Here is a 112,987-nt window from a genome sequence, read left to right as displayed (position 1 = left end):
GAGAGAGAGAGAGAGAGAGAGAGAGAGAGAGAGAGAGAGAGAGAGAGAGAGAGAGAGAGAGAGAGAGAGAGAGAGAGAGAGAGAGAGAGAGAGAGAGAGAGAGAGAGAGAGAGAGAGAGAGAGAGAGAGAGAGAGAGAGAGAGAGAGAGAGAGAGAGAGAGAGAGAGAGAGAGAGAGAGAGAGAGAGAGAGAGAGAGAGAGAGAGTGAGAGAGAGAGAGAGAGAGAGAGGAGAGAGAGAGAGAGAGGAGGAGAGAGAGAGAGAGAGAGAGAGGAGAGAGAGGAGAGAGAGAGAGAAAACAAACACAACTAACATGCGCACAAACACACGACCACACAACTTCTTTGTCACAATCCAATCTCTTAATAGAATATGTAGACTTGCCATGTTCCAGAATGCCAGCTATTCACTGAAGTTCATCTTTCAAACCGAACAGCATGGAAAATCTTCCTTTGGAATCCTGAAAGAAAAATCTGTTCATTAATATGTACACACACCTGGACACATGACTACTTCTAAACTGAATGTGACACTTGCTGTCACATTTTGTGTTTACAAACAATTAGGCCGGATGTCCATAAGGAGAAGGTTGGGAATCGGATTGTCACGGTACCATAAACATGTCTTACGATACTATACCAGCTGAAGTATCTTGATACCAAGTAGTATCACGATGCTGTGCCAAACATCTTGTATTTACTATAGTAAACTGTATTATACTTTGCACTAGAATATGTTGTTGTATTAACTGTAGTAATTGGATAAATTGTAGCAAATACATTTGCATTTAGTCATTTGTAAATACTATAAATACTGTAGTATACTTAAATATTTACTATGATAAGACTCAAAAACACTAGTATCTATGAGTTTTACTAGTTTACTGTAGTAAATACTTAAGTACACTAGATCATTTTTCACGTAGGAACTAATTCAAATGTTGGACAAATTTAATTGATACAGCAGTCTTTATAAAGGGAAATATTAGGCTTACTTTAAATGCAGAACTAAAACGGCCAGTAGGTGGCGTCAATTTTCCACTGAGTTAGTGAATCATTTAACCAACTCGTTCAAATCGCCAATTTGAATCATTAACTCGACCGAGTCATTCAAAACACACATTCATTTTGGAGATAAACACCGCAAAAAGGCAGATGTAAGTGTTCAAATACACATTAATGCGCATTTGCAACATTAACTACGGTACTACGATACTACCGTTTCAAAAATAGAGAGGCATCGCGGGTATTTTGAAGCTTTAGCATCGCGATGCTACCGTAGCACCGGTACACCGTGCAACCCTAGTTGGGAACCCTTGATCTATTTACACATTGTTCCTGTAGTTGCATGAAATTGCTCAAATTAATGTTAATTGTAACTGTTTTTAGGCAGTGACACAAAACTCAGCCAACGTTTCACCGCTAGCCTTTTTTTTTAAAGTTGCCAGCGTTTTTAACATTTTCTCTAAACTTTGATGGCTCACAGTACATTTTCTGTAATGAATATATGGGCTAACAATATAAGATCAGAGTCTCTGCTTCTAAACAAAATAAGCTGTATTCTTCTATCTTCATTTGTTCTTTTTTATCACCTCTTAGATGTGTTTCTTCAAAAATGTATCACTTTGACAAAAAATGCTAATTATCTCAGCTGTTTAATCAAAGACTCCACCCAGATTAGACTCAGAAGAACAATGATTAAAAACAGATAAAATATATACGTTCTTGGTTCAGAGATTCTGTACTTTTTCCAAATGTGTGTAACAGCGCCACCTGTTGTACAACAGTACAAACACCGATGGCCATAATAACTCGTGTTTGGGAGGGAACGGTTGATTTTTAAATGACGAGATAACTCGTCAATGGCAGGGAAAGACTTCAGTTCAGGGGCTTTATAATTTTGCTATCAATTTCCCAGCAAGAAGCGTAACATAGCACATCTCAAGTGTAGAAACAACCTTTTAGGGTAACTTAAAGCCTAACATCAAACCTACTACCTTTTAGCCTGCTAGCTAGTTTTAGTCAAACTACATGGCAATTGACAATGTGCGCATCATTTCTTTCAGTTCCTTCGTGCCAACAAGTAAGACTCAACCACATGATGTTTTATTAACGAAGTTCGGGAGGAGCCGGAGCATATAATCAAGCCTGGCTGATGCGCATCAGCAATCGCAGCTGATCCGCATCATTATAATAACTTCGACCCTATCAGACCCAGCGAACTATTCAATAAATAGGTAACCTTCTTACCTGCACTTTTTCAGTCTTCGACATTCTCAAGTCTGTGAAACAGCTCAAGTCTACGACAGCTCAAAGTCTATGATAGCTCAAAAGTTTTTGTCATGTCAGACTCCTCGTCTTCAGCCGAAAACGAAAGTACCACCGCCCAGGTCACGCCGACTCATTCAAGCGCTGTACAGTGCTCCAGCCCCGGCAAGGACACAGCGGCCAAGACACCAGCTCAACCACGCGGTCGATCAACCCACCGCTCTACTCCTCGCGCTTCGAAGCACCGATATCGCCACCTAGCTCCGCCGAGCGTCAGCATCCTTCCACAGCGTCATCTTACGCTTCGGCGCAATCCACCGTACCACCCATAGGGAAGTGGAACGTAGCAAGCTTACGTCAAGCCCTTTCCGACCGAAACATCCACGTAAACCAGAAGATGACTAAACCGGATCTATACGGCATTCTAGTCTCGCTACAGTCCAAAACTCATCCAAAGAGATCTGCATCAGAAATACAAACCACTGACCAATCAAGATCAGCACCCGGACCTCGTTTCACTCGGACCAAGCCGTCCTCCGCCGACCCTCGGCAAAACTCAACTCCATCTGGTCGCCGCCACAGGCCTTCAGCAAGCTTAGGCCGCGCCCCTGATGAGCAACCCGCGGGCGCCCAGCAGCTACTTCCTCCAGGGGCATTCCAGTTTCCAGGTCCCGGCGGCATCACCCAAGCCACTCCACCATTTTACAACTTTTGGCCGGCAGCACCGACTTCGGCCACTAGCGTGAGGCTTCCGCCATCAACCCAGGCCCCGGCCTCCAGCTGGCCCTACCTCCCTCAGGCCCGTGGCCCGCCAGCACTCCTCCCATCCTTCCCACCCTCCTTCCCTCTGGCCTACGGCCCGCCTTCCCTCCTCCCCTCCCTCCCTCTGGTCCCTGCCCCGGATGCCGCTAGCGCGAGGTTGCCTCCGTTAACCGCTCCGGAGGCCGTAATTCCCTCCCTCCTCTCCATGCCTCTGGCTCGCCCTAACTACTCATTGGCCACAGCAACAGCCATGCCAATCCCGAACCACGCCCCAGCCCTGGAACCACCCCTCGTCTCCGGAGGAATAAGGACGCAGATTTTAGCAGGTGTGGACATAGATCTTTTTCAACTTCTTTCCCCACTCGCACTACCATCAGCAGATCGCCAGATCACCTACGGCGATCTTTGCATCACCTTTAAAAACACGTCCCACGGTCACTCTCACCCCCTCTCATTTCCTGAATTCACCGTAGCATTTTCAAGATATTCGGAAGTCATCTGTTCAGCCTTTCCTCATAGGAGGCGCGAGCTCGGCGACTATCTCGCCATAGTCGCGGAGCTCGCGCTCTCCTTCAGGGGAACCCACTTCTATACATACCACAAGATGTTTTCTGCAAAATGCGCTATCAGGGTAGCTCAGTGGAACCAGAGCCCCTACTGGGGGGCTCTGGACACTGAGCTCCACAACCGGGTCTTCTTAGGAGTACATAACATCACCTGAGCAGTTTGTCGATCAGTGACCCACAGCACTGGACCCGCTTGCCCCATGGTCAACCCCCCCCGCTCCCCCAGTCCCACCTCCCACCGCATCTACCGCTTATGTTCCGCGCCTGCTAAATCTTCCAGCCAACCCAACCACCTTTGAACCCGCCAGTTCCCGCGCACATGGCAAATGTGTTAGGCAACGCTGCCGCTATTTACATGTTTGTAGCCACTGCAGCGGCGCCCACGCCCGCTTGGTTTGTCCTGTGCGCAGGAACGATAATAAAAAATCTAAACCCTACCTTTCGACTCCTGTGAACATTTTGCATTTGGCTTTTGAATTATCCAACCACCCTAATACTCACCTTACAGACTACCTTTTAACCGGCCTCGCGAAAGGCTTCAATCCCGGCTTAATCTGCCCTAATCTCCAGTCTGCGCTTGCGGAGCCCGAGCCAGTCGATCGCCTCATCGAAAAAGAGATCGATGAAAAATGTATAATCGGCCCATTCTCCGCCCCGCATTCAACGTTTTTCGCGTTAGCCCCATTGGTGTGGCCACGCGAAAATTCTCGGGAAAAAGCGCCTCATATTTGATCTCTCGTCCCCACACGGCTCTCCTTTCCCAAGCATCTAATTCCGCTCGAAGAATTTTCTCTTCATTATCACGATGTCGATCAAGCCATCACCCTAATAAAAAATGCCGGACGCGGTGCCTGGTTAAAAGTAGCCAAAGTAGATATCACCTCCGCATTTAAGGTCATGCCGATACACCCAGACTTTTGGCATCTATTCTGCATCTGTTGGCATGAGAAATTCTATTTTTCCGTCTGCCTCACGTTCGGATGCAGAAGCAGCCCAAAAATATTCAACTTGTTGTCTGAGACAATCTGCTGGATTCTCTCAAACAACTATGTAATTCCTTACCTTATCCATTTACTAGACGATTTTTTAATAATCTCACCTCCCGACTCCATTCCAGCCGCGCATCTTTTGAAAGTCCAAGAAGTATTCGCAAAACCCGGCGTTCCTCTCGCTCGAGAGAAAACTTTAGGACCTAGCACTTCCGTTGAGTTTTTAGGCATTAATTTAGATTCACTAAACTTCCAAGCTTCCTTACCTAAGGAAAAAATCGATAGGATGATTTTGATTGCTTCCTCCCTGATAGACTCCCCTCGCTGTTCTAAACGCGACTTGTTGTCCATTCTCGGCCACCTAAATTTCGCGATGCGCATCATTCCGCAAGGCCGCCCTTTCGTGTCGCACCTCCTCTCCCTTGCATCTTCAGTTCACGATCTAGAGGACACAATACACCTAACCAGCTCGTGCCGCGACGAGCTGAGCCTATGGATCAAATTCCTTAAGCATTGGAACGGAATATCCTTTTTCTACAATGATATGATCTCCCACCCCGACGATATCCGCCTATTTACAGACGCCGCCCCCTCCGTCGGTTTTGGCGGGTTTTACCAAGACCGCTGGTTCGCCTCTACCTGGCCTGCCCAGCTCACAGTATTACCACAGTCTCTCGCATCCTCTGCACTATTCGAGCTTTACCCAATAGTCGTAGCGGCTTACCTGTGGGGCAAAGAATGGTCCGCCTCCAGCATCATAATTCATTGCAACAACGAAGCAACGGTGCACTGCATCATTAAAGTTCGCTCTCATTCACCCGCCTTAATGCCTCTCCTCAGATGCCTCACATGGATATCCGCGTGTGATCAGTTCATTTTGACAGCCAAACACATACCCGGGTCAAAAAATCAGATAGCAGACGCTCTCTCTCGATTTTCCTTCCAAAAGTTTAGGCTGTTTGTGCCGGAGGCAGACCCCATGCCAACGCCGGTCCCTCAATATTCGGAGCTGATCTTCGAGTAAACCACCCTCTTAAAAACACTGCTAGAGGCCTCTCTCATCCTCATCACCCAAACATCAGCACCAATATTTCACCAGCCCACGCTCTGACACAGTAGTCACTTCCAAAGCTCATGCTCTGCCGCAGCAGACACTTTCCCAAAGCCCACGCTCTGCGACAGCAGACACCAGCCCACACTCTGTCCCAAGCCCGTACTCTGCCCCAAACCCTACTCTGTCAAAAGCCCGTACTCTGTCCCAAGCCCACGCCCTGTCCCAGCCCAAGCTCTGTCACAAGCCCACGCTCTGCCGCTGCAGACACAAGCCCTGTCCAAAGCCCGCACTCTGTCCCATGCCCGCACTCTGTCCCAAGCCCGCACTCTGTCCTAAGCCCGCACTCTGTCCCAAGCCTACGCTACATCCTATACCAACTCCCGTTCCCAAGCCATATGCCACATCGGCAGCCTCAAGCCCTGTGCCTTTTAGGGGGAATGCGTTACCCGGCTGCTGTCCGGCATTATGCGCCTTTTTGGGGGTACACAGGGTTCGGGCCGGTTCCGAGCTCGGCGCACTCCCCTCATCGAGGGGGAGTGATCCGGGTTCGACAGGAACCGGCGAGCTCGAGGCCCGCCCCCCCCGGACAGCACGCCAAACAAGCATACCCTCGCTACTCCTGCTACCATCAATATTATCTGCATAGGCGAACTAGTGAAATTATGTTTTATTAACAAAGTTCGGGAGGAGCCAGAGCATATAATCAAGCAATCGCAGCTGATCCGCATCATTATCATGACTTCGACCCTATCAGACCCAGCGAACTATTCAATAAATAGGTAACCGTCTTACCTGCACTTTTTCAGTCTTTGACATCCCTCCATCACCCCGGCTCCTCTCCCCGAACTAACTTTTCTCGCAGGACACCGGGGGGTACACAGGGTTCGGGCCGGTTCCAAGCTCGGCGCACTCCCCTCATCGAGGGGGAGTGATCCGGGTTCGACAGGAACCGGCGAGCTCGAGAACCGCCCCCCCCCCGGACAGCACGCCAAACAAGCATACCCTCGCTACTCCTGCTACCATCAATATTATCTGCATAGGCGAACTAGTGAAATTAATAAAACAAAATGGTGAAAGTGCAACTTAAAGAGTAAATATTTTGTGATTTTTAAGGTCCTACTTTGGTTTATGGAGTGTCCAACAACAAGTTTACATACATACACAGTGTAAAAACACTTTCATTTTCTAATAATAGGCAGTTATTGTTACCTTACTTCTTGACTGACTCTCAAATGATTTGTTTGGTGATTCATCCGTCTAATCCCCTCCTTTCTGTCTGCCTACTCTGATCTGATTGGTCAGATGGTCTAGTCTGCTGTAATTGGTCTACCGTAGGGATGCTCATTTCGGTTAATTTCCATAGCCGAGAACCGACACTCGTTATCCGAACATTAATCGTTAACCGATAAGATTTTAATAATAAATTGGAATTTAAAAAATACATGCTGCGTCTCATTTCGAAGGCTGCGTCCTCCGGAGGTTGCGTTTGTCCGCCGCATATGCCTTCGCATGCGACATCCGGAGGACGCAGCCTTCGAAATGAGACACAGCTACAGTTGACGAGGGTCTGTGACACGTTAAATATACAAACATTTTTTTCACAGATTTATTTTAACATGTAAACAGCAGCATAACGAATACATCAACAACAGCACCAGCACAGGCCCACCTCAATCCAAAGCTTGGAGTTTTTATTTAATAAAGTAACATGTTTACGTGTTGTGGTGACAGTCTGGAGCTTGTTGACAATTAGACCCGAGGCAGAAAACACCCTTTCAGATGACACGGATGTCCCGGGAATGCAGAGATAACGCCTCGGGAAGCGCGTCACATTTGCTTTCCACCAGCCAGTCTAGCTAAACATATAAATCCGATCTGCTATACCACCCACAATACAAACATTATTTTTTACTTATTCATATTTCACATTCGTATTTTTACGTCACATCTAAAAGAAGGCAAGGAAACCACTGGTCGCGCCGTTTTCTTCTCCTTTCCAAAGCGCATGGGCAGCCGATGCTAGGCATCCATGAGATAAGTTTATGTAAAGGATAAATTGATGGCTAGCACCGAAATTCCCTTGCAGTAGCTCCGCTATTAGCTTTGCTGAGCCGTAGACACGCCGGGAAGACAGAGAATGTCACAGAGCATTGCGAGCGCTATTGTCTCGTGTCTACATTTAAAACAAAGAACTTGAGCTTGAGCAAGGCTGCCAGTGGCACTCCGTTTGGAGGAGTAAAGCCCTGACAAATGTGGCCTCAAAAATCAGATGAATTACACGTGTCCTGTTTCGTCAAGTGATTTGCGTGATCGGATTTTAATCTGTCTCGAAAACGTTTCGGAGGGCATTTACACCTAGTCCCACGCATCTGCATGCTCCGTGAGTTAATGCTTAGCATGTTTTTCTTTCACCATACAGAAAACTAAAAGCATGTACGAATTAATAGTTATTTAAAAACGTATTATTATATAATTTTTATTATTAAAAAAATATTATTAATATTATTAAACTTAAAATAAACATACCTTTTACATTGTTTAACTGATAGTATTAACCGGTCAAAATTTTAACGATCAGTTAACGGTTAAACAGTCAATATGAGCATCCCTAGTCTACCACGTGCAGTGTCGCAAATGGAACGTAGGCGGGCATTACACTGAGTGACGCAAATCCGACCCGGAACTGAAATTAGAACGACAGACGACTCGTTCGTGTGATTCTGAGTCGACTCCTTTTTTCTCAAGCCAATAACTTTGTTATTCGTTTACTTTCTGCTTTACAACTTGGCAGACTGCTTACATTCACACACATTACACACGGCATGAAATGTAATTTTAAGGACATTGTAATATGTACTCTTTAATGAAAATAAATAACTTGGTCAAATGTGGCTTTGTCATTTGTATTTATTATTACAGATTCATAATTTCTGATCTGCTTGAATATATAAGTGCTCACACCATGAGAAATTTACGTTTAGAAAGCAGTGGTGTATCCAGGGGCGGGGCCATAGGGGACTTGCTCCCTCTGAAAGATAATTTGTGCTCTGGTTGCTGGGACCGGCCTGACGGCGTAGCTCCGCCCACAATTATAAATAGACTCGACGGGTTATTATACAAATATTTTATTGATTAAAGTGTTGTTGTTTTATTGCTTTTAATGTAAGTACAAACAATAGTTTAACAACCAAAATCCTGGAAAAAAATATGTTCATGATACTTAATAAGCTTGATTGACAGTTGTGTTAGCCACTTAGAAGTTCTTGGCTGTTCTTTCGTGGGTTTGTTTGTGTTAAATCCAGCCTGAAAATCTGCCATTCGATCAGCAAGATAATGCAAAACAAAACTTGTAAAACCTCTTTGACACGTAAGTGACAAGTAACAGTTGCAATACGAGCTTGTGCGGTGGTTTGTCGTCATTATTTTGACAGCTGATAAAAGTTCATGTCTGTGTGTTTTGTATTGAGATGAGTTAAACAGACATGCATTAGCCCCTAAGCGCGAGTACAGACGTCAAGTTTGCCTCAACGTGTCAGTCAGTCAGAGTTAAAGCAAGCTGTTTCATGCAATCAATCTGACACAACGAGGGGTAAACATCGATATAACAATAAATGTAACTAGAAATGTGAGCACTGAGATATTTGACTTTTTTACAAACAGGCATTTATAATACACTGTCCATAATAGTAATATATAATATCTGTACTAGGCTATTTACCATAGTAAATACGTTTTTTTTTTTTTTTTTTTTTTTTTTTTTTTTTGCATTTTCACTTTTAAAATGTACATATAAATGTTTGTCTAACATAAATTTCAGCACGTCTTCTGTAATAAGTTAGGCTACATCTAAAACGAAGACAATTCCCTGGAGATGTCATTAACAGTGTAGCTTGTGCAACCATAAACATATCCAGGCAATAATGCACGAGACTGAACCCGTGCGCTTAAAACTACAACTTTATATCGTAAACGAAGGCTACACTATTTACGACACTCGATGTATATTTTATATTAAAACCCACAAATAACGTTTTTTTCTCGTGCAAAGCGCCGTGTTGCACTTCTTCTGTAATTTTTGCAGTTCCACAGTCTTAACACCAGATGGCAAAAGACTTCAATGTTGTTTATGCTTTTGACGTCTACAAATAACCACATATAGTAATATACTTTTTTGCATGACTGGGATAAAGTTAGTTGGACGTTGGACGTTCTATAGTCGTGAATTTGGGGACCGTCTCTAAAGTTACATACAAAAGCTCAATAGCATTTAAAGGGAATGACTTACAGCCACAAAACTTACTGTACTGTGTTCATGTGTGTGTACTCTATGAAGCACACCTTTTAGATTTTTGATATTTATTATAATAAACCGTCAAATTATATGTAAATATTCCTATGTATTTCACTACTGTATGGACTCATACACAAAAATACCATTTTTAAAGCTCAATAGCATTTAAAGGGAATGACTTACAGCCACAATATTTACTGTACAGTGTACACACACATGAACACAGTACAGTAAGTTTTGTGGCTGTAAGTCATTCCCTTTAAATGCTATTGAGCTTTTTAAAAAATATTTTAATGTGTATGTAACTTTAGAGACGGTCCCTAAATTCACGAATATCGAACGTCCAACGTAAAACCAACTTTATCCCAGTCCATGCACTACAACCTAAGAGGCAGATACTGAAGTGATTATTATGATATTGTAAATACAATATATTATAGGCCTACTATTTATTTCATTTAGCGTTTTATGCCGTTAGCAGATGTGACGAAATGTAATTAAAAAGGGGAAGATTACCTGAGATGTTTGATGGTGGAAAGATGCTGCTAAGTATTTTTATTGAATTTAAATTTTATTATTAATATTATTGTTAGTATTTTTATAAGGAAATATTTTATTTTAGTTTCTTTTATAATGTAGTTACTGTCAAATCACACGTACGCGCACACACACACACACACACACACACGGACACACATTCCATAGACTTCCATTGATTTTATATCAGGCTCATGATATATTCTATCCCATAACCTTAGCCCAACACCTAAACCTAATAATCACACAAACATGTTTAGACCGAATGATGAGCATTTTTATTTAGCGAGGACCAGTCAAATGTCCTCACAGCTGGGTTGTAATGATAATTCACTGTATAACTGAGGACATTTGGCCCTCACAAATATAACTGAACCTGCACACACACTAATACAGGTGAGCGTGAAGTCATGTGACTGGTGCTACCTGTTTGGTTACTTTTCACTTGTGTACCGAGACTCTTCCTGCTCTCGTGAAGGAAAGAATGAAAGAATCATCTAAACATGAAGAAACCATGACATTCAGGTATTCATTTTAATGTTTGTGATATGAGTGCATTTGTCAATATTAGACGTAAAATATTTCAACGAGTTCAATTACAAACGCAATACATGCCTGAACGAGAAAAGTTTCACTTTCACCTGTCACCGAACCGACTCTGTGCAATAACAATCACTTTAATGTTAGGTATCATTAAAATCTTTATTTAGCATGTACAGCAAAGTATATTTTACACCATTGGAGACTCGACACTTTTCTGTCTGACAATTAATAACTCGGCAGACGACTTAAAGTCTAACGGCCGGTTCACACCGAATGCGTAAGCAGTGCATAGGCGGAGTGGGAGCGCGTGTCCATCGTCCTTTCACACCGGCAGCATATGCACCGCGCTGCCTGTGTTTTTTCAGAAGGTTATGATGACAGTGGGGTTCAGAAAGTACACTGACAACGTAATGCGTTTGTTATACATTTATTTGCATTTCAATGAGTAAAATAAGTATTTGATCCTCTACCGTCTGAATTCTGTCTCCAACAGATTGATTATGTGCCTATATGGACCACAGATTAGTCCTGTCGCTTTAAGAAAGTACTCCTAAATCAGCTTGTTATGTATATAAAAGATGCCTGCCAACAGAATCTGTATCTTCCATTCAACCTCTCCACCACCATGGTCCAGACCTAAGCTATCAAATGATGTCAAGGACAAGACTGTAGACCTGAACAAAGCTGGAATGGGCTTCAAGAACATCAGACACAAGCTAGGTGAGAAGGAGACAACTGTTGGTGCGATTATTTGGAAATCAAAGAAATACTAAATAAACATCAACCGCCCTTGGTCAGGAGCTTCCTGCAAGATTTCCCCAATGGGGTGAAGATCATCCTAGAACTACACGGAAGAAGCTTGTAAATGTTTTCCAGTCAGTTGGGACCACAATTACCAAGCAAGCCGTTGGTAACACACTATGCCATAATAGATTGAAATTCTGCTACACCCGCAAGGTCCTCCTGCCCAAGAAGGCCTGTCTGGTTCATCTGAAGTTTGCCAATGAACATCAAAATGATTCAGAAAAGGCTTTGGAGAAAGTGCTGTGGTCAGATGGGACCAAAATTGACTCTCCGTGTTTTGGAGGGAGAGAAATGGTGACTATGAGCCCAAGAGCACCATCTCTACCGTTAAGCACTGGGTTGGTAACATTAAGCTTTGCGGCTTTTTCTCTGCTACCGGTACAAGATGACTTCACAGCATTGAGGGGCTGAGGGACGGGGCCATGTCGTGGATGGACCTTCAACATGACTGTTACGTGCCTGATGTAAACTTGATGTTAACTGGCATGCTCAATAACATTTACATGAGACAGCTGAGGTGCGGGAGACTAAAGACACTGAAACAGGAGTACACCACAAATGTTTGTTGTTTTATTGTGGCATGTGAGTAATAATAAATAAGAGTGCTGCCAAAACAAAGAAATCAATAAAAAGAAAAAACTATTATTAACTAAACCCCCATCCCTCTAAACTCACTAGCAAAAGAAAATACAGAAACAATACCGAAGTCTTCAGCGTATCACGACGCCCAACTTAACTACACTAACTAAATAAACAAACATACATGGGAGGCAAGCCACTCAGAAGACTATACTAACAAAGAAAGAAACTATCTTAAATAAAGTTGACAAAGATTCAAGATGAGGAGGTACACAACTTTAAAACAACAACCTCACATAATAACTCACAGCCCTGGCGACACACTTCCATGATGTAATACTTGACTTGGTGAGAGCCTGGAGTTAGCACACAAGCTTTTATACAGCATAACACGAATTTGCAATCAGCAAGCAAATAGACAGTTCTCTCGAGGCATCAAGACTCAAAGATCGATGAGACCAGTACAACTTGTGGCCTTAAATCCCTCCAGCGCATCAGTGGATTGGCCAAACGTCATGTCGTCATAACGATGAGTGCCAGTAGAGCCAGCCAATGAGCACGAACCTAGACACGGCGTAAAGAACACACACGAAAACAAAAAGGTAGAGAAAAAAAACAATACACACACACACACATACACACACACACACACACACGTGGAATGTAACAATGACAAAGACCCAAGACAACCAAGGAGTGGCTCAAGGAGAAGCACATGTCCTAGCCAGTCTCCAGACCCTAGTCCTATAGAGCATCTGTGAAGGAGGCTAAAATTTCAAGTTGCCAAGCGACAACCAAGAAACCTTAAAGATTTAGAGGGGAGTGGACCAAAATGTCTCCTGACACGTGTGCAAACCTGGTGACCAGCTATAAGAACCGTTTTACCTCTGTGCTTGCCAACAAGGGTTTCTCCACTTAGTACAAAGTTATGTTTTGCTCGGGGATCAAATTTATTTTACTCAATGAAATGCAAATGCAAATCAACATGTAACTTTTACATAATGTGTTTTTCTGGATTTTCTGGTTTAAATTCTGTTTCTATCAGTTAAAATAAACTTACCATAAAAATTCCAGACCCTTCATATCTTTGTAAGTAGGCAAACTTACAAAATCAGCAGGGGATCAAATAATGATTTCCCTCACTGTAAGCATAACATGTAAGATACTTGTAGTGTTATAAATCCTTTAAATGTGCTGTTGTGGTTTTGACCAAAAAACTCCCGGCAAAAGTGTTTTTGAAAGTCATGGCGACTGTTAAAAACACACTGTAAACCCGGATAAGTTGGCAAATAATTTTGATTACTGTTAAGTTAAAGTTCATAAGAAATCTTAGTTAGTGCGACTTAAATATTTAATTTATCCTTTTTATGAAATTAAGTAGACAGAACTTAAACAAATAAGTATCAAAATTGCATTTTTAAGTTAACTAAACTAAATTCTTTCGGTTTCATTATTTTGCATATTCCTTAGTCTTAATATGCATAAATCAAACACCTTGATTTATGCAATCCAAAATGAGCAAGAAGAGACTGATCTCAGAACTGGCATTAGAACAGTTACTGCTCACTGGTGACATAACACATGTTACAGGTGAAATGTAGCTTCGCAGAGACTAGGCACATGCACCACTCTTCTAAACAATGGTAACCACAAAACTGAAAAATATGTCAAACTCTTCTAAATATCTAAGAGAAGTGAACATTAGACACTAACGAGTCTTTAACTTTACTAAAAACATATAAAATAATCATATATTTTTTTATTTACTCTCCTAATGCAGTCTGACACAAAGCATGCTGGGAATTGGGAATCCTTCTTGACCAATTGTTGAATTAACATGTTTAAATTAAGTAAGGAGGAAATAAAAATTTTGAGTTTTATTCAAGTTAATCAAAAATAATCATTATACTTTACTCAAAAGTAAAAAAAGTGTTTCACGAACTAAAATATTTAAGTAAGTAGAACTTTTTTATAAAATTAAGTTTACATTAGTTAATCTGTTTGATTATTTTGAACATTTGGGTTTACAGTGCACATTAGACACCACTTACATGGTTTAAAGGTAAAAGTGTTACTTTTTCCTGTCAATCCATGTGGATTTTATCTGTAAAGAATGCACTGTCGCTTTAATTGAGTTTGAGAAGCGCAGCAAAAATAGACTCGGTGCTGAAATGATCGCTGCACTGCTTCTTACGAGCCGCTTCTGATCCGCGAGCATGCAATGTCATATGAATGCTCTCATCTGTTAACATGTGCGGCGAAAAACATTTGCGCTGCTTACGCGTGCGGTGTAAAACGGGCGTAATGTGTGTTTCATCAGTATGTGTGTTCACTGTGAATGAAACCTCTATAATCTGAGCATTGTAGGAAAACGTCTTTAACGTTTAATGCCTTAAACTCCATAAAGTAGAAACAAACCTTGGTAGAAGCAACACTTGCCTGGAGGGGACGGGGGTGTTTTCACTGGCTATGAGATCATCTGAAGATTAAATAAAGACACTCAGTACATGAACATGTCCAGCACTGACAGCACAGGTGAGATACACTATTTTCTATGGATATTTCACACTGTACTTCATCTCAGAGATAAATATCAGTTTGATGCGTTTGTTTCCTGCAGTGTCTGTTCACAATCCTGCTCGCAGGAGAAGAGGCAGCAATCCCATTGATATTCCTAATAGTACGTTTTTACAACGTCATTTCCCAGTTTTATTGTGTTCAAAAAAGTGTAAAATTTAACCTGAACTGCATCTCCTGGTGAGTTTTGTTTTGAGAAGCTTGAGTTTTCATAACATGTTACAGATGACATGTATTGCATGATTGAGTGATGTTGATGAGTGTAAAGAGTAAATTATGGAGTTTAAATAGACCCAAAACTCACGCGCATGGAATCCGCACGCACACGCGCAATGCAAACGCGCATAATGATAACCATGCACGGAAAGCTGCTCCGTGAGGGCGCATGTAAACTCCGCGAGCGAGCAGAACAGTATCCGCAAGCGGAAAATTCTCTCTATTCTCTCTATGCTCTCGCAAGTGCTCAACACTTGCTTGCTTGTTGAGTTGACTTCTGAGACTTTGGAGGCGGGACAATGGCAGACTTCTGCGATCCTTTGATTGGTCACTTTTAACATGCACTCACAGGTCAGAGACTGTAGGTATCTTACCCGTTGTACAGACGTCTTAATTTGGCACAACACGATACTTTTTTCCGTTTTTTAAACTTGGGTTACAGAATTATGTATGCCCTTGGCTTTGGATCTACATATTTGGCATCTTGACAGGAAGTTAGAAATAAATACTTTGGTATGTGTATTCATAATTGCTTTTGTATTGTTTTTATTTTCATGAAATTGTTATAAAATGAGAATGAATAAATGGCTACAGCAGTATAACTCAAAGCACAGGTTATTATAAATTACAATATGATGTACTCTCTAAAATTGAATTTAAATCATTTGTTTGTTTTGCTTTATTTGTTTTGAAAATATTAAAACGGGCTATGCCAGTAAACGGATATTAGATAACTCAAATTTAATGACTACAGGAGACATTTAATTATATTATTATAGTATGTTTTAAATAGGTCATACATGACATGTAAGATTAACTACTATATTATATAGCATAATTTTTGTTGACAGATGTAAGAAATCAAAATGTCACTTGTACTCTGTACTCAGACATGTAATCTGTAGGTGACTGCATGTAGGTGAGTGCATGTTAAAAGTTACCAATCAAATGAGCGGAGACATGCAGATGTCTCCGCTCATTTTATTGGTAACTTTTAACATGCATTGTCCCGCCTCCAAAGTCTCAGAAGTCAACTCAACGAGCGAGCAAGTGTTGAGCAGTTGTGAGAGCATAGCCTCTGCTCGCGGACTGAGTTTTTGCTCGCGGAGCAGAAATGCACGCGAGTGAGGATTATTTTCCGCTTGCGGATACTGTTCTGCTCGCTCGCGGAGTTTAAATGCGCCCTCGTGGAGCAGCTTTCCGCGCGTGGTTATCATTATGCGCGTTTGCGCGCGGATTCCATGCGCGTGAGTTTTGGGTCTATTTAAACTCCATAGTGAATGTGTGTTTGTTGTGTTGCAGTGAGGATTGTTGTGTTGGGTAAAGATGTGTCAGTAAACAGTGGAGTAGGAAACTTCATATTAGGAAGATCAGCGTTTGAGAGTGAATCTCCTCCAGATGATCATCAGTGCTGTGAGAGAGTCCGAGGAAAACACATGACACTCATCAACTGTCCTCATCTGCTCCAGCACAACCTCTCATCCCATCACATCACACAGACACTGAGAGAGTGTGTGTCTCTGTCTCATCCAGGACCTCACGTCATCATTCTCATCTTTAAACATGATGATGAGTGTTCAAGAGAAGATCAAGAGCACGTGCACATGATCCTCAACTCTTTCTCTGACAGTGTTTATGAACACACACTGGTGTTGACCACACACGACTCACCACACACTCATGTCAATGACATTATACAAGAAATTATAGACAAATGTCTTAACAAACACTACAGACTGGAGAGAAACAGCTCCCCTTCTGAATTTAAAGAGACATTAGAGAATATTGTGCAAATGAACAGTGGACGACATCTGATGTGTGAAGAACATGAAGAATCTCTCACAGTGATGCAGCAGACAGAAGAAAGAGGTGAGTTTAATATATTTTATTAAATAAAAATGAGCAAACGTTTATTATTTTAATCTTGCTCTTCTAACACTTTCAGATGTTGTGAAGCTGAATGTGGTTGTGTGTGGAAGTGACAGAAGATTAAAAAGCTTCATCTCAAAGCTGATGTTGAATGAGAGCAGCAGAAGATCAGACAAGAGATCAGATTGTGTGCTGATGAAGAGAGAGATGGAGGTGTGTGGAAGTCTGATCAATCTGCTGGAGCTTCCAGCTCTCTTCAACACGTCACTGTCAGATGATGAACTGACACGTCAAACGCTCTGCTGTCTGTCTCTCTGTCATCCTGGAGCTCACGTGTTCCTCCTCATCGTTCCTGTTGGTCCACTGACTGATGAACACAAAGCTGAAATGCAGGAGATGCACAGAATATTCAGCTCAAGAATCAGAAATCACATGATGATCCTGATAATGCAGAAGTCTGAAGACACAACAGCAGAACTGGATGACGTCACACAGTCGGTTATTAAACGTTATGCAGCTCAAGGTCATTTCTTTCATCCAAACACACAAGTGTCCACATTACTGGAGAGAATTCAGCAGACGGTAGAAGATAACAGAGGAGCTTCTTTCACTACACAAACATTTTTAGATGAGCAGATGAAGAAGATGAAAGATGAAGAAACAAAGAGAAAAATCAACTTACCAGGTAAAATAATAAATGATTGTTACCTGTCAATGAAGTTGAGAGATTGGATATATTTTTGCACAACCAGAATGTTACACAGATCTTGTTTATTCAATATCTTGATAGAAAGAAATGAAGAGTTTATTTCCTAAATGAGATAAGTGAAAAATCATGTTTATTTTATGTGCATTCCAATTAAATTCAATCAAACTGCAGTTGGTTTGTTTTGATTTAAGCCATAATAACTCAACAAAATACAGCTAAGTCAAGAAGAACCGTGGCCTTACCATCTGATTGTGCTGAAGCGCTTTCTTGCAAAGGGGTTTCATCAAATGATATCTTCAAATTATATTATCATGCCATTACAGTACCACACAAACTGATGTCATTGTTTTTCTCTTTGCTAAAGTTAACGTTGACAAGGGTCTTCAAATATTGAAGCTTGATTTTCTTTCAAACTCCCCATGAAAATAAAATGGACACTGTTTACTTGTCTTGTGGTGAACAATTCATCTGTGGAAGTCAATCCACCAAAAAACAAATTTGTATTCTAGTCTTACTGAAAACTTGATCATGTACTTCTGCTCTGGAGTGGCGATCCATCTCGGATTACTTCTATTTGATGGTTTGAGCAGAACATCCATTCATTATTCTGTTTTACGGAAGACAGTCGCAACGTCTGCATGACCTTTCATGTGCAAATCATACAACATATGTGTCACATCAGATTTATAAGTGATATATTTTCTTCTTCTAGGTTCAAGAGAGATCACAGATGAGGTGAGGATTGTGCTGTTGGGTAAGACTGGAGTTGGGAAGAGTGCCACAGGAAACACAATCTTAGGAAGAGAAACGTTTCTATCAGACGTATCTCAAGAGTCAATAACTAAAGAGTGTCAGAGAGAAACAACTGAGATCAAGAAGAGATTCATCACTGTGATCGACACTCCAGGACTGTTTGATACCGAACTGAGTCAAGAAGAGATTCAGAGAGAAATGACCAACTGTATCTCCATGATTCTGCCTGGACCTCATGTGTTTATCGTTGTGTTGAGTTTATCTCAACGCTTCACTCAAGAGGAGGCTACAGCAGTGAAGATCATTCAGGAGACGTTCGGAGAAAACTCTTTCATGTACACCATGGTGCTCTTCACCAGAGGAGATGATCTGAAGAAGAAAACTATTGAAGAGTGTTTGGGAAAACCTGCATCTCCTCTGAGAAACCTGATAGAAGAGTGTGGAAACAGATATCATGTGTTCAATAACGCTGAGACTGAAGACCGCACACAAGTTTCTGATCTACTGGAGAAAATAGATCACATGGTGACAGCAAACGGAGGCAGTTACTACTCATGTAAGATGTTCAGAGAGATGGAGAGAGAAAAACAAGAGGAGCAAGAGAGAAAGATGAGAGACGAGATTAACAAAGAACGAGACGCTTTTGAAAGCGAAATAGGGGAACTAAAGAAAGAAAATAAAGATCTCCAGGTGAAATATGACAAACTGAGAATGTGAGGAATGTGAGAAAGGGAAACAGGAGGAAACAGGTGAACAAGTGAAGCTCTTGAAAGAAGAGCGTGAAGATCAACTGAACAGAAGAACAACAGATATGAATGTCCTCCCTCAATCACATGCTGCAGAACAGGTGAGATTCATGTCACTTTTGTGTGCTTTTTCATGTTTGTTATTGCAAGAAACAATTCTGCATAGAAACATGGTAAAGAGTTTGAAAAACGAACTCTGGAACAAGCCGAAACACCAATGGTGGCCCACGTGACAGTGCGTGTGTTACTCGTTCTTGTTATGTTGAGTGTAGATTTACTGCAACACTATGACCAGCGGAGACACATTTACACATACCATACTGCTAAGTCTGTAAATGACACTGACGCCTCGTACCAACAAAAGACACAATTTGCTGATTAAGATGCTAACAGATGTTTGGAAAAGCCAGCGGTCCTGTTCCAAATGGCACACTTGATGTGAGCTTGGGTACTGTTTGTACATGTGCCTGTGAACTCTGCGGGACCGGATGTTGTTGCTTTTTAGATGACCTGCACCACAAATGTGTAATAAAATGTGAACTGTGGGAGGTGAACAGTACAGTTTTTTTATTAATAGCCCAATATACCGTATGCCTATTGACAATTAAAAATCAATACTTTCATGAGACCATCACTGCTACTCCTCTTTAACTGAAATAATAATGGTTCCTGTGGCATATAAATGGGCTGATAAAAAGCAGCATCAATTTTAAAGAGAGGAAAACTATTTGAGAAGTATTGATGATTTTTGACTAAAGTATTGATGAAAATGGACTGTTTTTTACTTTAATTCAATGCCATACAGTTTATTTTTAGAATAGCTCAACATAATTTGTCAATACATGAATGAAACAATTCAAACTTTGCAATAAGGTTGTATTTGTTATCAATTACTTAATGCATTACAATAGCTTACATGAAGTAACAATGAACAATGTTTCTACAGCATTTATTTATCACCTAACATGAATAACTTCAACTAACGTTACCAAGAGTAATAGATGTTGAAAACAATTGTCCATGACTAATTTGAACAAATACAACTGTATTGTAAGTGTTACCTATAAATAATGCAAGATAGTGTATCTGACAGAGATTATCCTCGTTCTTGACGTGTGCAGCTAATTATAAATAAAATAATTGTCGATTCTTTGTTTAATTGGCTTGTTGCTTGCATCTCTAAGAGTCTGTTTACACTACAACGACGAAGTAGAAAACAGAAAAGTTTTTACTTTGCGTTTTACAAAAGTTGAAAACATTGTCAAACCGATCTGCGTTTACATGGATCTGTAAAAACATTGCATTTCTCATGCCAGGCCAGTGGATGGCGACGTCTCTGTGTAAAGAAACACAACGTGCCTGCGCACATACGCATACCCTGTTTTAAGCCAAAAGCGCTTTTAGTAAAATTTGTATGTTTTTTTTGGCATGTATGTGTGTTTACAGTTTGTGTATATAAATATGTCTCCGCTGGTCGTAGTGGTGCAGTAAATCTACTTTTTGCTGGAGAAATGTTAAAAAGTATGTTGCGTAGCACAAACACATGGTAGGTACGGAGGCCGCCATTATTGTTTTGGGAGTACTTGAGCATGCCTACAGCAGTGTTGCCAGATTGGGTGGACGATTTCCAGCCCAAATAATTACAGACAAATGTTTATGTTCATATGTCCAGTCCAGTCAGTAACAATAAAGGTGTTTGCAAATGTGCGATCATGTTCAGGGCAGGGGTAACGTTAGTAGCCCAAACAGGGCGTTACAAATTGCCCTTATTGTAATCCGTCAAAATGACGGACGGCCTTCAGATTTTTCCATCACTGGTAAAAAAATCTGTCAATGACGGAGAATTTTCGGTTAACCCGACCTCTGAGCTATATGTTCAAACTCTAGGTCCTTTACGCGCTAAAACCCTGCACTCACGAGTTATCACATCCAATAACGGCTGCGTTAAGGAAAAATGTGTTGATGAATACACAGTTGATGAAGCAGCCCAAATTTTGTCCACCCGCCCAATGTGTTTTTCTCCGGTCTAACCCAATCAAAAGAAGCCCAATTAATCTGGCAACACTGGCCTACAGACTGAACACATAATACGCATGCATATGACGTCTTCATTGTCGAAAAATGCCAGCTTCAGGGTTTACACGGAGTTGATAACACGTCATTTTCAAGAACATGCACTTTGAAACCCGTTTTCAAACGTTTGCGTTTTCAGTCCCCCAAAATGCCATTGTCGTGTAAACAAACAAATAGATCTACTGTATACAACTAGATGCTGCTTCTATGGACCGCTATACGTAGGTCGTCAATCTGTGATGGGAGCCGATTTGTGTTGACAGGTTTGCAGTTTTCTCATTGGATTTGGTTACTTTTAAACTGATGATGCGGGTTGTTTTTCCGCATTTTAGTAGTGGAAGGATTTTGTCATCTTATGGTGATTTTATTTATGAATGTTAAGTTCTGTTATTTGGACTAGGGATATTAGGCTCGTGATGAATGGTTTTGTTTCACAGATCTGGCAACCCCGTCGGTCTGTTAACATGAAGAGCAAGCTGATTATGCGTTTGCAACTACAGTAGTTATACACGTGTATGATTATGAAAACTTATTTACGGTTGTGTAAACTCAAACATTATATTTGCTAAACTAAACCATGACAACAACAAAAGGGTATTCCATTTTTCGGGAATTTAAATCCCCGTAGTTAACGCATAAAATGTTTTCTGTTTTTAGTTGAAAACATTCTTGTGTCCTTAATGGTATAGACATCTAAAGCAGCTCAAAACTCAAAACAATTAGAAAGTGTTTAAGACTATCAATTATTCACATTTTTATGTTTGTTTTCCATCTACAAGATTACAGCATACAGCAAACTGGAGACTGCATACAGCGAGTGGTCCTGGACTCTTCGCAGTGCCATGCTGGAAATTGAGAACAAACTACAAAATAAAATATTCAGTGACGCAACTGATGAAATCCAGGAAACTGATCTTAAAACAGAACTGAAGGAGAAAAGTGATAAAGTGGAAAAATCTATGTCAGAATTCTTTGAAAAATATCAAGATATTTCAATTCAGATGAAAACCTCTTTAGAGACAAAAATCAAAGAGCTTCAAGAACACATTGTGATAGAAATGAAAAGGAAATTAAATGAGATCATCATTCAGCATCAAGATCTGAAGAAAGAGATGGATGCTCAGAAAACACATCATGAAAACACTCTCTTTGAAAGGAGCAAAGAACTTGCATTAAAACTTAAAGACAAGGCAAATGATGAAGATTCTTTGAAGACGGAGTTTGATCTTTTTTGGGATGAGAGTGTGAAGAAGATCATCAAAGAAACGTCTCCAATCAAACACATTGACGTACTGAGAGATGTGAAAGAGGTTCTCAGTGACTTCTATGAAAGTGTCCATGTAGACACCTGGAACAACATCAGTAATATTTTCACTGTGCAGAGTTATTCAGATTATGTAAAGTCAAAAAAATCTAGTGGATTTACAGGACCTGCTAAAAATGTCTTAAAAGCAGCTCAAGAAAAGTTTGGGTCAGTTCTGTCTAAAGAGGACGAAACCAAAATAAGAACCTTAATCACAGATGTTTCTTACCATATAGATGAGATGATTAAATCGTTTAATATATCAAAGATGGGCTACAACATCAGCTACATTCAACAACTCACAAGTTACATCAAGAAGAGAATCAGAAGATATGAGGGAAGACCAGTGAAATATGTGTTCAGGAGAGAATTCTTCATAGATTTGGTGTTTTCTATATTTACGAGAGTAGAAAACACATTCACCGACCAACACAGAATGTTCAGAGAAGCCAGAGATCCTGATCTCTATCTGAAGAAGAAGAGAGGAGAATACTATAGTGTTTTCCAGAAATACTGTCATGGAGCAACATCAGCGGCTATTTTTGGTGAGATCATCTGTCAGAAACTGAAAGAACCCATTGAACAGAGTGTCTACAAACAGACCGCCAGAGATTTAGCAGATGAGATGAGATCAAACTGTCCATCACTGAGAGGAAACAGATCAAATCTGGAGAAACACATCCTGACGAGACTGGCAGAAGAGGAGAACTTTGACAAATACATGGACTACATTCATGATCCCAGAGATCACTTCAAGAGTTTCATCAGAGATGAAGTGAGTCAGTACATCAGAGATCAGTTCAGTGTCAGTGTTGAGCTCAAGATGAGTCAGAACATTGAACTCCTGCAGAAGAAGATCATGACAGCAGCACATGAATCTACTCAACATGTTGAAGAGAACAGAGGAGATGTTGATGTGTGGTTGAGGTTTTTCACACAGAAGCTCTCAGATGTTCTGATATTCTCTGTGAAGGACTTCAGTGGAGTCAACCATGATGACGTTGATGATTTCAAACTTCTAGAAGATGTGATAAGAAAAGAACTTCCTTCAATAATGTCTGACATCAGGAGTAGATTCAACTCAACATTTCCAGTAAATCTGGAATATAAGGACAGAGCAGATGAGATTCTGATTGATCACTTCTGTCGATGCTGTTGGGTTCAGTGTCCGTTCTGTAATGCCACCTGCACAAACACAATACCAAACCATGATGGAGATCACAGTGTTCCTTTCCATTGTGTTAATGGACAGAATGGCTGGTTTTACAAGAAGACAACAAACTTAAGTATCAACATCTGCACATCATCAGTAGCAGGCGATGGATATTTTTATCCGAATGCCTCAGATGACAAAGTCCCCTGGAGAGAATACAGAACAGCAGGAGGAGTTTATGCTGAATGGAGCATCACCCCTGACCTCACTGAACTGCCCTACTGGAAATGGTTTGTGTGCAGATTCCAGAAAGATCTGGAAAGACATTATAATCGAACATTCCAGGGTCAAGGTAAAATTCCAGATGAATGGAGAAAAATCACAAAAAAAGAAGCCATTGAGAGTTTGGATAAAAATTTAGAATGAAGCATCTAGGTAATTTAATGTGTCAGATTACAACAAAATGTGCCGTTCCTAAATTCATCTTGTATCTGAACTTGACAGGACTGTGCACTTTAAAGGATCAGTTCAGTTCAGATATTAAATTAGTCTATACCCCTCAAGCCGTCCCAGGTGTATATTACCTTCTTCTTTAAGAGGACCACTATCTGACTTACATTGAATAATATCCTAGATCTTCCCTGTTTGGTAATGGTAGTGGATAGCAGCCAAGTTTTTGAAGCTCCAAAAAGCGCATATATTCGTCATAAAAACAATCCATAATCCGGGAGTTAACACAAGTCTTCTGGAGCAAAAATATTGGTTTTAAATTAAAACTATAATCTATGGCTTCCAGCAGTACAATATGCGCATTCACGAGAGAGTCGAGTTCCGACTCTGAATGCTGACCTCTTACCCGACACACTTTAAAGGGGTCGTATGGCGTGGACACGTGTTTTTCTGTGTCTTTGGTGTGTTATAAGTCGCTCATGCATGTATTAGACACGTAAAACTGCAGAAATGAAAGTGTGGGAACAAAAGAGTCATTCTATGTAAAAGTGAATGCTCACCCAGACCTGCCTGAAACACCTCGTGTAGCCACACCCCCACAAATCTACGTCAGTTGGTGGTCTGATTGGACTAAGACCGCCCAAATGTAGACGCAAGTAAGGTGGGCATACCTGTCAGTACAATTGAAGAGGAACCTGATGCTCCAAATATGGTCAGAGGCGTTACACGCTTGCAGTATTCCACCAATCACTACACACTGGTGAACTGACCAATCACAGCACACCTCGCTTTTCAGAGCCACGAGCTTTGTTACAAATCTGTGTGTTTCAGAGAGGCGGAGCAAAGAGGAGATACAAACATGCACGGTGTGTGGAGAATACAGCGTTTATCAACCTTAAATCCTGTAGACACATTACATTACATCTAAAACAAACCATAATATTCCTTTTAGCCGTGTCATATGACCCCTTTAAAAGTTCCTTTGCTTACAGAGCCCTGTAAAACAACATGTACTTTTTGTTAAAAGTACATGTCAGGGAAGCAACAGAATTCGGATCAAAATGAAAAAAGGTTTTAACAGACTCAACCAGCAAAACATGACAGACACTCGAACAACAATCTGACAGCAGTTGAGTACTCGGGTACTGATGGGGCAGAGCAGCGAGCAGCGAGAGGTGATTCAACTCAGGGCTGCAACGTCACTTCAGGCTGAAGATAACAAAAGGCGAGGCATGGGAACCAAACTGCAAAAACTTGATAAGACATGGTTGGAAAGTATGGCTTGGGCATGAAGATAACACAAAAAAACAGTCTGACGCACACAGGACAAGAGAAACAGGGAATGTAAAGGGGACAAACGAAAGCCGAAACAAACTCACACTTAGACACGACACCTGACAGTACGAGTCACTCATCAAATTGAGTTCATTGAAAAACAGTGAATGGATATTTTCATATAGATTTGTCATCAGTTTTATGGTAAATTGCATGTCGTTTAATTGTTGTTTATAGCACTTATAGTTTTGAATGTGTGCACCATCTCTATACTCTATTGTCAACATCAATCTACTGTATAGAAAGGCCACTTGTGACGAGCTTTAATTCGTCAGGTGGCAGCTGTATAATGTTGCTTAACTGAATATCATAAAGTACAAAGCACTCAATGTTGTCATATCATATCATATCATATCAATGGAATATACCATTAGGAATTGTAACATTAAATTATGTCATTCAGAGACATCTGTAAACGCGTTTATAAACATTTCAACCTAACACCATTTATGGTTTTACGATCTGCAATAGCATATTTTATTTATATTACTCTATTCATAATTGAACAGAACATTGTTTTTAAAACTGATTTAAAAAAAAGAAACATTTCAGTTTTAAAGCAAGATTCAAACCGATTGACTTTTCAAAAACACTAATACTCAGTCATTTCATTAAAAAATACAGTTTATTTGATCATAGTGTAACTTATCCAGAACAGGACAAACACAAACATATCATTGTTTCCTGCTAGATATGTTAGTCAGTGTGTGAACGTCCCAAACCTTCAAGATCTCTTTAAGATCCCTGATTATCAGATGACAGTGCAAGTTGAATTCTGAACCTTTTTCTCTAGATTGTGTGTGAATGTTCTGGGTTATTAACACATGTATGAAACAAATAAATGTTTAGATTTCTAACTCGGAGACTAATGTTTATCTCACACTCTTAACGCTGTTGCTGATTGGCTGAACTCAACTCAAGCATGAATGTGTCCATGTTCATTTTTAAAGAATCTGTTTTTGCTCCGGTTCTTTTTGGTGCTGTTTGTTTGTTCGTGTGTGTTGTGGAGAGTGTTTTTAGTCCTGAAGGAGGAAATTGTAGATGCCAAAGTTATTGTCATTGGCCGCTATGAGCATGTCTGCTCTGGCTTTATCCAGCCTCCTGCGCAGAAACTCCCGTCGTCTGCACCATTCCTGAACCTCCTCCTCACTGTGAGCGTAATCGCAACTCACACCATCAGGACAACCCTCCTCCAACCTGTCAATCAAACATCACAGCCAATCATCAGCGTCACAGCTGTCACGTGGACTCTGAATGATGAATGATGTACCTGTGACAGAGAGAGAAAGAGCATCCAGGGAAGCGATAGGTCCAGGCCAGACTCTCGTCCTCTCCCTCTCCGCTGAACACTCTGTGTTTGTGTTTCTCTGATGTGATGTGCTGCATCCACTGACGCTCGCTGTTACTGTGTTTACCACACAGAGAGCAGTAAAAACTGTCCAGCTGACAAACACACAACACAAAACATTCAGCTGTGTGTCAACACTCACAAACAAACACCATCGCGACAATAATAAACACAGCCAACTTCTGCTAAATCCGTCGGCATGGTGATCCGCTTCTCTTCCACTGGCTGAGACAGTGAGGGTTGGTTCTGATTGGTCGTGGACTGCCAGTAGTCGTACACCTGCTGGATCTCTTTAACTGCAGTGAAGAGCAGGTGCACAATTCAATTAATACGTCATCGTTCCAATTGGGATTGAGTCTATGAATAAATCTAAAGCTCACAGTTGTTGTTCTTCATATACGTCCACAGCTCTTTCTCCTCTTCACTGTGAGCGAAAGTACAGTTGCCGATATAATTACACTTGCGCTGCTTCAGCACGTGAACACAGATCTGAGGAGAAACATCACATCAATGATGTAAAACTGAGGTCACGCATTTGGGTTTGGTTCACATTTTTAAAGCACATCAATTTTCACGTAAGCCAAACCCCCCAGACGATCCCAGAACTCATCCTTAAACGGGTTCAAAATCATACAAATCCTTTAGGTTAGAAAGAAATGCGTGTTTGTTTGTGCTTGTTACTCACGTCATATTGTTGAGGGAAGGTCTTAGCAAAGGGCAAAGGTCGCACAGCAACCCACTTCTTCCTCTCCTGACACTTCACCAGTAAAATCCTCCTGTCTTTGGTCCAGCTGATGAGACACACACAGTCAAAAGAAGAGAGTGAGACAGAGACAGACACAGACAGACAGACAAAGAAAACAGACAGAAGACAGTGAGACAAGAAAGAAAGTGAGACAGACAGAAGAGAGTTAGACAGGCAGACAGACAGAAGACAGTGAGACAGACAGAAGAGAGTGAGACAGACAAACAAACAGAGAGACAACAGTGAGAGAAGAACGAGAGTGAGACAGACAGAAGAGAGTGAGACAGACAGAAGAGAGTGAGACAGACAGAGACAGACAGACAAAGAAAACAGACAGAAGACAGTGAGACAAGAAAGAAAGTGAGACAGACAGAAGAGAGTAAACAGGCAAGACAAAGACGTGAGCAGACAGAAGAGACAGTGAGAAGCAGAGCACAGTAGAGACAAATGAGAGGAAAGAGAGTGAGAGAAAGCAGAGTGAGACAGACAGAAGAGAGTGAAAGACAGACAAGAGAGAGAGGACAGACAGGAGGAGAGTGAGAAGACAGAAGAGAGTGAGGACAACAGACAGAGAGTTGAGGGAACAGCACCGAGTCAGTGCAGAACGACACAGTAGGGCACCGCAAAACAGAAGGGAGAGAGTGTGACAAAAGACTAGACGAAGAGATGAGATAGACAGACAGACAGATGAGAGTGAGACAGATAGAAGAGAGTGAGACAGACAGAAGAGAGTGAGACAGACAGAAGAGAGTGAGACAGACAGATGAGAGTGAGACAGACAGAAGACAGTGAGACAGACAGAAGACAGTGAGACAGACAGATGAGAGTGAGACAGATAGAAGAGAGTGAGACAGACAGAAGATAGTGAGACAGACAGATGAGAGTGAGACAGACAGAAGACAGTGAGACAGACAGATGAGAGTGAGACAGATAGAAGAGAGTGAGACAGACAGAAGATAGTGAGACAGACAGATGAGAGTGAGACAGACAGAAGACAGTGAGACAAGGAAGAGAGTGAGACAGACAGACAGACAGACAGACAGAAGACAGCGAGACAGACAGAAGAGAGTGAGACAGAGAATGGTGTGTTCTGGCACCCGTGTCGAGCTTTAGCGCTGCAGTATTTCTGCGCTCGGTCCGGTTCACTGAGCAGTCCATCTTTCCAGCACTGACCACACACAAACTTCATCTCCAGCCCGTGACCCTTGACCTCAGCAGACTCGGCACTTCCTGTTCTCTGCACAGGACCCACCTTCCCACCGGTCTCCTTCGCTTTGATTGGACTCTTGCATTTGACAGCAGTGGGTTTGTTAGAGGAAACACTCACAGACTGATGAGAGAATACAGAAAGATGTATCATGTTTAATAATGTCATGTGTAAGTTGTTCTAAAACGTGAGATTATGGAAGTGAAGCGCTTTGAATGGAATTTTGTGTTGAGTTAATGAGATCACTTCCTACGACACACAGATTGTTCACTGGTTTCACTGTTGAGAAAGATGATGAGAGATGAAAAACTCACTCGCTGTTTGTTCCAGTGTTTCTTTGACTCATTCACAATCTCTTCAGGAGTAATTCCTAAACACACACACACACACACGCGTGCGCCGTGTGAAGATCTGACGCACTAGATTTCTACAAACAAGTTATTTGTTGAATGTCTTTTAGTGTCAACTTTATCATGTACGTGTTATTGCGTGTGCGTGTGCGTGTACCAGTTTCTCTCAGCAGTCTCCAGACCTGTAGCTCTATGGGTGAGTGTGAGAAGCAGCAGTCCTTCTGTCTCTCACAGCCCACACTGAGCTCATCTCGACACACGTCAATCTGACAGCGAGACGTCATCGCACGGATCTTACTGTAACACACAGCAGTGTTCTTCACCACATGAACCAAACACCTGAGACGCACAAACACACACACACACATGTTTCACACATGAGCTACTGTTAAAGAAAGAAAGAAAACACGATTAGTTACTGGATGATATTAGTGCTTTAGGTATTTGTGCAAGACATGAAATCTATGAATATGAGATGCTGTGATTGTTGTGTCAAGGTTGTTTTCTAACGTACTTGGTCTTGTCGAACTGGTGCTGTGTTTGTGTGTTTGCACATAGAGCAGGATTGTCTTTACGCCGCTTGCTGATAATTCTGGGCTTGCAGTCAAAACAGGCCTGTAGAAGGACAGACGACACACAATATCACACACGCTGACATACAACAGAATCATCAGATGTCCCAACAACACAGGATGTGTTTACCTCACAGAGGAACATGAACATGCCCGCGTGAACATTCAGAAGTTTGATCACACTCAGCTCTGGTCTCTCATTGGTCGATAATGGACTGAAAAGCAGCTCTCTGACGAGTAAGCCCCGCCTCTCCTTCGTCCACACGTCAATTTCTTCTTGATAATATGCAAATGTGCAGTCCTCGCCGTATTTACACGCCTGATTCTCTAACACCTCTACACACACACACACACACACACACACACACATTAGTCTTTTAGTTTCATTTACAAATGAAGAGTTTGCTTCCAAAATGAGATAACTCCGTTTGTTTACTGTGCATTCCAATTCATATCAATCAAACAGCAGTTGGTTTCTTTTGATTTAAGCCAGAATAACTCAAAAAATACAGCTAACGAACACAATGAAACACAATCAAAACATGATTTTATGATCATGAGTTTTTGGAACCAAATTCTTCAAATATAATCTGCATAACGTGAGAAACAGGAAAGTATTTTAACGTATTTATATTCACACATGTGATGTACCTCTACAGAGCACAAAGGCACCCTGGAAGTTTTTGCAGGTTGGGCGTGGCCGGATCCGCCTCCAGGGTGAGTTAGCCCCGCCCCTCCTCCTGCACAGCAGAAGATCTTTCTTACAGCTGTGACTCAAATCGCATCTGAACTCGAAATCCAGCACACCAGAACCTGACAGAGAGCCAGAGAGATGAGTGAGCTACAGAAGCCCGGTTTCCATTACAGATTTACACCATATTTTCTAAATGTCGATTCAAAACAATATCGCGGAATGACTTGCGTTTCCATTAAACCATGTTTTGCGATTAAAGTGTATTTTGTTTCTTCTCGCGATAAGTCATTCTGGCCGTACTTCTTGGGCCGTCATACAAGATATTACTTCATGTGAATTCTTCACATCCTATCTTTGCAAATGTGAAATCTTTGTGAATGGTCATGTGACTTTTTTGTACGCCACGTGATAAAAAGTGTTTCCTTTGCAGTTTTTGCGAAATATGCTTTTGTCGTATTGCCTGAAATAAACACCTCATGCGAGCGTGAAAACGCTTTTGCGATACATGGGAGTTTTCGCGAAATTGACGTGTTTCCACTGGGCGTATTTTCAATGCGCTATTTCAATTCGCGAATTTTAGAAGTGGAAACGCAGCTAGAGAGAGACAGACAGACGAGTGCGGCGTCACCTGTCGAAATGAAGCAGATGCTGCAGGCTTGTGTGAAATCATGTGTTTGTTCTAGAGGGTTCTTGGATAGACAGGAGAGATTCGAGGTCATGTGGCCATTCCTCTGTAACACACACACACACACACACACAAGCGTTGTAGAAATAAAAGTGAAGTGTATCACAGAGACAGAGAGATGTCTGTCACTCACCGCACGTTGAGCGTTCGCTGGATCCTCCAGGTTTGACAGTTTGACTGGTAGAAAACTACGACGCACTTTCCCACCTGACAAACAATAAATGCACACAATGAACAGATCAGATGAATGACAACACGAATCATGACTTTCTCAGCAGGCGCAAACCTGGCAGATTGATTTCAGAAAGCGAATCGAGCGTGTCTCCTCCCACCGCTAGAGGGCGCTGCAGGGAGACGGAGTGTGCGATCTGCGGCGGACGGATGAAGTCTAACGCATCCAGAGCGCCGCAGGAAGAGATCGGGTCCAGCTCCGGTTGAGTGAAAGAGTCGAGCGCGTTCAACCGGCTCCCGGCGGACGGGAAGAAAGCAGGAGGAAGACGAAAAGATGAAAAGGAGAAAGACCGCAGACCGCTGGGAACAGCGACGCTCTGAGGACACAAATACAAGGACACAAAGTTTGCCTTCAAAGAAAAATAAGCGATTATAAAAACTCTCGTTTGATGTTCCTCACTCGAGGTGCATCGTCTCCTCTGGCCACGCTGTCGAGCAGACTGTCCAGCTCATCTCCCATCAGGTCATTATCCTCCTCACACACAGGCACTGAGCCGGACAGCCCCGGGTCCTCGCACGAGTCGCTGACCGGGACCGGAGCGGGTAAGACGGGAGACGGACATTCAGACGAAGCAGCTTTCAGAGAAACACACACGTCAACCATCACCAGAACGCTCATTTCACACCTATGTTCCAAGTCAAGCGCATAGCATTGTGGGATACAGTACAGTCTTGTATACTGGACATGTAGTGGTCATCAAAGTATTCACATTCTAGTTTTAGTGTGCTATTCTGAACGTGTAGAAATACCTGTCGTGTCGTTCAGGCCGTCCGCAGATACCTGAAAATAAACACAAATGAATCACAGGCTGTGCTATAACCAGTGTTGGGTAAGTTACTCTGAAAAAGTAATTAATTACTAGTTACTAATTACACATTTGATAATGTAATTAGATTACCGTACAAGTTACTCTCTTCAAAAAGTATTTAATTACTTCTTACTAATTACTTTCTATATCCTACATCATCCTTGATGAGTTAAGTGATTCAAGGATAGACATGCTCTTTTAATTCATTCAAATAAATAATATTAAACTACATAAAGTATTATTATTAATTACAAATGTGAGATTTATACATTAAATCACGGATTTTAAAGTTAGACTTTGAATTTTGATGTAAATTCCTCTTCTGCACACATATTACACAAAGTATTTAGTTTAATTACATCAGAAGTAACTGTAATTAAATTACAGAAAAAATAAGAGTAATCCCTTACTTTACTTTTTCTAGGGGAAAGTAATTAAATTACAGTAACTAATTACTTAGTAACTAGTTACACCCAACACTGGCTATAACGCAGATTCATGACACGCTGATCAGAGGTTTATCTGTCCTGCCTCTTTAAATGTGATGCTCAAAATGTTACACTTTTTCACATTATATGACACACCAAAAAAAGATTTACATCGCTGGAACAACAAATATCCAACAGAAAAATAAAAGCTCTATGCCCCCTTGTGTCTTTTTTAGTAAGTTAACAAATAAAAAAAGTGAAAATTAACTTTTATTTTTTTTCATATTATATCATATACACAATAAAAACGTCAAAAGTGTAGGGTCACTTTCTCATGATCTAACGTATGCACAAATGCTTGACGCAGTTTTTCTAGACTACAAAGTATTTGTTTAAACAAAATGTTTTTGAAATAACTTCAAATAAGAATAATGTAGAAACAAATGCAAATGACATTGCAGAGCAGATCAGGTCAGAACAGGATGAGATCTCAAAAAGCTGCTTGATAAAATCATACATTTGCAAACTGCCTACGATCGAATAAAACATTCGCTGCATCCGAAATCGCCTACTTCCATACTATATAGATGTCGAAACTGAGTACGAGTCATGAATAGTATGTCCGAAACCTCAGTATGCAAAAAACAGTAGGCGAGAAATACCCGGATGGTCTACTGCTTCCGCCGAGATTGGTGAGTGTGGATCGGATGGACACTTATCTATCCCATGATGCCATGGGAGCTGAGCAACGGTCACATTTCAAAAGTAAATCAAATAAATATAGCGGAAAACTTCAATGCGGACGTCCGTTTCTAATGTAAGTGCCAGTAAATGAATTTCTCGCGACTAAATTATGTTTTGATCTACGCTCGCGTGTAGGTTGTTATTAATACGTCATAGGTCAAAGAGCATACGGGTCACATGACCATAAAACATGGCGGACGCAGTATGTATTCATACTACTCCCACTCGTACTATAAAGAACGTAGTGTTTTAACGGCCGATAGGCAGGTACTTATTCAAATTCAGTACGTACTGTCACAGTATGCCATTTCGGACGCAGCAATTGTTTTGATTTAAATTGTATTTCTTTTACAACAAAAACCCAAAGTTATATTTGTGTTATTCCACAGTTTTGACGAGTTTACAATCAAAATAGTCACCTCAAGCTTTTGAACGGTAGTGTATGTAGCTTTCGATTGGCAACAGGAGAAACAATTAAAAAGCATCATGCGGAGAATTGTGGGTACTCACGTGAGGCCTGTAAGGTTTTCTGTTCTTCAATCCCAAACTAACAGCAAGTTCCTGAGCCAAACTGCTCACAGTTTTATCCTGAAAACACCAACAGTCTTCTGTCCTTTCATTGTCTCGCTCGTGCTTTACTTCAGTCGTGTTGTTGATGTTTACCTGCGGTGATGTCAGCAGAAACGCAGCGGTGCAGTCATACGCTTCACTCAGTTTACCAGACTCCTTCAGACACACGGCCTTACGATACAGCGCTTTAGGACTGTCCTGACACACCTCCAGAGCGAGGTCACAGTCCTTCACCCCGCTCTCAACCTCACCCTACACACACACACACACACACACACACAGAGAGAGAAAACGTCACTTTAACAATGAAACTGAGAAAATCAGACATGCCATCGTGTCTGAATGCATCTTCACCATGTTCTGATGGACGGCCGCACGGTTTATATAGAGACTCTCCAGCAGGGCGGCGGACACGTGCAGACCCTCGCCCCGGGCGTAAAGTGCCACATTCACCCCCTCGGTGAAATGAGAGTGCGCGTGCGACCACTCGCCATCACGGAACGCAGCGTTACCCTCGTCCAAGAGATCACACACCAGCTGAACCACAAAGCCCTGGAATGACAACAAAAACACAATGTGCGCGTCACCACGAGGACAGTCAAACCTGACGGCAGCTATTGTGCGTTTCAGTTAGCGGGTCTAAGTGAAATTGATTATTAATCAAACTAAATGATGCTTATTTAAAACTGTGATGATAGAGGATCGAAAATACCATTGGAGCCAAATGAAAGCAAGAGAAGTCTATGGTAAATTACAAAACCAATAACAAACATGCGTGTGTGAACTCGACCTCATACGCGTCAGGGTCAGGGTAAGGCAGTGCACTTCTGTAAGACACAACAACACCACCAAATATCAGTCACAACAACTGCACAGTTCACTTTGGAGTAATAACATCAGTTTTTCTTACCTGATGAAGCTCAGCGCTCTCTGGGTCTTCTCTCGGCGTTTCTGACGCTCACGGCTCATGACTGCACATAAGAGAAGATGAGATCGCTTTAATACCTCCATTACTTCCCATCAATGAGCGTGAACAGATCTCATCTGTGTCTCACGTATTTCTCCTTAGAGAGAGAGCCAGAAATCTGACAAATGTGTCTGTCATTAGAGTTTCAGAAGCAACAATGTGTCAAACTGAGCTCAGACTGGTCAAGTCTGCCATCAAAAGTCAACACTATTGAAGATCTCAATGTGAACTCAAACATTTCTCATCAACTTTACCCAAATCCGGATTATTTGAACTCTACCATCTACATTCATCTACACTTCCGTACTCTTCATGTGTGTAAACAATTTGATTTACATTACATTCTTTTTGTTTCTCCCGGAGACACACCTGAAACTAATGGCTGGAATACACCACAAGACTTTCGCTCAGATTTCCAGTCTGGAGTTGTTGAAGAAAGTCTGGAGATTTGATCATGTATTGTTTTGTATGCAAACGTTCAAGAGGTCTGCAAGTGTATAATGTCTAGTTTTTTACAAATCTGTTCCGGTTTTAAAAGTCTTGTAGTGTATTCCGGCTTTAAGTTACGATACGATTACGATTTAAGTTAATAAGTTACGTAACGATACGTTACGATTAAGTTAAGATACGTAAAAGAAACAAAGATCTTCATCAAGACACCTCAGAGCAAGAACGTTGTCTGGTTTATTCGTGTGTTTCTGACTCTCTGTCTGATGTGCTGAGTCAAAGGCTGTTCTCAAAACCAAGTACGCCCCCTAACTAGACAGCTTTAGTTTGCCCGCTCTAAATTGAAGTGTTGCTGTCTACGTAGGGATGTCACTACGACTTGAGACGCGCTCGAGGAGTTCCATTTCCTGCCCGCTAGACAGTTTCTGGGAAAACGAAAGTAAATGAGCTGGTAGAACTGTAGTGATAATACCGTTCACTCAGAGACAGACAGCGCTAAAACGAACACAAGCCCACAGCCCAAGTCCAAGTCAACGAAGAGCAGACGTGAAGTGTGCACAAATCACAGCTGTGAACGAACGCGCGAGAGTTTCGCGTAACTCCAGTGAATGAAAACTCACCGCGAGACGGACGGCGCTTCCGCTCAGTTTGCGTTTGATTCAAAGTTCGTGTCCGGTTTATTGGACAAATAACTGATAGATGATCGGTCCGTGGATCGCATGGTATGTGTAACATTCGTGCGTGCGCGCCCCCGCTGCGCCGCTCCCGCGCTGACCCAGAGCAGACCCTCAGCGCAACGATGATCCGAAACGATGACGGAAGAAAACACTTTCTCCAGCAGAGGCGCTGTTTGACACAAAACCACCATCATGTGTCATGTTGAAACATATTTGTACTATTTTAATAAACAATGCACGTTGTTGCGCATCTTAAATGATCTATTGCTGTATGTCGTGCCACGTAAAGGTAATTCCGACTCCAAAACGTCATGTCTTCATATCGGCTTTAAAATGACGTCTGTTCTCTAAAAACTCAAACAACCTAAAATATCAAAGTTTTCCCAAAATGTATATTTTCACTCCTTGTGTTTTACATCTGCTGATTTAAGCATCACCTCTCGTTGTTACCAGTGTTTTGTAGTGATTTATTGTCTATGCACGTTACCTCGATTCCATGAAATAAAATCATACCAATCATTTTTCATTTTCAATGTGCTTTATTGGCATGATTGCATGTTCCTACAATATTGCCAAAGCATTGAACATATAACACAAGACATACAATAAGTACAAACATTAGAGTCAAATTAAACTAAGGTGCTGATCAAGGCATAAATATAGAATGAAATATAAAATCAATTATATGTTAGTAAACAAATGAAATATGGAAATGAGATATCAATCTCAAATGTAGATTTCAGGCAGAAAGATGAGAATGTAATAAAGTCAAGAGTGTAGATGTGTGTATAAGAGAATGAAGGCAGCTGATAGATGAATGTGTGTCTCTTCTCCTCCACTAAGATGTGTGTATGGTTAAGGTAATGTTGTTTTTTTATGATGGATTGTGTTTTTGTCGTCCCTAAGTGCTTCACAATAGTTTTGTCTGATTTCTGGTTTGTGCGGCTCTCTGTGTTTTAGGTTGGAGAGCTGTCGGAGTTGTTTTCTTTTCATTTTACATTCTTTGTCAAACCAGATTTCATCACCAGATTTTAGTTTAGTTTTCTTGTTTTTATATAGTAGGTTAGCTTTAATTATACCCCTCTCATAAAGAAGATTTATTTGATGTACAGCCGTATTTATGTCGGTTTTGCTCGTCGTAAACTGTGTTATTTGAAATCTATTAATTTGGTTGGAGATCTCTATTGAGCTAATGGCACTAATAAATTCAGATTCACATGTTGGTGACCATGTAAGTGTTGGGTTCAGTTTGATCAGATTGCTGGGCTCTATGAGGTTGTTGAGTTTTCTTTAGGACCAGGTGTATTTGACGGTGATCTGATAAGGTGGTCTCACTGTGAATGCACGTAAAGAGGAGGGATTTAGATCTGTGATGGCGTAATCAACAACACCAAGAGCTGAGCAGTATGTGTATCGACCTAAAGAGTCCCTTCGGATGTGGCAATGTGGAGATGGTGATACGGGCCTGTGGGAATTCCCTGCGGGCTTTCTTTGCCATGTTTATGACACTGTCAGCCACTCTTTCTCTCTGGTTATAAAGGTCGTTGGGTCCTGTGTGGATGATGATGTTCTGTGGGTTGTGTAAGTTGGACTGGTGTAGCAGTTGGAGTGCACTGTTGGTTGTAGGGCACCAACATTTTCCGACAGCATGCTTGGGAAAGAGCTTTTGGTGGTGTAGGAATTTTCCATTTGAGTCTATTAAAATTGCAGTTTTGGTGGTTGCAATTTCTGGGCTTGGTGTTTGTGGGAGTGCTGTGGGGTCTGATGGGTGTGTTTTTGAGAACCGTGCTGAGCTGGCTGTGTGACCGTGTTGGTCCTCTGACAGTTCTTTGTAGTGGTTTGTTCTTTGACTGCATGTGGATGAGCATCTGAGAGGGTTCGTTTGAGTGATTTGAATAAAGCTCTCCAGCTTTGCATTAATGTTGTGTATGAGAGTGTCTTTTTCTAGTAGATCCTTCCTCAGTTTAGACATTTCGTCAGTGAGAATCTTGTTGTCTTTTCGGAGGGTTTTTTTATTCCCTACTCATTCCCAAAAGTTCACTACTTTTTACCCACAATGCATTTCTGATTTTGAGTGTACATTCGATGTACACTCCAGCTGCATCTGAATTCGCTCACTTGTTCACTCATTCACTATTCCCTATGTAGCGAATGCTAGTCCACTATATGGGGTAGAAGTGAATGAGTGAGCAATTTCGTACACTGACGTAATAAATCCTGCGTCTGACAATACTGTCGCCGACATTCGTCATAACGCTTAGCCTATTACACCTGTGTGGCTTTACGGATTGTTTTGTAAAATGGTAAAGTTCATTTTTACGTCACGTTAATTGTATTCGTTTTTAATAAAGAGAACAAAACAAATGTTTGCCAGCTTTTGTGTTTTTTACGTGACTGTATCTCAAACATGTAGGTAGCATTTCATAAAGCTTAGCGTCGAATGAAAGTCTCGTACAGAAGCTGTTACTTAGAACTACAAATCCCGTGAGGCGCTGCGCGGCCGCCCTATGGCGTCATCAGCGCGAGCGGGAGGAAGTAGGCAGCGATTAGAAACACATCTGAAGTTAAAGTGCGTCAAACACACCGGGTAAGTGCAAATATGACGTTTATACATAAACTTTAAGTGGTGTGGGAGCGCGCATAATTTCTTTATGACTGTGTGTAAATTCATGCTTTTCACGTGTAACGTTAATGCACACGTGTAATCACGTTAAATGCGCAGCGCAGCGCAGCGGCTGTTTAAAACAGTCTAGAAGCATCATTTATTATTTTGCACATGTATATTCCGCAGATGTTGTTGTTGATGATGATAAATGTTTAATATGACAAAAAATAAATGGTGGGTTAATTCTTTTAGGAATATTAATATGTTCCTTGCCACTGTTACTCACTGGGAGACACTGCTGATTTAGTTTAATCCATAAATATAAACAACTTGTGTTTAACAACACACATGCACGTTCACATATTTTAACAAATATATTCTTTCCGTATGTTTTGCAAATTGTTCTGGTATATTGTAATGTTGGGCTCCCAGTCCTGATAACAATATTTGAAATAATACAATTATTATGAAAACTAAATTAAATATACTTTAAGAGAAAAACTTGCAATAATACCACCTTTCTCTTTCATTTTTCCCCTAGTATTATTTTGATTAAATTTCTTATTATGATGTATGTAAAGCTGCTTTGCAACAATGAAAATTGTGAAAAGCGCTATATAAATAAAATTGAATTGAATGTCTGATGTTAAACTGTATGACGGTTATGTGAAGTAACAAACTTTTCACTTGATAAACTATAAGACTAGTCGAAACAGTTTATGCCACTGACTCGCAGGGCTGCTCGATTATGACCAAAATCACGATTATGGCGGCCAATATCCCGATTATTTAACACGATTACTCATTAACTTTTAAAACGACATAGAAAAATGAAAACTTGGCTTTTAAACAGTGAATTCAACTGAAAATAAATGTAAAGAAATAGCACCGCTGAACCGCTGTAAAGGAAAGGGGTGCGCTGTGGATTTATACCACGAGAAAAGAGAGGATCCTTGCAAAATGGAATGCGGCACAATCATCGTTTTGCCTCGATTCTTTTGTTTTTGTAATTGTTGAAGGCCACAATTGACGATTACGATGAATTTTCGATTAATTGCACAGCCCTACTGACTCGTGATCATTACATCCGCAGCAATAACACATGCTGAGCTCGTCTGTGTGTGTTTACATGTCTTCAGTTGATGTCAGGATGGCGTCAGATGATGTCACGCAGCTCGCAGACTCACTGGCAAAAACTCAAGTGAATGAAGGAGAGCTGAGCTATAAAGGACGAGGACTCAAACTGGACAATGCGCAGTCTGGTGAGCTCGCACACACACACAATGTTTCTAATTATCTTAAATATGCTTTAATCTTAATCTGAAATTGCATTTGTTCATTAGAAAACAAACAATATAAAAAACTATTTTTGAATGACCAAATTATGCAGAAAAGAATAGATGTGAACTCCTCCAGTACTGTTTTAAAAGCTTCCCATGAAGAGACCTGAAGAAGTTGAATAATAAAATATCAAGAGAACGATTTTGCAAATTCTAGTCAAAGGGTTGGCTACAGTTTCACGACGCTGAAATAAAACATTTGTTTTTAATGCTTTTAGTCACAACGTAATTCCCACAGTTACAATAGTTACATACGCCTTAGTTTCAATGAGATTGCTGTTATTCTAAAAAATTAAGAAATCTTAATTAAGAATGCGTACGAGTTTCCAAACTCACGACTGGTGCTGTATATGTACATTTACATTCGTTCAGACATACAGACGCTTTGTTTTGACGTTAATGAAGTATGTGAAAGCTGTTTCAGGATATTCTGTGATGTTTCTGCTGTGTGTTTGTTGGTGTCCAGTGAATGAGATGGTGAAGGACATCGAGGAGTTTGATGGTCTGCGTGCGCTGAGACTGGAGGGAAACACTGTTGGTGTGGAGGCAGCGCAGACCATCGCTAAAGCCCTGGAGACGAAGAGCGACCTGCAGGTACATCTGTGTATTTATCTGACTGGGCTTTATGCTCAATTTATACCACATGTTCCAATAACAGTGTAAGAATAACATTTTTAACAACATTATATGTCATTTCAAGGGATGTAAGGATTCACTCAGTTCGCCATTTTTTTCGTCAGTTCGCTATTTTTTTTTACAAAATGAGTTGAGACGAATTGGAAATGAATTGAAGTTCCCTTTAATTATTTCTGAAATGCTGCCACATTCCTTGGTAAAATAAAAAAATATATTTTCATGTCAAATAACAAAACATGATTGCAATTTTAAAGCAAATTCCAAATCAAATAAAAACTAAATAACACAAAAGTCACTTTAATATAAACAAACTAAGACTTTGTCTCTGCTTTTCCTACTTTGGATTTTTTTTAAAGCGCCACGAAACCCAAGCGCTATTTTTGCCTTCCGGGTTTAAAATCCTCATCTAGCCAACGTCAAAAGATGTGACGTGACGATGTACTATAGTACATCGATGGTGCGCCGGTGTCTCATTATTATTCATGAGACTGTGTTTTCTTGACTAATGAGAAGACATTTCTCCTAATTATTCATGACGGCGCCTTGTGATTGGAGCGCCCGTCTCCCATGCCGGAACCTTCGCCGGTTTTTAAAGGCTTTTCTTCTCACAGCATTCACGCCCATTTTAATTGCATTTTTCAAAAACGACAGTGAGGTAGAATGTGGCTGAAAGGGGAGGTTTCGTGACGCTTTAAAGAAATATCAGCATGTCCACGTTCACCACATCTGCAGTAAACACAGCGGCCCCTGCTGTTCAAAACATGTATTCTCAACGTAATAATGTATTCTCACACATTATAATCGATTTTCAACCGGCTCACTGTGAATCGTTACATCCCTTGTCATTTCTCATTTAACGTTACTGAATACTTTTTTGAAAACGTTGAGAGAACTTTTAGAGAATGTTCTGAATACCTTCACTGTGCAGTACTTGTGGTTGTTTTGATCCTTATTGTTTTCAGTGCTGTTATTGGAGCGACATGTTCACCGGGCGTCTGCGAGCTGAGATTCCACCTGCGCTGGTAAGAGCTGATCTGAGACCTGTCATTCGGTGTGATCTTGGAAAGGACAGAGGTTTATGAAGACAACAGACCAATGTGATGTGATTCCGTTGGTGTAGGTGTCTCTGGGTGACGCCATCGTCATGGCCGGCGCGCGGCTGAAGGTTCTGGATCTGAGCGATAACGCTTTCGGACCAGATGGAGTGAAAGGTATCGAGCTGCTGCTGAAGAGCTCCGCCTGCCACTCGCTGCAGGAACTGCGCCTGAACAACTGTGGAATGGGCATCGGTGGAGGAAAGGTGGGCGGAGTTTATGGTGCTGATATTGTTTGCTGTCTGGTGTTAAAACAGGTTGTGATCAAACACTACATGACCAGAACAATGCGAAAGGCATCAGGTTGTGTTTTCTGTTTCTCTAGATTCTAGCGGCGGCTCTGACGGTGTGTTATAAGGAATCGAGTGCTCTCGGCTCTCCTCTGAAACTGAAGGTGTTCATCGCCGGCAGGAATCGACTGGAGAATGATGGAGCCACGGCGCTGGCACAGGCCTTTCAGGTGCTTAACCCGACCAGTTGCTTCTTTCAAATCCTCTATGCTGATTGTTCTGTTGCTAATGTCGTCTCGTGTTCTCTCAGGTGATTGGCAGTCTAGAGGAAGTGCACATGCCTCAGAATGGAATCAATTACCCAGGAGTCACTGCTTTAGCCACAGCTATGCAGCACAACCCTCAGCTGCGTGTCCTTAACCTCAATGACAACACCTTCACCAAGAAAGGAGCTATAGCCATGGCAAAGGTGCTCATGAGACAACCACAACACGATTAACAGATCTCACTCACTGTACTGTAACTGTAAAGTTGTGTGTGTGTTTGTTTGCTAGGCACTGCAACACTTACGCAACGTGCAGGTGATAAACTTTGGTGATTGTCTTGTACGATCAGAAGGAGCTATCGCCATCGCAGAGACCTTGAGAAATGGACTGCCACTGCTGAAGGTGCTAATAGACAATCAATGCTGACAGACGATCAATACTGATAGATGATCAATAGTGTGAGTAAATGTTGTGTTTATTCTGCAGAAGTTGAATCTGTCGTTTGGTGAAGTCACTGAGGAAGCCGCTCTGACTGTGGCGACATCAGTTCAACACAAAGATCAGTTAGAAAAACTTGACTTGAATGGTACAAACACACACAAACACAATCAGGAAATGTAAGATTCAAGTCTGAACAATTTGAGAATCACATCTGAACAGTTAAAGATTCACATCTGAGCAACTAAAGATTCACATCTGAGCAATTAAAGATTCACATCTGAGCAACTAAAGATTCACATCTGAGCAATTAAAGATTCACATCTGAGCAATTAAAGATTCACGTCTGAGCAATTAAAGATTCACATCTGAGCAATTAAAGATTCACGTCTGAGCAATTAAAGATTCACATCTGAGCAATTAAAGATTCACGTCTGAGCAATTAAAGATTCACATCTGAGCAATTAAAGATTCACGTCTGAGCAATTAAAGATTCACATCTGAGCAATTAAAGATTCACGTCTGAGCAATTAAAGATTCACATCTGAGCAATTAAAGATTCACGTCTGAGCAATTAAAGATTCACATCTGAGCAATTAAAGATTCACGTCTGAGCAATTAAAGATTCACATCTGAGCAATTAAAGATTCACGTCTGAGCAATTAAAGATTCACATCTGAGCAATTAAAGATTCACGTCTGAGCAATTAAAGATTCACATCTGAGCAATTAAAGATTCACGTCTGAGCAATTAAAGATTCACATCTGAGCAATTAAAGATTCACGTCTGAGCAATTAAAGATTCACATCTGAGCAATTAAAGATTCACGTCTGAGCAATTAAAGATTCACATCTGAGCAATTAAAGATTCACGTCTGAGCAATTAAAGATTCACATCTGAGCAATTAAAGATTCACGTCTGAGCAATTAAAGATTCACATCTGAGCAATTAAAGATTCACGTCTGAGCAATTAAAGATTCACATCTGAGCAATTAAAGATTCACGTCTGAGCAATTAAAGATTCACATCTGAGCAATTAAAGATTCACGTCTGAGCAATTAAAGATTCACATCTGAGCAATTAAAGATTCACGTCTGAGCAATTAAAGATTCACATCTGAGCAATTAAAGATTCACGTCTGAGCAATTAAAGATTCACATCTGAGCAATTAAAGATTCACGTCTGAGCAATTAAAGATTCACATCTGAGCAATTAAAGATTCACGTCTGAGCAATTAAAGATTCACATCTGAGCAATTAAAGATTCACGTCTGAGCAATTAAAGATTCACATCTGAGCAATTAAAGATTCACGTCTGAGCAATTAAAGATTCACATCTGAGCAATTAAAGATTCACGTCTGAGCAATTAAAGATTCACATCTGAGCAATTAAAGATTCACGTCTGAGCAATTAAAGATTCACATCTGAGCAATTAAAGATTCACGTCTGAGCAATTAAAGATTCACATCTGAGCAATTAAAGATTCACGTCTGAGCAATTAAAGATTCACATCTGAGCAATTAAAGATTCACGTCTGAGCAATTAAAGATTCACATCTGAGCAATTAAAGATTCACGTCTGAGCAATTAAAGATTCACATCTGAGCAATTAAAGATTCACGTCTGAGCAATTAAAGATTCACATCTGAGCAATTAAAGATTCACGTCTGAGCAATTAAAGATTCACATCTGAGCAATTAAAGATTCACGTCTGAGCAATTAAAGATTCACATCTGAGCAACTAAAGATTCACGTCTGAACAGTTAAAGAATCACATCTGAACAGTTAAAGATTCACGTCTGAAGGGGTAAAGACCTGAACAATTGAAGATTCACAGCTGAGCATATGTAATGGTACTGATTCACTTGTGTTTGTACTGACCTGTGTGTTTAGGAAACTGTTTGGGTGATGAAGGTTGTGAGAATCTTCGAGAGTTGATGGAGGGCATTAACATGAGCCATGTACTCGGATCTCTGAGGTATCAGACACAACCTGCTTTATTTGACATCAGCAGTAACATTTACTCGCAAGATAAAATAACTGGATGAAAATACTCAGTAAAGAGTAAAGAGAACATGTTCATGTTGTCGTGATCGTAACGCTAATTCTGTACCTGTACAGTGATGATGAAGGAGAACCCGAGGACGACGAGGATGATGATGATGATGAAGATCACGATGATGGTGAGGAAGAGGATGATGAAGATGTGGAGGAGGAAGAGGAGGAGGAAGAGGAAGAACAACATAACGATTCAAATCAGGTTCGAGGAATCTGGTCTTAAACATGACGGTCGAACGTCTGTTGTGATCGTCAACACACAGAACACCACAAGTCCAGTGAGAAATAAAACCGTGTGTGTGTGTGTGTGTGTGTGTGTGTGTGTGTGTAGTTTTCCACTCCACCCTCAGCTCCTCGACCTCCAGACGTCTCGTCTTTTCTCAGTTTTCCATCTCCAGACAAACTGCTGCGACTCGGGGAGAAGAGATCCTCTCTCATCCAGCAGCAGGTGTCGCACACACTACAGACTTCTGTTATGTTCATAAACAGCTCAATTAAAAGAGCGTTTCATTTGAGTTCAGTGGTTTGAGTCGGCTCACACACACAGTTTGCTGAAGGAGAGTTGTGTGTCGTGTTGTGCAGGTGGATGTGATGGATGTGCACAGGACAGCAGAAGTGTTTCTACAGATCTCGTCTGTGTATAAGGAGGACAACACCGAGGTGAAGTCGGCCGTGCTGGAGAGTATCGGTGAGACGCTGCAGACGTCCAGCAGATGATCATTAAAGCGTCTGAGAGGCGTCTGTCTGATGTTAGTGTGTGTGTTTCAGATGCTGTCATGAGTAAAGTCTTCTCCACACCTTCCTTCCAGTGGTTGAGTTTTGTGTCGTCGCTGCTGGTGATGCTCGGACTGCTGAAGGTCATCCTTACTGGTTTTGAGTCGTGGAAAGATTGTTCTGCGTGTGTGTTGTGTTGTGTTGTCGAATCTCGACTCTGTTCTCTCTGGTTCTCGTGTTCTCATATCATCAGCTGTTTTTCTTCATCGTTTCTGTGTTCTTGTGTTGTATCGTAATATTCTGTGAAACGAGTTCATCGATGCTTTAACCAGTCTGAGAAATGACTCTGAATGTCTTTAGTCAGCCGTTGAGAACACATGGGGACGCATTTGTTTTTCTCCATGTAGAGTGAAGATAAGCTGAAGCCGGTGAAGGTGGTACCAGGACATCTCCAGTGTTTAGAACATGCAGTCAAACAGAGTTATTTCCCTAAAGAGCACATCGCGGTTCTCAACGCGTTCATGGCCAGGTAACCTGTTAACTCAGATGAGTGTGTAGCTCTTTCATTGTGCGGATGAATGAATGTTTGTTGATGTTCTTTGGTGATGAACTTGCAGACAGAATAAATCGCTGGAGTCGTGCAACGGCGCTCGAGATCGACTGAAGTCAACACTCCAGAAGCTCACAACAGAGAGCTGAACACACACACACACACGCTTGTCAAACACATTCATTGAAGATCTGATTCTGGTTTTGCACACTTCGTGCTGGAATGGTTTGATATGTTATCATTACATTGTCGTGTCTTTGAAAGCTCATCTGACTCTTAACACAGTGTAAGACTGCGTTTGACTTGTCCTTTAGTTTTTATGACCATCTCTGTGAGTTTTTAGGATGATATGCTGTAGTAACACAATTACAGCCAGTAAATAATTGAGACTGATCAAGTATAGTCCTGTCTTTGTTATAGTCCAATATATATGACACAAGTAAGGACGTATTCAGACGCTGAAAAACGTCCATTTACGTAACAGTAGGTGGATTCTGGCCTCTAAATGTTTTGATTGATCATCACGTCATTTGTCATTTACTCATTATTGCTGTATTTATACTGTTGGCAAAAGTGCATGATGGTAAAAAAAATAAAAGTTTGAAACGAGTTTGAAAAGACGTGAGGGTAATTAACTCATTCTAGAAGAGTGTGATGTCTTCATGTTTTAAGTGTTCGTCTGATTTTTTTAAATGTCATATTCAATTCCGTTTTATTTATATATGTTGTATTGTTTCAAAGTGGCTTTACAGGAAGAAAACTGCAAAAGCCCCAGAAGAAGGTTGAAAACAATACAGTGCGTGGTATTATGGAAAGCATAAGAACATTCTAATAAAGCGATGTTAAAGGAATTTACAGGTCCCTGATGAGCAAGTGAGCAAGCCAACACGGCCCAGTGGCGAGGAACACAAACTCCATTGATGATGAAACCAGACTCAGCCGGGAGGGTCAGTTCTCCTCTGACGTGGTGCAGCTGCACTCAACAACTTTGAAAAAAAGTTACTGAATCGTTGTTTTTGATTGAGGAGAGCTTATTATTAGTGGCGATCATTTACACTTGTGTGAAGCTGTTTAAGTCTCATCTTGTTGAGACTGTTGTGACCGATATCAAACACAGAATGCTAAGTAGACTAAATACTAAAGTAGCAAGTAGTCGGTCTTTGCTCTTGGTATTAAAGGTATTTTAGTGTTTGTTATATGAGATCACAGCTCAACGTGTATTGAGAAATGCACTCTGTGTTGGGTCGAAGCTAATCTTGATCTTTTACTCATATTTATCCTTATATTGCAATTCTGTCAGTCATTTGGCTCTGGTTGGACAGATGCTAATATGTTTTATTCAAATATAAGACAAATAAACTGGGTAAATCCGCATCTTAAGCACATGTACATGTTGTGCATTATTAATCAATCAAAGACTAAAGGAAACGAAAATAAAAATCACTGCAATCCAGTAAAGAATGAAAGTATTTTAAGATGAATAAAGTATAGGTTTTGTTTAATGATTACATAAAAAAATTCACCATATACCATGTTTAAACCGTCATTACTATAAAAAATAAAAGTTGTATTGGAATAGACAAAAAAAAGACATTTTGCATAAATGCATACAAAAATAAGCGGAAAATTCTCTTATTTTCCTCTGAGAAAAAAACAAAACAATGTCTTTTCCAAACTTTGTTTTACAGGATAAATCATCATAAATCATAAATAAACCCGGCCTACACCTATATATAGGTTTTGTCATTTCAAAAGTATATCTCCAGTTGACAGCGCAAACATTGTACTTGCAACATTAACAGACACATTTTTATCAACATTATCTGGAGATTTAGAAAATCACAGAGTAATGAACAGTCACAGTAGAAGAAACAGAATAAACATATGTTTTGTATTCACAAGTATTTAGCCCACCTTGACAATGTGAATTACACAAAGTGTTTATATTCACAACTTTTAAATCTATTTAATTATTTTACAACATACGACCAGAGGCTTCGCAACATCATTCCAGTTAAACATAAACTACGTACGTGTTTTACGGTTGAACTATTCCATCCTGTAATAAGTCTGTCTGTCTAAATTGCCCTGTTGGATGTTTGTCACATTCTCAATCCAATATTACTTCATGGGGGAAGCCATGATGATACAGTTCAAGCACTGGTTGCTCATTTAAGTTAAGCAAGAAAAACATCAAACGTTTTCATCACTAATGTCATAGACTCAACACAAAAAAAAAACGGTAACACTTTAAAATAATGGTCCGTTGTTAACAAGTAACTATGCAGAAAGTAATAGGCAGTACTACATTAACACTTCTATGGATAGTCTATATATGTAGAATATATCCATTCATGTTTTGGTATTAGGCTTTTGGTATTTGTATTTATTCATAAATTTGTTTCCACAAACAACCTATTTTTTCACTTTATGTACGTTAATGTTGAGATTAGTAATTAATTGTTTTTTCTTTATTAATTGGTCATATTTCGCAAGTAGTTCTCAATGATGGCATTTTTCTTTAGTAATTATCAAATACCAAATAAGAAACTACCTTTGTCCTAAATTAGCTATTACTTACTGCTTAGTTAATCTTGCTTCTATATTAGTTAATAGTATTAAGGTAACTGTTAATGTAGTACTACCTATTACTTTCTGCATAGTTACTTGTTAACAACGGACCATTATTTTAAAGTGTTACCAAAAAAACATTTGTTGGATCGCATTTGCCCCATTTACATTTCAAGAAAACAGAGTTTGACTGCCGAGTGTTCGTCCAGTCCAAACACAGGATAGAGAGGTTGAGTGAATGTGGTGTGAACGCTGTGGATGAGACTGGTTTTGGGAAAGATGCTGTAGAAGGACAACACTCCTTCTGTGTGATCCACATACACCCCTACTCTAGAACAACTCGGGACATGTGGAAGAATGGTCTCCATGTTATTGTGACAGAATGAATAATGGGCAGGAGAACAGAACAAACTCCAGGACTGATCGTTACGTCCGGCTGCACTCTCCAGACCGACTCCCTTCCTACCCATGCTCCTATAAGCCACCGCTACATCAACACCCAACCGTCCCCTCCCAGTCCACTCCACCTCCCAGTAACAGCGTCCACTCACACCGTCTCTACACATGACCTCAGACCAATCGTCAAATCTGTCTGGATGATATAGATACTGCAGGAGTGAAACAGTGAATGTAGCCGCTCGGTTCCCTTCAGACAGTCTGATCAAATGATTCGCTGTGTTTGGATCCAGTGTGAACTGATGGAAATCTGATGAAAAGAACTCAATGTTACACATCATGTCAACGCTAGCTGAAGTGTGTCCAATTATTAGACAAACAGCTGATCAAGTCAGTCTTAACACTTTCCCGCCAAACCACTTTATTAGCACTGATTACATCCAACAAACACAAAATGTTCCCCTAACGTTGTTATTTGGTTGGTCCCAGAGCGGCTAGACATCACTGATGTGTGCAAACAGCATTTAATCATAACCTCTGTTAAACAATGAAACAAACTACCGATGATTCCTTGATTTTGATCAAAAGATCTGTATAATCAGCTTTATGAAATGTATTTAGTAAAACGGTTTATTTGTCTTAGTAACTTACATTGTAATAATTCCCTCCTGCTTCTGAGTTCAGGGGTCACACTGACCTGCACGTTTGTCTCTGTGAAAACCAAATGACACCCGATGTTACATTTTACAGTAAAAAAATAGAATTCTACATCTACAGAATCAACAATGGTGCTCAACATCTGAAAATGAATTCATATCCGTCAGTTTACCAGAAATCTTGCGGATCTCTTCTCTGCAGAAACGCTGCAGTTTCTCTCTGAATTGAGACACAGATTTCACAACATCATCATCAAAAGAGACGTCAGAAGTGATGCTGATGTTTTCTGCTGATCCAGAGACAGAGAGACACCGGAAACTCTACAGACACACAGAAAGACAAGAGATGAAATACAAATACAGTAATACTGTAATCTTTGTATATGTTTGCATTTCATTTACCTGAAGAAACTGGATGTGATCTTGTGTTTGTGAAAGCTTCTCCAGCTCAGTGTTTCTTCTCTTCAGATCTTCAATCTCCTGCTTCAGTCGCTCCACACGTCCTTCAGCTCGACTCACTGCAGCCGTCTCCTGATCTCTGATCAGCTGCGTCACCTCAGACATCAGTTCAGTGAACGTCATCTCACAGTCCTCCACTGCTGTCTGTGCACACCGCTGTTACACAAACACACACACACACACACACACACACACACACACACGTCACTGTGAGACACACCGAGCTTCAGTGATATTCAAACATCTCATCACATCTCACCTTATGAGACGTCACAGTGTCTCTGAGCTTCTGAAGATCTCTCTCTTTCTCCTGGATCTTCTGCTGGAGTTTATTTTGTGTTTCTCCCAACTGACTCTGAAACATTAACCACAATGACTTTGGGATGAAATTGACCAAAATTCGATTTAACTCACTAAATATATATATGGTGATGAATAGACAAGACGAAAACAAATTTAAAAGGGAAAAAACCGTCCTTTGGATTATGTTCGGGGTGTAATGATACACTCAACTTATGTTTTAAAACTGGGCTCACCATTACCATAGAGGTATTATACAACTTTTTGAACCAAATTAAGAATTTTTGTGATATGACATATCACGATACACAAGCTAAAAAGACATCTGTTTAAACATTGTGAAACTATCGTAACAGTGAACGCGTAATCGTATCGACATGACATATCGCGACACGCAAGCTAGAAAGACACCTGTTTAAACATTGTGATACCACCATAACCGTGAACTTGTAACCGTATCAGAATGACATATCACGATACACAAGCTAAAAAGGCATTTTTTAAAACATTGTGATACTATTGTAATCATGAAATTATTATTGTATCAACACGGCATATCGCGGTACAAAAGCTAAAAAGACATTTGTTTAAACATTGTGATACGATCGTGACTGCAAACTTTTTATCGTCTTGAGAGCAAAGTGCATCAATAAGACATATCACGATACAAAAGTTTGTATCAGTAACTTATTACTGCATCGATAGCTGAGTGTGTCGTTACCAGTCAATCACAATATTTCACACCACAATATATTGTTACGCCCCAACATTATAAACAAAAGAGAATTTAATTTGTAATTCATTTTGAACATTAGAATGCCTTCAGTTCTCACCTGTTTCTCTGTGTTTGCTGTTGAAATTGACACAGTGTCGTGATCTCTGTGTTCATGCATCAAACACAACACACAGATACATCTCTGACAGCGGTTACAGTAAATCTCCATCATTTTATGGTGCTGAGAGCAGTTCATCTCCTGCAGTCGTCCGGTGGGATCTATCAGGCTGTGTCTTCTGCCTCTGAAGAGATTCTCATGTTGCTCAAGATGAGTTTGACAGTAAGAGTTGAGACACAGCAGACAGGATTTGACGGCTTTGTGTTTTCTCTCAGTACAGACGTCACACTCCACATCTGAAGTCACTTGGATTCTCGCTGTCTTCAGTTTCTCCATCATCTCAGCAACCATCACGTTCTTCCCTAAGACCGGCCGCGGACTGAAGGTCTGTCTGCACTGAGGACATCTGTAGATTCCCGTCTGATCCTCATGATCCCAGCAGTCTGTGATACATCTCATGCAGTAAGTGTGTCCACAGGGAACAGTCACTGGATCCTTCAGAAGATCCAGACACACTGAGCACATGAACTCATCCTGAGCCCATGAAATACTCGCTTCTGCCATTTCACACAGAGAGAGAGATCACTGCAGCTTCACATCACTTTACTTTCTTTCTCTCCCAATCTCAGGGCTGATAAATCTTCCTCATCGCATGTTTGACAAACTAGTTTTTCTGCAGGACGTGACTTACTGTAAGACATTTTTCTTCTGTCTCATGCACACCGGTTCTTCTGCTTTTCATGACAGCTGTTAACATCGTATGTGCTGGTTTTCTCTTCCACTATTATATTGCTTAAAACAGAGTTCAAATAGTTTTTATATAAATAAACAACTGCAGTGTACTTTTTATTAACACCTCATGCATTTACTAACATTAGCAAATACAACATTATTGTAAAGCGTTACCCATTATACTGGTCAAGAAAACATCTCAATAAAGCATCAAAGGTGTAAACATTTCTTTCGGCTAACTCGTATTATTGTATTGTAGTGTTAGTAGTTCTCTCATCATCAAGTGAAAAGACATGAAAAGTGTATGAAGGTCGAGTAAATCACGAAACAGTTCAGTCATGTGAAATATGTGAAGCTGTGATGTGGAAGAGAATAAATCATTGAACTTTCTGAAAGAGTTCTTGAGCAACAGAAGAATGTGGTTGGATCAGATCTGACAGCAGTTTTTATTCTCGTAAACTGAGCTGATGACAGAAATCAAGCTGACACAATACTGAATCTTAACGTGTTTATATTGGCCATAATGTCACGTGTTTCATGTATACAGTACAGCAATTAAACAGACAACAAGTCATGAAAAACAATCATGCACCTTTTACACTGGTTGATGATGTACATAAAAAATGAATGAATATGATTTTCATAAATCACACACATTGGTATTTTTGTCTAAGCTTCAATCTGACATTTCAGTCAAAATTGAGTTATTCACATATTCTGATTCTCTGACAACTTATTTACATTATGTTTTTTGTTCTTTACGTTGTGTACATTTTGGACTATTTTTCGAACACAAAAAGGGTTTTATATACAGAGTCCAATGGAATGTAAAAACCGTGGGATTTTTGCGTACGCACGCTTTACGAGCAAACCTGTGCGTACACACCTTTATAAATGAGGCTCATTGCATCCGGCGTAAAGGGAACTCTATAAGCGATGATTTATCAGAGTTTAATTACTACACCTGACATTCCTAGATGCTTTAATGAGAGAATAAACTGCGATGGAATATTAATTTACCATGCTTATCATTTATAGATGAGCGAGTCTGAATGCCGAGTGTTCGTCCAGTCCAAACATAGGACAGAGGGGTTGAGTGAATGTGGTGTGAACTCTGTGGATGAGACTCGTCGTGTCGTTTGAGACGCTGTAGAAGGACAGAAGTCCTGCACTGTGATCCACATACACTCCTACTCGAGAACTGCTCGGGTCAAGAGGAACAATCATCTCGGAGTTATTATGAATGAATGAATAATGATTTGGACAACAGAACAAACTCCAGGACTGATCGTTGCGTCCGGCTGCACACTCCAGACCGACTCCCTTCCTACCCATGCTCCTATAAGCCACCGCTACATCAACACCCAACCGTCCCCTCCCAGTCCACTCCACCTCCCAGTAACAGCGTCCACTCACACCGTCTCTACACATGACCTCAGACCAATCGTCAAATCTGTCTGGATGATCCGGATACTGCAGGGCTGGGAGAATGTATGTAGCCACTTGGTTCCCTTCAGACAGAGTGAGTCTGTGATTCACTGTGTTTGGATCCAGTGTGAACGGACGGAAATCTGACGAAAAGAACTCAATGTCACACATCATTACAGGTGAAGCGAGCACATTTTCACAATACCATCAATGTGTTCAGGAATGAATGCGGCTCATGTCCTTTCAGAAAATTAAACATTAACGGTCATTCTGCGCTACCTCACTAACGTCTGCACTGTCTGAAACTCCAATGATCTTACACACACATTTGGGTAAGGTGATTTCTACACTTTTGAGCTGCTGTATAATCTGTGTTTAGTCATCCCACTGGACTGTATGATTTATTAGTCTCAGTTACTTACATTGTAGAAATTCCCTCCTGCTTCTGGGTTCAGGCACCTGGATGCTTGTCACTACGGAAACCAAATGACATCTGCTGTTTAATTTTATACTGTATTCAGTCTTAAACTATAAAACCAATGAATTCATATCCATGGGTTTACCAGAAATCTTGCGGATCTCTTCTCTGCAGAAACGCTGCAGTTTCTCTCTGAATTGAGACACAGATTTCACAACATCATCATCAAAAGAGACGTCAGAAGTGATGCTGATGTTTTCTGCTGATCCAGAGACAGAGAGACACTGGAAACTCTACAGACACACAGAAACAAACAACAAATCAGAATCAGAATAACTTTTATTCACCAAGTGCACACGCTACGCACGCACGCACGCACGCACGCACACACGTCTGGTTTATTATCTCCGTGGGGACAGTCCATGGGTGTAGCCTAATGAATTTGATCCTGTACAAACTGTATATTTTATGCCCAACCCCTAAACCATCATAGAAAACTTTTAGATGTTCAAAAAATATAATTCCGTATAATTTATAATATAAATACAATATATTTCATATAAAACATATTTTGCACACACACACACACACACACACACACACACACACAATTGTAATCACTCACTCGTTTTATTTACCTGGAGAAACTGGATGTGATCTTGTGTTTGTGAAAGCTTCTCCAGCTCAGTGTTTCTTCTCTTCAGATCTTCAATCTCCTGCTTGAGTCGCTCCACACGTCCTTCAGCTCGACTCACTGCAGCCGTCTCCTGATCTCTGATCAGCTGCGTCACCTCAGACATCAGTTCAGTGAACGTCATCTCACAGTCCTCCACTGCTGTCTGTGCACACCGCTGTTACACAAACACACACACACACACACACACACACACACACACACGTCACTGTGAGACACACCGAGCTTCAGTGATATTCAAACATCTCATCACATCTCACCTTATGAGACGTCACAGTGTCTCTGAGCTTCTGAAGATCTCTCTCTTTCTCCTGGATCTTCTGCTGGAGTTTATTTTGTGTTTCTCCCAACTGACTCTGAAACATTAACCACAATGACTTTGGGATGAAATTGACCAAAATTCGATTTAACTCACTAAATATATATATGGTGATGAATAGACAAGACGAAAACAAATTTAAAAGGGAAAAAACCGTCCTTTGGATTATGTTCGGGGTGTAATGATACACTCAACTTATGTTTTAAAACTGGGCTCACCATTACCATAGAGGTATTATACAACTTTTTGAACCAAATTAAGAATTTTTGTGATATGACATATCACGATACACAAGCTAAAAAGACATCTGTTTAAACATTGTGAAACTATCGTAACAGTGAACGCGTAATCGTATCGACATGACATATCGCGACACGCAAGCTAGAAAGACACCTGTTTAAACATTGTGATACCACCATAACCGTGAACTTGTAACCGTATCAGAATGACATATCACGATACACAAGCTAAAAAGGCATTTTTTAAAACATTGTGATACTATTGTAATCATGAAATTATTATTGTATCAACACGGCATATCGCGGTACAAAAGCTAAAAAGACATTTGTTTAAACATTGTGATACGATCGTGACTGCAAACTTTTTATCGTCTTGAGAGCAAAGTGCATCAATAAGACATATCACGATACAAAAGTTTGTATCAGTAACTTATTACTGCATCGATAGCTGAGTGTGTCGTTACCAGTCAATCACAATATTTCACACCACAATATATTGTTACGCCCCAACATTATAAACAAAAGAGAATTTAATTTGTAATTCATTTTGAACATTAGAATGCCTTCAGTTCTCACCTGTTTCTCTGTGTTTGCTGCTGAAATTGACGCAGTGTCGTGATCTCTGTGTTCATGCATCAAACACAACACACAGATACATCTCTGACAGCGGTTACAGTAAATCTCCATCATTTTATGGTGCTGAGAGCAGTTCATCTCCTGCAGTCGTCCGGTGGGATCTATCAGGCTGTGTCTTCTGCCTCTGAAGAGATTCTCATGTTGCTCAAGATGAGTTTGACAGTAAGAGTTGAGACACAGCAGACAGGATTTGACGGCTTTGTGTTTTCTCTCAGTACAGACGTCACACTCCACATCTGAAGTCACTTGGATTCTCGCTGTCTTCAGTTTCTCCATCATCTCAGCAACCATCACGTTCTTCCCTAAGACCGGCCGCGGACTGAAGGTCTGTCTGCACTGAGGACATCTGTAGATTCCCGTCTGATCCTCATGATCCCAGCAGTCTGTGATACATCTCATGCAGTAAGTGTGTCCACAGGGAACAGTCACTGGATCCTTCAGAAGATCCAGACACACTGAGCACATGAACTCATCCTGAGCCCATGAAATACTCGCTTCTGCCATTTCACACAGAGAGAGAGATCACTGCAGCTTCACATCACTTTACTTTCTTTCTCTCCCAATCTCAGGGCTGATAAATCTTCCTCATCGCATGTTTGACAAACTAGTTTTTCTGCAGGACGTGACTTACTGTAAGACATTTTTCTTCTGTCTCATGCACACCGGTTCTTCTGCTTTTCATGACAGCTGTTAACATCGTATGTGCTGGTTTTCTCTTCCACTATTATATTGCTTAAAACAGAGTTCAAATAGTTTTTATATAAATAAACAACTGCAGTGTACTTTTTATTAACACCTCATGCATTTACTAACATTAGCAAATACAACATTATTGTAAAGCGTTACCCATTATACTGGTCAAGAAAACATCTCAATAAAGCATCAAAGGTGTAAACATTTCTTTCGGCTAACTCGTATTATTGTATTGTAGTGTTAGTAGTTCTCTCATCATCAAGTGAAAAGACATGAAAAGTGTATGAAGGTCGAGTAAATCACGAAACAGTTCAGTCATGTGAAATATGTGAAGCTGTGATGTGGAAGAGAATAAATCATTGAACTTTCTGAAAGAGTTCTTGAGCAACAGAAGAATGTGGTTGGATCAGATCTGACAGCAGTTTTTATTCTCGTAAACTGAGCTGATGACAGAAATCAAGCTGACACAATACTGAATCTTAACGTGTTTATATTGGCCATAATGTCACGTGTTTCATGTATACAGTACAGCAATTAAACAGACAACAAGTCATGAAAAACAATCATGCACCTTTTACACTGGTTGATGATGTACATAAAAAATGAATGAATATGATTTTCATAAATCACACACATTGGTATTTTTGTCTAAGCTTCAATCTGACATTTCAGTCAAAATTGAGTTATTCACATATTCTGATTCTCTGACAACTTATTTACATTATGTTTTTTGTTCTTTACGTTGTGTACATTTTGGACTATTTTTCGAACACAAAAAGGGTTTTATATACAGAGTCCAATGGAATGTAAAAACCGTGGGATTTTTGCGTACGCACGCTTTACGAGCAAACCTGTGCGTACACACCTTTATAAATGAGGCTCATTGCATCCGGCGTAAAGGGAACTCTATAAGCGATGATTTATCAGAGTTTAATTACTACACCTGACATTCCTAGATGCTTTAATGAGAGAATAAACTGCGATGGAATATTAATTTACCATGCTTATCATTTATAGATGAGCGAGTCTGAATGCCGAGTGTTCGTCCAGTCCAAACATAGGACAGAGGGGTTGAGTGAATGTGGTGTGAACTCTGTGGATGAGACTCGTCGTGTCGTTTGAGACGCTGTAGAAGGACAGAAGTCCTGCACTGTGATCCACATACACTCCTACTCGAGAACTGCTCGGGTCAAGAGGAACAATCATCTCGGAGTTATTATGAATGAATGAATAATGATTTGGACAACAGAACAAACTCCAGGACTGATCGTTGCGTCCGGCTGCACACTCCAGACCGACTCCCTTCCTACCCATGCTCCTATAAGCCACCGCTACATCAACACCCAACCGTCCCCTCCCAGTCCACTCCACCTCCCAGTAACAGCGTCCACTCACACCGTCTCTACACATGACCTCAGACCAATCGTCAAATCTGTCTGGATGATCCGGATACTGCAGGGCTGGGAGAATGTATGTAGCCACTTGGTTCCCTTCAGACAGAGTGAGTCTGTGATTCACTGTGTTTGGATCCAGTGTGAACGGACGGAAATCTGACGAAAAGAACTCAATGTCACACATCATTACAGGTGAAGCGAGCACATTTTCACAATACCATCAATGTGTTCAGGAATGAATGCGGCTCATGTCCTTTCAGAAAATTAAACATTAACGGTCATTCTGCGCTACCTCACTAACGTCTGCACTGTCTGAAACTCCAATGATCTTACACACACATTTGGGTAAGGTGATTTCTACACTTTTGAGCTGCTGTATAATCTGTGTTTAGTCATCCCACTGGACTGTATGATTTATTAGTCTCAGTTACTTACATTGTAGAAATTCCCTCCTGCTTCTGGGTTCAGGCACCTGGATGCTTGTCACTACGGAAACCAAATGACATCTGCTGTTTAATTTTATACTGTATTCAGTCTTAAACTATAAAACCAATGAATTCATATCCATGGGTTTACCAGAAATCTTGCGGATCTCTTCTCTGCAGAAACGCTGCAGTTTCTCTCTGAATTGAGACACAGATTTCACAACATCATCATCAAAAGAGACGTCAGAAGTGATGCTGATGTTTTCTGCTGATCCAGAGACAGAGAGACACTGGAAACTCTACAGACACACAGAAACAAACAACAAATCAGAATCAGAATAACTTTTATTCACCAAGTGCACACGCTACGCACGCACGCACGCACGCACGCACACACGTCTGGTTTATTATCTCCGTGGGGACAGTCCATGGGTGTAGCCTAATGAATTTGATCCTGTACAAACTGTATATTTTATGCCCAACCCCTAAACCATCATAGAAAACTTTTAGATGTTCAAAAAATATAATTCCGTATAATTTATAATATAAATACAATATATTTCATATAAAACATATTTTGCACACACACACACACACACACACACACACACACACAATTGTAATCACTCACTCGTTTTATTTACCTGGAGAAACTGGATGTGATCTTGTGTTTGTGAAAGCTTCTCCAGCTCAGTGTTTCTTCTCTTCAGATCTTCAATCTCCTGCTTGAGTCGCTCCACACGTCCTTCAGCTCGACTCACTGCAGCCGTCTCCTGATCTCTGATTTAGCTTGGCGTGCTACGCGACATGGCATTCAGTTTCAGTGACGTCATCACTTTCACAGTCCTTCCACTGTCTAGTTGTGAGACAATCAGCGTTACGGCGGAATATCACATCCAAACTGTCTGGTATTTTGTGTCCCGTCGGGGACAGTCACTAAGCGTTAATGAGTATGTATGACCTGTACAACTGTATATTTTTAAACCCCTAACCTAAACCAAATAGCAACTTTTATATGAGCATTTTTTAGATTTTCTAAAAATATTGATATCTGTGGCTTTGGTATAGGATGTTGGATCCACTCGTTTTGCCTGTAGGGACAGGTCGAAATTTTTGGTGACACGAGTCCCGTTGGTTTTGGGTGTGTATTCTATGTTTTTAAACAAGGCCAGCACACAATTCAATACACAAGGACACTTACTTGGGGTCAGTTGGATTCACCGCTTCTCTCACCTAGAGCACTTTAATTCCATTGACATTTCATTGTCATTTCTACGCATGCCAATTGATGATTAACCCGCAAGTATATTTGCATTTTGCGGTGTAGTCCCAATACATTAAAGATGTATATATCTCTGTATAACTGATGCCTAGTGTGAATCTCGTTGGCGGTCAAAACTGAGCGAGTACATATCAGTGAGACTGTTCCTACTAAGAACGGGGGGTAATCATCACTTACGATGAGTCACAAGGTGTCTCTGAGCTTCTGAAGAGTCTCTTCTACTCGTCGTCTCTCGGGGATCTCTACTGGCTCGTACTCAATATATTTTACTGTGTTTGATCGCGGAACTGACTCTGAAAGAAAACAAAGAAGTTTCTTTTAACTGAACAAGTTACGATACTGGTGAAACATTTTGGGCAAAAGGGGGATGTTGTGATTTACATACCTACAACACACAACACAAATTGTCACTTCTGCCAATTTAACATTCTACAGTACCTCTCTAAAATATAAAGGGATACATGGGAAGCAGACATTCATTAAATCTGGTGTAAGTTCTCACCTGTTTCTCTGTTCTCGCTGCAGCCGTTGATACAGTGTCATGATTTCTGTGTTCATCCACCAAACACAACACACAGATACATCTCTGATCAGTGCGACAGTAGATCTCCGTCACTTTATCATGTCGAGAGCAGATCATCTCCTGCAGTCGTCCAGCGCCCTCCATCAGCTTCCCTCTGAAGAGATTCTCGTGTTGCTGGAGATGAGTTTGACAGTAAGACTTGAGACACGTCAGACAGGATTTGATGGCTTTGTGTTTTCTTCCAGTACAGACGTCACACTCCACATCTCCAGCTCCAGCGTAACACACACCAGAAAGTCTCGTCTTCTTCAGCTTCTCCACCATCTCAGCAACCACCACATTCTTCCCTAGAACAGGCCGAGGGCTGAAGGTTTGTCTGCACTGAGGGCAGCTGTAGATTCCCGTCTGATCGTCCTGATCCCAGCAGTCTGTGATGCACCTCATACAGTAAGGTGGTGTCTTAGCTACGATGGGAAAGGTCCAGGACTATTCAGATAGATACTCTCAGAGACCACTGACACATGAAGTGAGAGTCATCCTGAAAACACTTCTGTCAGTTTTAACTGGCATACTACAACTACACACACACACAAGAGAATAAGAATCGGACGCTTTGTTTGGTTTAAAGCTGATACTAATCACCCAAATGAAAAATAAAATATTCACCTGTTTATTCACCTCGATGTATTCAAACCTGGTAATGAGTGTTCCTTTCCTTCTTCTGCAGAACAAATAAGAAGATATTTTGAAGAATGTTGATAGCCAAAAACTGTTGGTACCCATTGACTTGTCATTGATTGTGTGTTCATACAATAGAAGTCAATGGGTACCAACAGTTTTTGGCTATCAACATTCTTCAAAATATCTTCTTTTAAAAGAAACTCATAGAGGTTTGAAATGACATGAGGGTGAATAAATGATGACTTTCATTTGTTGGGTGAACTACGGCTTTGTTTATAAAGAATTTGCTCATTAATAATTTATAGCAAACATGTATGTTTGTTATGTACACATTACGGTTTAAAACTTTAGAGTCCCCTACTCGTTTTTATTCATTTATAGTTTCACATTTAAGAACAGTATTATACATTTCTTAAAACGTTTACATTTTAATTATGAAAATCTTAGGAACGCTTCTTGAGAATGTCCTCATCAGATATACAAGCACGTGTTTAGGAAAACATATAATGAATATATTATTAAAGTTATGTTGATTTCCGCTTTTGTCGATTCAGTAAAACCGAAAGTAAAGCAGATGACAAACAGACGGAATATGATTCTTATAGCTCGTCCAGACCGCAAAAAAACAACACAAAGAGCAAATAAAATACAAATATAAAGTCATAATAAAATCCCTACAAAAGACACAAGCACCGCAGTGTTACTCACCTGACGTGAACGAACGACACACGTTACATGCGACAAACACACAACCGTGTTGAACACTTGAACATGAATGAAATCATTCTTTCGCTTTCATTGGTCGACGTCTGCGAATGAAGGCACGGCTAGAATGACGTCATACATTGTCAGGCGCTTCACCACACCGAACCCACATTTACAGGACGAAGTTTTCCCTCATTGAAAAAAGTATATGTACTAAATAAGCGTGAATTCAAGTTTTTAATACACGTTCATATATGTAAAAATAAATGTTTGTTAGTGTTTCTTGGCTCATTTGTGAACTTACAGCACGAGCGCTTTCTAAATAAAAGAAACCGGTTCTAGAGCTGTATTCAAATTAGACTATATATTTTTTATGTTTATTTGATGAACAGCGATTTTAACAGTGAAAGTGTGAAGAACTAATAATGACTCCACCAACTAAAAAGAAGCTGTAATGTGACTTCTGTGTCACTGTGTGGCGCTGTGAGCCCCTGACATATAGTGCTGTATCACTCTGTGCACGTGTTTGTTTTGAGATTAAAGGTTTTTGTCTTATGGTTAACAATATAACAGAAAAAAATATAAAAAAATAAATTTAGTTCTCATAAAAGTGTATATTTTTAATTTATTTTTATAACTTCTGCTGATGTGAAGCTGTGGGAAAAAATCTATTCATTTTTATAAGTTATGTTGTAATAATTGGGCTTTATCTGTGTTTTAAAGCATTCAAGCAAACACAAAGAGCAGAATAAAAACATAGCAGACAGCTGGTAAAGCCATTTAAAAAAAGCCATTTTATTGCAATTATAACCATCAGTTTATGACAAATCTCCAGATATCATTGATGAGCTACAGAGAGAGAATAAATCATGAAGTTTTTATCCTGAGACTGTGAGAGAGACGTTCATCAACTATTGCATTATAACAGCACATCTCTCTCACGTCTCCTCAGATGAGCAGAAACTGAGCACGTGCGACAGGAGCGAGGCATCAACCCCTCACATTTAGTCTTCCGAGTTATCAGTTATGATGTCAGCGAGTGTTAAACGTCAGGATCCGAGAGGTAGCCATGGAAACCCTTATCACATTTCCAACTTCACCAGCGTGAGCCCGTCCCGCACCGATGTGCTCAGAGTTTACTGTGTGTGTGAAATAAAGAAAAGCTCAAGCCCTTCACCCTTCATAAAGCACAAGAGCCAAACACGTTAAAGACGAGAATTTAAGGCTATAGTGCCGCGTCATTCCTTCGATCTTTCTCACCAGTGCACTAAAAATACATCCAAATACACGTTATTCCTCGGAACAAAGAGGCACGTGTTGAGTGCGTATCTGTAATATTCTCCGTGCTGGTTTACTAAACGTCTGTGTAAAGCCCAAAAGCATCGTAAAGATCTCAAGAGAGAGAAGCGCTATCATGATCGAATATGTTCGTCCTTATACCATTATAAAAACTTCAGAATAAAATACAGTTTAGTAGAAAGCAGTGTCGCTTTGGTCCCCTTCAAATACATGTTCTTCACTTTTTCATCCGTTATTTTTTACACATCTTTTTACGTCAGCTAGAAAAATAAGATTCCGAATCGCGACCGGTCTCCTTAGAAAAATATCACTCCACGTCTTGATTTCTATCCTACACAAGACACGAAAACACAAATTTGGTCCTCGGGTTTGAGTCGAGTTGTGTGAATATTGATTGTCGAGAGAACCGTTCACGGTGTTTAATACACGACGGCACTAAATTGAAACAAAAAAGACAAAAAAAAAAAAGCATCTCTGAGTTTCTGTCCACGATGTTTGTGAGGGAATGACGGGGTTCAGATGTTTTATTCGGGTTTGGGTTCGGGGGTTTCGCTCTTGGCCTCTAATGCCTCTTCATCGCTCTCGATTCCAGAGCGACTGACGATACGCCGGACGAAGGGCAGATCTCCACGCCTGGACACACAAACAAAATGCCACACGGTTATATTTCCAGTCTGCAACTAAAAAAAGTCCACAAAACAGTACGAGACGACAAAGTTCATGAAGTTTAGACTAAACCGTGTTTCACACCTGAGTTTGCTCTTCAGAGTGTTGACCTCGCGGTTCATGGCGTCGGCCGATTCGCTGGCGTCCTCCAGCTCTCTCTGCAGTTTCCTGCGGTTGGCGTTCGCCCGCTGCGCCTCCTCCTCCGCCTCCTCCAGCTGTCGCTTCAGCTGCTTCATGCGGCTGTTCAACTTGTCGGCCTGCAGCCAATCAGAAACAGAAGATGAAGAGACACTTCAGCCAATCGGATCCTTCCCTGTGTGGCGTACGAGCGTTTCTCACCTGATCTTTAAATTGCTCCGAGCTGCGTCTCTCATCGTCCACCTGCAGAATCACCTCCTTCAGCTTCTTCTCGGCACGACGCACCATCTTGGACGCCTGCTGTCTCTCTCTAATGAACAGATCCGGGGTCAGTTTACACTGCAGACACACTTCACATCCGCATGATTTACGGCGCGCAGTGAACGCTTACTTGGTCTCGACGTCCAGCTGCTCCTCCAGTTGGCCGATCTTGGCCTCCAGGGCGCCGATGGTGGCCTTGTACTTGCTCTTGACGGCTCCCTCCAGCTCGGTGAGTTTGAGTTTCATCTCCTTGTTCTGCCGCTCCATCTGCGAGCGAGCCCCCTCCAGACGCTGAGAGGTACTGCGCTCGGCCGTCAGCTCCACGTTTGTCTGATCCACCTGCAGCAGAGATCTCTTCAGACGGTCGTTGACCAGCTCGGTGTTATTCTGCTCCTCCTCCAACTCCTCCTCCAGCTGAGCGATACGAGACTCCAGACGCCTCCTCTCCTCTGAGCCCAGAGCTCTGGTCACACACACACACACACACACACACACACACACAATGATTTATTCTGTCTGTGCGGGGGTCTCACGCTTTATATCGTTTGCGTCTCACCCTTTAGACAACATATTGTTCATCTCATCCTGAAGTTCGTCTCTCTCCTGCTGCGCTTGTCTCTTGGCGCGCTCGGCGGCCGCCAGCTCCTGCGGACAGAGACACAGAGTCAGAACACCGAGCCGAGACCGAACCGAAGTCAAGCCGAGAGAGAGAGAAACACAAACCTCCTGCATCTGGATCATCTCTGCTTCCATGCTCTTCACCTTCTTCTCGTTCTCTTTGCTCTGAGCCAGAATCTCTTCTCTGGACAGACGCGTGTCCTCCAGCTCCCGCAGCAGATCTTTCATCTGAGCCTGAAGGTTTGATCAGGAAAACACAGATTTATCAGCCCTGCGGCTCTCCACCGCCTCATCCCAAACCCTCAACCCATTAGCCTTTCTTTGATCCTTAGTTCCTTCTTTTACTTTTACCAAAACATCTTTTTTGTTCATTTCTAAGACGCTTTTCACAATTGTGCAGTCTTGCAAACTTGCAGAGCAGCAGTACAGAAAACAAGTAAATATAGTTCAAATTAAATTAATTATAAAATAATAATAGTTTAGAAATAATCATATAAAATAAAAAAAATCGGAAAATATGAAAATGTATAAGAAATTACTACATTACATTATTGATAGAAATAAAAATATTGACAAAATATACCATATCTATATACCGTAAAAATATAAAACATTAAATAATAATATAATTATAAATGATAAAAACGAAATAAAAGTATAAAATCAACTGATAAGGCATATATGGTATCATAAAAATATATATTATAATTATATAAAAACTGTAAATTATTAACAAATTATATAAAAAGATGAAAATATTAATTATTAATAAATGGATGTGTGACAATAACAATGAATAAAGAAATATAATTATATCAAATACTTATATAAAATTATAATTATATGAAAAATGTAAGTCATAAAAAACGTTTATTAAAAAATACATGATTTTTTATAGAAACCATGTGAAATTATTAAAAATACAATTAAAATCAATACGTGGTTGACAGACTAATATGCAAATGTGTCCTATGGTGTGAAGGCAAAAAATTTGAATAAAAAAACTAGCAATGAAAATAAATATATGATTACATTTTATATGATAAATATTAATATCAAACAATGTAATATTAACAGTTTGTTTTCCAAATAATGCTATGTCACACAATAGGACAGGATTTATTGGTCAACTACTCGTGTGCAAAGTAGAAGTGCGAAGCCGGTTACCTGCACTTTCTTCAGTTGTTTGAGAGCCTCATCACGGCTCTTGTTGGCCTGGTCGATGGCCGCCTCCAGATCCTTCAGGTCCAGCTCCATCTTCTTACGCGCCGCCATGGCGAGAGCACGCTGTTTGCGCTCATCCTCCAGCTCCATCTCCATCTCGCGAACCTGTCAACCCACAATTACTACCAGCCCGACGCTCTTCCCACATTGAGGAAACGTTATTTGAAGGTCTCATACCTGTTTGATCAGCTGTCTCTTCTTCTCCTCTCCCAGCTCGTCTCGGCCCAGCAGATCTCTCTCATACTGAGCCTTCATGGCCTGCATGTTGACCTCCAGACGCAGTTTGGCATCTTCAGTGCCCTGCAGCTCATCCTCCAGCTCCTCCAGCTGTGTCCTCATCTCCTCCAGCTGCTGCTCCATCCCACGCTTGGACTTCTCCAGCTCGTGCACCTGAGGACGGAGAGGAGGCGTGAGGTCACATCGGCGGAGGAGAAGAAAGGAAGAGGAGCTCCTGAAGGGTCACTTACGCTCTTGCCCACGTCGTCTTTGGAGGACACCAGGTCTTCCATCTCAGCGCGGAGCAGTTTGTTGGTGCGGTCCAGCTCGTCCTTCATGTCCGTCAGGGTCTCCAGCTCTCGGGCCAGCGCCAGCGCGCGCGTCTCTTTCTCACGGGCTTCGGCCTCGGCGCGGTCACGCTCCTCGGCGTAGCGAGCGGAGATGGACTTCTCCTCAGCCAGCATCTAAGAAACAAACGGTAAGAGCATCAGCGTCGAGATGTTCTGCCGGGTTTGCAGGAAAGCTCGGGTCAGCCCTGTCGTATCTCACCTGATCGAACTTCTTCTGCTTCTTCTCCAGGTTGGAGACGATCTGTCGCAGGTGGTCCTGGTCCACGACCATGTCGTCCAGCTCCTGCTGCAGACGGGTCTTGGTCTTGTCCAGTTTGTCGAAGGCGGTGTTCCTCTCGTCCAGACGCTGCCCGACGGCCTCCAGGTCTCTCTGCACGCGCTTCTTGATTTCCTCTGCGTTCTCCAGAGAACCCACTTCCTGTTCCATCTTCTTCTTCATCTCCACCAGCTGCGGGAACACGTGAGATCAAGCAGAGCTCGCAGACGCTGGGACACATGGGGTACGTGATGTGTGTGCGTGACGTACCTGAGTCTGCAAGATGCCCATGTGTTTCTCCAGGTTTCTCTTGGCCTCCTCTTCCTCCTCCAGCTGCTCCTTCAGACCGTGATGCTCGTCCTCCAGCTGCCTCAGACGAGTGTTCAGAGACAGCTTCTGCCGCGTCTCCTCCTGCAGGACTTCCTACAGGACACACACACGACGGAGAGTGAGACGCGCGCCACCACACATCCCATAATCCCACAGTAATGCCACGGTCATACCTGCACGTCCTGCAGCTGAGACTCGACGGCAGAACAATCCTTTGTGGCTTTGATGGATTTGCCCTCGACTTCGTTTAACAGACCGCTGACGTTGTCCAGCTCCATCTGAGGACGGAGGAGATGTTTGGAACCGAACGTAGAACGAACGTTCAGAAGCGTGGCGATCGTGTGAGCTACGCACCTGCATCTTGCCCATTTTCTCGGCCAGTTCCACTCGCTGTCTCTCGCTCTCGGCGTGTTTGATCTGCAGCTCCTGCAGTTGTGTCTCGGCTTTCTTCCTGCGGTGTTCAGAATCTCCTTTACCCTGCATGAGCGTCTGCAGCTCGATCTGAAGCTCGTTCTTCTCAGACTCCAGAGCCTGCTTCGTCTTCTCCACAGACACTTTATTCTGAAGAGAGAGAGAGTATGACTGAACACATGTCCTGCAAGAGAGGCGAGTCAATGTGTGTGTGTACAGCTATGTTATTGTGCTTGTAAGTGAAAGTTTGTGTATTAGTTAGCATGTGTGTTTTAGTCAGGTGTGTTGCTCAAGCTGTGTGTGTGTGTTACTAAGAGTGAGTGTGTATTAGTAGCATGTGTGTATATTAATGAGTGTGTGTTTGTGAGGAAGTGTGTTGCTCAGTGTGTGTGTGTATTTTAGTGACAATGTGTGTGTGTGTGTGTGTCTTACCCTCTTGACCTGCTCCAGTTGTTCATTGAGCTCATCGAAGGCTTGACCGTGTTTCAGTCTCATGTCGGCCACCAGCTGCTCGTGAACTTTAGCTTCATCCTCCAGACTCTTCTTCAGATGAGCCACTTCTGTCTCACGCTTCGACCTGTCATGACGTCATCACAGTCACGTGATCATCATCACACCACAGATCAAAAGAACTAGCTGAATGTGTGTGTGTGTACCTGAGCTCTTGTTGAGCGGCGGTTGAGTCCAGCGTGTCCTCCAGCTCAGTCTTGAGCGCCTCCAGCTCCTCGCCCAGATCTCGGCGGTGTTTCTCGGCTTTGACTCGAGCCGCTCTCTCCAGCTCCAGATCCTCCTGAAGTTCACTGAGCTGAGCCTCCAGCTCACGGATCTTCTTCTGAGCCAGATTCTTCTGAGCCGCTTCCTCTTCAATCCTGAGGACACAAACACTTCCTGAGTCTGGTGTGTGATAACGAACGACTGTTGTTAATCCAGAGTTGAGCGTCGGTGGATGTGATGCGGTGCGTGAATGACACACCTGGCCAGCGCCTCCTGAAGCTCCTCCTCTTTTTTGGCGAGTTGAGCGCGGAGTTCAGCGATCTGCGCCTGCAGCTCAGCGATCTGGTCGTGCTGCTCGGTGGAGTCGCCCTCCAGTTTCCTGCGGTTCTTCTCCAGCTCCTGCCTCTGTTTCTCCTCTCGCCGCAGACGGTCTGAAACAAAAGAGAGGTTTATGCCATGGAACACACGCCGGATCTCTCGCGTCAACAGTCAGAAGAACAAACAAACTTGCTGACCCTCCAGATCTGTGATCATGGCCTCGTGTTTGTTCTTCAGCTTCTGCAGACTCTTGGACTTCTCCTCCTCCTCGGCAAGGTTGGATGTGAACTCGGAGATTCGTTCTTCATACAGTTTCTTCTCCTGTAAGCGCAGCACACACACGGACGGACGGTCACAAACCTCTGCGGTCATCTTCCAAACACACACGACACTTCTCTCGACACACACGGACCTTAGCCAGCTTGTTGTTCTGATCCTCAAACAGCATCAGCTCCTCCTCGGTCTTCTTCATCTTGGCCTCCATCGTCACCTTCTCCAGCTGCAGTTTCTGCCGGGCGGCTTCCTCCTCGTCCAGCTGCTGCTCCAGATCCTGTCGGAGCGAAACACACCTCATTTCTCATTCCACCAATCCCACGCACCTGAGCCATCTCCGAGCGCTTCTTACAGTGATGTTCTGCTGCATCTTCTTCTTCTCGGCCTGCAGGTGATTGGCTCGCTCCTCCTCCTCCTCCACACGCGCCTCCAGGTCATGAAGGATCTCCTCTAGCTCTTGTTTCTTGGCCACGAGTCGGTTCCTCATCTCGTCGGCCTCGGCGCACAGGTCCATCTCGGCCTGCAGCTGCTCCTGAAGGGCTAACTTCTCAGCGTTCAGCTGTAACAACACACCATCACAGATGATGACACGTGCTCGCGTGCGCGTGTAACGAGCGTACACGTGGAGTGTGTGCGTTGCGCACCTGATGTTGTTTGACTTCTAACTCCTGCATGTGCTGTTCAGCCATCACTTGTTTCTCTTTGACTTTGTTGAGTTCGTCGTCTTTGGCCTGCATCTCCTCTTCCTGTCTGCTGACCTGGAGCAGAGGCTTCACCTGAACACACACACACACACAACATCAGTACACAAACACACGACAGAACATCTCAACGTGTTTGTGCGCGCGCGTGTACTTTGGTAAAGAGTCTCCACCACTGCCAGTTTCTGAGTTTCAGGTAGGCAGCGCAGTTCCTCTGAATGACTCTCATGGCCGTCAGCTGCTGTTGTCTCTTAGCGAACGCTCTGCACACAAACACACACGAGATCTCAGCTTCAGTCTCGTGTCTTCACGTACGTACATCTATATTTGCAATCTTCTTAGACAGCAGATGAGAAATGTCGATGACGTCATCTTATTTGCTGTAGGAAGTAAACACAAGCCAGTTCGAACACAGATACGGATCTGACGATCGCGACGCTTACTTGCGGGCGACGTAACCGCGGCACCAGGCCTGGAAGTTGATGATGACGTCAGTGATCTTCATGTCGCGCTCCTCCTCCAGGTGCGCCAGAACTCCGGCACGGAAAAACACTTTACTCTGTCCGATCCGGAACAGGTTAGGATCCAGCTCCAGAGCTCTGATCTAACACACAGAGACACAACAACAGCGGTATGATTTTTGACAGATACGAGTGAAAAACTTCAACGGTACACAAAAAAAACGATTTGTTCGTGTGGTGTGATGACTTAAAGTCGTACCATCAGCACACAGGCCTGTTTCCCATCCATGAATCCTTTAGGAATGGCGCTGGGTGTGAGGATTTCATATCTGAGCAAAAACAAACACATCACTGTAAACGCACAACAACTTACAATTAATACAATGCTTGTGTGTGTGTGTGTGCGTGTGCTGACCTCTGTCTGAACTCCTGGAAGACGATGCGATTGGGGAATCCCTGTCTGCAGATCCTAATGCCCTCCAGAACACCGTTACACCGCAACTGATCCAGGACCAGATGAGGGTCCAGTTTACCCGCCTGACACACACACACACACACACACACACACACGTGTTGTTCATTTCCTCAAAGTGTTGCGTCTATCATGCTCAACACACAGCAGTCTGTCATGTGGAGGTCGATGTACCTTTTTCTCGTGGTTTGGAATGATGCAGCGGACGAAGTTTGGGTTTGTGTTTCTGAGAGTGGCCATGAGTTTGGACAGCTGCTCCTTGTAGAGCTGCCCGACCGTCCGGAACATTCCCTTACGAGTCTTAAAGGCTCCCGGCAACTCGGACATCCCGGCCACCTTATCCAGTCCCACGATACGATCCACTGACGGAGAGAGATTACAGAGAGTTCACATGTGCGGTAGACGCTTTCTGTCAGTCGTGCGGTTCAAACCAAACAAACATCAACACTGGTGACGCATCACTGCAGCACGTGAGGGGGGGCACACGATGCTGGTGAAGAGTGGGGGGGTCACACACACACACACACACACACACACACACACACACACACACACAGAACAATGAAACTCAATGCAGTGCAGGTGTGTGTGGTCCAAAATTAAAGCCGCCGGACATGGTTCATGAGCAGAAGTGAGCAGAAAACAATCCTTACTCGGCATTACAGTAATAACGCTATGAATCTGAATCTTCCCGTTTAATCTTGGACCGTGTTTTTGTGTTTTTGTGTATGTTTGACGTGTTGTGTAGCTGTGTGTAACACTGGTCATGAACTGAAGCAAACCCATGCAGTTTATACCCATTTCTGCAGTACCACAGACCAACAGCGGGGGCGCCAAAACACACTATTACACACACACAGAGAGAGAGAGACAGATCAGAAATCACACACACACACACACACTTCAGATACACATTCACACGATCAGACACACACAATCAGATACACACACACACAATCGGATACACGTACACAAAATCAGACACACACACATGATCAGACATACTCACGATCAGACACAGACACACACACACAATCAGACACGCACGCACACACACACATGATCAGACACACATTCACATGATCAGACACACACACACACACACACACGTGATCAGACACACATTCACATGATCAGACACACACACATGATCAGACATACTCACGATCAGACACAGACACACACACACACGATCAGACACGCACGCACACACATGATCAGACACACATTCACATGATCAGACACACACACACACACACACACAACCACACACACACACACACACGTCTGGTTTACTATCTCCATGGGGGCAGTCCATAGGCGTAATGTTTTTTATACTGTACAAACTGTATATTTTATCCCCTAACCCAACCCCTAAAGATCATAGAAAACTTTTTGCATTTTTAGATTTAAAAAAAATATTGTTCTGTACAATTTATAAGCTTTTTTTTTGCCCGTGGGGACCTCAATTTTGAGTCCCCATGAGTTGGTGTGGATTCAGGTTTAGGTCCCCACTAACATATAAAAAGCAAGTCCACACACACACACAGTCCTTTGGCCTCTAGACTTCTTTGGTTTCACTGCTGAGAGTTCATCAGAGACTTTCATTTTTATAAAGGCAAAAACCTTTTTGCCAGGCGTATTGTAAGAATCCCTTTCAAGGGTTTAGTGTGGCATTGTGGGAGTTTTTAAAACTTCAGTGAGGTCTGAATGCATGCTGCGCCTCGTTCACCTACAGTACTTATACTACGCACTAAATATATATTTTTTGTGTTTGTAGCAAACAAAGTATGCAGGTACTGGTACGTTGTTGCACGCTATTGTGATTAAAAAGATACCGTGAGCTTTTTTATTGTGATGTTTATGATGTAGTTTAATTTATTAATTCAGTAAATTATCACCTACTGTATCTGACTTAATTCTTTAGACCTATCTGAATTTAATCTATTAATCACTAAATAGTAGGGATGTAACAATATCAAAATCTCGTTATACGAAAATATCTTGGTGAAACTGTCACGGATCTCAGGTGTGGTGAGACAAGAACAGAGGACCCAGGTGCAGACAGCGGTTAAGGGGTTAACATGATATTTAATAACAAAGACAAAATACAAAACAAAGACCCACGTGGGGGTAAACATAATAAAACAGAGGAACAAGACTAACTAAACTGACAAGACTAAACTAAACCAATAACACATCGCATAGGAACACTACAAACTAGACTAACTAACATGACAAGAACTCACCCACACGACACAGTGCAATGACCCGACACAAGACAGAGAACACAGGGGCATTAAATAAAGGGACAAATCAAAGGGGAACAGGTGTGGGGCATGAACTAATAAACAACCAATAACAAGAGATACAAAAGGGCGGGAACACAGACAAAGACCGGAGAGAGTATCGAAGGCCGACAGGGTCAAAATGACTCTCTNACACACACACACATGATCAGACACACATTCACATGATCAGACACACACACACACAGGTGATGATGGTGTGGATGGAGAGAAAGTAAGAAGATGAAATCTGTCACCTGATTGTAAATGAAGGAAAGGAAAGCGCTGATAGAAAGAAGCTCTCTGAGAGCTCTGCATCTCTGACAAACACACACAAACAGTACAGAAGAGGTGTGTACAGAGGAGCAGCGGGACATAAGAGATGAGGGATGAGACACAGGAACCACACAAACACACACATCCAGTCAGTCTCATCATCAGATCATAGATCACACTCAGAATCACTGGAGCTTATCAGGAATCATTCTGTTCTACACCCAGAAGTGAAAATCATCTAATTAAACCACCTCCACATATCATCAAATCAAACTCACCGTCCTTCCACAGCTCTGAAATAAACTTGTCTGTGGACTGATTGAGCAGTGTGGCCACATTATCATTCAGAGGATCCATGTTCTTCATCAGCCACTCGTCTGCTTTATAATCCACCTGAACACACACACACACAAACACACCGTCACAACACAAACACAGGCACATGATCGGCAAAGGACAAAAAAGAAGGAAGACCGCACACACCCTCGGCGAACCCCAATCCCCCCCCAAAAATAGTCTTTAATGTTACTACTTAAATGTTACATGATTAAAAACAGGAAACTGTTTGCCAAAAATAGATATTTTTCACTTAGCAACACAAAAACAAACTATTATAATTTTCCAATTCCGTCTGTTCTTGACTGCTTCCCCCCGTCACGCATAAGGCGTGGGAAATGACCTACTGGGAACTTCAACTGTGCTGAAATAGTGGGATTATAACACCTAGTCCTATTAAGCCAATCAAATGTTCATTAGTTTAACAGTCACCTAAACAATATTTAATCAAATAAATTGATGGTTTGTGCAAATATCTTATGCTAATGTCAAATAAGATGGCATTTACAAATGGCCCTCGAGTAGTTTATACTAGGCCTACTTTAAATTTTATTGTAATCAGCAAAAATTCCTTAAACAATAACTGAACAAAAAGTAAAGAATATTGTGGCCTCAAGAGATTTCCATACACAGCCACTAGATGGCGCATCACGTCATTCATACAGCATTTAAATGTATGCTTTCAGTAGAGACTTCAACGCGTTTATATTACAGGGGACTAGATCGGCCATTTGTATAGTTTCAAGCTATCAAATCACGGAACGGCCTATTTTAGTCTCTGTATATAGATCATGTTTTAATGTTAAATCATATCATATAGACGTCTCAACTTCCAGACTCGGGATTTTCTGTACAAGTTACAAAACGCTGTTCAGTTCCCCACTTCATTCAAAATGACACCACACACATTTCTGAGTACCAAAGAAAGAAGAAGCGGTCGCTCTGCATTTATCACAAGCGTGTGCATGACGTAGAGAGCGTAGAAATGATCCTGTTGGCCAGCTGTAAGATTCCCACGCGCACATCCCCAATCCCGCCACCAATTCAAATAAATCGAATGCAAGCAATTTACACGGATGATCCCAGCGAGGTCAAAAATCACATCCCTGCAAACACTCATCCGCTCATGTCAGGAACACACAAGCACCTTTCCAGCATAATGAAGGACGCAGAAATCCGCATCGTCCTTCAGTTTCTTGGGTTTGAGGAATTTAGGATGAGTTCCCTGCTCCTGCACCACCTTCTCCACGAAACTCTTATCTGTGGCTTTAGGGAACCAACATTCTTCATCCAGAAGAGCCAAGATACCCGGAGGACTCGCCTGAGACAGATTCAACCCGAGAAAACAACTTAAGTTTACTAAGACTAAAAACATTCAAACGTGTTCGATGAAATTCAACAAAATATTGAGCTAAATATTATTAGAAAAACTTCACATTTTAGAAATGTTGCCTCAGCAATATATTGAAATGGGGCACTAAATTTATTAACTAATAATAAATGCTTGAACTTAAAAGTACAACTGAAATAAATGTAAATTACACTAACATAGAAGTATAAAAATAAAGAAATAATTTAAATGACAAATGCATGACATTCCAATAAAAATCTCTTTCAAAATAAAGAAATAAATCAAATTAAACTGACAAGCTTGATAAAAAAATTGAAATTAAATAAAGTATCGGCCTACATGCTGTTTTAAAATTTTTAACTAAACAAAGCTAGAAATGTTGCATCAGCAATCAATTAAAATGAGCTTGATGAACTAAAATTGATAAAAAAGAAATCATTAACTAAAAAAATAACAAATTCATTAATTTACCTATATATCGATAAAAAAATAAACGAAAAAACTAACTAGCAAAAAATTGCTTAAATGTATGAATAATTTATGATTAAAACTACCACAACTACTATTTTAGTTTAATTACCACTACTATAAAACTGAAAAACGTGGAAAAACGTTTTTTTGTCATTTTTCACTGCTCACCGAGCAAAAAGGTGAATTATGCAACTAAAGCGAAAGGAGTTCTACTCTAATGCGAGTCACGTGATCGCTCTGGGAGGTTTGTGATTGGCGGAGACACTAACGGGTTTCTCGATGAGGTCGATGCAGGGCTGCAGGTCGAGACCGAAGTCGATGAAGCTCCACTCGATGCCCTCGCGCTGATACTCCTCCTGCTCCAGGATGAACATGGTGTGGTTGAAGAGCTGCTGGAGCTTCTCGTTGGTGTAGTTAATACACAACTGCTCGAACGAGTTCAACTGTCAAGACAAACAGAGAACCAGCCTCAGAACCACAGACCATGACATGACAGACTTCTGGTCTACGTCACAAAACTCGATTTGCTTTTGTTTGAGAGCTAGAAACATACTGACAAGTTCAACGTGAAAGTACCTCAAAGATCTCAAAGCCGGCAATGTCCAGGATGCCAATGAATGAAGCGCCCTGTCGTTTAGTTTTATCCAAAGCTTTGTTAATGCGCATCACCAGCCAGCGGAACATCCTCTCGTATGAGGCTTTGGCCAACGCCTCCACGGCAAACTCCGCCTGCTCCTGCGTTTGAGCCTTCTGCACGTAGTCACGACCCACTTTGATACGCGGTGAGAGGATGGAGCGAGTGAAGTCCGTCACGCTCATCCCCATCAGATGACAAACCTTCTGCGCAGCTGGAGAACAGAATTACAACATCACAAAAACATCAGAGACGAATCTGCGTCTCGGATATTTCTCCCGAGAAAAAGCCTGAAATCTCACAAAACGTCTCCAGGAGAAACATCTGAGACTAAAGGTCTTTGCACATACAGTGCGAAATTTTCGTATATGCGTTTTTCCGTATTTGGCGCTGGTTTGTACGGTGTCTCTGAATTGTCAAAACGCCTCTCAAACGGTTTGCTAAGGATGCGAAAAACGCAGAAAATCCAACCCAGTCCGAATTTTCTTATGACGTACGAAAATATCGGAGGCAATGTGTAAATGTGATTGACACAACGTGAGGTCGAATTTAGTTTTTAACGTGCAGAAATTTCGGACTCAATGTGCATTGGCTTTTAAGCTGCGTCTGAATTCGCACGCTCGTTCACTATTCCCTATATAGAGAATGCTAAATAGTCCACTACATGGAGAAGAAGTGAGTGAAAATGAGTGAACGAATATTTCATTTGTTCATTTGTCACGTCATTGTATTAGTATTTAATAAAGAGAACAAAACGGGAAATAGTGAGTGACGCTCAAAATCAGAATGCATTGTGGGTAAAAAGTCGTGAACGAATGTAGGGAATGAGTTGCTCACTCAGAATTCGGACAACACTACAAAATGGCGCACACTTGATATAGTGCACTATATAGGAGATAGGGGACGAATTTGAGACACATTTGAGATGCGTTTACCTGTATCATCGGGCATAGACGCCTGGTCCGAGTGACGCTCTTTCTTAAATGTCATGTTACCCAGCTGAAGAACAGAAGACACAACCCTCAAGAGACCTGCGGACGACACACACACACACACATTACACACACAAACAAATCAAACCAGAACACCACAACACACGGCCGGATATTCACCGATCATCTCTTCCTCAGAGAATCCCATGATCCTCATGGACTCCATAGTCTCCATGTACAGGTCTCTGTCCTGCTGTCCCGGGATGGTCACGTTCCCGTTGGACAGAAAACGGTAGTTGTTGTAGTTCTCCAGACACAGTTCGGCTGAAGGACAAAGGAAAAGAGTGAGACACGCGTCACTTATAAACTCACCGTCCGATTGGAGAGAGAGAGCGAGACCGAGACTCACAGCGCAGTTTATCTCCTGCACCCGTCAGCATGTAGTAGAACACGTGGAAGGCTCTCTCTTCTTTGGCCTGACGGATCGCACGGGACTTTTCCAGCAGGTCTGGAGGTCAAGGGTCAAGGACACACAACAAATCCCTCATAACCCATCATCACTACTCACGATGAGATCGAAAACAAGGATACAAGTTTCAATATTGGCTCCGACGATGTATCCGTTCACGTCGAAGTTGATTCTGATGAACTTGCCCTGGAACACCAGAAGGGTCAAGATCATGTTTGCACTTCTAATGAAAACTGGACGTGACTAAACGTGTCTTACGAATCGAGACGAGTTGTCGTTCTTCACGGTCTTGGCGTTACCGAAGGCTTCCAGGATGGGATTGGCCTGCAGAAGCTGTTTCTCCAGCTCCCCCTGGTGGTGGAACAGAGAATTCACCGCAGTCATTCGGGCATTCAGAGGACTTTTGAAAAGCAAAGCTCGCTGGTTTTCACGTACAGACAAACACGGCGCTTATACAACAAAACCAATACGAAGCAAAGCATGACTCCACCCATCACGCCCAAAATTCACCAGAAGAAAACTTCCACCAATGTAAGTGACCCGTCACCTTAAAAAGCATTCAAATCATGCTAGAGTGTTTGAAAACCCCTGCAGCTCAGCCTTTCATTCACTGTAAAGAAATACTTCTGGTTATGGACAGAAAAACGTATCCCAGCTGTTATTCTTTAAAGCGTTCATCCACCTGGTAAAGTAGTCCCACCTCCAAAAGACAATTCATACACTTCACATCTCAAACACAGAAGAGTGAAAAAAATCCCGCACATTTACATTCTCACGGTCTGTCTTTTATTGTGTGTGCATTAACACAACTTTACAACATGAAGGAGTTTGGAAATATGCTCTGTTGTAATGTCACTTGTATTAAAGACAGAACATTACTTTAAAGTCCCAGTGAAATGAAAAATGACAATGCCTATTTTTTCATGAAATATTGCAGCGTTTATTGTAAATAGTTGATCAGTGTGGGTCATACTCTTTTTAAAATTCGTTTAACTAAAAACATAATCTTTAGTTAAAATCTGAAAATGCACTTCCGTCCTGGGCGGAGCGTCCGTTAACTCCTCCCCTTCAACTGTCTGCTGCCAGTTGGATTTCAAAATGCAACAGCCGTTTTATACATCCGATCAAATCGCAGAGAAAGACGAAAGCCACGCCCACTATTCTTCTCATTAGAAATTCCATTTCACTCGGGAATGTGTCAAAATAGGGAAGTAAAAACGATGGCAACTTCCAGTTCACAGGGACTTTAAAGTGATAGTTCACCCTAAAAACAAACTTCCTTCATCCTCGTGTTGTGTCAAACCTGTACGAGTTTCTTTCTTCTGCAGAACACGGCAGAAGATATTTTGAAGAACGTTGACGATCAAACAACACTGAACTCCATTGTATGAACACAAAACCACAGAGACATTTCTCAAAATATCTTCTTTTGTGTTCCACTGAAGAAAGAGATTTTCAACCACATGATGAAAGAATTTTGGCTGAACTGTCTTTTTAACAACTCCATTGTGTAAGAAAACCATAAAACGTGTTATAAATCTTGCTTTAATAATCATGAAGTGTGAGATTTCCCCCACAGGTCTCATTAAAATCTCATCTCGGCCGAGAGCTGAAGAACATTCCAGCAGCATGAGAGAACCACTTGTGTTCTCCGACATCATGTTTCAGATGAACCGCTGCGGGGGACATTCAACACGCACACACACGCACGCACACACACGCACACGGCTTACAAGCGTGTTAAAGTCAACATGAAACACCACTGCTGAGGAGTGAGTGAGTTTACTCTACGTGTCCCAACAATAACTTTTCAAATCAATCATTATTTGTGTCGTAACCTTTACTAAAGTAACGCTAACTAAAATCAATAAAAGCTGGATCACATCGGCCATTTCATGTGGACTTCACGTCACATTTACACACAAACACACGATGATGATCCCTGAGGGGTGTGCAGAAACACACACCCCGCTTACGCCATTCACACACATGACACTGAGCTTATTATGGGATGTTTGCATCATCACACTACAGCCTTGCCCTCACACGGATCACAGTGTTTGAGAGGCGCTGATGCTCAGTGCTCACGTGTCTGAATGTTCGTCTCCAGCAGACGTCAGCAGCTACAGCGAGACGAGAAACTGAGAGACGGATGGAGAGATGGAGAGGGTGTAACTCACATGCGACAGGACTGAGCTGTTCTGTTGAAGAAAGAAAAAGACAGAAACTTAAACACGCTGTCATAGATGCTGTGATGGGACAGAAATGACCCGACTACAACAGAGGATGACATGAGAGATCTGTACAAACACAAACATCATCACGCTTCCTAAATAAAGGCCATATTTCCTCTGGAGGGAGGACGTGAAACATGTTATTAGAAAGTATTTTGTTACAAAAACTATTCACCCGACTTAACCGTTCAACTCTGTTACCACACTTGTTGTTAGTAACACGACTAATGTCATATTGTATTTGATTTGTGTAAAACTTAAGTTTATCCATAACTACAAACCAAAACACGGGCTGGTCCCTTTAACCCTGTTATCATAGCGATGTATTTCATTTAGATGTTTGTTGATTTAAGAAAAATGTTTCGGCTAATACGATACATTCAAACTCCAAGTACTGTCTATTGCTGTGGCCAATACATTGTTACAATTTCACATCATGATTATAGTGAACATAATTATCATGGTTATCGGTATTATCACGGTTTTGTTCAGATGTGCCGGAAATGTCCAAAAAGTAATGACACCAAGTTTTATATTGATGTGACTTGTTAAAAGCACCTTTAGTTGTTATAAACATCAAATAAATAACATGAATATTAATCCTAGCATGTGTTGAGTGTAATCGGGTGTGCTTTAGGACCCAGGAGACACCTTCAGTCATAAAGAAGCTTTAAAATCATCCGTCTGTCTAAAGAAATATCAAGTTATTGTGTTTCAGTATATATTTCCCCCAATATGCACATGTTTGGACTAAAAGCCCTGTGATCAGAAATAAACGGGGGCAGACGAGGATGAATATGTATGTCTCATATCAATAACATACTGTTTTGCTTGTTTATTTTGCACTCCTGACATAAATGAACGAAACACGTTTCATAATGCGCCTCTGTTATACTGTTGCTAACTTCGGCTGATGCTGGACAGTAGTTACCGTTAGTAACCATAAGTTGGTACGGTTTAATGAAAACTGAAGTATACTAACCGGCGGATGTTTTTATCGTGGTTTATCATAAAACCGGTAATCGTTACATCCCTAGTTATAATGCTAGAAATCAAGTAAAAGCCATTTAGATGTGGGTAACAGGGTTGACAATAGCAGTATATTTACATGCTGGTTGGAGCGAAATGATTTTAGAAGCCGAAGATTTGAAATCCTCCGTGACACATGAAGATATACAGCTGAGATGTTTGAGAAGATGGTTCAAACATCAAACACACATTCCTCCATCACGCTCTCCTCTGATAAGACGACCTCTGACCTCACAGGCCGCTCGTGATAGTAAAGAACATCACTCATTTCTCCAAACTAAGACTCTTGAGATGTCTGGAGACCTCAGCGAGAACTCACCTGATCTTTCTTGGTTTTGTGAGACGAGGCCACGTGTGCCAGATACTGAATGACCTTCTTGGTGTTTTCGGTTTTCCCAGCACCAGATTCACCCCTAAAACACACGGAGAGAGAAACGCGTGAGGTGACATTCGCATCTCCAACTGTCCAATCATACGCTGTCTGATCATGTGACTCACGTGCACAGAATGGACTGGTCCTCACGGTCTGTCAGAAAAAACGGAAAGGCAAAGATTATTGACACAAAAACACAAACGACACGACAGCTTTCACAACAACATTGATTTCATTTGAATGTTAGGTGTTTAAGACAAAAGACAAAATAACATCTGAACTCTATTGTATCCGTCAACATGTCATCATGAATAAAGTCAAGAGAGATTTCTATCGCAGTAAATAAAGGTGTTTTTCTGGTCAGTATTAGGACACACATCACTCAACATCCTCTCAACACTTCAGCAGGAAGTGTTCGAAACAGGAAGTCAATATCTGGCTTCCTGCGACTCGAGGAGGAGACGCCTTTCCGGACAGAAAAGAGTTTCATACTGTGAGTGACAGCAAGAGTAATGCTCGACTTCACAAACGACACTTTTTGTTTCTCAAAACCTCAAACCTATAAACTACACCTAAAGAAAACGTGTGTGGACCTTGACAAGCACAGAGATTCTCTGCAGGAGTCTGCTGCATTATTAAACTCACACAACACACAACACAACAACACAACAGATGTGTTTTATCAGCTTTTCTTTTTTCATGACACACCAACTTTAACACACACGTCCGTTTGATTTCTGTAGTCCGTGTGTGTGTGCAAGTTGTGATCTGTGTGATGTTGTGCGGGTGTGTTACCCTGCGTCATGCTTCAGTTGGCCGTGTGTGTGTGTTGTGTGCGTGTGTGTGTGTGTTACCCTGCATCATGCTCCTGTAGGCCGTGTCTGTGATGGCGTAGATGTGAGGAGGCATCTCGTGTCGTTTTTTGCCTTTGTACATTTCCACGATCTCCTCGGAGTAGATGGGCAGATTCTTGTACGGGTTAATAACCACACAGAAGAGCCCCGAGTAAGTCTGCACAAATAAAAACAACACAACATCACATCAAACAACCATCCACGTCTGTAGGAATGATATCTAATAAATCACTCCAGCAGATAGAAACACACTCAGCAACATTCACTTTAGTGCTCGTCTTCACACATTCACAAAGCATCAAGGTGTGAAGTAACCACAGTGAGAGGAATGTTTAATAAGCGTGTGTTTCAGGTTTATAATATTTGTGGTCATAATAGAGACGAAACATCTGTTGTGGACACGCAGAAGAGAAACATCTGAGGTTACTGATAACATCTCACTGCTGCTGATGAAAGAACCTCTGGACTGTCCACTACATCACCCCTGACCTCTGACCTCATCATTATAATCCACACATAATCCAGAGCATTCTGATGGGCTCAAAGCTTCAGAATAAAGCAACAGTTCACCCCAAAATCTCACCTTCACGTCAGATGTACTATGTTTTGCTTCAACAAAAACTAACAAATCATAATACATTAAAGGGACACTTCACCCAAAAATGAAAATTCTGTCACCATTTACTGGCCCTCAGGTTGTTCCAAATCTGTATAAATGTATTTTTCTGCTGGACACAAAGGAAGATATTTGTAAGAATGTCAGTAACCAAACAGATCTCACCCCCATTGACTCCCAAAGTATTTATTTTTCCTACTATGGCAGTAAATGGGGGGTGTGGTCTGTTTGGTTACTGACATTCTTCCAAATATCTTCCTTTGTGTTCAACAAAGAAATGTATACAGGTTTATACAACTGGGGGGTGAGTAGATGATTTTTTGGGTGAACTGTCCCTTTAAAATGTTGCCATGTTATCTTTTTATACGGTTCACAACATGATGTGTCTTCTTATTAATTCAATGCACGTTGGTAAGAGAAAACCAGTCATATTCTTATTCATCAAGACGCTAAAACATTTTTGATCACATATAAGGCAAGTCAAAAACTCATAAGGCGAGTAAATTTCGTGAGAATGCTCATGTTTGGGTGAAGTATTGATTTAAAGACATTAATGTTCATTTGCAATTTTCAGCAAATGTGAATGTAAACAAAACCAAACGTCATCATAATTCTAAAACCATTTTCTCGTGTTGCACAGACATAAAACAGCAGGCACTAAAGATCTGGAGTGGGTTTGACATGACTCCAGCGGTCATGTGACTCCAGCGGCAGGTTTGTAGAGTAGATCCTAAACAGCTGTTGAGGATGAGAATCTGCTTTACTTCCGTCATGAACCAGACCCATCAAGTGACCCTATCTGAGCCCACACCTCATCAGATGAAGGGAATCTGAGACCCCACCCCCAGCGCCTCACTTCCTGTCCCTAAGGAGCGCATTCTTCCTGTTTAGAGAACAGCGCTCGTGATTTCAGTGAGAGAAAGAGAGAGAGTTCCTCAAAACTAAAAGCAATTTCAAATATCGTCTCCTAATGTTTTCATTCATTCGTGTGCTTGTAAATGTGCCGGAAGAATCCGTCTGGACTCTTTCAGGCTGTTGTGTTGTGTTTGCGGTGACTCACGTAGATCAGGCCGGAGTAATATCGCTCCTTCAGGTTGTGCAGCACAGACGCTTCGTTCAGGCACGTCAGCTCGGCCATGTCCTCCACTTTACTGAACTTGGGCGGGTTCATCTTCTGGATGTCGTCTTTGTTGATCCGCACTTTCTTCCCCGAGTCGGAGAGCTCCACCATCACCTCGTCGCCGTGCTCTTCCCGAATCGAGCCGGCCTCGAACCCCAGACGCTCAGAGGGAATCCACACCAGCTTCTTGGTGGCCCAGTCGGCCTGCGCCAGCGGGTTGTTGACCAGATTGCGGTCCACGTACAGGAACTTATCAGCCGCCGACATGTTTGCTGGAGGAGAGAGAGGAGATCGTGATGATTATTGCATTCACACAAACGCACAAATTACCAAAAGAAAATGTGTTAGAGCTGCATCAAATCAAATGATTTTAATACTTCGAAAAGTGCCGTATAGTTTTACATGCATGCTGATATTTTAATACAGCTCTATTTGATTGGACCAAAAAAACCACATTATAACTTTGGCAGTCGAGCAGACGATGACATCAGCCTCCCGAGAGTTTCTTCTGTTTACATTCACTTTATTAACTGTAGAGCAGCTTTTATTTTCTCATGACGTTATTCTAAACACATGAACGTAGATTGGGGCATTGTTCGATGTAAGATAAATAAAATAACTCATCATTTCACAAGCATCATTCAATTTGGCTCTGTTAAATGAGTCGTGTTTTCTGCTTTGTGTTGTCATCGAGCAAACACGATGAAGCTTTTTTTATCTTGTGTTTATGTTCTGAATGAACAGCAGAGGAGACTCGCGGACTGAAGCTGACAGCTCAACATCTGGCTGTATCGCACAAGAAATAAATCTACAAATAAAGGTGAGGTCAACAACACACGCTACGCGTCACAAACATCTACGATAGTTGAGGTTCTGTGCGATCCGTAACACGTTAAGCACACAGCCACTGTTAAACAACACTGAGATTGTTTAGACATCGTGTCGCAACTGCACAAATAACATATGAGAGTGCAGACAGCGAAACAAACACACAACTTCACTTTAATCACTTTTTGGAGAAAATCTTTAAACAATAGAGTGCTTGTAGATTATTTCTGATAACAGTCAAAAGAAACCGAGAAGTAGCGTTATTTGGTTAAACTCGTCTCTCCGATATTTTGAATTTAGACTGCGATACCAAGCTCAACCGCCAGATGTCGATGTACCATACGGTTTCTTAATATGCGACCGAACTACAGGACCCATTCAACAAATCGTTTATTTAATACAATTATTATACAATAAAATTATAATACAAATTATTAATAACATAAATTAAATATAAATGTTATATTATCAGACACTAGCTAAACAGAGACTGGAAGTTAACTGCAGTCCCGGCGTGCGCGTCTGATGAAATGGTCTATTACGATAACCATCGAAATGTTTTTAAAAATAATTCAATAATGCAAATAAATCTTTTCTGCCCAATAATTCACACTCAAACGTCGAGTGCAGAGAGGCAAAGAGAGTTTGCAACGACTGTTAAATGAGAGCTGAATCATTTACTGATATTATCATATGTGTTGCAGGGCTTGACATTAAGCATTGTCATGTGGTTGTCCTTCGGACAAGTAAACTTGTCATTCACTTGTCCGAGTACAAAAATTACTTGTCCAACGATAAAAAAGATGATCTTTCATTTGAATTCTCAATATATTTGTTCCGGATCTAGATTGGTCAAGTTTGCGTCTAAACATTTTAACTAGTGTCCGCTTTGGCCGCCTGAATTTGGTTACAGGCCGTTACTCTCCGTGACGGCTATAAAACAAAGGTAAGCAGTAATTATTATTAGTGTTAAGGCTGTAGGTTAACTTTTTTTGCACATAGCGCTGGTGCTAGAGAGGTTTAAAGTTTGGTAGCACAGGCCAAACTGTAGGAGTATAAATCGTCTGTTGTCATCATTAAAAATAAATATGCAAGTGCAGTTCATCATGAATAGACAGGTAACTGACAACAGACATTCATGTTACATACAGATGAATAAATTAGGGCCGTATCATTTTTAGATTACCTAAATTTGTTTGAATATTTCTCAGTTGTGTATTTTTCCTTTTTAACTATACAACAGTGGTATATTTGTCCACATAAATTACTGTAGTATACTATAGTAAACTGCAGTAAAATTCTTAGATACTATCGTGTTTTTGAACTTTACTATAGTATACAGTGTTTATCAATTCACTACAAGGGCACTACAATTTTCAAAAGCAAATACTATAGTACACCACAGTATTTTTTGTCTGAGTGTTCAATTAAAGGGGACTTTTATTTTGACGGGCCCTGTGTTGCATTAACACAATGTCAAAAACAGATTTAAATCGATCAATAACTAACAAATCAATATCGGTGCCTAGTTTAACTGAAGAAGTCATCAAAGGTGAACATTGTTGAGAAATGACAAGACATTTGTAATGCTGTGTCAGACTCTGCGCAGTCGCCTGAGGGACGCTCACAAACTCGCTCGACAACAACACAACAAGCCCCGACAGACAGACAGCAGCGAGATGGCCGACAGCAGTTCCCACGCATCACTGCTTCTTAAAGACATACAGCAAAGGGAGGAGACACAACCAGAATAACCACAACACCAACACAACTAACACAACATCAAACCTTGTTTTTTATTCAGTTCTTAGACATTCACTCGTGTTCAGTTCAACTGATCACAGACCAGACAACCACCGGGTGGTCACAAGACACATACATGAAAACGAGCACAAACATGTTGTCTGTAGTTTTAAACATGTTTGATACACTTAAAGTTTATATAGTGTACAGTCAACGTTCACAATTCAGATTCCGACCCATGTTTACATCACCATCCTCTGTTAAACATCTGTTTACATCCCATAATACTAGACAACTTTCCCACCGATTTCTTTCACACCAGCAAGAAGTTCATGAACGAACACACACGGCCATATTTACGTGTGCGTGTCTGAAACTGACGGCTCGTTCACTGCTCACTACATAGTTCACTATAGACCCTTCTGCGAGACTCCAGAAGAACGTCCTGTTTCAGCTTTTAAACACTACACAAACGTTAACACAAAATAACCTAATCACAATGTCAAATGAACACTTTGACTTTAAAACCTCACGGTGTTTCTGCGATGTAAAATTAAAAACAGGAAGTGCTGTTTGCATCTGCCAAAGTGGTCTATATGGGGAAAGAGTACATACACATCTCACCACACCAAAGGACAGTGTCTTGTGAAATATCAGATTTAAAACTCAGAAGTGAAGATGCACGGTCTGTACCCACAATCCCTCTGGATCGACTGACAGTCGAGTGTCTCTCTCTCATGATCGGAGTTCACGTTGATGATAGACATTAACACACATTCAGACATCAACAAACAAAACACCACAGGTGCTAACAACACATTGATCAAGACAGACAATCAGGAAAACATGACTTTAACTTCACGCTCTGGAGTGAGGCGAGATTGACTCGCGGTCATTCTAGTGTGACAGAAATATCTGACACACTTCAAGTCTCCAGACGCATCTGTGAATCTAATTTTAAACATTCATCTCTCTGATGAAGATCAAACTCTTCTGTACCGATCGTATGATCTGATGTGAGAGCTGCTGAACTCTGACTGATTATTATCCGCTGTGGAATGTATACAAACGCTTGTTTTTACACATTCCACAGTCATAATGCTTTAACACTGTGTCTACACTGACAAAAGACAATAGAACGCATTAGAACCCATTATCATTTTCTCCACACTGGATACGGCGCAAACCCAGCAGGTTGTCGTGTCGCGCCCGATGTAGACACGCTGTTATACTGTATAAACTTTATAACACTAAATCAAACCCTCACACAAATTATTTTGACATTTTCAAATAAACATCATCTTTTGTGTTTATTTCGTAGAATAATGTGTACTTAAATGGACACTAAGTTACAACTTACGCACTACTAAATATTTTTGAGTTGCACCATTTAACTTAGTTGAAGCGTAATGTTACGTATAAACTAAATATTTTCAGAAGTAACTAGGAATAAAATAGCGGACTCACTGAACTAACTGAATAAGCTCTTGTTTCACTCGACATTCTTTAATACTTTAAACATACAGTATATGATAAGGCTGCTAACATTTACAGTCACGTACCTTTAAAACAGAGAACATTGTGTGATGACATTACATTATTAGCGTTGCTAACGTGACAATGTTTTGTCACATAACAGTAAGTGAATGATCACGACAGAAAGACAGTACTGTACTGGATCTTATCTGTGAGCAGCTGAAGTGGTTCAACTTGAGGAAATGATTCATAATTTATCGCCTATAATATATCAGCCCAAATTTTATCATCGATAAACCGATACTGATAACATTAAAAATGACCATTTATCGGCCGATACAGATATGACCGAAAATGTAACTTACGAATGGCTGGTGCAACCCTACCCAGATCTTTGCCATGTCACTCGGTGACGTTTATTCTTCAAATTCAATTCATATTTACATACCGCACATCAAACATGACACACATCCCCTCCCTGTGTGTGATATAAATGAACTGTGTTATATTATATATATTTCTATATTACACAGACTTTTCCTTCAAAAAGAGAATCATTAGATCTGTGAGATATCAGTGAGGACGACTTCTATCATCAGTACATCCTCATGTGTCCTTACAGCACTATCAGCAGACACTCAAGGTCTATCCTCCAGAAATCAACATTTATAAGCGTCTTTATCTAAATACACCACACAACCCACTTTATATTCCTCTGACTGTTATTTTCCTGTCAATCTTATCTCTCTCTGTGTGTGTGTGCGTTTCATGAGACTACACCCAGACAAATCAAAGCTCAAAGTTCAGATCCGAGTGAACCCTGATGCATCTCACTCCCACCGGCCCGTGACATCACTCTGAATCTTAAGCATAATTTATACATTATTTGTGGCTGAACTGAAGCATGTAGGCTAAACATGAATTAGCCTTAGCAGTTTGACAGGTGTGGTAAAACATGCCCTGTACAATATTAACTCAATGAATTCAAGAGCCATTCAGCCGAGCATGCTCAAATCTCCACACAAAGCACTTCATCGCATCCAGGAAACGGGTGAACATGCCCAGTACGGGCAGGAAGTGACATCACGACTCTAGCGATCAGCCAGTCACGAGTCTGTAATGCAGTCATGCAGTTAATCAGAAGCTAGGCGCATGAACGCTTCGCTTTGGTTTCCAGGCCGTGTTACTCAGCGTCTGTCGACACGTCTGGATCACACTTCCTGTTGTGTGTCTTCCTGCCATTGTGTATTCTTCACAGGTGCAGCGTGGGAAATGTTCCTCAAAACAGGGAGGAATGAAAACCAAAAAAGGAGAAGGAGGAAAGGAGACGCACTGAATTTCATTCACTTTCCTGTAAAACTGACGAGTATTATAATCAATGGATTCACAACACTCTTAATTCAACAATTCAGTTGCATGTACGCACAGATATGTAAGAATATTAATGGGTTATAATAAATCTACACATTCACTCGTTTTATAGGTTACTATTACTTTTGTAATCATCCGTTACTATTTCGCTGATACAAAAATCCCCTTTGGAAGGCATCGCAGATCAAACACACAGTTCCTGAACAGAAATGACAGAGGAAGAGACGTTAGATTACAGGACCAGACGGATGACATCATGTCATCACAGACAACACACCGTCACAAAGACCAGGTAGGAAGCATCAAACCCTGCCGCAGTTTGAATGCTTTACCCACAATGCCATGGGCTTGAATACAAGCAGCCAATAAGAGGCGAGCATAAACAGCACCTGAAGCTCAAGGGCCTGCAAGTCCACACCTGCACATGAGAGCTGAATTCACTTCCATTGTGTTTGTGGATTAACGTCGAGCAGCCCGGAGCCATTTTCCCCTCGCATGACCTCACAGCCGCTCGACCATTTTCTCTCAGGAAACCAACGGCATGTCCGTCCTCCTAAGGAAACGTGCGTGCGGAAAGAACGGCGCGCACCAATTACGTAACCGTCACACACACGACTTTAATCATCTTTCTTGAAGAGTAAAAATAGATTTTTGGGTTTCCACTGCTGGCAACAGACACCACACGGCACGCCAAGACAACTAGTAAATTACCATCAACAAAATAGTTACAAATGTAACGTCTGAGACACAGACGAGATCTCTTTAATGTCACAATGCGTCAAACTGAGCTCAGATTTGTCTGCAATCAAAAGTCAATATAATTGAAGATCTCATTATCAACTCAACAAATTTACTCAAATCCAGATTATTTCACTCTTCTTGTGTTTGGACAACCACACTCGCACTTCATTCTCTTTTCATTTTTTCTAAGCAATGTTACAACGTGAATACGTAAATAAAATCCAACTGAGAATCTTCTGAGCCATGAAAGAGCAACAACATTCTCCTCTGGGAATGTTCATACACTTTAATTCAACAATTTTCTTGGCAACTGTAAACGATGAACAGTTAGATAATAATATAAAATAACTGCATTTGTGTCATTTATGAATACAGGTCACATGTTATAATGCACATTATTAAGCACAGCGCTTTAACCTCCATGTACTATGGTGAAACATTGGTAAATGTTCTAGTTTGTTGGCAGCAGTATACTGCTCACTTCATAATATTATTTTAAACGGTAAAGAGTGGTACACTACACTCCTGTCACATGACCTCATAACATTGCATATTCCATTCATGAACATACAAAGAGAATCTCACGACAGACGTTTTAGATTGTCTTTAACTCATACAAGGCCAAATGAATAATGAGTCAAGAAGATGAAACAGATCATGACTGATATTGTTTTATGTCGCCTAGCACACTGCATTGTGGGAAATAACGGACAACATGCACATTTTTATCACAGTTAAGTTTATATGCACACACACTACAAGAATGTGTGCGCGAGTATTATGAATACAGCCACGAGAGAACAGACAAAACAAAATATAGAATAAGATCAGGATGTGCTGTTAACGGGTCACAACGTCCTAGACACACTCCTTTAATGAAAACCAGGTCTCTCTCTCACACACACACACACACACACACACACACACACACACACACACACACACACACACACACACACACACACACACACACACACACACGTCTGCTGGAGTCATCTTTTAGAAAAGTGAAAGCATTTGCTTTGCATGCTATAAAAATACACTTTCACAAACTAGTTGACACAGTAGCATATTGATAATTTTACATGACTCATAAATATACCTAGGCATCATTGTTTATGAATAAATGTAGCAAACACTCGTAACAGTGACAGACACACATTTCTATGAAATATAATATATAAGCTACATTAAAACAAAACAGGGCACTAAACGTCAGCAGATGACCACAAGTGTGCTTAAACTTATGATATAGGCTTTCTGCAGCTCTAAAACAACATATAATGTTACTCATGTATAGCTATAGTGCTGCTCTTATAGAACTATATATATATTGCAACTCATATAACGATAGGCTACATTATGATCCCCTTATAACCATAAATACAGTACCTCATATAACTTTACTGTACCTCATACACACACACATATCTATAAGTACAATTACATATCATTTAATTACAAATAATTAAAAAATCTCCAAAGCTTAAAAAACGAATGCAGTTATGATTGCGCACACAGCGGTCTACGGAAGCATGCAGAGCAACCTTTGATCGGCGCGAGAACAGCGCACATTTGAGTAACTTGCTTAAATAAGTTATGTGATAATAAGTCATAAACTTACACAAACTCGACGACAAAGTCAGTCTGCTTAAGTCTACGGTGTGTATTTTAATACTTAAGTCGCATCTCTCTGATGTTTTATATTAGTTGCGCGCACTCCTACCCGGTCTGACTGGGCGATGACGTAATGAGGGCCGCAAAACGTCACTCCCCGGGAGACCGCACAGAATGACATCATTCTCAAATTAAAACATATATTATTCTGCAAAAATATGACGTTTTAGACGCTCCGAAGTATTTCTGCGTACCGGCTTCCGATCCGAAGCCCTTCAGGCCGAGCTCGAGCCGGTGTTAGTGCGCTCGAGCACTTCCTGAAACTCTCCGCTCGTGTCCAACCGCCGATCTGACGCGTTTCAGCTTGCGTTCCTGACGCGTCACAAAGTTTTCGCTCTCCTCTGTTCGCACGGTGAAACGATCAAACGCGAAGATTTGCGTGCTGTGCGACGTTTGAAAGTGCAGCGAAATCAGGTCGCGTCAGTGAGGTCCCACCCAGCCGCGCGCTTCCTGCTTCTCTCCGCGTTGTCTGACTAATCTACGCGACAGAAGCGGTAACGTTACCGAGCGCGGTGTTTACCTGCTGATCCAGGTGCAGACGCTCGGGGTTCGGTGTCAAAGAAACTCCAGAGACTTAATGTGGATCCGTGTCGCTGCGCTCCAAACTTCCCTTATCGGTCCACAGCAACTGCGCACAAGTTCGCTTCTTTCTCACTTTTCTCTTTTTTTCTCTCCTTTCTTTCTCTCTTCCCTCCCTCTTCCACTCGCTCACATGAACTCCGTCCCGCTGTAATGGCTCGGGGTGCGGTCCCGGTGGGCGGGGCCTGCGTTGAGAGTAACGCCCTCTTTGGCGCTTTTCCGCCACTAGCATCCCGTTTCCAGAGCTTCGGCCAATCACAAGCGACGAGTGGGCGTGTCAGAGCGGTAAGTTGGCGTCCGAGGGTGCAGTTGAAAAAGTTGGTCCGCAGGGGCCCGTATGTGTGTTTAATGTCTGAGGTATGCGCGAGACTCGCAACTTCTGTGACCATATAAGTCGCCGGACCGTGTTTACACACACACACACACGGACGAGGAATGTGAGGAATCAGGATGTTTCTGCACAAACACTTTCTCTTATTGGATAATGAGTGACCTATCCATCCATCATCTGTCTGTCTATCCACCTATCTGTTTAATATACTTGAAAAAAATGTCAATTGATATGCATGCTTTTCAGTGTGTCCGGCTGTAAGTTAGTATGGTGGAGTTGGTAAGGTGATGATTGTTGCGTTTTTATGGATCTCGGTGTCTTGAGTGAATTCTGTCGTGACATCACAGTGACATCAGAACTACAGAGATGCTGAAGTGACATTACAGGATTGTGATCTCAGAGACAGTGTGACACATTATTCTGCTCATCCAGAACATTCCTGATGTGAGAAATCCAGTTAAACATTGAACACATGCACATCACGCTGCAATGGCTCTCAGCAAACAAACGCAACTGATCTGTGTCTGATAATAGAGAGAGAGGGAGCTCTTTTTCCGTTTATAATGATATGATACTTATATACTTTTATTTAGATCTTAATCTGTATTTGTGCAATGTAAAATGAGTTTAGTCATGAAAAGCTTCATTGAATCCTGAGAGAGAGAGAGAGAGAGAGAGAGAGAGAGAGAGAGAGAGAGAGAGAGGAGACAGAGAGAAGAGAGAGAGAGAGAGACAGAGAGAGAGAGAGACAGAGAGAGAGAGAGAGAGAGAGAGAGAGAGAGAGAGAGAGAGAGAGAGAGAGAGAGAGAGAGAGAGAGAGAGAGAGAGAGAGAGAGAGAGAGAGAGAGAGAGAGAGAGTGAGAGAGACAGAGAGAGAGAGAGAGAGAGAGAGAGAGAGACAGAGAGAGAGAGAGAGAGACAGAGAGAGAGAGAGACAGAGAGAGAGAGAGAGACAGAGAGAGAGAGAGAGACAGAGAGAGACAGAGACAGAGAGAGAGAGACAGAGATTAAACTAGTGCAGGAAATCGGTCACTTATACACAATTATAACACATTGTTCGTTATGTATTTTAAAGGGTCATTTCATTTAAAAATCAAAACTCTTGTCATCATTTATTCCCCTCACGTGTTTGTAAATCTGTATGCGAGTCTTTCTTCAGTGCAACACAACAGAAGATATTCTGAGAAATGTCCGAGTGGTTATTTGTTCAATGAAAGTCAATGGGGGGGCAATGTTGTTTGATCATCGACATTCTTCAAACTATCTTCTTTTGTTTAAATATGCGGTGACACACACATCGGACCCCTTGTTTAGCAAATCGCTTTCTGATAAACTATAGGAAATCACACACGTGTAAACACACACACATGCACAAGGATTGTTTCCAGGCTGCACACAACACTCAATTATTTGAGGAATGTTGAGTGATTAACAGGGGAAAGGGCTGCTGGGAGCATTTTATCAGCGTGAGGGGAATGTTCTGCGTTTGTTCGCGGAATCCATCTTTCACTTGCACTTGATGTGTCGGAAAAATCAATACGTCCCTCGCTGACGGTCACATCGCGTGTCTCTCTGCTGATTGGGCAACCGGAGGAATTTCAAATAAAGAGTCAAAGGTCTTTAACTGAGTGATCCCAGATGCAGAGAGAGATTACCAAATAAGGTCACTCCTGACCTCCTCAACCTCCCGTAGTTTCCCGCGGTTGTGTGCCGCCCGGTCTGGGTGTGTCGCGCCGGCTGGGTGTGTTCTCATGTTATGGCACAAAAGCGCACACAGAAATGTCTCTCTGTGAATGCTCGTTTGATGCCACCTCACCTGACACGACATGCATGCTCACTACATCTGTCTGCTCTCATTTATTTACGGTTCTAGTTTTATCATTAAGTTTTCACACACACGCGCGCCCGCGCGCGATCGCTGAACTCTCTGAGCCAGAAGTGTTTACGCAGCTGTAGCTTTCCCATGATCCTCTGCTATGACACGTTCCCTGTGTTTTCTGTGTTTGTGTATTTGTCCTTACATGGCTCGAAGCTCCACTCAACGCTGGCACACAACAAGCTCTAAATAATGAAAAACATCAGCATGAACAAAACAAGCAGGACGAGCCGCGACACAAAGGGCATACGTCCCTGCGACCCCTCCCGCCTTCCTCCAATCAACACGCGGGAAGAGCGATAAGACATTGCTTGAAAACTTCCTCCTGTTGTCTTGTGAAATCTTGCCTCCCTCACACAAAGAAAAATACCCCTGCATAGCGGTCACGTCAACTCTACAGCAGAAGAAGAGAGTGATGTGTGTTTCTGCGCGTTTACATGTTCAAATATCAAATAACACCACATGCTTACTGTCAACACCTCTGAGTGTGATCTTAAAGGGACAGTTCACCTAAAAAAAATCTAAATTCTGTCATCATTTATTCCCCCTAACCTGCATGCGAGTCTTTCTTCAGCGGAACACAAAAGAAGATATTTCGAGAAATGTCTCAGTGGCTTTGTGTTCACACAATGGAAGTCAACGGAGTTCAGTGTTGTTTGATGAACAACATTCTTTAAATGTCTTCTTTTGTGTTCCGATGAAGAAAGAAACTCACACAGGTTCGACGCAACATTGGGTTAATAAATAATGAAATAATTTGTATTTTTCTGTGAACTATAAACTCAAACCCCAGAGCTAAAAGGACACTTTGTGTGCGGAGTTAAACGCTCCTCTGGGGAGCAGTTCTGTCCAAAAATGTACAGCCAAATAAACACACACACACAGCGTTATTGTTAACATCTGGGCTCTGTAGCACAGCGTGACACACGTAAAAAAACAGTTTCAGTCATCGGTTTTATTAAAGAGCTATATCGTTCACTTCTGGAGTCGTGCGATTATGTCGTGTATGAACCGCATCAGACGTTTAAATCACTCTAAACAACAGATCGAGTCTGAGAGCAGAAGAGAACATCATAACACAAGAACCAGGAGAAAGTGACGAGAACAAGAGCAGAGGAATTCTGTCTCGCTCGCTCGCTCACTCTTTTTGCCTTATATGGTCACAGAGAGAGAGAGAAGGCGTGGTCTAATGTTATTGGGCGGAAGAGGTGTAGAGTTTCTTATTGGTCATTCTTTCGTCTTTTGTCACATATGAGTAACGCAAGAATACACCTTTCAGTACCGTGTTTACCGCGGTACCGCGAGCCCTGATCATGATCGAGATCGTGTGACTTACATCTCATTTCCTGTGGCAAAAAACCAACAATATCCAAAGCACTTCTATTGCTCAGTCAAGTCGTTTGACGACATGCAATAAAATTATACAGTTTTACATTTAAAAAACAATAAGATTAACGATGTTTTATCTATTAAATGTATTCTTTTTTTCATCTTTAACATATACAGATTCAAATCTATAGTTTGCACTTTCAGGAGAGAAGTTTGAGTTCATATTGAGATCTTTGACTCTTTTGATTGCTCGGTCTCCTCTGACAGGAAGTGATTGTGGCTGGAGCGTGATGATGTCATATGTGGTGGAGTAATAGCAGGCCGTGATTGGTGGGTCTGGAGTTCTGCTGGATGACGTCATGCAGCGGATATACAATAGTAACCACAGGATACTTTAAGCGCAGATGTTTGAGAAACGTTGGAAGATGAGGCGGAATTAAGAAGAAACAAACACGTTACGCTGACTAACAAGTGTGTGTGTGTGTGTGTGTGTGTGTGTGTGAGATTATTTTACAGAGATGTGGGTGTATTGTCATAAGAGTTCAAAGGTGAAAGGTCAGGGCGTGACACACAACACACTAAACCACTCATGTTGAACTGACAGAAATGCTTGAGAATGAAGGTGCAGATGCCAGAACTCGACTGAGACAGTGAGATTTTATCAAATAAAAAACATATATAACACAGAAGGTAAATAATAAACTCTTAGACAAATAACTGTAAACAAAAATGTGCATCTATTAAGTCAGTATACATTTAATATTCATAATTTTCTGTAAAAGGAAATGACATATTTTGGACCGTACAGTTTGAGTTATGACGAACATCAAGTCTTTTATTTAACAGATTGATAAGAGACTAGATAAAAGCAGCTATTGCGACACACCATTGAAGGGCTTTATGTTGTAAACCTGTTAGACGCACATGTTTCTCGTGCCTGCATGATGTCCAGAGCAGAGAATTCATTCAGTGCACAATTCTTTAACCTGAAAACAGCCTCGGGCGCAGATAAAACTGAGCCACCTTTCCTGTTAAACCAGCAGATTCGGTCCAGATGAATATCAATGATAATCTCAACAATACTAAACATCAGTCAACAGCCGTCAGTTCAATATTATTGATATTTTATTGATAATTTCACGTGAGTTGGTCATTTTACAGATTATACGGGGTCAAATCTAAATCCATTACCATGTTCATGCAACCTGCTGGAGAGTCACGGTCACATTGGAAAGAAAAGAAAAACACGTTCACATTAGTAGGGTGAAAAAGAACAGCGTCGAATCCCCAAATCAAGACATTAAACTTACTGTGAGAAAATGAAGCCTATAGAAATACTACTATGACACATACATATTGTTTCCTTTATTACAGTAATACAAAAAAACGTCTAATGCTTCTAATAACAGGCTTCATTTTCTTTCAGCAAAATATAATTGTGTATTTTTTCATGAGATTCACTCAGCTGTGGTGTTGAGTGAGAGGAGCGCCCTCACGTGGACAGATGAAGAACAGCATTATTCCGATACCAGCTGATAGATTTATACAAAAAAATCCAAACTCTCTCATCATTTATTTTCTCTTACGTGTTTATAATACCCGTATGCGAGTCTTTCTTCGGTGGAATACAAAAGAAGATATTTTGAGGTTTTGTGTTCATAGAATGGAAGTCAATGAGGTTCAGTGCAGTTTGGTTATCACCGTTCTTCAAAATATCTTCTTTTGTCTTCTCCAGACGAAAGAAACTCATACAGGTTTGACATGACATGAGAATGAATAAATGATGAAAGATTTTGGCCAAACGATTCCTTTAAATGCCTCCAAAGCAAAGCAGCTACAGGATGTCAAAGTTCACTTTACTTCAACATACGGCGGTAAACTCTGTGCACTGCCCCAAACCTTCTAACGGAGAGTCAGATTAACAACTGAAGTCAAACACCACACGCGCACACACACAGTTTATAACAACACAATAAAAGCTGAAGAACTGATGAAACAAAGACGTTCCAGCTGTGTGTGTGTGTGATCAGTGGGAGGTGGGCGGGATCATGAGTGGGCGGTGACTGACAGCTTCACTGTCCAATCAGTTTCTCAACAAAAGAATCCAGCTGGTCTTCATCTTTGATGCCCACAAATTGGTCGATGACATCACCACCCCGCATGGCTATGACGGTGGGTACGGCCGACACCTGCGACACATAGGGATTATTAAACCATCTGTGCCTTCCTGTGGCTCAGTGGTAAGAGTATGGCACTAGCAATGCCAAGGTCATGGGTTGGATCCCAGGGGATTGCATATAGTCAGAAACAAATGTATAACACAATGCAATGTAAGTCGCTTTGGATAAAAGCGTCTGCCAAATGCATAGATGTAAATCTGTGTCAAATCACACAGAATTCAGAAATGTGTGTTGTTGTGCATGTACAGCACAGCTGAGGACCGAATAGAGCGAGAGGGACTTCTGGGATCATGGTGAAAGGGAAAATGAACAAAGTAAATCAAAACATCTGCACTCTGATAAGATTCTGAATCATTTGAACTAGGGCCACAAGAAGATATTGAATTTATTCAAATAAAGCAACAAAAGTGATGTACAGTCAAGGTTAAAGGTGGGTGCAGACAACAGAGAAGACTGTTGAGACATGCTTTTTTCCAAGAATGTGAAATGGGGATGTTTTTTCATACTTGAAGAATTAGAGTTATTCTTTTTTCTTCGATATGCTCTAGCCCTAAAGGAAAAATGTTTGTCTGTGTATCAAACACTTCCTATGAAGCCTGTATACAAAACTCTTCAGATATAAGAGCTCACAGCTTCCCTCATGAGACAATAATCTGTTGTTTAGGGGCTTTCGCCACCATTTGCATACTGTTTTGCACTGTTTTGCCTGGCTGGGGGGCTGCTTTAGAATTACAATTACAACTTTACAGTTTTAACTTATTTAATATTACATCTAGGAATTTATAGTCTGTTTAATATTTGACCTGTGTTTCTCTCTCCTTTATCTTAAATGTGTGCTTCTCTGTGATAACCACTCTGTGTGTGTGTGTGCGTGCATGTGCGTGCGTGCGTGGAGTTGTGTGTCCGTGTTTTGTATGTGGGTGTGTTTGAACCGGTGTGTGCGTGTCTGTCTTCTGTGTTTTCACCTTTTTTGCTTTTACTAGTATAAATTTAAAGAGTCAATATCTTTCATGTACAGCTGCTTTGTAACAATGAAAATTGTAAAAAGCGCTATATAAATAAAGTTGACTTGACTTGACTTTAACAGCATTATTTGTCAGCCATGACAATCCAATTGCAATTTGTCCATTAAACACAGTTTGTTGTTGAAGTAAATTGATCAGCGTAACAGGCTTAAGGAAGGTGTGGAAATATGTCATTTCTTTACACAGACTGTATAAGCCTCTCTTATTTGTGAAGGTGTCAGTATGAGCACTGTTTTATACAGCAACTTATATAACAGCTATTCTTCAACACACGTGTGCTATGTTTAGTCCCTACACTACACACATCACGTGCTCCGCTGCTCTCTGACTGATGTGTATTAAAGTGTTTTGAGCAGATGTGAAGAGTCTCGTACCCCGTATTCAATGGCGAGATCTGTGTGTTCATCGATGTCAACTTTGGCCATGGTCACTCGACCCTTCTGTTTGGCGATGGCCTTCTCCAACCGCGGGCCGAGAATCTTACAGGGACCACACCACCTAACAACACAAACACACAGCAGAGCAAACACTGATCCCTGTCATCAACCTTTATTGAATGTTCTCATTATGTTGTAGTGGCAATTATTCATTCAGATTACATAACATTTACAATTGCAAAGTCAAAAAGCAGAATGAATGATTCAACAGGAGTGAAGGAGTTGATTTAAACAAGTGTACAGTCAGTGTATGATGACGTGATGTAGTGTACGTACTGTGCGTGAAAGTCCACGAGCACCGGCAGCTCGCTGTTGATGACGCGGTCGGTGAAGTCGTCCTGGTCCTGAACATTAAAGGAAACACATCTGGTGTGAAGGAGAGGACGCGGGAGCGAGCGCATCAGGAACGGCTGTACGGCGGGAGATGATGTCAGAGAGGAAGAGTATGACGAAGAGGGCGAGACAGGGACGGGTCGACGGCAGAAATCTCTCACTGACACAGAACAAACTCTCCACATGAGAAGCCTGGAAGCCATCTGAGACCACAGAGAGACAATAGTGAGTAAAGGAGCGCTCCGCTGACTCAGTCCAGCATTAGGGTTTTACTCATGATGATCACTCAGGTTTACAAGGACATGACCACATCATCAATAATGACAGCGCATAATTATAGTAATATAATTATTTTGTAATATCTGAAAATAAATAAATATCATCATATCATAATAAATAAAACTGAAATAAATAAATATTGCTATCATCAGTCAAATTCATCTTTCATTTGATGGTTTCTCTCTTTTTTATATTTATTTCCAACAGTTCGTCACACTTCATGGAAACACAAACGCACAATAGTTTTCACTGTACAGTGAAAATAAAGACCGTTCATCATTACATACACAGTGTGTTGCCATTTAGAATGCTTTACACATCAAAATAAAGAGAAATACATATTTACAGTAAAATCACACAAGTTGCGTGTTTGTAGCTTTGAAAATTAAGCATGGTTTTATTACAGTAAAAGTCTAATAATGTTGTTGTTATTTAATGTTGTTTTTAAAGACAAATATCAGGGTTAAGCTATGGTTACTAGACTAAGACAATACGTTTGTGGTCACTACGGTTTTACAAGAAATGCCACAGTTACAGCAGTAAAACCGTGGTTCGGTTTCCCAAGTGAACTGCTGTTATGTGTAAAAATGTGTGTTTTTAACCTCCATGTGACTTTCAATGTGTGTCACGTCACGTCTGTGCTTCAATACGTCATGTCAGTTACTAAACGCATATGTGATGCAGCTCATGTGAAGAATTCTGCTTTATCTGCGTTCTTACGCAAACAATTAAAGAAATAAATAATATAAAGTCTTACCGTAAGATGTGAAGTCGTCCGGTCACACGGACCACTGACGCGCTTCCGATCGCGAGGAGACGTTTGTGCGTCACAGCGGCGCGGTGCGGCGCGGAGAGGAACTGCAGCGAGCCACTGCACGTCTCTGGATCAATATAGCGTCAAATAAATCTGTACAAATAGAATAGAGATTCGAATTTCATTTTAAATAGAAACTAAAAATACACAATAAAAGCCAATTCAAAATGTGACCACAAAACCAGAATATTTGTGACAATAGCCAACAAAACATTGTACGGGTCAAAATGATGCATTTTTCTTTTATGCCAAATATTATTAGGATTTCGAGTAAGGATCATGTTCCATGAAGATATTTTGTAAATATATCAAAACTTTATTTTTAATATGCTATGTTAAGGACTTCATGTGGACAACTTTAAAGGCTACATTCTCTGTATTTTCAGTTTTCTTCACCCTCAGAATCCAGAGTTTTAAATAAATGTATCTCAGCCAAACAAATAATACAACAATGGAAAGCCTATTAATTCCGCTTTCAGATGCTGTATGAATCTCAATTTTTAAAAATGTACCCATACGACAAGGTTTTGTTGTCCAGGGTCACAAACATTAATAAAACTCACAAAACATTTAAATAGACTTTATTTCGCACACTACAATACACACACTCTCATCATATACAATATGCATTTATGCATTTTTTTATAAACTTCACACTACATGAAACTACACATCTGTATATTTGTACTTCAAGATTCACTGAATATTAATTGTGTCGTCTGTGTGTAAATGATTGAGATCACAGGGCAGGTCAGAGCTTCCGCCCTACTGTCAATCACTTATTTTATTATTGATGGACAGATGAAAAGAGACAAACTGAGCTTCATACTGGTGAAGGGCATGAGATGAAAGAGAGAGACGGAGAGGGAGCATGACATGAAGTACGGGCGAGTCAGTCAGACACACAGAGGAGAGAGCAGACTAGTTTTGCTGGACTCCATGGCAACAGATGCTGATGTGTGTCTGATAACAGATGAAGCGTCAGTCAGTAAGTTCACATTTTTGCGTGTTTCATTCTGATCTCATCATCAGGTAAATGTTGTGTCTTCATACATTCATCTCTTCCTCTCGGAGTCTCATCTCTCGGAGTCTCTTACTGATGGTTTTCTCATTTTCAATGTTTCTGTTGTTGTTTGACATGATCAGTACATTCACTCTCACCTCATGTTAAAGTAAACTAGTGCTCCACGCTGATTCCACATTACATCAAATATCTTTGCTCTCTGGGTTGTTGTAATGTAAATGTGATGAAAACCATCATTCAAGAAGAAAAGTAGAACATTTTGATGACATTTATGTTTACATTTACAGATATTTTTATGGTGTTTTGGTGTAGCAAACGACTCTTCTGTTCTGTTCTCTCCCTTCAGACTGCGACTCATCATGGAAGAGACTCCAGACCGCTGGAGGATCACCAGAGTTAGTGATGCTGTCAGAAAGCATCATGTAGTCTCCCTCCGGCCCGCTCCTCTCTTCCGTTTGGTGGGTCTGACGGGTCCGTCCGCTAGTTTACCCCCCCACCGTCGCCTGCGTTCGGTCGTGCACGACACCCCAAACACATCCACCGCTGCTGGTCCATCTGATCATCTGTGGACGGGACGTCCCGGCCCTCAACCTCGCACAAACCCATTCTCTGCTTTTACTGGAAAAACACAAGAGAAACCTCTGGCGGTGAATAAAACATCTAATTTACAAACTCTACCTCAAAAATGTCCTAAAAGATTGAAAGAGAAAGACAGAAAGGTTGATGGTTCACGCTGGCATCACAGCGACATCACATCTCGTGAAAGACAGGAAGACACAGAATATTTCTATGAAGAAGTTTGGAGGGGAGAGAGACAGAAAGTGAGATGGACGAGAATAAATAGAACTAAAAGAATCAACACAGATCAAGTTCCAGACATCAGTCAGAGAATACAGAGTTTAGAAATAACAGACAGGGCAGAATCACACCAGAGCCGCTCGATCGGTCAGATGAAGTTCAAACCGAGGGGGCGTGGCAACAGGGCAGTCCCTTTAGGTAAAGGGGAGGAGTCAACAAGAAGAGACCGACGCCCACACTTCTTACCGCCCTTAACTCAAAGAGACTGTCTGCTGAACGTCCCTCTGACGCTTCCGGATAATTCACCTCCTCCATCACCCTGTTCTCCATCAGACGTCCTGTTCCTCCCGCTGTCTGTTCCTCACATCCAGCCATTCCCACTGAGAGCAGAGACACACGAGTGACCTTTGAACCTGAGATTCAGTCTGACACAGAGTGTGTTTGTGGTCAATACCAGCTACACATGAACATGTGAAGAGTGTTCGAGTTAAATTGACTTTCATTAATCAGAGAGTCAGGATAAAGACGGCAAATGTACAAACATTCACCTAAATACAAAGACAAAATTCAAACTTGCATTCAGCCAATAAGAAAGTCGGTTTGGCGTCCACCAATCAAATAACACGTCAGGTAAACGTTCATGTATCAGGCTGATAGCATCTGTCCATATGATAAACCTAGAAAACCAAATAAAAGCTGCATGTACCAATACATAAAAATAGCGTAAAATAAAGTTACAAATACACTTAGCCTACACTGTTGAAAAAAATGTAATTTTACAGGTAATGGTCTGTATTATTTTACAGAATTTTTCCTTTTTTCCATTAAAATGTTAATGCCTGTTATTTATGGATTTTTGCTCTACTAAAAAATACTACCTATTAAATTATGGTTAATTTCCTGTCATTTTAAATTACAGAAATATTATGTTTTTTTTAAAGCAATTTATAGTATTTTTACAGTTCCCAAAATGTAATGAAGTAATAATTTACGGATTTTCTTTGTAAAAAAAATATGTAAAATTGCAACTGCTTTGTCATTAAATGCAGTTGAAGGTCATTATGTATTTAGGGTATTTTAGAGATCAACTGGTAATTCTACAGACACAAATGTAATTTATTTTGACATTTATTTTTGTTCTCACCTAAACAACATACAACTTTGCATTTTGCCAACTTAAATATAGTAAACCGTAGTAAAACTGCTAGATCCTATTACGTTTTTGAAACTTTGCCTAACATATTAAATATTAAAATAAAGTATTTACGTGTGCAACGGTTATCAATTCACTATAGCTAATACAACATGCAGTATTTTAACAATTTGTAATAATTTCTGTAATATATTACAGTATGACAGTAATTTTAATTTAAACAACAATATTGTAATTAATCTGCAATCAAATTTATAACTCTCCTTTTGGGCATATATATTTTAGTTGCGTAAGACTTCCATCATCCAATCAGAGGCTGCAAATTTAAATTTGGCGCACTTGCGTCCTAACGGCTGTGAGTGGCGGTACTAGTGCGAGCAGCAGTCAGCAGAGCCAGAGCGGGAGTTTTCAAACTCCAGTGGATTCCTATGGTAGCCAGGCAGGCACCGCGGGAAACATCTCTGAGAACAGCAGTGAGCAGTAGCGTGCGAGTGACAGTGAAGACATTTCTTCCGCTCCGATGGAAATATATGACATGTAGGCTACATATAAAGCGCCAATACTTTTGAAACTGTGAGGAAAACAACGCGCCTTTAGCGCCTGCTTCACTATACTCGTCGTCACCATGTCAGTCAGAGCAACCGACCACCGGATGAGGTAAGCGTTTTATAACACATTTAAACAATTATTTTATTATTTCATGTCGTGTGCTGCACTTTTTGTCTTAAAGCTGTTATTGTTAGCACTCTTCTGATAAACCTGGAGGCCTAACGTTACTGTAAGGTTAGCTATGGTTAGCTAAGGAGTAACGTTAACGTTACATATAATACAGTAATTTGTGTTCTCAAGATAAAAGTTTTTTTTTCAGAGACGTTTTTATGAACGTTTTTGGTTATAGAAATGTGTTTCCGATCCAGATAGATGATTATTACACCTGTAGGTAAAGTTACACTGCAAAAAATGACATTCTTGCTAAGTGACAACAAATCTCACCCTATTGGCAGATTTTTTGCCGGTTTTTACCATAAACATACTTAATTCTTATATAATTTTACATAAAACAAGACTAAGGCCCGGTTTCAAAGACAAGGCTTAACGTTAGCCTTAGCCAGGATTATGCCTTAGTTAAATTAGGCTATTTAAGTTGCTTTTATTAAAATGCAATAGAAAAAAACATTACTGATGTGCATCTTAAAACAAACAATGGCACTGATATATTTAAAAATTTTCAGTTAAGACTGCTCAAAATTCATTTTAGTCTGGGACTAGTCTTAAACCTTGTCTGTGAAACCGGGCCTAAATACCTTAGGTCACTTTTCTTGTCAAGTAATTGTATATCGATTTAAGAAATTTTAGATATTTTTAATAAAAACAAGACAAAACTGCTGCTTAGTAAGAATGGCACTTTTTGCAGTGTAGGTAAAAATGATCTAATGTTTTCCCTATATATTTTGTTTTAATTTCATAGCAATACTCTAACGTTATATCTTAATTTTCTTGTTGATGTTTTGTATGTCTATCTGTGGAACTTGTGCTTTGTATGTGTAAATGTTAATACAAACAATTTATTTTTAATATTTTATTTTCAGGTTCTGGGAATGTAATGCTTGTGATAATCTACAGCAGGTGACCATGACAATCCAGGTATGGTAACAATTAGACCGTTTATAATCTAAAATCTACCTTGTATGTGTGAATGTAATACAACTTATTTTAAATATTTTATTTTCAGGTTCTGTGAACTACTGCTTTTGCTAATTTACCGCTGATGACCATGACAATCCAGGTATGGAAAAAACTGGACTGTTTATAATCTAAAATCTACTTTGTATGTGTGAACGTAATACAATGTATTTAAATATTTTCAGGTTCTGTGGCTCGACTGCTTGTGCTAATCTACCGCAGGTGACCATAACAATCCAGGTATGGAAAAGATTGGACTGTTTATAATCTAAAATCTACATTGCCAAAGACGGACAAGTAATTTGATTCCATAGGATTGCTTTGACAGTGGCAATAAATTAAATTTGATCTACACTGTATCATTTTCCTATGATATCCATTATTAATAATTTGTGTTGTCCTTGTGGGTCCACTGTGACTGTGCAAGTGCAAAAGTAACTCTTGGGAGGTTTTGCTATAAGAAAGTAAACTGAATATAGTGTATAATGTACATAGAGATTTGCAGTCAGTCTAAGTATTTTGCTGCGACCTTTGATATCTGAAAAATAGGTTTACCTGATGCCATCTAAGGTGTATGTTTTTCTGTCTTCAGCAGATAACTTCAGGTTTTTTGAAGGCATATAATGACAGTGAGTGGGACCAAAACTCTGACAATCCAAGTCACCTATAGGTAGCATAAGTAATCTATATGACTCAAGTTGCTCAAATATTGTCTAGATGTGTAACGAATACCTTGCATGTACAGAGCTATGTTCTGAATCTGATATACTCCGCTTGTATTCCCACTGTCAAATGAACATTTAAAACAATAAATATTTTTGCATTTCCCCAGAATGTCTTTTTCCGTTTCATTGAAGGTACAAAATAAAGTACTGTTTTTTAATATTGCATATTTATTTTACATGTAAAGAATTTAACAGGAAACTATTGTAGGCCTGTGACCTGAGAGTTTCATTATAGATTCAAATAACTGCTAATTACTTAGCAGTTCCTCTTCACAACTTCATTGAAAAGTTAGATGTGCTGCTCTAATCATTCCTGGAGGATGGCGGCCCTCTTGTAGTCTTTGGGGACTTCAACATCCACCTGGACAAACCCTATGCTTCTGACTTCCACTCCCTCACCACCTCGTTTGACCTCATGCGCCTCACCATAGCCGGTACTCACAGACCAAGAAACCAGCTTGATCTCATCTACACCCGTAACTGCACCACAGATAACATTCAAGTCACACCTCTTCACATTTCTGACCACTTCTTCATCACTTTCAACATGCTCCTTCCTACATGCACTAAACCAACACCACCACCCGTTTATTTTAGACGGAACCTTTGCTCTCTCTCCCCTAGCACCCTCTCTGCTAAAGTGACATCCTCTCTTCCCTCCAACTTTGCATCTCTACATGCTGACACTGCCACCGACACCTTATGCTCAACACTTACATCCTGTCTAGATAACCGTTGTCCTCCAGACCAGCTCGTGCCACCCCCTCCTGCCCTTGGCTGTCTGACATCCTCCGTGAACTACAGAGTACACTCAGGGCTGCTGAAAGGAAATTGCGCAAGACCAAGAATCCTGCTGACCTAAGGGACTACCAGTCACTACTCTCCTCTTTCTCTGCTAGTGTTACCACAGCTAAAACTTCTTTCTATACCACCAAGGTGAGTAATGCACCTAACACTCGGCAGCTTTTCAAGACATTTAACTCTCTTCTTTTCCTCCCTCCTCCCCCGCCCACTTCATCTTTGACTGCGGAGGACTTCTCTGTATTTTTCACTGAGAAAACATCTATCAGCAAACAATTCTCAGACCTCGGTACACACTACCCTCACTTCAAACATTGAACTCTCCTCTTTCGCCCCACTGACTGACACTGAAGTCACCAGACTTCTCACCAGCCACCCCACCACCTGTCCCCTTGACCCAATACCCTCCCATCTCCTTCAGGCCATATCCAGCACACTCACACATCATCAACACCTCCCTGCTCACCGGCACTTTTCCATCCACATTCAAACAGGCCCAGGTCATGCCCCTACTGAAGAAACCCACATTGGACCCCTGTACTACCGACAGTTACAAACCTGTCTCTCTCCTCCCGTTTATTGCAAAAACACTTGAAAGGGCAGTTTTCAACCAGGTGTCTTCCTACCTATCCCAGAACAAACTACTGGATGACAAGCAGTCTGGCTTCAAAACAAACCACTCCACAGAGACTGCACTGCTATCAGTCACAGAAGCACTGTGGCTAGCCAAGGTGGAATCTAAATCCTCGGTCCTGATTCTGCTAGACTTATCTGCAGCGTTTGACACTGTCAATCACCAGATACTGCTAGCAACCCTGTCATCTCTAAGAATCTCAGGCGCTCCTCTCTGCTGGTTCAAACCTCTGGTCCTACCTCTCCAGCAGATCCTTTAGGGTGTCATGGAGGGGCTCGCTGTCCACTGCTCACCACATGATCACTGGGGTCCCTCAGGGATTGGTGCTTGGACCGCTGCTTTCTTCCATCTACACGACATCCTTGGGACCCATCATATGGGCACACGGCTTCTCGTATCACTGTTATGCTGACGACACCCAGATCTACATCTCGTTTCACCCAGACGATACCACCGCAGCAGCTCTCATTACAGCCTGCCTAGAGGACATCGCAGCTTGGATGAAAAAGCATCACCTCCAGCTGAACCCTGCCAAGACAGAACTACTTGTGTTTCACACCCCACGGTGCAACACGATCTCACAATCCAACTTGGCAATACCACAATCACTCCTTCCAAAACAGCCAAGAACCTCAGAGTCATATTCAACGAACGGCTGTCCTTCAATGATCACATTGCAAAGACAACGCGGTCATGTCGATATGCCTTATTATTGTAATGAGTGGTATGGTCAATGTTTTAATTGAGTGGATGAAATTGTCCCTTGCAATCTGATACATGTCAGAACCATAGAGTGTATAAATCAGGTCAGAACATTCTCAGGTGGCATTTTGGAGTAAATGTTTAATGTCTGTACACACTGAGTGAATATTATTAAACGAAAGAATGGTAATACTATCTGTGTAAGACTGTTGCCTGTATAAAACCAGGGCGAGCAGGCTAATCTCACTCAAAACTAACTTTATCGCGATGAGACAGCAATCATAAAACAACTTAAGTTAGTTTAACAGACTCTAGAAGCTAAAGCTACTATCTAAGGCTAAGCTATCAAGCTACTAGCTATCGAAGCTATACAGAGGTATCACTTACTAGTACAGTAGCTAACGTTACATAATTATATTAAAACATGAATGGTTACACACGAGCTATCCACATTTATGAACTTAGAGGATTTATAACATTAAATAAGGTATTAAAAAGAGCCAAAGTACCTTGCAAATGACGTGTTGCTCTTCATACCGCTACCCCGCTCTGGCGCCTATGACGGGGGAGGGTAGTGGGCGTGGCACTTCGATTGAAAGTGACCAATGAGAGAGGTCTTTCATCCTGGAGTGTAGAGACCGCCCACTGAGATACAGCCTTATTCGCATGCAAAACTTTTCAACCCGCAAAAAAAACTGTAGAAAAGAGAGCAACATTTGTAGTTTCGTAATAAGTTTTTGAAGTGCACAAAGAAAAATGAAAAATTTCAAAGATTTGCACGCAATGCAAATAATTTTATCAATTTCCGAGTTTTTTTGCGATCTTTTATTTTTTAATTACAAAATAATTAGTTTTACTTTCAAACACAGAATTTTTGATTGAATAAAAAAGACACAAAAGTAATCCCATGGGGGGACTCCATTCCAGAGTCTAGGGCCGGCAGCAGAAAAAGCACGGTCGCCTCGGGTTTTTAGCCTAGTCCTCGGGGCATGCAGCAGGTTAGAGTTAGAGGATCTAAGTGATCTCGACAGTGTATAAGGCTGCAAGAGTTCAGCCAAGTACACTGGAGCCAGGTTGTGAAGTGACTTAAAAACAAACAAGAGTATTTTAAAATCAATTCTGTACTTCACAGGAAGCCAATGAAGTGAAATTAAAACCGGCGTAATAGACTCATATTTGCGCTTTCCGGTGAGAAGCCGGGCTGCTGCATTCTGGACTAACTGTAGGCGAGAAACACAAGACAACGGAGCACCAACATACAGAGAATTACAATAGTCAAGCCTCGATGTAACAAATGCATGTACTTGCTTCAAGATGGCGCCGCGGATGGCTGCCTCGGTTTGGAGTGCTCTAGTACTTATGTCTTTTTTGTTTGTTTTTCCTGTTTTAAGCTACTCTTCTTTAATCACTTTTACCAGGGACGAATTGCTTAACATTAAGCAATGCCCTTCTATCAATCTTTTCCCTAATTTTGAAAATTCAGACGTCTTACTGGACATTTTACTCGGAGGAGCGGCAGCTCTGTACAAACGCTCTAAAAGACGCAAGCGGGGAAAGCGAGCGGGTGCGCTCGTCAGACTCCGACGACGCGGATTTAGGACCCCGCTGCCGAGTATACACCTGGCGAATGTCCGCTCCCTTACCAACAAAACGGACGAAATACTCTTACTCACCAGGACAAACAAAGATTTTTCCAACTCCGCTGCGCTGTGTTTCACAGAAACATGGCTCAATGACACCATACCGGACAGCGCGTTACATCTGCCGGGTTTTCAGCTGTTCAGAGCGGATCGCATTGCCGAGTCAACAGGGAAGACACGTGGTGGTGGATTATGTTTTTATATAAACGAAGGTTGGTGCAGAGATATAACAACACTGAAGAAGATGTGCTTTTCGTACTTAGAAGCGTTCTCTATCAACTGCAAACCTTTTTATTCGCCACGCGAGTTTTCCTCGTTTATTCTCGTGAATGTTTACATTCCTCCACATGCTTGTGCGAGCGCGGCGCTGCAACAGCTGGCGGATTACATCACTGACACGGAGCAGCAACACCCGGATTCTCTTATTATTATTATTGGGGACTTTAACAGAGCAAACCTCTCCCGTGAGCTGCCAAAATACAGGCAGCATATCACATGCCCCACCAGAGACAGCAACATTCTGGATCACTGTTACACCACAATACGGGATGCATACCACTCTGTTCCCAGAGCAGCTCTGGGTCTCTCTGATCATTGCCTGGTTCATCTTCTTCCGACCTACAGACAGAAGCTTAAATCTGCCAAGCCTGTAGCAAGAACAGCAAAGAGATGGAGCAGCGAAACAGAGCGGGCCTTACAAGCCTGTTTCGACTGCACGGATTGGAGTGTCTTTGAAGCTGCAGCCACTGATCTGGATGAGTTAACTGACACAGTGACATCCTACATCAGCTTCTGTGAGGACATGTGTATTCCCACCAGGACTCGCTTAACATACAACAATGACAAACCATGGTTTACAATGAAACTGAGACAGCTTCGTCAGGCCAAAGAAGATGCTTACAGAAGTGGGGACAAAGTCTTGTATAATCAGGCCAAAAACACACTGACAAAGGAGATAAGAGCAGCTAAGAGAAGCTACTCTGAAAAGCTGAAGAACCAGTTTTCAGCCAACGACCCTGCATCAGTGTGGAAAGGCCTGAAAGACATTACCAACTACAAGCCATCATCCCCTCAGTCTATGGGTAATCAACGACTGGCTGACGACCTGAACGACTTCTATTGTCGTTTTGAAATGCAGAGTCTCACCCTTCACACCCGCCCTGACCCTATCTCTGCTATACCATTAACACCTCCTCTTGACATTCAACCTGCACTTAAGATCTGCGAAGAGGATGTTTGCCAGCTTTTCCGCAAACAAAAGATCAGAAAAGCACCAGGCCCAGACAATGTCTCACCCTCCTGCCTGAAAGTCTGTGCGGAGCAGCTGTCGCCCATCTTCACTAATATTTTTAACAGATCTTTGGAGCAGTGTGAAGTCCCTTCATGCTTCAAACGCTCCACCATCATCCCTGTACAGAAGAAACCCAAAATATCTGGACTTAATGACTACAGGCCTGTTGCTTTAACATCTGTGGTCATGAAGTCATTTGAGAGACTTGTACTGGCCCACCTGAAGGACATCACCAGACCACTTCTTGATCCCCTCCAGTTTGCTTACCGAGCAAACAGGTCTGTGGACGATGCAGTAAACATGGGACTGCATTACATCCTACAACACCTAGACAGACCAGGGACTTACGTCAGGATCCTGTTTGTAGACTTCAGCTCGGCCTTCAACACCATAATCCCAGACCTCCTCCTGCCCAAGCTTACCCAGCTCTCTGTGCCAACCTCTACCTGTCAGTGGATTATTAACTTCCTGTCGAACAGGCAGCAGCTAGTGAGGTTGGGAAAATTTAAATCCAGCACATGTACCATCAGCACCGGAGCTCCTCAAGGATGTGTTCTTTCTCCACTGCTATATTCACTCTACACAAACGAATGCACCTCTACAGACCCTTCTGTCAAACTCCTGAAGTTTGCAGATGACACCACAGTCATTGGCCTTATTCAAGATGGTGATGAATCTGCCTACAGAAAGGAGGTTGCTCAGCTGGCTGCCTGGTGTAGTCAAAACAACCTAGAGCTGAATGCATTCAAGACAGTGGAGATGATAGTGGATTTCAGAAGGAACCCTCCATCACTTCCTCCCCTCACCATCCTGGACAGCACTGTGGATACTGTGGAGTCATTCAGGTTCCTGGGCTCCACCATCTCTCAGGACCTGAAGTGGGAGTCCCACATAGACTCCATTGTAAAGAAGGCCCAGCAGAGGTTATACTTCCTCCGTCAATTGAGGAAGTTCAACCTACCACAGGAGCTACTGACCCAGTTCTACTCAGTGGTCATCGAATCTGTTCTGTGCACTTCAATTACTGTTTGGTATGGCTCGGCCACCAAATCAGACCTACGAAGACTACAACGGACAGTTCGTAGTGCTGAGAAAATTATTGGTGCTCCTCTGCCCACACTTCAGGACCTGTACGATTCCAGAGTGAAAAACAGGGCAAGAAAAATCATCATTGACTCCACACACCCAGCACACAAACTCTTTGATCTGCTGCCCTCTGGCCGGCGCTTTAGAGCACCAAACACCAGGACTTCCAGACACAGAAGCAGCTTCTTCCCCCAGGCAATCTCCCTCCTAAACAGATAACTGCTCCTTAAGAGCAATATTCCACTTCCACTACTCCTATAGTGTGCACTATAGTGCCTTATTATATCTACATCTTATGTATACATGTATATAACACTACCTCTACTTACTAAATTATCCATTTGCACAAGTGTACATACAATCTGTTAATATGTTTATTCTACTATATACTACCCTGTACAATGTCTCTTATATGTTATTATCCCCCATTTTCTGTAAAATAGTCTTTATTTTATATATGCACAATTTAGAATCTTTTAGACTGTAAATCGTATTATATTGTATTGTCATTGTGTTGAATGTCTGTACTAGAAGCTTCCAACACCAAAGAAAATTCCTTGTGTGTGCAAGCACACTTGGCAATAAAGCTCTTCTGATTCTGATGTATAGCCATTTGGAACATCTTTAAAGACAAGAATGGCTTTACTTTGGAGAGAAGCCTGAGATGGTAAAAACAAGACTTGACAACAGAACTTATCTGCTTACCAAAATTCAGATGATTGTCAAGCCAAACACCCAGGTTTCTAACGCAGGAGGTAGTGTATGTTGACAGAGATGAAGTATCAAAGTCATGGACACTTTGATCATTGGGTCCAAACAAGATGAATTCAGTTTTGCTCTCATTAAGACAAGAAATTAGTTGATAGCCAAAGTTTTAATTCATCCAAGCGATCCAAAATGGGCTTAATGGCGTGTCTATTACCACGTTTTATGGGGATATAGATTTGGGTATCGTCTGCATATAGATGGAAAGAGACTCCGTGCTTATTAAAAATTAGGCCTAGGGGAAGCATATAAAGTGAGAACAATACTGGCCCAATGATCGATCCTTGAGGTACCCCTGATCTTAAATGCATCTCGGAAGAAGAATGATGCCCAATGTTAACAACAAATCTTCTATTTGTGAGATATGACCTAAACCACTGTAAGACTGTGCCCCGTAGACCAACGCATGCCTCCAGACGAGATAAAAGAATATCATGGTTGACCAGGTCAAAGGCAGAGCTAAATTCTAATAAAACCAGAGCCGCAGACTGACCAGAATCCATGGTCAACATGATATCATTAACGACCCTTAGAAGGGCCGACTCCGTGCTATGGCAGGATTTAAAACCGGACTGAAATTTTTCATAGATAGCATTAAGAGACAAGTGAGAT

The 112,987-nt window shown here is 41.4% G+C and overlaps 8 protein-coding genes, 1 long non-coding RNA gene and 1 pseudogene across 17 annotated transcripts; 4 read left to right on the top strand and 6 right to left on the bottom strand.

Annotated features, from left to right (window-relative positions):
- Positions 1 to 10,899: 10,899 nt before the first annotated feature.
- On the top strand, positions 10,900 to 26,432 carry LOC130561181 (interferon-induced very large GTPase 1-like; annotated as a pseudogene).
- zc3h7ba (zinc finger CCCH-type containing 7Ba) lies at positions 26,203 to 36,199 on the bottom strand. 4 transcript variants are annotated; one of them, XM_057345224.1, is made up of 22 exons: positions 35,993 to 36,199; positions 34,869 to 34,929; positions 34,749 to 34,785; positions 34,313 to 34,510; positions 34,052 to 34,210; positions 33,899 to 33,976; positions 32,158 to 32,188; positions 31,808 to 31,983; positions 31,463 to 31,724; positions 31,310 to 31,383; positions 31,120 to 31,222; positions 30,449 to 30,610; positions 29,928 to 30,133; positions 29,740 to 29,840; positions 29,383 to 29,522; positions 29,190 to 29,245; positions 28,766 to 28,998; positions 27,609 to 27,714; positions 27,304 to 27,412; positions 27,104 to 27,219; positions 26,846 to 27,018; positions 26,203 to 26,772 (listed from the first exon to the last, which is right to left on the bottom strand). In XM_057345224.1, exons 1-22 carry the CDS (start codon positions 36,105 to 36,107, stop codon positions 26,592 to 26,594), a joined length of 2,877 nt encoding a protein of 958 aa, XP_057201207.1. In that variant the 5' UTR covers positions 36,108 to 36,199; the 3' UTR covers positions 26,203 to 26,591. The 4 variants fall into 4 exon arrangements, with proteins under 4 accessions (XP_057201207.1, XP_057201206.1, XP_057201209.1 ...); XM_057345223.1 differs by having other exon boundaries at positions 26,204 to 26,772; positions 29,383 to 29,564; XM_057345226.1 differs by lacking the exon at positions 35,993 to 36,199 and adding an exon at positions 35,586 to 35,625 and having other exon boundaries at positions 26,204 to 26,772; positions 29,383 to 29,564.
- Positions 36,200 to 38,531: 2,332 nt separating this feature from the next.
- On the top strand, positions 38,532 to 46,583 carry rangap1a (RAN GTPase activating protein 1a). 2 transcript variants are annotated; one of them, XM_057345242.1, is made up of 16 exons: positions 38,532 to 38,636; positions 39,794 to 39,916; positions 40,461 to 40,588; positions 41,593 to 41,652; positions 41,751 to 41,930; positions 42,050 to 42,184; positions 42,265 to 42,423; positions 42,509 to 42,622; positions 42,707 to 42,806; positions 44,551 to 44,635; positions 44,779 to 44,917; positions 45,047 to 45,163; positions 45,298 to 45,403; positions 45,484 to 45,572; positions 45,837 to 45,958; positions 46,047 to 46,582. In XM_057345242.1, exons 2-16 carry the CDS (start codon positions 39,805 to 39,807, stop codon positions 46,126 to 46,128), a joined length of 1,728 nt encoding a protein of 575 aa, XP_057201225.1. In that variant the 5' UTR covers positions 38,532 to 38,636; positions 39,794 to 39,804; the 3' UTR covers positions 46,129 to 46,582. The 2 variants fall into 2 exon arrangements, with proteins under 2 accessions (XP_057201225.1, XP_057201224.1); XM_057345241.1 differs by having other exon boundaries at positions 38,590 to 38,636; positions 39,748 to 39,916; positions 46,047 to 46,583.
- A 156-nt stretch (positions 46,584 to 46,739) lies between these two features.
- Positions 46,740 to 51,810, bottom strand: LOC130561110 (tripartite motif-containing protein 16-like). The gene is made up of 6 exons (XM_057345249.1): positions 51,195 to 51,810; positions 50,321 to 50,416; positions 50,005 to 50,217; positions 49,776 to 49,923; positions 49,598 to 49,657; positions 46,740 to 49,256 (listed from the first exon to the last, which is right to left on the bottom strand). The coding sequence occupies exons 1-6, from the start codon at positions 51,756 to 51,758 to the stop codon at positions 48,715 to 48,717; spliced, it is 1,623 nt and encodes a 540-aa protein (XP_057201232.1). The 5' UTR covers positions 51,759 to 51,810; the 3' UTR covers positions 46,740 to 48,714.
- Positions 51,811 to 52,254: 444 nt separating this feature from the next.
- On the bottom strand, positions 52,255 to 61,952 carry LOC130561111 (tripartite motif-containing protein 16-like). Of its 2 annotated transcripts, XM_057345251.1 has the most exons (7): positions 61,367 to 61,952; positions 55,601 to 56,115; positions 54,727 to 54,822; positions 54,411 to 54,623; positions 53,918 to 54,065; positions 53,777 to 53,827; positions 52,255 to 53,497 (listed from the first exon to the last, which is right to left on the bottom strand). In XM_057345251.1, exons 2-7 carry the CDS (start codon positions 56,057 to 56,059, stop codon positions 52,959 to 52,961), a joined length of 1,506 nt encoding a protein of 501 aa, XP_057201234.1. In that variant the 5' UTR covers positions 56,060 to 56,115; positions 61,367 to 61,952; the 3' UTR covers positions 52,255 to 52,958. The 2 variants fall into 2 exon arrangements, with proteins under 2 accessions (XP_057201234.1, XP_057201233.1); XM_057345250.1 differs by lacking the exon at positions 61,367 to 61,952 and having other exon boundaries at positions 55,601 to 56,216.
- On the bottom strand, positions 56,654 to 62,605 carry LOC130561222 (tripartite motif-containing protein 16-like protein). The gene is made up of 7 exons (XM_057345409.1): positions 62,541 to 62,605; positions 60,644 to 60,698; positions 59,957 to 60,463; positions 58,817 to 58,945; positions 58,324 to 58,471; positions 58,183 to 58,233; positions 56,654 to 57,903 (listed from the first exon to the last, which is right to left on the bottom strand). The coding sequence occupies exons 1-7, from the start codon at positions 62,603 to 62,605 to the stop codon at positions 57,365 to 57,367; spliced, it is 1,494 nt and encodes a 497-aa protein (XP_057201392.1). The 3' UTR covers positions 56,654 to 57,364.
- myh9b (myosin, heavy chain 9b, non-muscle) lies at positions 62,139 to 91,631 on the bottom strand. Of its 2 annotated transcripts, XM_057345205.1 has the most exons (40): positions 91,411 to 91,631; positions 82,995 to 83,326; positions 81,319 to 81,475; positions 80,590 to 80,617; positions 80,411 to 80,504; positions 79,009 to 79,029; positions 77,087 to 77,179; positions 76,951 to 77,014; positions 76,769 to 76,867; positions 76,540 to 76,683; positions 76,363 to 76,458; positions 75,370 to 75,641; positions 75,063 to 75,236; positions 74,119 to 74,292; positions 72,914 to 73,028; positions 70,246 to 70,433; positions 70,015 to 70,136; positions 69,859 to 69,928; positions 69,582 to 69,742; positions 69,293 to 69,401; positions 69,082 to 69,213; positions 68,790 to 68,996; positions 68,577 to 68,714; positions 68,362 to 68,485; positions 68,106 to 68,277; positions 67,789 to 68,001; positions 67,565 to 67,709; positions 67,076 to 67,282; positions 66,895 to 66,999; positions 66,662 to 66,814; positions 66,335 to 66,583; positions 66,037 to 66,249; positions 65,747 to 65,959; positions 65,513 to 65,674; positions 64,451 to 64,579; positions 64,284 to 64,372; positions 63,858 to 64,190; positions 63,668 to 63,776; positions 63,413 to 63,585; positions 62,139 to 63,295 (listed from the first exon to the last, which is right to left on the bottom strand). In XM_057345205.1, the coding sequence occupies exons 2-40, from the start codon at positions 83,319 to 83,321 to the stop codon at positions 63,187 to 63,189; spliced, it is 5,883 nt and encodes a 1,960-aa protein (XP_057201188.1). In that variant the 5' UTR covers positions 83,322 to 83,326; positions 91,411 to 91,631; the 3' UTR covers positions 62,139 to 63,186. The 2 variants fall into 2 exon arrangements, with proteins under 2 accessions (XP_057201188.1, XP_057201189.1); XM_057345206.1 differs by lacking the exon at positions 79,009 to 79,029.
- Positions 91,632 to 96,112: 4,481 nt separating this feature from the next.
- txn2 (thioredoxin 2) lies at positions 96,113 to 100,122 on the bottom strand. Its single transcript, XM_057345338.1, has 4 exons — positions 100,017 to 100,122; positions 98,924 to 99,183; positions 98,585 to 98,708; positions 96,113 to 97,194 (listed from the first exon to the last, which is right to left on the bottom strand). The coding sequence occupies exons 2-4, from the start codon at positions 99,181 to 99,183 to the stop codon at positions 97,078 to 97,080; spliced, it is 501 nt and encodes a 166-aa protein (XP_057201321.1). The 5' UTR covers positions 100,017 to 100,122; the 3' UTR covers positions 96,113 to 97,077.
- Positions 99,102 to 102,762, top strand: LOC130561152 (uncharacterized). 3 transcript variants are annotated; one of them, XM_057345313.1, is made up of 2 exons: positions 99,102 to 99,205; positions 100,875 to 102,762. In XM_057345313.1, exon 2 carries the CDS (start codon positions 101,457 to 101,459, stop codon positions 102,297 to 102,299), a length of 843 nt encoding a protein of 280 aa, XP_057201296.1. In that variant the 5' UTR covers positions 99,102 to 99,205; positions 100,875 to 101,456; the 3' UTR covers positions 102,300 to 102,762. The 3 variants fall into 3 exon arrangements, with proteins under 3 accessions (XP_057201296.1, XP_057201298.1, XP_057201297.1); XM_057345315.1 differs by having other exon boundaries at positions 99,130 to 99,205; positions 101,444 to 102,762; XM_057345314.1 differs by lacking the exon at positions 99,102 to 99,205 and having other exon boundaries at positions 100,769 to 101,061; positions 101,444 to 102,762.
- Positions 102,763 to 103,802: 1,040 nt separating this feature from the next.
- On the top strand, positions 103,803 to 107,395 carry LOC130561191 (uncharacterized). The gene is made up of 4 exons (XR_008963795.1): positions 103,803 to 104,637; positions 104,781 to 104,834; positions 104,917 to 104,971; positions 105,324 to 107,395. It is a non-coding gene; the product is annotated as an uncharacterized LOC130561191 (long non-coding RNA).
- Positions 107,396 to 112,987: the final 5,592 nt, after the last annotated feature.

Source organism: Triplophysa rosa, linkage group LG11, assembly GCF_024868665.1.
Source record: "Triplophysa rosa linkage group LG11, Trosa_1v2, whole genome shotgun sequence".
NCBI classification, from domain to species: Eukaryota; Metazoa; Chordata; class Actinopteri; order Cypriniformes; family Nemacheilidae; genus Triplophysa; species Triplophysa rosa.
This window is presented reverse-complemented; position numbering and strand designations above follow the sequence as displayed.

Bases quoted from the DNA above. Each gene is read 5' to 3' on its own strand.
- zc3h7ba (XM_057345223.1), bottom strand. From the start codon at position 36,107: ATGTTACACATACCATGCGATCCACGGACCGATCATCTATCAGTTATT. The intron at 31,984-32,157 runs GTATTTCTACAC...TTTCTCTGAAAG, and splicing joins CGGCCTGAACGACACGACAG to CTGCTTCGTCTGAATGTCCG. The intron at 30,611-31,119 runs GTGACGCCGCAC...GCTCTCTGTCAG, and splicing joins CATCTGCTTCATTTCGACAG to GTTCTGGTGTGCTGGATTTC.
- rangap1a (XM_057345241.1), top strand. From the start codon at position 39,757: ATGCTGAGCTCGTCTGTGTGTGTTTACATGTCTTCAGTTGATGTCAGG. The intron at 41,931-42,049 runs GTGGGCGGAGTT...CTGTTTCTCTAG, and splicing joins TGGGCATCGGTGGAGGAAAG to ATTCTAGCGGCGGCTCTGAC. The intron at 44,636-44,778 runs GTATCAGACACA...GTACCTGTACAG, and splicing joins CATGTACTCGGATCTCTGAG to TGATGATGAAGGAGAACCCG.
- LOC130561110 (XM_057345249.1), bottom strand. From the start codon at position 51,758: ATGGCAGAAGCGAGTATTTCATGGGCTCAGGATGAGTTCATGTGCTCA. The intron at 49,924-50,004 runs GTAAATGAAATG...GTGTGTCTGTAG, and splicing joins ATCACATCCAGTTTCTTCAG to AGTTTCCGGTGTCTCTCTGT. The intron at 49,257-49,597 runs GTAAGTTACTAA...TCTTTTCATCAG, and splicing joins CAGGAGGGAATTATTACAAT to ATTTCCATCAGTTCACACTG.
- LOC130561111 (XM_057345250.1), bottom strand. From the start codon at position 56,164: ATGGCAGAAGCGAGTATTTCATGGGCTCAGGATGAGTTCATGTGCTCA. The intron at 54,624-54,726 runs GTGAGATGTGAT...TTTGTGTAACAG, and splicing joins ACACTGTGACGTCTCATAAG to CGGTGTGCACAGACAGCAGT. The intron at 53,828-53,917 runs GTAAACCCATGG...TGGTTTCCGTAG, and splicing joins AGAGATCCGCAAGATTTCTG to TGACAAGCATCCAGGTGCCT.
- LOC130561222 (XM_057345409.1), bottom strand. From the start codon at position 62,605: ATGACGCGGCACTATAGCCTTAAATTCTCGTCTTTAACGTGTTTGGCT. The intron at 60,699-62,540 runs GTGAAGGGCTTG...TTTGTTCTGCAG, and splicing joins GCTCTTGTGCTTTATGAAGG to AAGAAGGAAAGGAACACTCA. The intron at 57,904-58,182 runs GTAAGTAACTGA...TCTTTTCGTCAG, and splicing joins CAGGAGGGAATTTCTACAAT to ATTTCCGTCCGTTCACACTG.
- myh9b (XM_057345205.1), bottom strand. From the start codon at position 83,321: ATGTCGGCGGCTGATAAGTTCCTGTACGTGGACCGCAATCTGGTCAAC. The intron at 76,684-76,768 runs GTGAGTCTCGGT...TTTGTCCTTCAG, and splicing joins TGCAGGAGATAAACTGCGCT to CCGAACTGTGTCTGGAGAAC. The intron at 70,137-70,245 runs GTACATCGACCT...TGTGTGTGTCAG, and splicing joins TTCCAAACCACGAGAAAAAG to GCGGGTAAACTGGACCCTCA.
- txn2 (XM_057345338.1), bottom strand. From the start codon at position 99,183: ATGGCTTCCAGGCTTCTCATGTGGAGAGTTTGTTCTGTGTCAGTGAGA. The intron at 98,709-98,923 runs GTACGTACACTA...TTGTGTTGTTAG, and splicing joins CTCGTGGACTTTCACGCACA to GTGGTGTGGTCCCTGTAAGA. The intron at 97,195-98,584 runs GTACGAGACTCT...TATGTGTCGCAG, and splicing joins ATCTCGCCATTGAATACGGG to GTGTCGGCCGTACCCACCGT.
- LOC130561152 (XM_057345313.1), top strand. From the start codon at position 101,457: ATGGAAGAGACTCCAGACCGCTGGAGGATCACCAGAGTTAGTGATGCT.